This window comes from Lissotriton helveticus, chromosome 9 (genome assembly GCF_964261635.1).
Source record: "Lissotriton helveticus chromosome 9, aLisHel1.1, whole genome shotgun sequence".
In the NCBI taxonomy this organism is placed as follows: Eukaryota; Metazoa; Chordata; class Amphibia; order Caudata; family Salamandridae; genus Lissotriton; species Lissotriton helveticus.
The window spans coordinates 669,065,795-669,209,973 of NC_136070.1; positions in this window are offsets into that span (position 1 = coordinate 669,065,795).

Genomic DNA, 144,179 nt, shown 5'->3' on the forward strand with positions numbered 1-144,179 from the left:
TATGTCCGATTACCTGTCCCTTAGCTGTCTTTAATGTCTCTCTCCCAAATTCACCCATCTATTTTCAGACGCCTGCGATATAGCACATCAAAGACAGAGTCTCGAGTGACAGGAGGCAGTAACAAAGGAGGTTTGTGGAGGTGGTACCTCAGAGACAGCTCTGGTGGGACAGGGAAAGCAAACGGCAAGGAAGGTATGCATATATGAGAAGGAGAGACAGATCTCATACTGAGGAATTCTGTTCCTGGAAAGACCAGACACATCAGCTCAGTCATATTGCATCCAAGGCCAAGAAATAAAAACAATGCAAATCAAGCACAAACCCCCTCCAACTAGAAGGAAAAGGGGAAATAAACACAGGAGGAACTTTTCTCTTAGAACTTACATCGGGAACAAGAAACCAAAGAAGAGAAACAATATCCTTAAAATTCTTCGCAGGAAAAACTGATATGAAGTGACCTAGGTCATTTGAAAAAGCACTATATCTATTGCCAAACAAGACAACTCTGCCATTACGGATACATATGAAGAGGAGACCCTTGAGACTACAGCTTTGACTATGAAACAAAGAAAACCAACTACACATGCAACATTTAAACTGCTTAGGTTGGCAGTAGCAAGGTTCACCTCTTAAAGAAGACATCTGTGAATATGACCAACACCCCACAAACCACATGTGGTGGCTACTCCCAATGCGACGTGGTATGGTAGGGCGCGATAAATACATAAAAAAATATATGTATTCATTTCCTCCTGTCCCGATCCTGGGACTGGTGAACACTGCACAGGCTCACAGATGCCAATCCCAGTGCTTCTCTCATGCTGGGAATACTACTCCCAGCATGAGAGAAGCACTGGGATTGGTCTGAGCGGCCTGCTTTGCCACTCAGACAGTCCCTGGGAGCCTGTGGCCTTTCTCCACCCAGCTGTACAACACAGCTAGGTGGAGAAATAATAAGTGCGCATGGCGGTTTGGCCAGCCTAAAGCGGCCAGTCAAACTGTCATGCGCACTTAGTAGTGCCCACAACTCCTCCTCCTGAAGCTCAGGAGGGTTGCCCGGCCGGCGATTCGGCTACCCAGCAGGGCCAACAGTAAAAAGAAAATGATAATAAAATGACTTTATTATCATTTTATTTTTTACTGTTGTCTCTGCTGGGTAACAGCAGTGGGGCGACGCCCCTACAAACCACCCACCTCCCGGAATGAAATCCAGAGTGGTGAAAAACCTCTGTATGAATTACGACCCCGAGGGCAATTTCTGCACAAAGCACCAAGAGGCCAAGTAATTGGCTAACACTCTCCTATACATATATACAACAATAAAGTAACTTCGGCCCAAGCAAGCAGCAAATAAAGGAAGGGGGTGGACTACACTGGAGGGGTTTGCAGCAATCAAAGGGGTAGAAAAAGCGACATTGAACTTGACTCGCTCTGTGACATCACAGGAAGAGGCATGACAAAAGCTGCTGTCTCAATTTCATCATACAAAGGAACCTTGCATAGCCTTTGATCCTCGTGAAATCGCATGAAGTAGGAAAAATCCCGAAACAAGCGTACAATTAATAATTATCACTACATACAAAAGACATTAAGGGCCATATGTATCAAGAAACTATTTTGCATTTCCTAAATAGCGAATTTTAAGGAATCGCTATTTAGGAATTGCAAAATGGTATGTATGAAAAAAATCGCTATTTTTTAGCGATTCCTTAATATTCCTTATTTGCGAATTCGCATTTTGCGAATTCGCAATTAAGGAATAATTTCCAATGCATTCCTACGGGCCAGGAGGCCCATAGGAATGAATGCAAAATAATTCTCAAATTGCGAATTCGCAATTTGCTAATCGCAATTTGAGAATTATTGCAAGGGTGCAGGGGTGTCTCAAAGACACCCTGCTGCACCCCTGAAAAGAACATGTGTGTGCATATGGCGCACATACATGCCCTATGGGCATGTGTGTGCATCACATACCGCCTTTAAAAATGCCAAATTGTGCATTTTTGGAAGAATTCGCAAGTTACCATCAACTACAGGTTGGTGGTAATTTGCGAATTCTTAACCACAATTCGCAAGCCAAAAAAGCTACATACATAGCATTTAAGGAATTGCAAAATTGCGATTCCCTAAATGCTATGGAAAAATAAGGAATCGCAAAACTTTGCAATTCCTTATTTTGGGAATGTTTCATACATTCCAAATCATGCAAAACGGCCGTTTGCGAGTCGCAAATGCTGAAATTCTGCGAATTTCGGCCTTTGCGATTCAAAAACGGCTTGATACATATGGCCCCATATCTTTAGGTACATTTAATAATTAAGTCATCAGCAGATGACTGCAGCCAATCACTCAAATAATGTATACTCCATATTACGACCAATACAATACATTTTCTTTTGGACATTTGTTCAGAAAATAAAATTCAACTGTAAAGCAGCACATATCTTTATTTATGATTCATCATTATCTAACCATCAACATTTACATTATCTAATATAAATCAACTTCCAGAAATAAAAATATCACTCCTTATTTTGTAGCCTTATTACAAATAAAACAACCATCTATGCAAAAATAACTTCATACACATATTCAATTGTTGTACCATCTGCCCGATCATGTACAGGAACAGATTATTTTAATCAAAGTTCAAAATAAACTTTATTTGGTCAAAAAAGACCAGAAAAGCACATGTTAAAAATAATTAAAAACAGATGACACACATTGAAATTACAAAAGTCAATTACTGAAATGTACGTCATCATTCCCCTTCATGGTATCTTAGCTGAATCATTCTGCATATTTTTTCCTTAATCTTCTCTGAGTAATAAAATTCAACACTGCATACCGATTGTTGAGGACTCACAGCGTTGTAGAAACAATAAACCTTCTTGATGTCTTTTTAAACCATTGCTGGCTAAAATTGGGCACAAAAAACGGGTACTAAAAGCAGAATATAAAGTGCAAATAACATAAAGGGGCTGATTTACTTCTTCTGGCGCATCTCTGCTGATCAGCAGGGATGCGCCAGAAGAGTTGCGATGCATTTGCCCACCCGTGCGCCACCACTGATGCGCCGCATTTACAATGAGGCGCAACGTGGCGCACAGATGGGCAGATGAGTGCCGCATCCCCCGTTGGAAAGGCGGCGCATTGCTGGAGTTGCGTTGCAAGCGTGACGCAGCTCCAGCAAGGCTCGGGGGTGCCCTATCCCTAACATGTTGCATCAATCCTCACGCCTGCTTCAAGCAGGCGCAGTATTTTGACGCAGCATTGCCTAAAAAGTGACTGAGTGAAATCTTGCAGATTTCACTCAGCCACTTTTAGGAGGCGTTCCTGCGACGGAACCCCCCCCCCCCCCCCGCCGCAGGAACTCCTATATGTGGCGTAGGGCTTTACAACATGACGCATCTCCCAGATGCGTCACGTTGTAAATATCCCGCAGCATGGCACTGGCTTTTCAACGCCGCTGCTGCGTCACAACAGTGACGCAACAGCGGCGTAAAAGAGGCGCAAGTGGCTTGTAAATCGCCCCAAAGTGCTTAGTGGACTGTATGGACACTATCGCATGGGCAGCAGGGCAATGATGCAAACCACTTCCCAGGAAGGTGGAAAGCCACCAGGAAGGGTATCATATTTAATCGAAGGTGAGTTAAATAATATAGGTGTTCTGGCACCTTTATCCATGAAGGCTAGGGCTCCATACCTTCTCAGGTCAACAATGGGATATATGAATGGACAATTACCATGTCTAGAACTTTCTCAAAGTCTCGTCTTATCTCTAAGGGCATGTGTCCCTTACCAAGGCCTTTGTGCGTGAGCCAACCTTGCTAGTATTCTCAAAGACACTGGGTAATCCTAGGTTTTTTAATCAACATCAGATTTAAAATGAACCATCGTTAACTTCTGAGCGATTCAGCCTCACGAAGCAACTGCTACTCTTGAGCTACGCCATGATGGGGCCCTTTCAGAGGTCTACTTCTGGTTTTAATTGTAATCCTGAATATTATGGTGCCATTAGTTCTATGCTGCTCTTTGTATGAGAGGAAGTGGTGCAGAAAATGTAACCACATCTTATGCCAGAGGGTGCAGATACCGAAGAACCTAAAGCTAAATAAAACTAAAAACCCTTTTAGAAGCCACTTGGATACTTTGTGGCACTTCAATGATTTCCTAGTAATGTTTACGAACAAAACTGGACGTCAATAGAGCAAACTTGTTGACAAATATTAGGTTCAGGTGTGTGCTATCGGTGTCATCGGTGCTTTTAATCAGACAGTGCTATTAATGACTTGGGGAGAAACAGTAACAAAAACTCCATCCACGTACTCCAAGCAACCTATCTCTCTTCAACAATGCAGCACTCTAGTGAAAACAAAACAAAACAAGAGAGCAAACTAAAACCATACAGCTCCTTTGTGGAAACGGTAGTGAAATGATGTCTCTTCCACTGCTGTTTGGTATTTCAGACTAAGCAACTATTGCCTTTGTAGGAATGTATGACGGTACAACGCGTACCGTTACAACGCGTCCCTTTACGACGCAGTTTTAACAGCGCGAGTGGTTACAACGACTTGCGCTGGGGGGGCGCTGATAGTGAATATTTTAATTTACTATTCCAACACCAGTCCCCGTGGATAGTAGGGAAGGTGTTAGATAGTGAATTAAACTATCCCGTATCCTAGAGCGCCCTCCAACGAAAGTCGTTGTAACGACTTTCGTTGTTAAAACTGCGTCGTAACGGTACCGCGTTGTAGCAGTTCCGTTGTAAAGGATGTTTCCTCCTAAAGGTAGCGACTGTGGTCCAACACCGGCAGACATTTACTGCACAGTTGCTGGACACAAAGACAGTGTTAGAGAAGGAGGCCAGGAGTGTCTGACAGGGCTGGGGATGCCCTCAACACGACTCTACCTGCTTTGGTTGTCTCAATACATGTTATTTATTCTCAATCACATCTCAAAGGCTCCGCTTAGCATCAACCAGTGCTGACAATCACAATGATTTGTAGTAATTTATGCTGCAGGGCAGGTAGGATTTGCAACACATTGGTCTGGTTACATGCTCATCTGTCAATCACTGAGTGCTGCCCGGCCCCCAAAAGGCGAAGTATATCAGACTGAGTGCAGTGTAATTTATGCACAAAATCTGGAGTGACCGAAGGAGAAAATTAAGTTAAAAATGGTCAGTGCTGCTGAGGGCGAGATGAGAGAGAAGACCTTCTGGGGTGTTTGTATGTATAAGTGACCGTCTGCCGTGGAGACTGTCGTTGAGGTTGCTAGATAAGACTTTACTGATTCCAACATTTATTTAAATTCATTGAGCAGTTGTGGAGTAATCTAGGTTCGAAACACCAGGTTGTAAAATTGTAACTGCCCCTCTGCCACTGGAGCCTGGGGCGTGTGGGTATCCGCTGCAGTGGAAAATCTGGACAAGCATTGGTGTTTTTAAAGCTATAGTGTTTTTCAGGTAAATGACAATAGCGCTGGGAGTTCAGGAAACAGACTCTGCAATCAACTGTATTGCCTCCAGATTTCAAGACTCACAAAGCAGTGTAATCTGCAGTGTCAGTCACCAAACACTGCCCCTTTACCTTCTGTTGTGCCTTGTTCAGGGTTGCCAAGACTGGGTAGGCTCTTCTGGCCAACGTGAGTGATTGCATTTGTCTCAGCAGGAGTTTGATTAGCAAAGAAACCCTACAAGCAGCTTTCAGCCTGTGAACTGGAAATGATTTCCATCAACCATCTGCACAGTAAGTGACATCATTGGTTTCCAGCCAAAACAGTCCTTAAAAGAAAAGGACAAGCGAAATGCTCATTTCCATCATCCACCTGCACAGGAGGTGCCATCACTGGATTTCTCTTCATCCATCTGTTAAGGAAGTGACATCACTGGATTTCTTATCATCCATTCGCACAGGAAGTGACATCTCTTCCCCGACCTACTTAATAGGAGACGTGCAGCGGACATGCACAGTAGGCATGCCAAAAGGCGCCCCTAAGGCAAGCCTGTCTGAGCCCGTCCACACAAGGACCTTGCCCTGTGCCAGGAAGCCCAGGCCTCCCCCTCCCACCACAACCCTGCTGAGACCCTCCTCGCCATCAATCCCAGCTGCCACTCTACACGCTGCTGCCTCGCTGCACCACATATCTCGGAGGAAGCATTCTCGGGCGCTTCCTGCAAGTTTTCATGCACTTATCCACACTCAACAGTAACTGCATCTGTACCTACACCACCCAACACCCCGCTCTATCACACTCAAACAGTCCTGCAACCACCTGCACAACACTATGAACTTGCATGCATGCTCCTTAACACCCACTCACTCACCAAACATGCCACAGAGATCTAGGACCTGCTGCATGACAACGCCCCAGGAAGACTATTGCTTACATACATCTGGATGAATGTGTGATCAGCACCTGACATTGCCACAGCCATCACCTCAGCTATAAAACTGCCAGGCAAGACATACTGAACAAGCCCATTGGCAGAATCAATGCCATCCACAACAACGCCATCAGGTGTACCAACTACATTGGCACGTCATCCTCCAACATGCAACACCTGTCATTCAAGTTCCACGTGAAAGCCAACATCACCCTAAGCGCACTCTCATCTACAGGTCATTTGGACCCTGCACCATCTTCTCTGATACCACTAGGCTTTGATCCATCTCTTGCTCTCAAGGCCAGCAATTGCATCCCACTCAGAGACCTGAACTTCCAACTGGAAGACTCCTACAACCTCAACTCAAAAGCACTCATCGAAGACCTTGGAAGCCTAGACTTCACTTGAGTAAAGGGACCTATCCATGTTGTCTCCTGGACCCTAATATCACCACTTTTGACAAGATTCGGGTAGACAAACTCACACCAGGCTCCTGGAAAGACCATGCCCTCTGCAATTTCAGCATCCTTGTCCCAGTCCAAAGCACAAGCATCACTGCCAGATCAGACCACTGAAACTAGAACTGCACTACTGACAAGGACTGGAACACAGTTCTCAACACTCATGGACCAGAACACTGCAACAGCCTCCACAAGGACATCAAGCATTTCAACAATTGGATCAACTCAAGGCTGACTCCCTGGCCCCCTCAAACAGAGCAAATTAAACAAGATCTGGATCCCAGGCTTGTGGGTACCAAATGATACGGACCACACAACATTGTACTCTGGCAGACCACATCGATGGCATCATCAACGTAGGCAAATAAATATTTGCCATTGGGAAGGAGTTCACCTCACCAACAGCTGCCTCCAACTTGATCACCCCCTTCAAGGACCTCTGCAACAATCTCTCTAAATTCTTCAGCAACAAAAATAATTGCCATTTACGGCAACTTCAACCCACAACCAGACATGACAGACCTCACCAAACGCCAACCGATCTGACCCAGAGAGCCAATGCTAACCACATAACCCGTAGTCACCCAGAAGAAACTGCCACTACCATGACGTGAATTCACTCAGGAGTCCCATTGGACCCCTTCCCTCACTATGCCTCCTGAAGAGGAATGCAACCCATCAGCGCAGACCCCTCAACACTCACCAACTACGGACTGATATCCCTGCAAACATCCCAAGGCAAGCTCTTAAACAAAATCAGCAGACACCTCAATAAATGCTTTAACAATTACCAACTCTCTGACAATACTTTGGTTTCAGACCCAAGTACAGCACCGAAACTGCCCTCATCACCACCACAGATGACAGCCGATTGACTCTGGATGGAGGAGACACTACGGCCCTCATCCTGCTGGACATCTCCACAGTGTTTGACATAGAACCCACAGAAGATCAGAATTCAAGGACATACACTCTGATGGATCTGCTCCTTCCAAACTGGAAGGGCCCATTCAGTCAGCCCGGCACAGTACATCTAGGACACCCGTGACCTCATTACTTTTTATAGACCCTTCCAGCTTGTTGTTTATCTTTACCTGCTGACATGTAATTTCTCCCGATATATGTGCGCATGTAATGTATCTCCCAAAGACTGCTCCCTTTGATGGGTTACAATTTTCAGCCACTTCTGTTTAGTTCTTCACCGTTGGCTATGCCACTTGACCCGATTTTTACCATGGGTTAGGGGTGTTGGCATCTAAGGTCAATTGACATGTTCCCTCTGGGATCTAAAACAACGTCAACTGCTACGTTATAGGAGTATATTGACTTGTTCTTTGAGCATGGGACTTGTGCGCCCATTACGTTCCCCTCCATTTGACCATTTCAATGTACCACACTCAGGCCTGCCAAGTATCACCCATCAGGTGTGACTAACGCATTTCAGTGTGGTGTTCCTTATCACCGCTCTGAAATGCATTGTCACGCATTTGAATGCCACCCACTGTCTCATTCTGCTCTGTACCAGTGCTGAAACTGCATAGGAGTATATTGACTTGTTCTTTGAGCATGGGACTTGTGCGCCCATTGCTTTCCCCTCCATTTGACCGTTTCAATGTACCACACTCAGGCCTGCCAAGTATCACCCATCAGGTGTGACTAACGCATTTCAGAGTGGTGTTCCTTATCACCGCTCTGAAATGCATTGTCACGCATTTGAATGCCACCCACTGTCTCATTCTGCTCTGTACCAGTGCTGAAACTGCTAGCCAGGCTGCTAGCGTGCATGCCTTCTGCTCCCCGCAGACTTGCCAGGAGGCTCGGTAAACAGTTAATGCTCTTGACTGCTGGCTGAGTGCTACAATGTATACAATCTTAGCCCTGCTCTGCCTGGCTGAATTGTGAAATATTCCCGCCTGTGGCCCGGCTGTCATGCCCAATTATACCGAGACCAGGGGCGGGGCTTGCCCTGCGATCCGTACTACTGGCTGTGGCGCCGCTGAGGTGGGGATGTGACCTCATGTCCTGGAACAGGAAGGGAGGTCAGTCAGCATTGAAGCGACAAGAGACTTGACTGTGGAGTTGTTCTGCCCACGTCCCTTGCCTCTCGGTGTCTGCGGCATAACTCAGTGCACTGTGCTGCCTGCGCATATTCCCGCGTTGGCCCCGACGAGCGGGACAGGTCACGGCAACATCTACACTCTCTAAGCATCATGCAGAGGTAGCACATACAGCTGAGCCAGAGACTGCGGGCGGGCATTCACCGTTGTCGAGGAAGTCCATGAGTCCATGTGCCTACGGCCTGCCAATTGCTGTCGGCTCGGTCTCGCCTCAGTAAGGTAATCTGATCTCCTAGGCCTAAATTGTTAACAAGCCTTATTCATGCAGGATTAGCAGAGTAAAAGAGAGTGTTAGAGTAGACGCCATCAACGGTGATCACTTTGCATATTTTTATGATATTAGGCTGCTGCTCCCCCTTCTGACCGCAGAACTGCACAGTAGAGAAGCCAGTTCCCTGGACAGGGTGTGTCTGTTGAGGCAGGGAGCTGTAGTGTCCGTTCAGTGAGTGAGTCCGTGTCAGTGGATAATTGGGCGCTGGATAGCCGGCCTGGCCCAGAGCTTCAATGAAGCTTGTGTCACTTGGTATTGTTAGCGCACACTGGGTACAGCAGTCAGCTAAGACCATGGTGGTATGACCCCTGAGACACAGATGTTGCAGGTTGCAGGTTTCCCTTCCATTGCTGTTCTGCCGCCAGTCTCGAGACAGCAGGTCAGTAATTATATGGGGTGATTATTTTAGTCTGTTTGAGGGCCTGTCAGGCGTGCATTGGTGTGCTGGGTTAAACTCATGATTTTTGTTCGGATAAAAAATAATGCTGGCAGCAAGCTTAAATGGACTGAGTGTGACATATGCAAAACACGTCTTCTTCAGTGTTGTCTATACTAGCTGATGCAGCCGAGTTACTTGCTTGAGATGAACAAGGGTGCCTCAACTGTTTTATATAATGATCAACTCAGAAAGCGGTTTTCAGGAGTTTTGCATTAGTTTCAAGTAATTTTTAAACCTTCTCACTTCTCAATAGTTTTAAGTTTCTTGTATTTTAGCTTTTTTAATATCACTTTCAGTTTCACTCATTTGCAGTTCAATACCGTTCAGAAGTGCATTGAAACAATGGAAATGTCATACATAACCAATCTGAAAACGTGGCGGCTATGCTGTATGTCATGATCTTCTACCGTTGCACTGACTTCCTATGCTGTGAAAATGTGCCTTTACTGGCGCAGTCACTTTGCTCAAATGTGTGTAATTTCTGATATGTATATGTTTCCCTCGTTTTCATTGCTTGATTTTGCTTGCAAGAAAGTGTCACTCATAGTTGTTCAAATGTCACTCATAATTACACTTAAATTATGAAAATGCCACACATAGTAATCTGAAACCTTGGCAGCTATGCGCACTTTTACTCCCATATGCCGTGTTTGGGCTACTATTTTATTTAGGCAGTTTTACCTTATTTTGTTGCTTTTTTAACCTGGTTTAAGACGTTTTTCCTCTTTACCTTAGAAACATTTCAACATGGCCACCGCTCCGTAATTTGTTCAATTTAAGTTAGAGGCTTGTATGTTCTGCACGTACTTTATCAGTGTAGCCTCATCCCATTTGGTTGCTTAATATATAGCTGATGAATTGCTACCTACGGTTAAAATATATGATTTTTGTTAATATTTTGCATTTTAGTTCGACCTCATGGCAGCCAAACTAGATGCCATACGTGGGTGTCTAAGTCCCATCATGGACGACTTACAGTCCCTAACGGACACCCACTGTCCACTCAATGCTCTTCAACAATCCATGGCTGACATTGCTGGAGTCATGACTCTGAGCCAAGAACAACTGTCTAGTCAGAGTGGCTCCAGCGATGTCAGCCGAGAGTTGGGACACAAAAGGAGAATGATGGAGCGCTTGGAGTGGATGCAGGCGGAAAGAATGTTGGCCCTGGCTGCACACCAGTGAGATGTAGCTGTGATATTCCATGCCCTGCAGATTCTCATCATGGCATTACCACCACAAGGCCTGGCATGGATGAATGTTGCTGCTACTACTCCATCCACATCTCGTCCCCTGAAGTGTCAGTGCCACACAGTGCGGCAGACATACCACCTCCGGCCCCTGATGTGTCACTGACACACAGTGATGCAGACAAAACACCACCACCCACATGTGCGGCACCTGACACATCAGAGGACAAAGATGATGATGAATCTGGCTTTGTGGTAAGAATGAAGCGGTAGCATTCATCTCCGCCATATGGCCGGTTTCCGCTTGGTTCTGCCCTCTGCATCATGCCCTGGAATAACACCTTCCACTGTCCCCCGATACACTCAGCGACACTCACCTTGGACCTCGACATGGACTGCCATATTCTGTTTGGTTACCAAGGACACAGCAATCAGACTGTGGACTGAACTCTTCCTCTACCGATAAACTTGTCAATCCCGAAAGGATTCTGGCCGGCCCTCTACGGGTCAACAATACAAAGTGAGGTTTGCATGGCCCTGTATTGCTCAAGCCTCAACACTCCACTGAATGTGAATAAAACATTCTAATTCACTCAGATGTGTCATGTCTATGATCAATCAAGTATGATAGTATGGATGAATGTAGGGGCAGTGAGTACCCCTCAAGGCCGTGTTGCTAAGGTTGTGGGACTTGAGTCACAGGGTGCAACTCTCTGCATCATGGTGGTACATATTTGACCTCAAAAAATGCCCTGTTGTCTTTTCTTGGTCACAACTGGCAGCCTTTATGTCATGAGTTTGGACACATGTGATACGCTGCTGAGTGGGATTACGTACTATCTTTGACACCCTGAAATGGCATTTTGAATACGTGACACCCTAAGCAGCCTCTCTGTACAGAGGTGACACACCCACCATCTAATTGCCATTTGTGAGATTGTTAGCACTAAATGTTTCACTTACACTTGTCAGAGTGATGTGCTTATGCAGAGGAGTAACATGCACACAGGGAATGTGTTGGAATTAATCTATTTGCACATGCTGTGCCTGTGGTCATTTTGTCCTGTCCCATGACTGCTAAGGACAGTCCCAATGTGACGTGCTCATGTGAAGAAATTGTTAATGATTGTGTTCCTTCGGGTTACACCTGCTGTAGCTGCACTGGGGTGTGGTCCACCTGCCTCATTTTCATCATCATTGTCCCGAGAATCTGGCACTTGGATCCATGGGGCATTGGTGCATACACATATGTGCAACAAACAACATGCAATGATCATCTTGAACACTATTTCCAGGGTGTACAGGAGTCTTCCACCTGTGATGTCCAGGCACCTGAAACGTGACTTTAACACGCCAAATGAGCGCTCCACAATGCCCCTGGTGCGTTTGTGGGCCGCATTGTACTACCTCTGGGCCTGGGTGTTCGTGTTAAGGGAGGGTTGTCATCATCCACGGGCAGAGTGCATATCCTTGATCTGCTGTGACAGAGGAGAGAGATATGTGTCAATCAGTGGTTCTGCATTCTGTGTTGGTGGGCTTATTAGTTTAGTGGTGTGTGATGTGTGCGACTTTGGGATTCATGTTTGACATGTATTGCTTGTGGCAAATGAGTAGCATCCATGTGCATTACGTTGCCTCACAGCTGCTCCTCACGCCCCTTGAGCCTATTTACTTGTGTGCGCAGCGCGTGGCCTCACTTGCACTCCTAAGATACACCATTGTCATGGCTATCTGCGCATGTCCACACGCCTGAAAACGACACTGTGATATTGACCGTTGAAGGTGGTCGGCCACGTGTGTGTAGGCCTATGGTCAGGATATGGCAGACACACAGACACATGCAGTATTTACTTTGGTGGCCATCCCGGAAGTGAACCACATCCAGGGCCCCGGGCTATTTTTTCCCACTCCTATGCTGGACTGGCGTACGCTGGCCCAGCCCACTCCGCTTACGCTTACAGGGGGGACGGCATAGCTACATGTCCAAGGTCTTCCCCACTGCCTGAGGTAACATGGTTGTTGCATCCACTGTCCACAACACTACAAACACCAGCAGTATATGTCCACATGGACATGTCTGTGCACTGCATACTGAAGTCTGTCCAGCACATCACCGCCACACTTGGCATTGTGTATTGCTTATTCGTGGGTCACTTGCCTCCTTCGCACAGACCTGGTTCCCACCTCTCCCCTCCCCACATTCTGCAATTGTGTGGGTGAGGTGCCATGGCATGGATGGTTTGTCTGAATGGCTGGTGAAGGTTACCAGTTACTTGTGTTGTCATGTCTGGTAGGTGGGCATGTTTGGCATGTTGTATGTGATTTTGTAACGTGTACATTCCCACAGTTGTGAGTTGCATGATTGTGGAGTTGAGGTGTGTGGTGTGTTCATTTGGTACTTACCAACGAGCAGTGCATTTCCATCGGTGCAATCCTGGAAGCGTTGGTTGATGATGGACTGTCGGAAGATGTAGGAATCATGCACACTGCCTGGGTAGTTGATGACAACGTTGGTGAAGAGTCCCCAGTGGTCCACTATTGCCTGCACATTAATGGAATGTGTGTGCTTTCTGTTGCGGTAATTGTGTGCAGTGTTGGCAGGGTGCACAAGTAGGACATGTGTGCAGCCAATTGCCCCCAACACATGCTGGAAGCCAGCTATGGCGTAGAAGCCTTGTTTGGTCTCCAGCTGTTCCTGCGCAGTGTGGGGAAAGTGAAGGTGCTGGGGTACCAAGCTGATGATGCCATTCACGTCTTGTGTGAGGATCTTTGATAAGGCTGGCTGTGAGACTCCTTCAACTCTGGCAGTTGTTGGCTGGAAGGTACCAGAGGTCAACAGGTGCATCACAGCCAGCAGCTTTGTCTGCCGAGGGATGCTGGTGCAAAGTGGGTCAGGATGCGGAGGATGGTTGTCCTTTTGAGCCTGCAGTGGGCAATGACATCCTCTGGAATTAAGTCTGTGAGGGTGGCGCATTTTCAGAAGATCCGCTGTTTTGTTCTGCACTGCCTCTGTGGTAGTCCAGGCGAATGGTCCGGGGTGGAGGGGGGTGGGAGTGGTGGTGGTGGATGTTGTGGCCCTCTATGGTCTCTGAGCTGCATGATCAGTAGCTCCCTGACATGGGTTGGTCTTCAGATGTGGCTCTGGGCTGGGCTCCCTTTTATACTACAGGTTGTCGTCCTGCTTAACACCAGTAGAAGGCAGGTGTTAAATCCCTGCTGCTAACGCGCCTTATCGCCTGTTTTTGGATCACATCGCTGATCTGGCTGATCGTTGAGAATATCGCGAAGTGGTGTTTTCGTGGGTTTTTGCACGGGAATGCCTACTCTGCATATCATTTGCGTTTGTTGTCGCTCTCATCCGTGGTGATGCTTTTTGCTGCAGCTATCACTGGAAAACTGGCAATATCGGCAGTTTGCCCCAGCATGTGAATAGGGCGATAAATCTATCGCCACTTTAGCGCACTAAAATGCCGATAAATCAGCGATAAGTCCTTGAGAATATGCCCTAATATCTTTTATTATTCTGCGTTTTTTCCCCAAAACTGATGTTATCGGTGGTTGGGTTATCCACAACATGGCTTCCACGATCTGGTGGCTTTCTGACCGTAATCCTAGCTTACTAGCATCATACTCTATTTTGGCACAGGTGTTTTGCCTTACAGAGTTACGGGCGGGATCTTTAAATTGAAGAGGTAATCTTACTTCCGGCTCATCCAAACCCACATTACTGTGTGAGCAATAAGGAAATGCAGGCACGATGTTGGCACACACTTAGGGGAGTTATCCGACCATAAATTAACCTTACATTGTGTAACTGTAATAGCTCTGTTGTTCACATTAGGACTCATGCTTTCCCTTATTGCTTGTGGAGTACTGGAAAAATATCCTAAGGGCCACACTTACCAATAGCCCAACCACTATTACCAAAATAACCAGTCAGTTGGCAGTGAAGAAAAGGCAATCGTTTATTAACAAAAAGGCTCTGCGCAGAGGATCCCCCTCGTCCACACCCAATCAGTGCGCTGAGAAGACTAACTATTTACATAGGAGACAAATGCTTTATACCCTAGTTACATTACATGAAATAACCATATTTGGCAACCTACCAATAGGTCCGAGATCTCAAGGAAGAACCATATATGGCACACAAAGCCTGTTCTGAAATCTGTTTCTGCTTTTATGGGGAAGGTCATAAAGGGTAACCCCCTTTTGTTTCGGTACATGGGAGTAACAGCCAGGCGCCGGCAAGAATGTGCTTATCACCTCTAAAGCCAGATGTGACCTTGGGCCTTAGAGCAGAGAGAACATCATGAATTCAGCTGTCTTGCAACTCAACTAATTGGGGCTTGCTCGGTAACAGGAAAACAACACGTGATCACTACCCAGGCCCGAGTCGCCAAAATACAAAATGGCGATAGTGTGGTTTCTGTAACTGCTGTGCAACTTAACCTATATGTAAGAAACAAAAGCTACTTTCCGTTACTAACATCAAATGATACATAAACTATGAATATACGTGTATGCAGCTACATCATGCTAACAATCATCATGTTGGCAATTCCGGTAAAAGGAATTCTGTTCCACACTTGTATATTGTAACACATCTTACACACAATTTCCCACATTATAACTGATCACAGTCCGGTAGTTATTAGGATCGGTGACCTTCTTTGTTTCCGGAATATCATAATGCGTCTTAGACTTGGTACCCTCTTCGGCTATGGAACATTTGAAAATTGTATATTTGCCTTGGCCTTTTTGTTTGTATTTGGACCTAGGATTTCCCTCTTTGCATGCCCATTGTAACGTGCCTCACATGCGGTTTTCCATATTCTAAGTATTATAGCTTGGAAGTTTGTACTGGGGTCTGATATTTTCTTTTAGTAAAATAAGACAATTCTCCTTTGCGGCTAAATTTTGCTCCGAGTGTTACACCTGGCTTCTCATGGCATTAATGATAAGTAGTATTCCTTTGTGGTTGTGATTTGATGAGTCCTCTTTCCCTTTACCTTGTGTTCTTTATTCAAGGCAGGCTATCTCTTCCTATAGACCGTAATTTGTTTATGTCCACTCCATTTGATTACTACGGGGTGTTTACTTATATGAGTCTGTTATTCATTTTTTGATAGGTGCCAATCCAAGGGTGGATGTACCCTTGTTCTCCTTAATTGGATTAGTCAGGAACTGACTCCGCCTGATGTCCTTCATATATACTACTTACACATGGGTGGCGGTACACTGAGATTACTGGATATGTCATTAACCCTACATTATGTTCGCATAAGTGCCATTCCCTTTGAATAAATATCTTCTGCTTAGTTAGTATCACCTGGTTCTTGCTTCACGCAGGTTTATGCCTTTTTGGACATCGCGCAGCTACTTATATGCTCTTGTTTTTCCTATTTTTTGCATTAGGATTGCATTTATCTACACGCAATTTTACCACGAAGAAATCCCATCATTGGATGGGTGAATTACTGACATCTTTATTGCTGTTCTTTCTTAACAATTGGTGGGTATTACTGATCTGTGCGTTTTGCATACTGTACTCTCTGCTCATGATTAATTTTTTGCACTGGAGTGTTTCATTTCCTATTTCTTTTCTTTCTCTTGTTTTCCTTTCAACCTTTTGTTTGGATACTTGGTTCCATGGTATCCTTTGTCTGTTGGGAACCCCATGGTCATTTATTTTTCCTTATGGTTTGATTGGTCATTTCGGTGTTCTGTTTTGCATTTTTATGTGTCCAACGTTATTACTAGGTGCTTGTGGTAATATTTTGCATCTTTGGGATTATCATAATATACACACATGATACTGTTTTTCCCTGTGCCCAATGTATTTGGTATGATGTCCTTTGGTACCCTCATATCAAGGTGCTCAGTATTATCACTATTGTCTAGTGATACTTACCTTTGTAAATATATAACAATGTGTTTATACATGTTGCTTGTTTCTTTTGGTGATTTATGTTTTTCCCTTTGTCTTGACGGTTTGTCTATATTAAAAGTTGAACAGATTTCTTAATGTGTTTATCTTTCCAAAATGACTGCAGTTTCAATGTGTATGTATATATATGTGTATGTATATATATATATTAACGAGCAAGTGTCCTAAGCGGGGGGAGCGTCCTTTAGCTGGCGCTGGCGGCGAGGATCGGGACAGCCTTGCTACATGTCATTCAAACAAGTTTTCTTCATTTAAGAAGACGCCGCACACCACTTCAGTTCTGTTTGGTTACGTTTATTCTCCTGTAGGTTTTCCCCACCTACGCGTTTCGGACTATACAAGTCCCTGGTCATTTGTAAACCGTAACAAGGGACCTGTATAGTCCGAAACGCATAGGTGGGGAAAACCTACAGGAGAATAAACATAACCAAACAGAACTGAAGTGGTGTGCAGCGTCTTCTTGAATGAAGAAAACTTGTTTGAATGGTATATATATATATATAGGTATATATATATATATATATATATATATATATATAAATATATGTGTGTGTGTGTTTTAATGTTACATGATGCTATGTCTTTAGTTTTGTTCTTATGTATATGTATTTGTTATTTATATATGTGTATGTATGTTACTTTGCAGCCCTGAAGAAGTCCAATATCTTGTACGAAACGCATTGTCTGTTTTCAACTGTATATACATTCCACATCTTATCCAATCCTAATAAAAAGACTTTAAATGCATCTTTGGAAATTGAATCATACTTCCTGGTTAATCAAATGTACAATTATTGTGTGGTGCACTCGATGAACTTTGTTTGACACCTGTGAACTCCTCTGCTGAGTTCCACATGGATCCTTCCTGATCCCGAACCTCTACAACGCACACCGAACCTCTAGCCAGCATCAACTGTTCTCACAACATCAACATTCTCTCCTACTCTGACAACAAGGAGCTCTTCCTCTCCCTTCCAGACCTGTACCGGGATCAAGTGCAATGCCTGAATGACTGAAATCCCCCACTGGATGAACACCAAGGGGTCCATTAGGATCATGGGTGGATCGCCACCGCCCACATGGCGGTGGTGATCCGCCCATGTTCCGACCCCGCCCGCCACCCATTTCCTCCCCGCCATATTACTATGGCGGGGGGACCGCGGCGGACGGAAAGACCGTCGGCCGCTTTTCCGCCCGGTCAACGAGTTGACTGGGTGGAAAAAGGTTTAATATGGTGGCAGTGTCTGTTAGACACCGCCAGACATGTCAACATGGTTGCGGAAAGATGCCTTTCCGTGGTGGCGGCAAGGCATGCAGGAATTGACTGCGTGGGCCCTTTGCAGGCCCCCATGTACTCTGGGGGATGGGGGGTGCACAGCAGTTCCATATACAACATGGTAGCGGTGCCTGCCATGTTGTGCATGGAAGTGCACAGCATGCCTTCCTGGCATTGTGGCGGGCGGTGCTGAGTGCACCGACCGCCACAATGCCAGGAATGCAGGATGCGCCCGCCACTGTGGCGGGCGCATCCTAATTGCCCCCACGGGACCCCCCCCTTATGGAGGGCGGTCCCTTTTACCATGAGGATGGCAGACGGGCAAAGTCCCCCCGCCATCCTAATGATGCCCCAAATGTCTAAATCTGAACACTGACAAGACTAAAATCATGATCTTCATGAAGAACACTTTAATGTGGGATTCCTCCTGGTTGCTAACAGAGACAAGACCGAAACCCACCTCCACATCTTATGCCAAGTGACCAGTCAGCAACCTCGACATGCCGACCCAAGTCACCACCTCATGCTTCCATACCCTGAAGATGCTGAGAAGGATTTTCAAACGGCTCACAATCAGCAGTCAGAAAACCATCCTACACACACCCTTGTCACACGCAAGCTGGACTAAGGGAACATCCTCTATGCTGAAATCAACAACAAAAAAACAAACGAAGGCTGCATACCTTTCAGAACTTGGCAGCCAAAATCAATCTCAACCTCCCACAATGCACTCATATCACACCACACCCCACCTGAAAGAGCTCCACTGGCACCCTACACACAAACAAGCAGTTTGCAACAGTTGCATCTGCTTCCGCAAACCTTCCAGATACCGCCACTCATCTGGACTCTTACATGCATGCATCCCACTTATACGGAAAACCAGATCTGGCGTCCAAGCCTTCTAAATCGCTCCTAAAGCATGGAGGGACCTGTCACTACACATAAGGCTTGGCTTTTTGAGAAGGCCCTAGGTTTGGCTAGACTCACACCTGCTCAGTGCCAACATACCCATCTGGTTGATAGTATGCCCTACAAATCTGCATAACCGTATGTCTCTACGTATGCCAGTGCATGGCAGTGGTCTTTGTCTGTTTAAGGGAGAGAGTGTGAGCCTCTCTACCACCTTCCAGCTTTGTCTCACATCAGTGACCCTGAACCTTCTCAAACAAGCATATTGTGGGCAGCCATGACACAAAACAGAACTTTGCACAATGGTGGTAATTTGTGACATTGTGGGCTGCATAACACTTTGGTGCCAATTCCAGATTTAATACTGTCAGCTGCAGAGTGGTGGTAGCATCCAGCATTGTACAGCCACAATGGGGCTTTCCACTGGGCAGATTGCTGCCCCTCACTTATTGGTGGTAACTCTTAGTATATTGGTTGGGCCATGCCGAGATAGAGCTCATTCCTGGTATACTGCTGGCACTTGAATATTAGTGATGATTCCTGGCACATTATGTGTATACATGAAATCATTGTGTCCACTCCTGACATAATACATCTTCTAGCATAGTGGTGGTTATTCGTGACATATTGTGGGTGATCATCCCATGTTAACACCTACCCTAATTGGAATGTAATAGATTATAGTTCCATGTGATAAGTAACAAACTACAGCATTTTGGTGTGGTACTCCCACCTATTTCATTTCACAGTATTTTTAATCCTGTGCACTAAGAGATAACTAACTGATTTTGATTGGATAAGCTTCCATTAAAACAAGAGGAAATATTGAAAAGTTAATCTTATGAGTTGCTGGTGATTGCATGTACGCGAACTCTGTATTTTATTTCTCAGGCATAAGAGCACACTTGCCTCTTCTTTTGTGCCATGTAGCTAAGCAGAAGAGCATGGCTTTGCCTTTTGAAAGACATCACAGGAGCCTGCAGCACAGAGTTGTGAAGGTTGGGAGGGAGGAAGAGGGCATATGAAACAAAAAAATGTATGTATGGGCATATTTTAAAATTTCTAAGTGGTGTGCATCATAGTGACAAATGATCATTCAACACAAAAGTTCTACTTTGATAACAAAATTAGGTTTCATTTAAGTAACAAAATACTTTTTCATTTTGCTAAAGTTCAATTCAATTCAAATAAACTTTATTCGGTTTCACAACGGAAAACCATAAAAGTTACAAAAATGACATATACATAAAAACAGTAATACATTAAAACACAGTTTAAAAAGTGAAACCTAAATCACAATTTATAAATAGAACCCGATTCCCAACCTCCCAAATTAATCAGTAACCATAAACTGCAATGTGCCAGGAGAACCAATCTCCCTATTATATTTACTTTATGGTGCAGACTAAGCCTTCACAACTAAAAGATCCTAGATAGATCATCCATTATCTAAACATCCATACAGGCCCTGGTTTTCAAAGTAGGTTTTAAAAACCCACAATAAAAATAGTACAGTCCTCTTTCAACAGTTGAAGGTACATAAGGGCAGGATGAGCCTGAATAAAATCCATTCTTTTTAAAATGGGAACCAGAAAATGCCTTGGAGGGGTTTCTTAAAACCTACATAAAAACATAAAATGCAGCAGATCCTGTGGAGACTGACTGTCGCAGCCACAGGGAACTAGCACTTGACCTCTACTGCATCCCTTGGGCATAGCTAACAGGAGGTGAAAAAGGTTCATCCGAAACCTGGTTAGTAAGAACCTCTCACGTATTGATAAAAATCCCATAAGATAAGGTTCAGTTGTCAGGATTGTTTTGAGCATTAAAAACATGCAAATACTTGGTTTTATCAACTCCTGCTCATCCCTGTCCAATTTCCTTGAGGTTAAGAAGGCTACCCTAATTAATTCCAAATTCTTCTTAACAATGGATTCGGGCTTAACAAAATAAATCAGCGCGCCCTACCCCTTTAAGGCTACTTTTAATGTAAGTAAGCCAAGGAATTCCGGATGAGTTATCGAGGGACATACACTCTCTTAAAATTAAGTGGTTAAGGGTTAACTCCTCATTCAGCCAGCACTTCAACCAAAACACAAGAGGGCACAGAGCCAGGATATCACTTGGATAGGGGACTCCCAATTCCTCATGGGCCGCTAGATTAGATATTCCGCCCGGGACACACAACAGGCGCTTCAAAAAATCATTCTCAGCCACCTGGAGGGAATCCGCAGCAATGTGTCCCCAAATTTCACTTCCATAACTAGCTATGGCCACGCTTTTGGCTCGATAACTTTCAGCATGGCTCCAATTGGTTTCTTCCCTATTTTTGAGGCGAAATTAATAATTGCCGCATTCACCCGGGGCAGGTCCCCCCTTTTCCTCAAGACTAATGGCCATCATTTAAATGATCATCAAGGAGAACCCCTAGATAGGAAAAAACATTGGTGCGGGGGATTTTGTCAGGGCCAACAAAGAATTGAAAACTTTTTTGGGTCGTTGCCCCACTAGCGTTATATAAGATTTAGAATGATTTATTGCCAGGTCCCAATCCGACATAAATTTAGAGAATGCCTTTAATAAGGATTGCAAACCTAATGCAGTCCCAGATAAAAGGACGGCATTGTTTGCATAAAGCAAGACAGGGATGCCACGCCGCCCTACACACAGGTAGTCTACCCCAGTGGTTCTTAATGCAGTATCCAGATTGTTAATATAAAGATTAAACAAAAATGGAGCCAAGATGCAACCTTGCCGTACTCCCCTCTTTGTCTCCAGGTCCTTAGTGACCTGTAAATCCTGAGAAAACCTTATATTAGCCATCGTTGACTTGTGCATATCCTCTAAAAAAATGAACAGTACTGTTATCCATTCCCATTGCCCTCATGGCCTGCCACAGTTTAACTCTATTTACACCGTCAAATGCAGAGGACAAGTCCATGAAGGCAAGGTAGACAGTGGCAGGGCGGGCAACCGTATATTTGCTCAGTAACATAGATAAATTAAGGTACTGGGCGATGGTTGAACGTCCCGGCCGAAATCCGAACCTGACATCCGACAGGATCTTATGCTCCTCTGCCTAGGTGGATAATCTCTGCAAGAGAATGCGTCCTATAACCTTAACCACTGAGTCAAGGAGGGAGATTGGCCTATAACAGTGAGTGCTATTCCTGTCACCCTTCTTAAAAACAGGGACTATGGTGGAAGTGGCCCAGGACTGAGGGCAAGCGTTCTTTGCAGCTATGTTAAACACAGCCACAAGTACTGGAGCACAGAAGGAAGGGTCGGACTTAAACAGGTCCGGAGGAATGCCATCTGGACCCGACGCTTCATTAGTGGATAGCCCTGAAATGCCAGCAGCAACCTCATCTTGTTCAAAAATCATTGCAGGGACATTTATATCCCGACCTTCTTGGCAACTGTGCTCCATAGGGCTGTCAAACATAGATGTAAAATGGAGCACTCATTCGTCCTCGGTAATATGCAAATCTTAAGCCCCCTCCACTTCCTGAACAAAAAGAGGGCGAATCACGATACTCCAAAACCTAGAGCTATTCCTGAGAGTGCTTGAATCAATCAACTCCCTCCAAGCCTCCTCCTTCAAGGCACCCTTCCGCCTGACCAGTGCTGATTTATATTCTTTACGGCATACACGTACCTCGATTTGATTTCTTGGTTTGACTGACAGAGTTTCCCTCAACTTTTTCGCCGCCCGAGACCAGTGAGAGTTAAACCATCTGGGGCCGGAAATAGCCGGGGCACTTAGAATTTCACCAACTTTACGCGCTATGGATTCATACGCGCCAATAACTTCCCTGGGAGAAGAACCTGCAGAGGTGCATAGTGCTAGCTCAGGAGCACAAGATACATTTACTTCACTATAACATTTATCTGGGACCATTTAAGTCGTCGTTTGCCATCAGTTGGTCTAAGTAAACCCCTGCTTGTTACCTCACTAATTTGTGCTAATAATGGGCCCTGCATATAGACACACAGTGGGTTATGGTCACTATATTCACTCTCAACCATAAAATAAGGCTTGTAAGTAAGAATAAATTAAAATAAAATCTATAAACGACCCCCTACCACTCCCTTTAAAAGTTGGCACAGGAAATTTAGTGTGCTGGGCAGTTAAGGACATCAGAGCCTTCATATCCAATTCATTTAACAAATTATTCAGCGATTCCCCCTGGGCAAGATGTTCAAAATGAAACCCCTTCATGCAGGGACAACCCAATTATGATATACGGGATAACATTGGATTTCCACATGGATGGATGTTTAAATCACCAAAAACCATAAGGGTATGTAGAATAGAACCAAAAGACTGTCTAATAAATGTGCTCAGGGTGGTGATGTTGCAGGTACCATATGGGCAGGCCACAGAGTTGTAAATATTAATAAGTCCCCATTTAGTATCTACCTTTTTGGCTATCAGTGCCAGAATTCCTGGTTTTTGGTTGGCACAACATGAATCTGACAATCGACAGCCAGCGATATATATATATAACTAGCCCTCCCTTGGGTCTTCCACTCGCCGAAGGAGTAGCTGGTACAAAGAAAGCCTTGTAACCTTCCAAAAATAGATCACAATCCACCGACCATGTTTCTTGGAAACTAATTACAGGGAATTGCTTCACAAATTGCACCCATAATGGGTCTCAGAGCTTATTTGCCAGCCCTGCAATGTTCCAAGACATAAAATTATTGGATATTTCACCTACGTTCCTCTCAGCCACCTCTAATGGGAACTGATTATGTGCAACAAACCCATTATCAGAGAGCGTAGGGATCTTTAGTCAATCACACTCCTACAACCCTGTTAAAGCAGAGAATCGGTTATTTAATTCCAGCGAAGGGCAGGCGCCATGCTGACCATCTGTTACAAATGATGAATAAACCATGGGAATAGGCTGTTGCTTAGGTGCTGGTCTGTTTGACCACCCACCTCGGGGAGCTGCCATTGGGACATTGGTATACATTTCCCTAGTAGGAAGAGGTTTATAAAAGAAACCCAATGGTAAGGCCCTAATGACACATCCAGAATTAGAAGGAGCATGACAGGTGTCCCTAAATAAGATTCTACCCGCAGAATGGGGGTTATCAAAATTTACAGTAACACACTCACCCGTGCCCGTTTTACGCAAACTCCCAATTCAGCTTACCCTACGGGACATAAGAATGTTTTTAGCCACACGGGCACCCTGAACGGTGTTATGTGTGAACCTATGGGTTAATTTATTTTTCAGCTGCCCGAAGTCCTCACTAACCCCTTGGGGAAGAGAAGGAACACTCCCCAAAACCATTACATAAGGAGTAGATTCCAGTGGAAGGTCTATTACTGGGAGACTCTTTAGCCGTGTCTCACTTTTCTCCAACCTCCCAAGCATTGGGGGCACAGAGGAACCTGCTCTGGGGGGGGGGGGGGGCTGATCAATAAAGGCTGAGATGTCAACACTATTAAGCGTGATGTTATTGGAACTACTCTTATCTGGTGTCTGTCTGTTTGCAATAGAGCTAACAGATAAGCCCATCCCCGTACTTGTCCCCATGATATTAGAAGGACCTGCGCCAGACTTCAAACTAGCTGCCAATATACCTGGGGGTTTGCAGCTTACCATCTCCTCCATCTTTAAAAGTCTGGCTTCTACAATACTTATTTTTGGCAAGATAGGCTCCAGTAAGGTTGACATCAGGGTTTCAAGCCTGCCCCAGAAGTTCCCCTCCTGTGTACTATCGGCGAGCTGCCCTGTCGCAGTGTGAATTAATATTATAAACAGTTGGTTCATTTGGGTGCAACGTATTTCTTTTGATATCTCATAAACATATGTAGCATTTAAACAACTCTTTACTTAAAAGTGTTTTCAACAAAAATATTCTAAGAAACAGAATCCAAACCATCTATGTTTTCATATAACGTTTTATCAATTGTATTCATTCATATGTGCTTTGAATGTTTATCATTTGCAAAAAGCTGAAAGGTGAACAGTAAGTGCAATTCGTGACATTTAGTGCTCTGTGCTCTCGGCGCAAGTGTGACCAACAAAATATTCAAACGTTATTTACAAGGGGGACATAAAAAGAGGATTTATCTTGGCCTATATATTTTTCGCTATCCGACTGTATACTGCATTCGTCAGTATTCAATACAGGATTTTCCTATAATAGGTCCACTATATTGTACGTCGACGTTTCGACCCTCTGGAAACGCTCTTGGGGCGTCTAGGCGGGTCTTCCTCAGGACTGTGTGAGACGGGGGAGGACAGCCTAAGTGAAATGATTGATGAAAGAAGGCATTAATATGGATTCCAGTATTGGGTACAGGCCACAGATTGCCTCTAATCATTAAAAAACTCACCTTCTCTTAAACCCAGCCGGGCTTGTGGAGGTGAGAAAACTGTAGGAATCAGTTCTGTCGGAAAGAAGAGCCTAATTAGTGCTTCATTGATTTTTAAGGGCAAGTATTAACGCTAAGATTCCTTTCACAATGCTTACCTGTCGGTGCAACAGCAACTTGTGCCCCCGACGGTGATCTTGCTTACTAATTCGCAGCTATTGATGTCAGCCAGTGCTCCTTTCTAACTGAAAGGGAGAGGGTCACGTGTTTAATAATGGAATCCCTACCCTTTAAAATCGTATAGAGACGATATCATTAACCAGGTACCTGGGCTCACCTTAATGTCGGTGTAATGAATCTACCCAACGATGCTCCTCAGCGGATGCTCAGAACCCATAACACTTGAAGGTTCCGTGATTTCAAACGCAAACGGTGCTTTTTCCACTGTAAGGGAAAGAGTCACATGCGTATTAAGGGCTGCTAAATAGTTACCACATTTTTAAAAAAACAGATTAAAAAACCGAACGCGCGTCCTGGCTATGCGGGAGACACCCGGGACCTTTGGGCTCACCTTTGCTGACTAACGAGTGCTCAATAACGGATACAAGGACCAGGGAATTCTCTTCCTGCTCGGCGTTGCTCCTGCATAGTTTGACTCGCGAGCAATGCAGCACCGCTGATATCAGTTAGCTGCGGCGAGCGTGAGACGTCAGCGGCAAGGAGCGTCGATTAGCGCACGTGACGTTGGTTGGTAGGCAACCAAAGATGCTGGAAGGCCCTGACTGAAGCGAAAGCTTTGCAAATACCCAATCACAAATCGATGTCTGTACGCATCAGAAGTTGTTAAGCATACTTCTAAGGCGTCGTTTATTGTTATCACGAAGCTGGCACGCTCAACTTAAACTATAGTGGATACAAATGATGAAATGCATGTATTGGACATATGTGAATACGGAAAAATTACTTCAAGATAAAAGCCATATAATTGCAAAATCTCAGCATTGAGTAAACACCAAGGAAAACAAACTTTTGGTTTCATATATACATCACTGTAATGCACAGTTTACTACGTTGTTTTACAACATTATATTCAATTAAGGCAGATTTATATTCATGTTTGCTGTGATCTCGTTACCATATTTACAAACGGTATGCATCAAGATACAACACCTATTGATCTTAATAACCTGTCTGAACTCTTATAACAGATGGTACATGGGGATTAAAAAGGACATTCAAAGAACCCCTTACATACCTACAGTTGCCCCATTTGCCTGTTTGTTTCTTCAATTTCGTTCAGCCCATTTTTCAGTGAATTTAAAGAGTGAATCCAACGACACTCTTTATATTTCAAGGAGTGTGAGATGGAACCCCCTCTTGGGTTAGTATGTATTCTCTCTAGCACCCACCACTTGATTTCTTGCGGGGTATGTTTTTGGTTGAGGAAGTGTTCCACAAGGGGTGCTCCTGGTGTATTGCATTTCACCCTACTCATGTGCTGTAAAATGCGTGTCTTCATTTTTTGTGTAGTTTGACCCACATATATTTTGGCACAGGGGCAAATAATTGCATAGATAAGATTCGTACTATTGCAATTACTAAAGTCTTGGAGTTTGTAGGTCCTATTCTCATGTGTAAAAGTGTCCCCTTCCTGGCAGAAGTCACAGGCCTTACACGATCCACATTTATGATGGCCAATAATAGGTGGAAGGTTCAGCATGCTCCTGATGTCGGGTGGCTTTTGTGGTTCCAAATATGCATGTACCACTTCATCCTTAACATTCTTTCCCCTCTTGAATGCAAAGATCGGTTTCTCTGTGGTTTTTAGGTCACCTGCTACCAAGTTCCAATATTTTGATACAATTTTCTTCACATCATTGCTTTTGGTGTTGAAAGTAGTAACACACACAATGTTGTTGGAGTCTTCCTTTTTGTCTTTCACCTCTAGTAAGTTCTCCCTGGGGCTGTACCATGCTCTTTTCTTCGCACGCTTTAGTAGGCTTCTGGGGTACCCTCTTTCCTTTAGACGGTTGGTCACTTCCTCTGCTTCCCGGAAAAAGTCTTTTCTTTGACTACAGTTTCTTCTTATACGAAGATACTGGTCGTACGGCAGGTTGTCCCTCAAATTGCGCGGATGATGGGATCCATACATCAGCAGTGTGTTCCTCTCTGATGGTTTACGGTAGAGATCACAATACAATCTACCTTCTTCAGTTTTAAAGGTTAAGTCTAGGAAGTCTATTGAGACAGTACTGCTCGTCATCGTGAATTTTATATCTTCACTCCTCTGATTTATCCATAAAAAGAAGTCATCCAGTGACCCCTGATCTCTGTTCCAAATCATGATAACGTCATAGATGCATCTTTTCCATACCTCGATGTTATTGAGGTATGGGTTTGAGTCAGTGTATAGATGATCTTCCTCATACTTGTCCATGAAGATGTTAGCCTGACTGGGGGCATATGTAGCCCCCATCACAACTCCCTTACATTGGAAATAGAATTGATTCTCAAATACAAAATAGTTCTTTTTCATTGCTATTTCCAATAGCTTAATCAGGAAAGATGTAGATATCCAATGTGGTCTAGCTCTTTGATCCAACACATTCATTACCGTCTGAATCACTTTAACTTGAGGGATTTAAGTGTATCCAAAACGGCTGTAGAAAATAATCAATACATTGATTTAATGGCTCCAATATTGAGCCAACGGATCTCTAAGTACGGGGCTTAATTTAATTTTTTTCAACCCTGGGCCAGGTATTTTTTAATATCACTTTCACCACCTCACCACTCACATTTCATACCCCACACACCACCACACATAGTCCACACGATTAAGTGCTCCCGCGTAATCGTTAGGTCGCAGCAGGCCGCATCCCGTAGAGGAGTGCGAAGGCCCCAATGATGGTAGAATGACACCAAGGGCCCTTTTGGTGTGTGAGGGGTATTTAAACAACACGATGTGCTCCCCACCACAGTAGGGACCACTCTCCTAATCCCCAGTGGATTCTACTTTGTTTATTTATGTTGCCCAGGGAGAACGAATCCACAATAGTCTCTCTCTCCCCTCTTGTTATAAATGCGTCATGACAGTACTCATCACGACGTCGGAGGCCAGGGTGTAACTGGAGAAGGTGTGTTACACACTGCCCGAGTGTCAACAACGTTATCCAGGGTATCGGCAAAAAAGGGCAACTCACATACAGCTTACCTCAGCGGCGTGCGGTCATTACCGTCTACACCTACCCCCACGTACACTGCTGGGTCAGAGCGTGGAGCAGCTGGTCGCGCACTCAGCAATGATACGGAGAATAAGTAACCCATGTCCTCCCGCCATGTCAGAGCTGCAGGAGGGCGTGGCGGATGTGGTTTGTGACTGCGCATCTGCCAAATCAGTTAGTGGATGCGGTGCGTCCACTAGGCCGTACTAAGGAGTCTAGGGGGTGGAAGTGGTGGCCATCTTAGGTGTGGCTACGGTGTAGAGAGTAGTATGTGCCCGTGCAAGAGAAACACCAACCCCTGGCATCATTGTACGGACGGAAATGAAAATGTCCGGGAGTACAAGAATAGAACAAATTAAATGTACAGAAGCTGTGGCCACATCTCATTGAAACTATCAGGAGTCGGGGTAGGAACAAAGCCTAAGCCCTTCTCAAGAATGCTGGTCTCAACGGGGGTCGATGTCCTGTCAGAGAGGTTTACAATCAAACTCTCCTTCCCCGGGTCGTACTCCTGGTTTCCACCGAGGTTGGTGTGGTTGTTTGATCTTGCCACTGTACAATCTTTTGGCCTCCTCGCTTGCGCCCTCTTCCTCTGCCCCAACCTCTGTCTAAAAAAGGTTGGTTCATTGGGAAGAACTGTGGCGGGCCTTGCGGGTAGAAGGGATATTGCCAAGGTGGCATCATTTGTGGTGGCCCATGGAACATTGGTCCGTTGTTATACCCTTGGTTCCAGTTGGGCCGACGTTGATTGCGATTATTATGGGGAGGATAGCTGCCGCTAGAGTCACTACCGGAGGATCCCCTCCGGCTCCCATTGTCTGAACTTTCATCAGAGGAGTAGCCGTTTCTGATGTTAGTGTAACCTTCCTTCAGGTATGGATATACCTTTTCTTTATCGAATCTGGCCACGTCTTTCTGTAGTTTGGTCATTTTCTGTTTAAGGAGAAACTCTTGGTTCTCCACGATTTCCTGATTAATTTTAGGTCTAACAGGACTAGATTCTAGGTCAGTAGATGAAAAGGAGACAATATCTGTCACTGGATCCAAAACAACATGTGGAGACTGACTAATCCGGGATGTGTATACATCATGGTTCGTCACCACAAAAGGTTCAGTGAATGCAGGAGGCAAGGAAAGTCTACTCTGCGAAGGTAAGGGCTCAAGGGATACCCTTCGCTCAGTAAGCTTTATCTTGTTAATGAGGGCTGATTCTACCCTCAGTAGGAAAGCATCTATGGGCCCTACCACACCCTTACCTGTGCCACGCTTTTGCTTACTCATGTTAACAGTATATATACACACTATTATGTTAGCCAAGCAATACAATACTGTTCCCAAAATGTCCCAGTGACCAAGTTCTTAAGAAGGTAGCCCAGCCCGACCTCTTACGGCAGTAGTTCCCAAACTATGCGCCGCGGCACCCCTGTGCACCGCAAAAACTATCCAGGGGCGCCGCGGACACAGTAGCTGAGCAGAGCACATTATGAATTGCAGGCCGAGTGCGCACTTTGTCTGTCGCCCACTTGCTGGCACTTAGTGACACACTTGCACGCAGGAAGCATTAAAGAAGGCAGATTTCCAATGTGTTCTGCTTCAGCAACTTTCCCTTACACCAAAAGAGGCAGCGCTGACTGTTAGTGCGTTGTCCTGCAGAAGACCCAGTCTCAGCCATCGGTGCATATTTTTAGTTTATGTGTACTTGCCGGATACTAACATGCATTGATCAATGTACACTTCTGCTTCGGACTTTTAAATCAATCCAGAGTACAGACGGCTACAGGATGCATGTACTGAATTTTGTGGGGAAAAAATGCGTGTGCTCAGCCTTACAAAAGAGAGAATTGCGTCCGTGCTGTACCAGGTGGCCTCACAGTGTCTGGAGAGCCCGCTCTTGCTTTCTCTTTCAATCCAGAGGAGGTAATCCAAACTTCAATCTGAAAAGTACAGGAAATGTACTTCACTAGAATAGATACGGGAGATGTTTATCAAACAGGCAGGGTGCTGCCAAGCTGGAACTGCCTTACTCGTTTCGGTTATTGGTTGATAATTTGCAATTCCTAAAAGCAAGTGCTAATAGCAGTGTATCGATGCAGAAACACTTCCTTCGCCATTGTTTGATATCTTACTCTGGTAATAGTAAGGTTGTAGTCCAAGGGCATTCACTAACAAAGTTTAAAAAAAGTATAAAACAAGCATGAACTGTTTGCAATCATGGGCAGAAAAGTGAGTACCTGGTAGCAGTGCAAAGCAGCTAGCCTTTCTACAGAGTATTTACAAAAAATAAAGCAGATTGAGATGAACTATGGAGCAATGAATTATGGTTGGGGTGAACGCTCAGGGATGTTGGGGAGGAAGAGAAGAAAGCCATGCCCCCTCGTGGGATGCTAAACAGCAATTGAAAAAAATGTCTCTATCAGCAGTGGAAGATGCAAATTATCCAATAAAAAGGATGGTAAAGAAGGAAGGCACTAGTAGTGTGACAAATAGAAGAACAGGGAAGAAAATCACTAAGTGAGTGCCATTGGTACTAAAAGTGAAGATGAGAGCTTACAGTTCAGTGAGTACGGAAGTGCTATATATTAGTGCTTATTGAGGAACTGTAAGAGGCAGAGAGTTGATGTGAGTGGGTATAAAAATGGACAAATAAGGCACAGGAAGACTATGGAAAGTGGAGCACGTGTGGCAGTGGTTTCCAAACTGTGCCTCTGGCTGGTTTAGGCTAGATCTGTCCAGCTCCAGGCAGAGCTCTCACAAACAGCAAACTGATGCAGTCACACATGGCCAGAGAGCGCAGAAATACTGTGAAAAGCGATAGTAGACAAATCCTTGCATTGCACTCACTATTCTCCTAACATTCATCCCACTTACTTTGAGGGATTAAAAAAATGCAAGTACTACAGATACCACGCTTACATCCCCGGCCAAAAGTAAGTAATGTAATGGGGAGCCGCCGCCAACAGTCAATTGGTCAAGGGAGCCCTGGGTCAAAAAAGTTTCTGAACCACTGTTTTACGGTCTCGTTCGGGCACAGATGGGCTTTGCCCGGGCACATCCTGCGGTGCGGGAGCCCGCCGTTCGTTTTTACGGGCCTCCGGGTGCGGGAATGCCGTCACGTTGCCCCCCGCTGCCTCCTGGGGGTTGTGGTCTTTGTGGTAACACGAGCAGTTGCCCTCACGGCTGAGTCAGTGAAAGTCCCACGGTGCGGGAGCCCGCCGGTCGTTTTTACATGCCACCGGGCGCAGGAATGCCATCACGTTGCCTCCGCTGCCATGCCGCTGCCACCTGGTGGTTGTGGTCTTTGTGGCAACATTAGCTGTGGCCCTCATGGCTGAGTCAAAGAAAGTTCCACGATGCGGGAGCCTGCCAGTCGTTTTTACGTGCCTCCAGGCACAGGAATGCCTTCAGTTGCCCCGCTGACTCCTGGAGGTTGTGGTCTTTGTGGCAAAACACGAGCCGTTGCCCTCACGGCTGAGTCAGTGAAAGTCCCGCTAAAGTTGTTTTGGAGCCTTACTCAGTGTTTACTTAATGCAAGTGTTGTTTTGATGCTGGTCTGCATTGTAGCATGTCTGCTCAGTAGTAGGCCCAAGTACTCATGCCAACACCTTCAGAGGGTAGACATGGTTATCTCCGAGACACAGTACTTGCTTGATTAAGTGTTATGTTACAGTGGTGGTTAGAGTCTTTTCCGTATCATAGCAACCCAGCCTGCTAAATTATGGTTATACATATGAAAGTAAAGCACTATCTTTTCATATTCAATATTTTTGGATCAAATTTGTATTTACTAAAACACAAATGGAAAAAAAGAAAACAATATTTACTTTTGGGAATTCTTTTTCCAGGGGTGAAATAGATGTTGTGTAGAGTTCACTATGCTTCCAATCTAATAACATGTATAATCAAAGGAGAGTGAGCCCTGTCGGTTCTGCAGGGTCTGGATTTCTACAGTGTTGAACCAAAACCCTCAACCGACTTTAGCCACTAGTGGTGTAAGTTATCACCATTATGGTATGTTGTTGGGCAGCATTTCTCTAGGTGAGTACCGCCTCCTTCAGAGGAAAAGTCTGATGGGATCCATATGGTGATATATAAAATTACCTCCTGTATCTTAAAAAAGTTACTTGAATATGGGTAAAGTCAGGCACATTAAGGAGCTTCTTCCCTTTAGGAGAAAGGTTAAAACCTGGTTGTTTCCCAAGTAATGCAGTCTGACCGACCTGTTCCGACACTCTTTCGCCCTTTTTTGAGTCAACAGCAACAGGATGCCTGGAAGGTGATAGTGCGCTTTATAAGACTAATAAATAATTAAATAAAATACAGGTGTAAGATTAAAAGGTGAAGTGGTGACATTCTATGGACGTGTAAGTTGCTCTTAACATCATGAATGAGTGGTCAACATGTTTGATATTGTAGTGCCCATCAGGGTCTGAAAGACCATCAGGACCTTATTCTAAATTCAACGGGTCCCTTATTGTTAGTTTTTTTTGGCTTGTAAGTCTATTACTCATGTGTCTTCATTCTGATGCACTGTCAGAAAGTAATATGGGCTTTCATTGAGCCTATGACTTTCTAAATTCTCCTGTTCTGTCTCATAGGTATGTGAAAGCAGACAGCTAATATCAAGCCCAGCCAGTGCATTCTCTACCACCTTGGTGTGATGAGTCAAAGTACAGAAAGTAGAAAAGTAGTGGATTGCCACAGATGGAAAGGGGTCACCACATTAGGAAGGAACCCCGCATTTACGCTGAAGATTATTCGAGAAGAAGCTTGTGAATGGCAGATGGATGCTCAATGCCTGTAATTCACTGACACATCTCAATGAGGTAACTGCACCCAGAAAAACAGTTTAAAAGTTAACAAACATAGTGACAACTGTGAAGGGGCTCAAAGGGAGAACCCATCATAAGGGTTCAAACTAAATTTAGATACCATTTGGGCAGGAGAAAGAGAGTGGGTGGAAACAGATTTACCTGTGCCTTCAGAAATCAAATCCCTACTGGTATTGAAAGTTGAATGGCTGGCTTGGGGAGCGAAGTAAGGCAGACAGCCCTGCCAGGTACTCCTTGTCAGTGCCCGCAGCATAGTCCAGTAAGGCCAGCAAGTGCACAAATCAGAAGACCGTAGAAAGTTAAGCCTTCAAAGGGTCCATGTTCTACCCAGCAAACCACGTGAAAAACCTATTTTACCTCCCAGAATAGGCAGACTTAGTAGAGGGGCAATGAGCACATACGGTCGAAATCGACCACCTCCTGTTGCAACTAGGAGTAATGCAAATGTCACTGCTCAATCTTCGTGCATGAAGGTGGAGACTGAGCAGCTTCTGTAACAGAATGTGTCACTCTGACTGGGAGAGGAGGTCGTCCTGAGTGGAAAGCAAAGCCTGGGACATAGGGAGAGGTGCAGTAGTTTTGAGTATCACATCCTTCTCGGACAGTCCATACCGGTGAAGATAACCTGTGCTCGCTGATTTCAAATATTCCTCAGAATCTGAGGAATCAAAGGAACGGGAGAAAATGAACAATGAAGTGGGAACGTCCACTGAATTCAACTGAAACCCATCCCTCATAGCTCCGCGCCAGGAAGTGCCAAGCTACTCACAAAAAGGTCTTTCTTCTAAGTGCCTTCAGAATCTTGGATTCCCTGTTTTGCGGGTAGGTTGGAGGGGGCTTTGGATTCTGCTCACCACATAAAGCGGTCTTGTACTACAATGGCCTACAGTGAGGGATGAACAGGCAAGAATCACGAGTCCCACTGTGCTGGTCTGCATCTTTTGTCCACAGATGTGTTCACTGCAGGTGCATATGCAGGTTTGACCCTTGCATCCTTGATAGGTGCCATCAGCAAATAAGTAATAGTTAGGAGCGGTTGTGCCGAAGTACAGGCAGATTTCAGGAAGGCTGTCAAAATATTTAATTTCCGTTTCATCGATGGAAGAGGAAATTCAGCTGCTTTCTAAAAAAAAACTGAGAGGATCAATGCAATTTCTGCCTTGGACAGGGACTGGAGAAGTATCTATGTTGATGTTTGGAGAGTTGTCCAGCCAGCAGGCATCCTGCAGGGCCAGATAATTAACAATCTTCAAAGAGTAAAGGGGAGCAGATAAGCCACGTCACTGCTATTGTTTATGTCCTGATGTTGTCCCTCCGGCATGTGTAGAGGTTCAGCATCAGATCCAAAGAAACCATGCACCCTATGCCAGTAATTTTGGCCCTGGCAGTCTCAACTTGCGGTCTCAACTCTTTCTCCTCTGTGGGCCTCTTTTCTGGAGTACTTTGTCTTGACTGGTGCCATCAGCGCATCCAACAAAGCAGCAGGAGTGTGCTGTGGTGTAGGTTTTGGCATAACAGCTTTGAAATGTATGTCTCTATCTGTGCCAATACAGGTATAACCAGCAAGGATCCCATTGTTGGTATGTTCCAATCCAGCATCAGACTAGTTGCTAGAGAATGGAGGAAGCTCTTGATGCTTGAGGAAGATCCACCATCAGCAACCCCGGCAGAGTCCACATGGTCCTAAAGAGCCCAAAGGCAATTCGGAGTTTGGGGGCATTCCCCATATAGTGTCTGCAGCGGGTGGTGCTGAAAGGGGCTCCTGAGGTGGGGCTAATTTCCACCAATCCTGGCTCTAAGGAAGAAAACTGTATCAGATCAGAGGAGCGGTATGATGCAGCGATTTACCCCTCAATTTTGATCAACACTGAGATGACTCGGTGCACTTCTTTTTCTTTTTGTGTCTTTTCTTCTCTCAAGAACATTTGAGGGGAGGGGAAGAGCGGGAGCCATTGCCAACTACCACCTTATGCTAGACATTTCACAGAACCAGGTCTGGTGCCTGGGATATTCAACAGGTGAAGAATTTGCAGGGAGAAGTATTCTTCAAAATAGTTTATAGACAAACCTGGAATTCTTGCTTTTTTGGAACATTTGAGTTTATTTATCTAAAGAAAAATCTTGCATTTGATTTTGAAGTGTGTCTGCGTCAATAAATTTCCAATCAGAAGCTGATGTCTATAGACAAAATGACTGTAATTCATGCTGTTATAGAGATCTATCTCTGATGTTTTGGGGTCTTGGAGGCAGAGGGCAATGTATGCTATGGCTTTCCTTACATGAATTGTAAAATGTCATGATGTATAGTCATTAAGCTTTTTATGACTTCATGACTAATGTTGTCTAATGGGCGCAGGGTGAAGAGAGGACCAAATGGGCGACAATCGTTCCTTGGAGTAAGTGTGACTACAGGAGAACGTCCCACTCTCACCCTGAGTTTTGGAATGGATACATGAAACTCTGGAAGTTCCTGGAGTGTTACTACAACGGGCAAGTATAGTAAACACGAATAACCTCATCTAAAGAATATTCTTGGAGGTCAGTAAACAGGATCTATATCCCGAGGAATGCTGATGACCTCTAGTCGGCAGAAGAATTTGGCAGAAACATGTTGATATAAGCCAAGGGGGCGACAGGGACGTTAATTCTCTAAGTACACCTGAAACACACTTTTTAACCCTATCAGGAAGGATCCAGAAATAATAGAATAGAGAGGGTACCCTCCTAGATAGTTTTACTTGATTACTGTCTCTGCAAAATAGATCCCTAGTTTTTTCCCAAAAAGTATATGCGCTCCACCTTGTATGTTGGGCTGCAGCAGGGTTTGGAAGTGGTCCTATGATGAAGCATGCCACTAACTAGTGGGCGCGGGCAGTATTAACAAACCCTTAGGGTTTCCCTAACACAGATTGCGATAAATTGAATAATTTAAAAGCTTTTCCTTTTGTGTGTGTTTAATGTTGTCTGAAGCCTGCACTGTATGACCGTTGAAGATCGGTCTACTTCTGCGGTCTACAGTCTGGGACGGGGTGTTTGGTGTAACTTTACATTGTCCACCCTGGCACATCCAAGTAAACTGGCAGTCATAAACCAATAAACTACGATTATCAATCTATTTGGAAGGAATAGGATAGGAAATGGAAGGAAGTGAAATGCAGAAGTGAAAGATGATGCCTACATCTTAAACATGGGTTGGGTGATATAGCATACCAAAATGTTCGTGAACTGCCTCTAATATCCATGGCTTTGTAGCTAATTATTTATAACTTGCACTGAAAAATGCAGTTTTGCCACTTTTTAAAAAAAAAAACACATTCTTGAAAGGCTGAAACTCAAACCATCCCTGGTGAGAGTCAGGCTTGACTGGTAGACAATTAAAGTATTGACCTATTTCACGAATGCCCTTTCAGAACCCATTGATTTTTAGCCAATATGAGCACAAATTATTCTCCAAAATGCACTCATTGGCATTTTCCTGAACCCTTCTTGAACAAGTATTGCTTGCTCATTATTCTTGTTATATGCATTTTATATTGACTTTTTCTGCCACAGTCGGACATCGGAAGCTGCCACTAATCACCGCTGCCATTTATGTCACCAATTTCAAAGTTTAACATCTGCGACTCACCATGGAGCCCAAAGAACAACATTCTGCCGCTGCAAAAAGACACATCATAAAAGGCCTTGTTAAAACGGAACAAGCTGTGCCAGTACTAGTTAAATGCACCCATTTCCAGAACTGTCACCTCAGTTGTTCGGCAATGTAAATAAAACAGGAGTGAAATACAGTATCATGGTCAATGTAAGATCACATATATTAATAATATTAATAATATTAACCCCTTTCCTGCACCGCGAATTCCGCCGCGGCGCGGGGGGCTAGGGGGTGAGCGCGGTGATTTGGTGCTCATGACGGCTCCACACCGTCACGAGTCACGGGCGGCATGTGCTCATGATGGCGTGGTTCCGTCATGACCAAGCCCGCTCATTAATTCGCCCGCACAGGCGGGAAATTAGTGCCGGGTGCGAGGAGTGGCGGCGGCATGACGGCTCCACGCCATCATGAGCACACGCCGCTTGTGGCTCATGATGGCGTGGAGCCGTCATGAGCGTGCAAGGGGTTAATAATAATAATAACAACAACAATACCAACAACAACAAACCTAATAATAATAGAAACAGTAATTATTACCCAGGCCTCATGTTTGCCTAACACAAGGGCACAATAAACCACCATTTGGAGAATCTTTGGAGGAGGAGACAATTGAGTAGCGGTGGCACCTTATCAGGGGCATCATGGTGCCCCAGGTTCTGCCCCTTGCCTCGCCCCACACTGCACATTACTTAATTTAGCAGTGTACACGAAAATGCAGATTTGCCACTGAGAAGCCACACAGAGCAGCAGGGACAGGATCCCCAGCACTGTCCCTTCTTATAGGGTTGTGTTTCCAATTCCAGGTCCAGTTGAAGAAACCAGGACTGGGACTGAGCCGGGTCTTCCCTTTTCAACCCTTGCCCTGCTGGTTTGTCTGGCTCCTCTTTGGAAATCATGGCCTGATGGTTCCAATGTCCAGCATCAGATTCCTGCTCTGCTGCTGCCATAGGGCCTCCATTTGGCAGCAAAGGCAGCAAGGAAAGTAATGCCATAGTGCATATATCGGGAAAGCGCATTCATAGGGGTAATGCTTAAGGAACACACTTAGGGTCACCAACGTGCCTTTGGCACGTAATGGACGCTACCAACAATCTGCGGTAGACATCTCTTGAAATTCATGACAGTGAGTCTGGCTTTTGTTCAAGGTTCTGGCGGAGTCTGATTACCTGGCAGTTGTCAAGTGTAATTTACAACAGGTGTTCCATGGCTTTAGGTACTACTACACTGATCAAAACTGCCAAAGACCCTACTTGGATCTTTGATCAATGGTTAGATGGTAAAAAAAAAAAAGTAAAGCCTTGATCTAGGTTGTGCACCTAGATTAGGAAATTGGATGCAGTATGGCACAATCAAGAAACACTCAATAAAGGTCAATGTCCTACGAGAGCTATAATTAAAAATGTTTTTTTTTAAAACACAAAGGTTTTTATTTACACAATAAATTAATAAACGAGTAGAAGTGATGTTCAGTAATTCAAATAAGATAGTCCTAACAAACTCTTTAGCACAGCAGTGACACCAAATATCATAGCAATACTCCCTGTTCAGTCGGCTACCAATGATGTCCATTGAGCCCTACGGTCCGCATTAACCAGGGGTGTTTGAAACTGAAAAGGTCACAGCTTTGTAAATCTGCAACATTTGTCACATGCGCATAAATTTGCCTGTGGTTGAATCTTTTAAAAATACATTCATACAGAGGATTTTTTCCAATATAACTTTTTTCCGAAAGAGAAATCTTACAAAACAGTGCTTTTGCCGTTTTTTGAAAGAAACTTTTTAAAGCAACACTGACGTTTTAGAAGCTAAAAAAAGTTGGAGAATACCTATTTCACTAATGTCTCACAAATCTACAGATAACGACATGGAAATAATGATCTTAAACAGCTCTCTGCTGATTCTGAATAATAGCAGACCGTGTTCATGCTTTCTAAAATAGTTTCTTCTATCTCACGGCAATTTCATGTCAGACAAAAGCAGACGAGTCAAAACAGGTCACTTCTAAATTAGAGGTCAAACTTCTTAGCAATAATGACTTTCATGGGGAATTGCTAAAACAGCGTCTCTGGGCAACAAGCCAAATAATAGATAGCTTACTCGCCTGCCAGAGTCAGTGCTGGAGAGCTTGATACTTCCAAATGCATACATTTCGCAAATCTATCCAACACCCAATGGGATCACTGGCTCGTGGACACGGTTTAGGACGTAACTAAACTTAGATAGAAGGCCAGGACAAAATTAGCCTTTTCCAATGATCAAAAACTTCAGGGTACTCTGTCTTAATTTGACAACACGTCAACATGGTGCAGTGAAGTCTACTAAAATGCACTGTCCAACAGGATAAAGTGTGGTGGCTCTGTGGGAATCTTGCATATTCCAAGTCATGCCTGCACACCATTGAGACACAAAATCAAGCTGAGTGAGACATAGGAGCATAAAACAATAGAGGGCCATCTGATCCAGAGGGCTTCATCAACTTAGAGTTCCTATGATAGCGTCTGATTGCTATCATCCTTGCTTCTTGTTAGTATCAGGCACCGCAAGAGCTGGTCTATTCATCGTGGGCATATCCTTCTACCCGAGCAGATCTTTGTTGCAGTATTTTGTTAGCACGACCCAAGGCATGTTCCACAAAGTCATAGGAAGGTCCTTTTTATTGAGGATAGTCCCCCTCCACCTTTTCGTGAAGGGTGCACCAGGGGGGTAAACAACCTTTACAACGCAACTTTTACATCGCAGAGCCTTTACAACGCAACCATTACAACGCAAACTATTACAACGCATTGCTCTGGGGGACGCTCTAGGATAGGGAATAGGTTAATTTACTATCCAATAACCTTCCCTAGTGTCCACGGGGACTGGAGTTGGAATAGTAAATTAAACTATTCACTATCCAGCATCCCAAAGCACTATGCGTTGTAATGGACTGCGTTGTAATACTTGCGTTGTAAAGGCATGCGATGTAAAAGCATGCGTTGTAATGTCATACATCCCACCAGGGGATTATGCCTAGTCCTGGCTAACCATTAGGTTCACAGAAATGAAGAGATTATTTAGAACTCACGGGGAAACTAAATAACTGGCTTTGGGTGCCAGTTTATATCCAAAGTTGAGGGCTAGTTACTGGACGAAAAAACCAGTGACCAGTCACAGGGATTACCCAGTTTAGAATTCAAATGGATTTCCAGCTAATTCAAATGGCATTTTCTTGGAATTACTAGTGAGAAATTTGAAAGATATTTTTGATGCATGTCGATAGTACCCTATAAGCACTAGGGGCCTCATTTATGAAAAGTGACGCATCGCTGCGTGAAAACAGCGATGCTTCACTTTTCACTGCGCTCTCCTTGCGACACCAATAATGCGTATTATTTACAGTATGACGCATCATGGCGCAAGGAGTTACAGATACATCAGTATTTCTGACGTATCTGAATGGCGCAAAAGTGACGCATTGCTGGAGTGTATCACAAAAGTGATGCAACTCCAGCAACGTGTCCTTTCACATGGGGCAAGCCCCATGTGAAAGGGCCTGCGTCAGTCTTACGCCTGCTGTGAGGCAGGCGTAAAAAATTGACGCATTTGTGTCCTAGAAGTGGCGCAGTGAAATCTTATAGATTTTACTGCGTCACTTCTATGACCCTTTCTTGCGTCAGAACGCCCCCCGCATACATTATACCTGCGTAGGTATAATGTAGCGCAGGGGTTTACAAAGTGACGCATCTACATGGATGCGTCACTTTGCAAATATGGTGCAACAAGGCACATTTTTTACGCTGCTGGTGCGTCACAAAAAGTGACGCACCGGCGGCGTAAAAGTGACGCACGGCCTCGTAAATGAGGCCCTAGGTTTTTTGGCTCACAGTAACTTTGCTCTCCAGACGTGCCCGTTTCTGTGGCAAGGCAAGCAGCACCTAGGCATTCGAGACATAGAATTTATTAACGAGATTGCTGAGCTGAAATTGTTTATATTATTGTTACTTGTGAAGGCAGTGGAGCAGATTTTATGAGCTCAGCATCGCACATGCTTCTCGGTGAGAATCTAGTGATCAATACTATAAACTGTCTGTAGAACATTATAAATTTGCTTCTTGCCTTTGCTTGAGGGAGCTTGTCTTCATTTGCCAGCTATGGGCATCCTCTTTTCGGTACGCTCTATAGCAGACTAACAACTTTTGTTTTTTGCAATAACCTCTTTACAGACTCAACCAACTCGTGACATGCTGTTTTACCCGACAGATCTTGAGGTATGGGTGGGAATTGCAACAACTTGAAAGAGAAACACTGGCCACAACAGGAACGAGCCATAACATGATGAAATCAGGCCCCAAAAGTAAGCCAAAGATTTTCCATTGGTGTCAGTAAAATGAACTGGATGGTCATGGTTTCTCATTAGCAGCAATAATCCACCTCTCTCCCCAGGACAATGTAGCATCAGTAAAAAGAGAGGGGGAATCCTGAGGATATTGCTAAACTACGGCAAAAGAATGGCAAGGCAGAGAGATACAAGCAAGGTCTTTATGTCACCATGGTTCAGGATGTCACAGGATGTTTACAAGGATTCAACAGACCTTTGGGTTTCTATATCAGAAAGCACAGAACACATTAGAATCCAATATGTATTTAAAATTGACCTCTCCAGGGCCAAAACCTCAGAATGTGCTTACCTAGGTTTGGTGGAGGAAAACATAACAAACTTTTGGGAACGCCGAATGGATACACACTTAGATGAAAGCAAAGTCAGCCAGTCACTTGCTGTTGCCAAGCGTTGTCCTTCATGATTAATGTCCTTTTAAGAGCCACAAAAGTGAAACCAGTTCCTGACTCCACAGGTCTGAGCTTCACAGGCCCCACAGCAAGTGACAGTCTCATTCTTCGCTCCCACATCTCCAAGAGCTTCCAGGCCTTCTTTGGGCCACTGCTGTAGCATTTTCACCAGCTTCGAGAAGGGTGTACTAACTCCCTGTTGTGGTGTTTCCTGATACCTAGCCCCTGGAGAACCCTGAATCTGAGCCCAATTCTTGACAGTCTCATCCCTGAACGGCTCCCTCCTAACAAGCTGTGGGTCCGGTTTCCAGAGGAACAATGTATGGAATTATTTAACTGGTTTAGGAACTCTTATGTATAGAGCAGATTCTCAGGATCACTCTGGAGCATCATAGACATTCCATGCCACTAAATATTGCCTGCCCGCAAACTCATTGGGAATCCAGCAACTCCTCCACTGAGTATTCAAGGCACCCATCAATCATGACAGAAAGTGGTGTGTGACAGTATGGATATGTCAGTGTGAGGGAAGGGCTAGTCTAATGGTTCTGCAACATACATACCATATTATCACAAGGGACCCACAAAACGGAGGAACTTAGAATGGAACCCTGCAATACACAAGTTATCAGAGAATTGCGATTCTAGTAGGTTTACTGTTTATAGAATCTGGATTTTATTAAAGACAAGAAGGCTAGCATTATGCATTTAACTTTTATTTCCCACTTCTGAGCAGCACCATTAAATGCTCATGGATTTAAATAACATCACAATCAACAAAGAATCTTCAGGATCACAAATAGCATGCAACCACCATCTTCTTCCTCGTTTCGTTTGCCTCTTCCAGTTCTTCTTCACTCCAAAAAAAACTTCAAAATAACCATATTTAATTCTCTACAATAAAACATATAAACAAAATTAGCAAGCATAAACAACCTCTCAATGCTTGTACCCAGTGCCGTAACGAAACTTGAAGGGGCCCCCCTGCAAAGCATATGGAGGCCCCCCCCCGCGGCCCCCCATGCCTCCTCCCGGCAGCGCGGCCCACCATGTACCACTTTGTACCTCTGTTCCACTCGAGTCCTGCGGACCCCCTGGGAATGTCTCACGGACCCCTGGGGGTCCGCGGACCACAGTTTGGGAAACGCTGACCTAGAGCATAGAAAACATAGGGCTCGAGCTGCAATGTCATAACACCATCAATACCATCACGGATACCAAACCACCAGCAATACCACTGCAAATACCATAACACCCCATCAATAATTCTACCACCAATCCCATACCATCACCCATACCACCACCTATACCATAACACCCCCATCAATAATACCACCACCAATACCTCCATCACCACCATCTCATCCACTACAGACATTAGCAAAGCCAATAGGTATGGGTATAACTCACTCTTCTGTGGAAACATTTCTGCAAGGGTTTGTTTGTATGCGTTGTCAGATCAAACCCAGATGTACTGCCTGTGCCAATGCTGGTTAATGTCATCATGTATTATTCACAGGAGATATTGGTTGTTAGTTAATGCTATGACTGACTTTTCCCCACCCAACCAGACTTTCAGAGTGGGGTTCCAGAGGACTGCAGGTGACCATGAATCAGTGCTTGCATTCACCACTCAGGCTTTTCTCTCAATGTTTTCAGTCGGGTTATACCAATGGGCCAACTGACCTAACCAAAGAAATGAGGACTACAAGTCCCAGAATGCCCCGAATTGTTAATTTTAAAAAACGTGGCAAGAAACAAGAGTCCAGATGCCATGTAGTCATCGGTACCCTGCGGTCAGAGGCACACACTTGAGAGCTGTAGTAATCCACTAGTGTTAACGAGGAGCCCAAATCTACGGGGTGGAAGGTGCGACAGCTAATCTGCGTCACGCATTGCACAATAGGGAGGGGAGAGTAACACATGTGTACTTTAAATGGGGTTTCAATTGATTGTAATTTTTTTGCAATAGGAGCGCCCCCAGGTTCAGGAGGAGTCTGCGTCGCCCCTGTATGGACGCACACTCCTGCCACAGGCTCACGTGACTCCTTCCAGCAGTCCAGTCAGAAGAACACGTGGATACTAGGACTTGTAGTTTGGTTTGCTCGTCCTAGGTATGCCCCCATCCCAAAACTTCAAGCATGCGGTTACCTTACACAGGATAGATGTCATTGTGCATGTGATAGCCTAACAACTATGCTGCCTTGGAGGGGTTAGGAGCGGGCACCCCTTCAAGCGCTACAAAGCTGCCCACCTGTGGCAGCAAGCGCTATAAATAATGGATGTCTGAAGCTTATACCAGCAGAGCGCTTATCAATGCCATAAAAGTCCACCAGCCCTACTTCGGTAACGTCACTACGATAGAGGAGGCACCTGGCAGCACTGCCAAGAGGTCTGTGGTGACGTGTGCACTGACAGACCTGTGCTGCGCTGATTCTATTCTGAAATTATTGTGTATAATTATCATGATCACGCCCCGTCCGGGGCCCACACACAACAACAGGTTAACCGTGACCGGCCACCGACACCCACACCCCCTCAACACCCACATTCCTTTCAGTACACCCAAGACCCAACATCGGAATGGATTGCACACCATTCTACCCTCATGACACCATTCTATCCCCCCCCCCCCCCCCCCCCATGACCATCTACCTTGAATCTCTGCTCTGGGATCCCATGGACACATACCCTGCTGTACTTTATTAACGGACACCCGGACTGCCTATGCTCTGGGCCCCCACGGTCCCCTCTTCCATGGCCCGGTGTCTCCCCACGTTAGATAGAGCCCGAGCTGCCCTCTGAGCGTGGACGGAGTGGGTGGGGCCACTGTGCTCCTGCTGCCCCGGCCGGGAGCACCAAGATAAGCGAGTGGTTCCTGGAAGGCGGATGCCGGTGCGCCTCACGCTGCCCGGAAGTACCAGCCTGGCGGACAGCTCCATTGCAGAGTGGTAGGGCGCTGCTTGTTCTATCTAAAGACGACCTGCCCGTGCCAGGCGGGACGGCCACTTTCTCCACACCCCGCAGGTCAGAAGGACCTTCACTCACTCCTTGTCCCTTGTTCTCGGAAGTCCTGGTCGAGCACACAGACGCCCTCGCGCTTTTCATAAACAAAAGGTTCTGCACGTGAGAGGAGGCTCGTCTCCCTTTCTGGTACAAACTGAGAAACTGATTCTTCACATTAATCACTTCTGCTTTCGTTCCACAAATACACCTAAGGATAATGCATCTGCTCCTTACACCTACAACAAGCCAGGACTATTGGCTTTGTCAAAGGTTGTAAATTGCATAAGATAAATAAGCGACAGCCATGACTTCATTGTGTATAATATTGAAAACGCTTCCGTTCTTGTGAGCGAGGTTGTCGACAAGGCTAGAGCTGCCGACTTTCGAGATGAGAAAGCAAGTTCGTGCTTCCTGTCGGCTCAACATTAAGGCAGATCTACTTAGCGGCCGGCCCAATTCTGGGTTGTAGGCCTATGGCTGTGTTCTTGTACTTTGACCAATAAAAGTCTTTAATAAAAAAAAAAATACATACAGGTTGGAGTTTACATATCCTTCCTGCTATGCTGCTGGCCAGAGGGCAGCTTTCAGGGCGTGGTGTACTACCCTCACTCAAAATGCCTTATTCACACCAATCCACAACAGGCCTCCTGCTCTGTGGGACTGTTGTAAATGTTTCCCATGGATGAATTAGGTATTCAGTCCTGCCCTGTACAGAAAACAGCGATTCTGACTACCTAGCTGTGCATTCCCTCGACCAGCTCCACAAACGAGGCAGGCAGCCCGGGATGGGAATGGCCACACACACAACACCGTTGCGGCCTGCTCCTTATACAAGCGTGCGGACCGGTGGAGGCGGAGCGAGTGCGGCCTCAGAGACGGGCTGCCTACTGCGTGCAGCATGAGAGAGAGGAAGCATTGCCACTGGGCCCGGGGGTGAAAAACAGCGATCATCAGTGGCCTGATGAAGGGGCGTAACACAATATTCCACCGTTTTGCTTTGCAAAAGGGCCTGCTGATGTTTGTTTTTGTACCAATACGTTTTGTAAATTGACGTCCTCCTAATGAATGCAAGCGTTCCACCTGACCTCACAACCTCCTTACCCGCACAGAGTGACATCCAACGCTGCGCCAGTGCCACTCACCTGACCATCTCCCTAATACCAACCCTGCCCTGGACCTTTGGAATGATGATACCTTGGTTACCTTGCAGTTCACACACCCACCCCCTGCCTTCCACTCTCCTCCACATTTTACCTCACGCAGGCCTGACACCTCGCGAACAAACGTTCTCCTCTTATGGGCCGCTAGCTACCACCTCACACACGGACGCTCATATACCCCACTTGTGCTCCCACATTCCTGCCCCCCGTTCCCGCCGCTGCCCCATTCGCCCTATGCCCCCTAGCTGCTAGAGTCTGGCACAGCACACCCCATCCTGTGTGATGCGGCGCACCCGGGCACCCCGCCCAGGGAACACCCAGAGAGCGCAAGGCAGGCAGGGGCCGGGACCGGGAAATGTAAATTATAAAGGCCCCGCTGGTGACGGGTCGGACTTACTGTTCGGAGAGTCCTGTCTGAGCGTGGGCGGCGGGCCTGGCTTTGTCAGTTTGTCTTCTCTTCTCTTAACACTTAACTATGGATTGGGCTATGCGCGCTCCTGATGCCACACCTTGCATTTGCGTGTTTGCGCCGCCGGCGATTGCGCATGTGCTCTGCCGACAAATGCAATGAGGCAATTGGTCACCACTCACCAGCCAGCCCTTCCCCCGCACCCCACGCGCATACACGGCGGAATTGAAAAGTGAAAGTCAGGACTGGAGGGAGTAAACAAGTGTGTGCGTGCCGCGCCCGCGCGCATCCCACCCTGTCCTGCGCCATTTCATCGATCAAAAATAAACTGCTCAGGCCTCAGGGGCGCCCCCCGGGCCCCGGCACCATTTATAATTGCCCTGATCAGAGTGCCCGGGGTGCCTGCAATCAGACAGAGGATGTAGAGTCCTAGCATGAACACGGTCTAGTGTTCAGGAGTGATGTAACCCACTTTACACACACCCACCACAGACGTCATGGTGTCACATGACGCTGCTAATAAAAGGGGCCGAGCGCACGTGCTCGTGGCCATTCCCACTACCCCTAACTGGTGTCTGTGTCCACGTCATTTGCTGCTCTCCACCATGCGGGCCTAGGGCCCTCCCCAATTCTACACTGGCGACGAGGCCGGTAGTGTAGCCCATGCGTGCCACTACCCACAGCTCAAAAACAAGAAAAGGGGAAGAGAGCTGCCCGCCTAGAGGGCATCCCCTGCAGCAGGGCGCAGTGACCGGGGACCCCACAGCAAGCCGACCGGAGCCCACCCGCGTCAACCGCCACCAACGAGTGCCACCAAGAACGAGCGGACCGCCCAGTGCCCACCTGCGACGGCCGCGTGGCTGATATCCCCACCGGAGAGGTGCATGGGCCGGGCGGAGCCCACCCGCCACGACCGCGACAAAGCATCTGGCCCGCCGGCCGAAGGTGAGCCCCAGGGGCGAAGCGCCCGCCATTAACTGTGCCAATGCATAAGCAGGACCAGCGGAGCCCACCCGCGGCCTGCCCGAGTCGTTCCCTGCCCCCGCCGCGTGTGTGCTTAGAAGCGGCGGGGCACAGAGACTAATGTCGGCGTGAAAAGTGCGGCCGGACCCGCAATCACCAAAACCCACGAGGGGGAAGGAGCGGAGTAGCTACCCGCCTCCTGACCCCCCCTCGCAACGTGGTCTGGACTGTCCACAGGCCAGCGGAGCCCACCCGCGGCCCGCCGGTAGCGCCCCAGCAAAGACTACAGAACCAGCGGAGCCTACCCGCGGCCTGTGACATACATGGCAGGTCTCCGCCGCGCAGCGTGTGCAAGTTGAAGCTGCTGCGGCGGGAGACCGGGGAAAGTGAAGCCGGCCGCACCGGACAATCACCAGCGTCTACATAGGCAGAGCCGGCGGAGCCTACCCGCGGCCTGCCTCAAGCACCCTGTCCCGAGGTGAGTGAACAGAGGGCAACGCGGAGCTCACCCGCCTGGGGAAGCATCAGCATTCCCCCCCCCCCGCCCGCGCACTGACTGCGAGACGCCGCCGCGGGCGGGGAGGACCCAGGGAAAGTGACTGGCGTTTTTCTGTGCCCTGAAACGGGCACCACGCACCCGCCAAGGAACTGCTTGAAGCGGAGCCTACCCGCTCAGCACACCACACATCGCCGGCAACACCCCAGCAGTGCCTCACTCACACGCACAGACACTCCTATGTGCCCCCATCTCTAAATGGAAAGTGCCGGTGCACCCGGCAAGCTTCAGAACATTTGCATTTCTGCCCCCAAAAGTGAAAAGGAAAGAGACTCACCGGGAGGACAGTTTGAAGGACAGTTTGAAGCAGGTTCCCAGCAGCAGCTCCAGCCCCCTGTGCACTGAGACAGTAGAGTGCACATCAGGGGAAGACAAGACAGGCTGCTAACAAATCCAGCAACACTGCCACCCAGTGGCCAAAAGCAAAAGTGCACTTACATCCACCAGTACTAAAACAAGCATTGTACAACGCAAGAGAAATCAGCAGCATCTAGAGGCAACAGACTGAGTAGCGCCCCCAAGGAAAGCATCTGAACTCCTGCAGCAAGAAAGTGCACAACAGCGCAGAAGACACCCACACACACCAGCAAGGAGTCGGCGGCTGCCACTTCCAACGCGACGTGGGAAGAGGCACCAATGCCTCACTAAGCATCCAAGCACTCACAGGACGTCTGGAGGTAACGACTGCCAAGCACTGGAAGAACGTCCAGGGAAAAGACTGCCGCGATCAAAGGACGGAGAGAACAGCGACGCCTTGTGGCCACAGGCGCTCACCGCAGCATCAACTACTCCCGCCAACGGTCCAAAGCATCAAGTACCTGACGACAGCCAAAGCAGCAAGTACCCAACGTCATGCAACAGGCGTCCCAGAACCCTGAACAGTAAGTGCGCAATCAACGCGCCACGTGGCAACGCACAGCCGCCGCAAGCAGAAAGAAGAGCGCATGCAGCGCCATCGCGCAGAACAATCTTCGCGGACGACCCCACGACATGGCGCCTCCAAGGAGCCGATCCGCAGAACGATCGCCCATCAAGTGCCGACCCGCGACAGATCCATGGCGCCTCCCAGGAGCCGATCCGCAGAATGATCGCCCATCACGTGCTGACCCACAACGGGTCCCCAGGAACTGTTGTAGCGCAAAGTCCGACAGGACGACCGAATGCAACCTGCCAGGCATCGGCAGAAGTGGACCACCAACCGGTCCAGGACGTTCAACCATGAAAAGGTCTACGGACGTGGACCCCCGAACGTCACCAACAAGCATCAAGAAAAGAAAGCATCTAGAAAAGAAGGTTCGCGACACCAACTCTGGCTGCTGAGGAAGAAGGAGAACGTGTCCCCGACGGGGACAAGACCAGGGGTACACATGCAGAGTGCGCGCACTGCATGGAGGACCCAGGTCAGGAGAGAAGACACAAGATCGGTCCAAGTGATGTCGCGATGCAGAAGGAAGAAAAGGAGAGATCTGAGTGGCACGTCTGCCACTGCGAAAAGGAAGGAAGAAAAGAAGAGATCTGAGTGGCACGTCTGCCACCGCGAAAAGGAAGGAAGAAAAGAAGAGATCTGAGTGGCACGTCTGCCACTGCGAGAAGGAAGAAAGAAAAGAAGAGATCTGAGTGGCACGTCTGCCACTGTGAAAAGGAAGGAAGAAATGGAGAGATCCGAGTGGCACGTCTGCCACTGTGAAAAGGAAGGAAGTATATCCATGTGGCCTGTTGCCACAGTTAAGAGTAGAAGGGGAAGTCAGTGCGAAGCAACGTCCCCACAGGGAACCAACTAAGGAAAGAGAGAGGAGTGCAGGAAGACCACTCACACTCCCGAAGAGAAGGGAGGCGACAAGTGCCAGGACAACGGTGCGAGGAACACGAGGCCGGAAGAACACCAGTGGCAAAGAAGACCAGCTGACAGACGATGTTTCCGCACACCCAGGATCTGCGGAGAGGAGCACGCGAGACCGTTTGTGACATCCACCTTTGGGGTCACACAGGACACTGGACACATGCCAGCCGTGGTGACTCAGGGGCAGAGGCCTCCGGGATGCAGTCCCCGCGACGAGAGACGGTCCTCCAACGCCCATCCGAAAGGTCCGGGGAGGGCGAAGACATCGCAAGCAAAGACAGAAACCAACAGCTACCTCGGGACGAGGCTGCGGAATCTGAGGTGAGGCACATGGTCTGCTACATACCCCACTGACGGCGGCGCAGGAGCAACCTGATGTGGCACATCCAGCCCAGCGCAAATCCGAGAAAGAGGACCTCAAGGATATCCCGTGGCAGGGGAACACCGACGAGAGGGGTCATCCTAGTGAGAGGGATACCTTGCAACGGATCTGCCTTTTGCCAAGTAGGACACAGACTACAAGTGAAGCTAAGGCCGAGACCGGAAATCGTGCATTATTCCCCGGCGAACGACAAGAACTCTAACTGCACCCGTCGCCATGGAAGTGAGCAAAAGAAGGACTGTGAGGACAATCTTGTCGCAGAGTCGTCAATAGACTGGTTCCATCGAGCACCCCCTAACCGGTGCCACTGTGAACTGACGTTCCCCGCAGCAGATTGAACATCATCGGTGATTCCAAGCAGCGGCGGATAAAGGGACTCAGCGGAAGTTGAACACTTTACTGCCTCCTGATACAGTTTGTTTTTCCCACAGGTTGATTTCTGTATGTGGGTTTTTGCGATTAAAAAATGGGAGGGATGTAGAGTCCTAGCATGAACACGGTCTAGTGTTCAGGAGTGATGTAACCCACTTTACACACACCCACCACAGACGTCATGGTGTCACATGACGCTGCTAATAAAAGGGGCCGAGCGCACGTGCTCGTGGCCATTCCCACTACCCCTAACTGGTGTCTGTGTCCACGTCATTTGCTGCTCTCCACCATGCGGGCCTAGGGCCCTCCCCAATTCTACAAAGAGGTCTGTGTGTGTGCACTGACATACCTGTACTGCAGTGCTGCTGATTGATTGAATTTCTTGTAACATCATCACGCCCCGTCCGGGGCCCACAAACAACAACTGGTGCGTGCCTCGGGCTCGGCTGTCGGCTCGGCTCACTCACACCAGGGGTGACGGGCCCCGGCCTCCCACCATTTCGGACTTAGTCCGCACCATTTCGAAGACTCTGCCCCTGCCTGCCTATTTGAAGACTGACTGACAGTGACTCCCATGGCCCAGGGGGCCCCGGCTGGGGCCCCCGCCCGCACCGCCACCATTTCAGACTCGGGCCCCGGCCGGGGCCCACGCTGCGCACCAAACAGCCTACTGTGCGGCAGATGAGATCATCATGTATTAGTTCGTGAGGGGCCCCGCCAGGGCCCCCCAGAGTGGCAGCCCCCCCCCCGCAACTCGGGGTCTGCGGGGGCTTGTGTTACGCCCCTGCTTGTACCAAATAACTCCAACTTTACTGAAACTAAATAAATAAATCTCAAACATAATAGAATTAAACCACACCCAAGGGAAGGGTGGGTGGGATGATGCTAACTTCCTTGTCTTTAATAAAATCCCAATTCTATAAACAGTAAACCTACTAGAATCACAATTTTATGTCAAGACAAGAGTCTAGCATTATCCATGTTCAAAGCTTTCTAAAACACATTTTAAAACATGTTCAACAGATTTAAAATAGAATCTCCTGAACGTAGAGACAGGAGACCAGTCCGCTGCCTTCATAATATCCTCTAGTCTTCCACCTAACACACTCACCTTACTTGCCATAGCTCCACGTGCAGAATGCACCGTGAACTTAGACACATCAACATCAGCCTCCTTCATGGAACATTTAACCCATCTAGCAATAGTCGCACTAGAAACTGCCTTGTATGGTTTCACATAGGTGATCAAAACCTGATCTACTCCAGCTCCCCTTTTTTCGAACATTCTGCTTTAATACTCCTTTAAATTGTGAACTACACACAGAGGAGGACAATCATCAAAAACTGGATAAATAACAGAACTTGACATAGGTTGAGAGAACCCAACTCCACCAAGGGATGTTCTTCTCCTTCCGCATTCCTCAAAAGACCTCTGAAAGCCAAAATCAAAATCAAAATCAAAATTCCATCACAGATAGGAACCAAGGTTGACTCTTCCAAAACGGAGTCACTAAAACTAACTTGCATTCCTGCTTCCTCACCTGAACCAGAAGTCTCTGTGTCATAGAGAACAGGGGAAGGGCATAACCCTTCATCCCTCTCCAATCCTGCAGGAAAGCATCCACTGCCATGGCCCCTGAATCCGGCCTCCAACTCACATACCTCTCAAACTGGAAGGTAAACCTTGAAGTAAAGAGATCCACTTCCAGTGGCCCCATTCTCTCTATCACTCTCATGAAAACGGTCTCTTTCAGCTTCCAATCACTGTAACCTGTCATATTCCTTGAGTTCCAATCCGCCAACACATTCTTGACACCTGGTAAATACTCTGCCTTCACACCAATTTTGTGCTCCAGACAAAACTCCCAAATTTCCTTTGCCAACTCTGCCAGGCCCTTGGACTGAGTACCCCCCAGTCTGTTTATGTAAGCCACAGCAGACACATTGTCCATCCTGAGCAATACCGACTTGTATACCAAACCTCTCTTGAAATTCTTCAAAGCAATCAAACCGGCTCTCATCTCCAGACAATTTATATGACTCTCTTTCTCCCATGGGGTCCACGCACCACAAGTCTCTTTACCCAGACCTGATGTGCCTCAACCAAGATTGCTCGCCTTCGTCTCTAAAACAAATGCTGGGGAAACTCCAAAAATTGCTCATCCGTTCCATGCATCCATGTTCTCTCTCCATCAAATCAATTCTTGCTTTGCCTCCAAATTTACATCCACCATGTCTCCATACCACAAACCTTTTGACAGCCCTGTTTTTTCCAAACACTGTAATGCCCTGCAGTGTAGTGGGCCTGGAAAAATGGCCTGAATTGAAGAAGACAAAAGACTAATCACTCTTGCCAAACCTGTCAAAGATACCCTTTCTCTGTTTATAACTAAGCATGAGCGCAAAATCCGCTCCGATCGCGGATTTTGCGGATTTTCGGTAAATTCGCGATCCGCGAACTCTCGCGAATTTACCGAAAATCCGCAATCCGCGAGCGGCGGATTCCTCGGTCAAAAGTTCATGCCTAATTTACGATGGCGCCGGCAAGCTGCCAGCGCCATCCTCAAATAGTTACTTAATTAGCTTCAACAGGAAGCTCTAATAGATAAGATAAAGCAGGGGCTCGAGCGCCTGCTTTATTTTACCAATTGGAGCTTCCTGTTGAAGCTAATTAAGTAACTTTTTTACGATGGCGCTGGCAGCTTGCCGGCGCCATCGTAAATTATTTACAGCAGGGGCACAAAACGGTGGTGTCTTCTTGAATAACATGCTATTCCACATTTTTCCTATGGAATCCTTGCTTCCGTGCTGATTCCCACATGTTATTCCTCATTGTAGAAGGTATTTCATGCAGACATTTCGCTTACTTTAATCAAGACAAAAGCCACAGGTAAAACACACCTACACCTTCGTGGTCCTGAGGAACGCTTAATTATTCCGGATTCATCCAGTACTCCCAGTAACTGGCTAATTTGGTTTACCAACGAACGTGTGACTGGCTTCTATATAAGGCTTAATCATTCGTACCTGCAGAGGTACTAAAATAGGTATCCCACCAGATAAAATGTAATACCTCAGAATTAAAAATGTACCTATTCTGAGATATTTGCACCTATGACCAGGCTTTCCCCAAAAACGTGTTCGTTGTGCATAGACTGTAAAAAAACACACAAGCAGTTCGAAATCGGGGCCATAGTGTTGTGCAACACAGAAGCGGGGGCCACAGGAAAAGGCGTCAAGAAAAATAAAACGTGGCTTATCTTTTTTGCGACAAATGTTCTTTCTTGAGTTACAGCGCCTCGGGGACACCAACAAGATAAACTGCCTTTTCAAGCTGAGGTTGAAAAAAATAGCAGAAAGAACTTCTGATGTATGTTTTTTTTCCTTGTTAAGAAGGATAAACACACCATGTTGGTACTTTCTGCTACACTTCTATATTCTGCAACACCCCGTCTACATTTCCTGAACATGTTAGTTCTGTAAAACTGCCACTCATGCTGAAACGTATCCCTCCGCCGCAATCCAGGGAAGGCCGGCTTTGATACACCTGTCCTTCATAAAGGCGTTGGAAGTTCAGCAACAGTGATGTATGGCTCTCTGCAGGCCGGTCAAGACGAGAAACCTTATACAAAAATGTTCTGCTATTGTTCCTTAAAGACCACTCCGGAAGCATTACCAAATGCATATTTCATGTTAGGAAAGGAAAGAAATCAGACATTAAAAAAAACTCAAATAACACTTATTTATGAGTGGGGAAATTCGAAACCTGGGTCTGCAACCTTTACTTAATGCCAAGCCATGGAAAGGCAGCGATCTGGAGAAATTCACACTTCTGTCTCTGGGGGCATTGTTACAGGCTCATAAAAAGTCAAATCGCTGTTACTATTGCTTGCAAATAATTTATACCTCTCATTTTGCCCTATAGTGCTAGCATTCGACGGCTACACGGACCACCTACTACTCGCAGCCTCACTGTAATGCGCAGCAGTTACTTTGTTGACATAGTCACAGGAAGCGACCAACCGCAATCTGTAGAGTAATTTCTGGCGGGCATATTGAAAGTAGAGGCTTGTGACATAGTGTGTAGCAGAGCGTGTTTAGCTTGCTGTGAGATGAAGTATAAAGTGTTGGAGTGGTTTCTGCAGCACGTTTAGCTAAAACAAACACGGGCCTTGCGAGCTAATGCAGAGTCTCGGAAATGTATGGAGTTTTTTTAGACAACTGTTTTTTTCTATAAGCTTCACATTTCAAAGTAGGAGCACGCAATGTTTTATTAGTGCAACTGAAAAGATTGGCAAACAATTGAAAATGAATTTGTATAAAAAATGAAGATATGTTCACTGCTGCTCTGATCGGTCTCTGACCTTTTATACACACAAGAGGCATGTGCACTCGCATGGAAGCCCCGTCCGTTTGGCCCCGCCCACACACTCGACGAAGCCCCGCCCCAAATCCGCCGATCCGCAAAATCCGCGGATTTTGCGGATCCACGATCCGTGAATTCGCAAATTCGTGAATCGTGGATCCGCAAAATCCGCCCATGCTTATTTATAACCCTCTGAATTTCTTGTGTTATCTTTTTTGCCTTCTTCACCAGTAGACACAATTGACACACAACCGTATCCACCACAAAACCAAGAAACTGCACCTTTCATATAGGTACCAAAACAGACTTCTCTAAATTTATCACAAATCCTAAACTTTTCAACATGCTCATTACAACATTCAAATCTTCATTTAGAATCCCAATATTCTGATTCATAATCAAAATGTCGTCCAGATAAATTTTCATCCTGATACCTCACTCCCTGAAGAAACCTACCACAGACCTCATATTCTTGGTGAAACACCAAGGGGCAGAGAAAAGACCAAATGGAAGGCTCTGAAACTAAAACAACCGACCCTTTCACCTGAACTGTAGGTATTTTTGACATTCTTTCACAATTGTAATAGTGAGGTACGCATCCTTCAGATCCATCTTCATCATCCAATCTCCTTCTTGTAGAATATCTCTCAGAAGATGAATACCCTTTATTTTTTTGTCCTCATTTAGCCTAAATAAGTGAGCAGTCTTTAGGCAAACCAAAGGTGTATTTAAGGATCTTCGTACAATGGAACCTATTATATCTTTAGACCCCCCCCCCCCCCGGAGATCTAACAAAACCAGTTGCCAAGATTTTATAGCTGATACGTAGTGCACGTGGTGGGAGGAAACCAAGGGCAGCACCACTCAACCTTTCCCAACCTTATCTGTCACTGCTGGCCTAACCCTGAAAACGAATTCCATACCCATTAATACGAGTCGATCTACGCAACACCTTGGATGAATCCTGGAAATGTATAACTGCCCTGGCCAGTCAGTGGTAATTTGTAAAAAAAAAAATGTGTGTCAGTGCCCAAAGTACTTCTATAGAGTCCATTGCAGGTGGCACCGCCTACAGCTCCTGCCACTGCTGCCAAAAGCCAGTTACAGGAGTACGTACGGGCTAGCCATGGGCGTCCGCAGGGGGGGGCAAGGAGGAGTGCTTGCCCCCCCCTGGAGCGCCTCTCCTTGCCCCCCCTGCGCAAGTCCATCTGTACAAATGGATCCAGGAGTGAGGCCTGACGCCGGGCTTTTAAGCATTGAAGGGAACAGAGCTGTTCCCCTACAAAAGGCCTCAGCTCCCTGATGGGGCGCCTCGCACTCCTCCGAGCACAAGAGCAGCCCCACCCGGCTCATTATCATTCTGTATGGGGCTGATTGCCCCATACAGAATGACAATGGGTCAGTCTGGGCTGGCACAGCATGTGATGGCCTCATCCAGCCTCGGTCCAGGGCAGGGCATTATGTCACATGAAAGTGCAAAAACGCCCATGCTGCTGCTAGGTGAGAATCCACTTAGCCAAAGGAAGGCGGTGAAAGAAGTTGAAAGGAAAGGATTATAGTTTTAGTACAGCAACCATGGTTGCTGCTTTTTTATTTTATTCAACTAACAACCATTGACAAAGCCAATAGTTCTGGCTTGTTGTAGGTGTAATGTTACTTGTTCTAAGTGTAACGTTACTTGTATTATATATCTGGATGCAATGACAGAAGCAACAAAAATACCAGTCAGGCGGCACATTATATTAAGCACAGAATTTTAGCTTATGTGTTTTAAGGCACGCATTTTGTTACATCAAAAACCCTTTTGAAGAGACCCCCTAGTTTTCTCATCCCACTTAAAGCTCTGGAAACAACACCATGTCACAGTCGCCCCAAGTCAAGGCCCTGCGCATCATGCATGACTCATGCCTTCCAGTTTTTCAGATTGCCTATGTGCAGGAGCATAGTGAACCCTGCTCCACCCCACCCCTTACTTTAGGAACTACAGCGAGGGTGGAGTCCTTGATGGGTCTCATAATTAATGCGAAAAGGTGAGTGAGTAAGTAAGTTAAGGGATGAGTGGATGGATGGATGGCTGGATAGATGAGTGGATGGATGGATGGATGAGTGAAAGGGTGGATGACGGGCGAGAGAATGGGTGGATGGATGAGTGAAATGATGGATGGATTGATGAATTGATAAGTGAAAGGGTGGATTAATGAATTGATAAGTGAAAGGGTGAATGGACGGACGGATGAGTGAAAGGGTAGATGTAAGGCTGGATGAGTGAGTGAAAGGGCGGGTAGATGGACAAAAGGATGGATAGATGAGTGAAGGAGTGAAAGGGTGGATGGATGAGAGAAAGGATAGATGAATGATAGGTTCAATGGATGGATTCATGAGTGGATGAGTAGATGGATGGGTGGGTGGATGGAAGGATGGATGGCTAAGTGAAAGGGGAATTGAAAGAGGAAGGGGGATGTGTAAATGGATGACTGAAGAGGTGAATAGCTGGATGGATGAGTTAATGGATGGATGTGTGGAAGAGTGGATGGATGAGTGTACAGATGGATGGAAGGAAACGTGATGGACAGGTTTGTAAATGGATGAATATGGACATGGATCGGCACACATATGGAAGGACAGAATGAATCGTGAAAGACTGAATGATGGATGAAAGTATGATTACACATTGTAAGCTCCATTATCTTAAGCAATATTTCCTATATATTGACTCTCATTTATATGAGTGATTGTCTCTATATAATATGTGTGTGTTGTAACGCACTACAAAACTCTGCCCCACATATTTGGGACGAGTAGCACTATATAAGAAATTAAATACACATGAGAGAGGGTCTATGTGAAGATGAGGGGCGCCATTGGCGGGTGGTATCAAGACCAGACTGGCCGGAACGGGCATCAGGTGTTTTCTCTGGGAGCTGGAAAGGTGGGGCCGGTTTTGTTACCATAAAAAGACCTGCACATTTGCTTGAAGCTGCGCGTATACTGACAAACCATGAAGTGCACAATTGTCTCAACCTTATATAAACTTATTTTCACTTGTACTTTAGTGGTTGTCTATTTACTTACTTATATACTATTGCGCAACCTTCTCTGATGTGTCTTTAAACCTTACCTTTTGTCCTGAATTTTGACCTCCTGTCTTGAATTTTTCTCCTGAATTTTGACCCTTTGTCCTGAATTTTTACACTCACTCTCCTGAATTTGCACCCATGCCAGTTGGTCACTCTAGGCATCACAGCGACCCCTCCGGGTGCCGGTGGTTGGGGGAGGGGGGGCGGTGATCCTTGGCGTTCAGATGGAGGGGGCTACCAATGACAGAGGCGACAAGTGCAGGCGCCCTGCAACCCACTCATCACCACCACATGAAGGAAGAAAATAACCCGATCAGCTCGTCGACCCAACTTCCTGAAAAAAACTTTCTTACACCATAGAAAGGCAGCAGCATTTGCTGTCTGCGAGTATGTCAAATTAGATTTGTACAATAAACCTATTTGTAAAGGAAACTGCATTAAATGTCTGCCCCATCACGGTCACCACTCAGTGTCTTCAATCCCTTCTTCACCCCTCTTTTAAACCTCATGTCAACTCCTCTCCCTCAAATTTCGGGAGGGGGGGCTAATTCATCCAGCCATGTGCAGAGTGGAGATGCAGGGGCTCTAAGTAGGGGTGAAAACACAACAAAGCCTCATTACCAAGTAAATGGTCTTTTAAAGACCTGTGTGAAGTACTTGGGTGCGGCTGTGTGTGTGTGGTGTGCCGGGAAGCTGTCTCAGCCGGGCACACACATTCTTATAACATTCACACCCCTCAGAATGACAAATCACCACTTCTAGCTGCCTGGTCATGGCGTGGGAGTGGGAAGATGTGCGCAGCAAGGGGAAAGGGATGGTGACGCTTTTCTTTTGTATAGGAATTTCTGCTGGCATCATAGCCCAGGGTTTGCTGTCTATGCACTTGTATAGGTGTGTATCCATACAAGTGCACAGACAGCAAACCATGGGCTATGACGCCAGCAGGAATGACTTTACAAAGGAAAGCGTCACCTGCACTGCCATCCCTTTCTCCCTGCTGTCTGTGCACTTGTATGGAATACACATCCATGGTGCTGCTCACCAGATAAATGGTGAACAGGGCCATGGATCTGTCTCTTTTTGCATCCAAGGGCACAGACGAAGAAGCAGAGGAGGCCCAGGCAAGGAGAATCCAGGAGACATTTGACCGGCACCTATCTAGAAAGTGAGACCTTTGGGAGGGGCTGGATGCCAGGACAACAGTGCCGCTGATCAGCCCGACTCCACCGAATAGTATCAGAAGAGCAGGCAGGAGTTTTTAAGTAAGTTCCAGTAACTTTAATGCATTCTGCAGCATCACCATCATTGCCTACTGGCTGCATATCTAGGTTACAGTGTTTTAGACTTGCATGCATGGAAACCTCAAGGAGGACAGTCCCCTCCAAATATGCAAATGTAGTGTAAGCTTGTAGGGGTAGATTTACAAGCCCCTTGGGCCACTTTTGAGACACTTTTCCCATGTTAATAGTGACGCAAAAGTGGCGCAGGGGCTTGTAAATCTGCCCCATAGCGTTCAGCTTTTGGCATGCCAGTGGGGTAATTTTAGGGTTTAGGGTGGGTATGGGTTTTGGGGTGGCAGGGATAATTTTAGGGTTCAAGGTGGGTATGAGTTTTGTGGTGCCAGGGATAATTTGAGGGTTCAGGGCGAGTATGGGGTTTGGGGTGCTAGGGGAAATGTTAGGGTTCAGGGTGGATATGGATTTTGGGGTGCCAGGGGTAATGTTAGGGTTCAGGGCGGGTATGAGTTTGGGGGGGGGCATGGGTAATTTTAGGGTTCAGGGTGGGTATGGGTTTTGTGGTACCAGGGGGTAATTTTAGGGTTCAGGGTGGGTATGGGTTTTGGGTTGCAAGGGGGGACATTTTAGGATTCAGGGCGGGTATGGGTTTTGGGGTACCAGGGGGACAATTTTAGGGGTCAGAGCAGGTATGGGTTATGGGTTTTGGGGTGCCAGGGGCAAATTTCAGGGATTAAGGAATGTATGAGTTTTAAGGGGGCAGGGTGTAATATTAGGGTTCATATGTGTGCTCTAATTGTTGTCCAGTTTCAAATGCAGAATTCACCACTTTTCTTTTTCTCAGCTTGGCCTGAGCATTACCCGATCCTGATTGTCTGCCATTTTAGCCCGCCCCTATTGATTAACATTAGCCACGCCCCTTCATTTGCCAGGTTAGCGCCCCCCCTTGGAAAAATTTCTGTGGATGCCCATGCGTACAGCACCACCATTTGGTGGATAAAAATGTGCTGGTGTGTAGAAATTAATTCCCGTGCCGAGCACCGGCAACACCTTCGTAAATAAAGCACTGCCTGGCCTAAAAAAATGCTGCTTAGAAGGACCCATTAGAGCATGAGCTTTGGTGTATTGTATAGGGCTACATTCATAGTCTACTGGTGTGAGCTACAGGTTACAGATATCTCCAAAAATTGTAAACACAAGCATGCATGACTACATCCATTAGGCAGCACCACATGCAGCAACAGTCAGAAGAGTATCTGCAATGCATGCAAGACAGCAAAACCCTTCCCACATAGGGCACAATGCATTCTCTCACTTCATCAATCCTAACACCTTTTCTTAAAGCTTAAGTGTCCTATCCCTCAGTCTTTTTCATTTCAGTCATGCGTTGGAGCAGTAACACATAAGAGCTCATGTCTGGTCCTTCATCACGATATCACTATCTACCCATATAGCCAGCATCACAGGCATAAAATCTTCAATCCAAAGCGCTCACCATGAGTGGTGTGTTACTCGTTCACAAACACACTTTAGGGCCTCATTAGGAGTATAAAGCTGTATATAAATGCAAGCGGAACACAATGCACCGAAAATAAACTGGCCTCCCTTATCGACTGTAGAGTAGTAGCAGGAAGCTTATTGTGCCCTTCACCGGGTCACCATAGAAGAGGACACCTGGGTCCGTATTACGGAAGTACCCCAGGGGCGCAACGGGCATTAGTGCTTACTTTGCACTCCCCTGGGACACTTTGGTATTACACAAGGGGCCGCAGATGCCTGTGCTTCCCCTTCTGTAATATCTATAGCACTGGTGTACATAAAGCGCCTGCGCCGTCATCAGATGGGGCGTTCCCTCATTTGCATGGGGGCGTGGTCCCATGTAAATGAGGGAATCCCTTCGGCTCTGCGCCTACGCCATATTACAGATGCGGGCGCAGAGGCAAAGACGCTGTCAGGAGGCACACTCTCTATAATGTCTTGTATACCACTTGTAAGATATTACAAAGCATTTCCCATTCTGTCCTATAGGAACAGGTGGTCTTTCAATAGTGAAAAACGAAATTGGCAGCATTTCACAATCGGGACATGACACACACACCAGTACATGTCCTACCTTTCACAAACATTGCTCCCTGCCCACAGGGGTACCTTGGGCCTACCACAGGGTGCCTTACATTTAAGAAAAGGGAAGGTTAGCGCATGGCAAGTGGGTGCACTTGCCAAGTCAACATGTCAGTTAACAACTGGGTACAGACACTGCACTGGCAGGTCTGAGATACTTTTTTACCAGGGCTACTCATGTGGGTCGCACAATCAGTGCTGCAGTCTCACTAGTAGCCTTTGATTTACAGGCCCTGGCACACACTTTACTAGGGGCGTACCAGTAAATCAAATATGAATCATGAATATACCAATCCATAAACACAATTTACCAAGAAAGCATAGGCGCTTTAGCACTGATTAGCAGTGGTAAAGTGCCCAGAGCCCTATAGTCAACAACAACAGGTCAGGAAAAAAATAGGGGGAAGAAGCAAAAAGTTTGGGTATAACCCTGCAAAAAGGGCCAAGTCCAATAGTGACTGCCCGGCGTCCTGGGAAGTGCCTTACGAGAGATTCCTCTAATTTTGTACATGTGGCCCATCCCTCACCCAACATTGATGTCAAAATAGAGACTGGGTCCAGACAGACTGTTGATGATTCTTTGTCTGCTGACAATTCCACCTCATCTGTGCAGAGCGCTTACACTTTGACTCCCAGATCCCGATCTCCAATGACCCGATCAGGACATGTGATTCAGAAGCCACAACGCTTAATTGAACAATTTGAATTGCTTGTATATCTATGGATTAATTCATGGATTTATTTATATATTTATTGTGAAAAACTTTTAACTTTTTATTTAACAAAGCGAGAGATGTAGGGGTATATTTACAAGCCCCTATCACCACTACAACATCACTTTTCACCACATTGTGGGGGCGATAGGGGCTTCGCCTTATTTACACTGCAGCTTTAAGCCACTTAGCATGGCTTAACGCTGCCTTGCAAATAGGCAAACTTTCACACTATACTTAGTGTGAAAGGGGGGGGCAATGGGTGTTGCGGTGGGCGTTCCGCTATGACACCCATTGATTTTGACGCTGCCCTATATTTACAAGGGTGGCGTAAATATGGGGCAGCGCCAAAATTAAGCGAGGGGAAAACCTGGTCCTACCCTGAAGCAACGAGGACAAATATATAATTTCTCCTTGTTTTTCTGTTTCCATGTTTGCTGCATAGTGCAGCAAACTGCGAAACAACAAAACACCATTGATTGTTTATGTGCAGGAAGGTGTCCCTTCCTGCACATAAACAATCATTTTTTTAAAATTAAGTTTTGTAACTTCTATGTGTGCTGCATTAAGAGTCACACATAGAAGTTACAAAACGCCATTTAAAGATTGTTAAAGGACACCTTCATGCACATAAACAATCTTCCCCTGCAATGCAGACACCCATGCACCAAGGTGCAATGGTGTCTGCATTGTTGCTAGGCGGTTAAATTAGTGCCAGCAAAGGGGGAAATGCAGGGCTGCACTGTATCTTTGTAAATACGGTGCAGCCCTGCATTTCAGAAGTGGCGGAGCACGGCGTTAAGCCAAGGAGGCTAACGCTGTGCTCTGCCACTTCCTTGTGAATATGTCCCGTAGTGTCTTGCAAATAAAAGAACGCTGGAACTCTTTTGTTTCCCACTGAACACCGTCGGCCTGTGACATAAGCATCGGAGAGATGAGTTGAAGGCAGCCTTATAATGTTGAGTTCTGACTTACACGAAGAGGAATAAAGACATGTACAACCACTCTCTGCATGTGGCATGGTTATTGGCAAGTACCTGGGCTGGCAGGACACTAGGGCTGGGAGCAGCAGCAGCGGGTAGGGGGTAAAAATGGCGGGAAGTGATAACCTGTTCCTAATCGCCTCACTTCCCGGACTGCACATTAGTTCAGATATCTTCACCCGGGGGGCGTGGCCAAGCAACATGGCCGGCAGGACGTGAGCTCCACCAGCTCCGTCCCGAGGACCCGCTAATCCTGCTGTGAACTCCTGCCCAGACTGTCCATTGTCTTGGAATCGAGTCGGTGGACCTCCTGACTCGCCTGGGATCTCCCGAGTTGAGGGAGCGATCTCGGATCCCTCCTTGGGCGGGCGCAGAGGCACACTTGGAGGTTGGAGCGGCGTGCTGAATCACGCAACGCCGCGGTCTGGGCCTGGGTCGCGGAGGCGAACTATGGGAGACCCGCCCTGATCTGACGCCCTGTGGGTCCCAGGCCGGGCGAGTCCTTGGCGGACCCCGGTGCTTTACCAGCGGCTGCCGATCCACTGTTGGAGAGTGAGGAGCGGGTGTTGGAGTGCCCCGGTGGTCTCTGGCGATCGAGGAAGAGGAGGCGGGGCGCCTTACATCCTGGGCTGTGCTCCTGCGGCGGTGCTTCGTCCCGGGCGCTGAGCGGCCGGAGACTGCTTGACCTGCTGCCGGGGCCTCGGGAGACCTACGTGGGACGAGGGTGAGCATGGTGGCCGTGAGTACTGCTGCCCTGTCCCTTGATGGTGCCTTGCCCCCAGTGAACTGGACCCTGTGGCACTGGGCGGTCGGCCTGGCCTGCTTCCTTCGGTGTGGCCCACGGGAGTTGAGGCTTTGCTCCCTCCCCCCCCCCGAGGCACGGACTGACTAACCTCCCCCTATTAGGAGTTCCTGGTGCCATGGTACTCCAGAAGGGGCCACGGGGTGCGGCGTCTTGGGATCCGATCGCGTTGGCTCCCTTCCCCCACTCACCCGCCATTTTGACTGCTCCTTCCAGTGATTCCATGGTGGTGCTGGGCGTGCGTGTGGCGGGGAGCCCACTGGTTGGACTGTGACTGCGTGCCATTCTTGAGGGGGTGCTTCCGGGGGTCCCTACGATCGATTGGGGGAGTGCCGACTATCCCTATCCTTGTTGCTTGGGCGAGCGCCGGACTCTGGCCGCCACTGCGCTCCCGGCTTGAGGAGGAGGCGAGGACACGCTACATCCGTTCTGCCCTGATTGCTGGGTCATCTGGCCTGCCTCGGCGACCGCCTGCACTGCGCCTGCTGCCGGGCGCTGCGGCGGCCTGTGAACTGCGTTACACCAGGCCTACGCGGTACGGTGCTTCTGTGCTCTCCAGTGGGAGCGCCTCTGGAGGCCTACGAGTTCTTCTCCCGCCCAACTGGATTGTCAGCTGTCCCGCCGCCTGGCCCGGTGAGTGCATCGGGGATCACTACTTGTCCATTTTCTTTTCATTACAGTGGGGAGTGCTGGACTCCCGCCCTTGTGGGGGCACCTGCGTGGGGATTGCCTTGGGTCGTCTCGGCTGCTCCCCTGCCCGGGTTGGACACCGCCAGGAGCCGCCTACTGTACTGGCATTTCACCCGCTCATCCTTTCTTGGGACCGCCACTGAGCTCTACACCTGACTAGTGGGACCGAGCTGAAACTCTTTGGGACCCCTTGGGGGGGGCACACGACTTACCCCTCTAGATGGCGTCCCGTAAGGATAGGTCCGCGAAATCCTCCCAACCCAACACCATTGTCCAGTATACCACTCCACGTCTGCCATCGCAGAGGATCACGCGGCAGACGGGCCCAGAGGATGGGGGGGATGGCCCGCCTGAGCCTTCCAGGGCGGAGATCCTGAAGGCCATCCAGGGATCCCATTCTGCCTTGGAGAGGCAGATCGAAACTGTGTCCATAGATGTTAATCTACTCCGGACGGATCTCCGTAAAGTTGCGGACAAGGTCACTGATGCGGAGGGCAATATTGCCCAATTACAAACTGAGGTGGCTTCCTTGCAAAAATCTGTTGTGCACCTGACGTCCACCACCCGTGCACTGGAGAGAAGAGCTGAAGACGCGGAAGGCAGGGCCCGTCGAAGTAACATCAGGGTCCTGGGCGTGCCGGAAGGCCTGGAGGCTGGAAACGCTGAGCGCTTTTTGGAGACCTGGATCTTACCCAGTTGTGCCCGACCGGATTGTCCAGTGTCTTTGTTATTGAACGGGCGCATAGGGCCCTTGTTCCCCCTCCGCGGCCGGGCGAGCCTCCTAGAGCCCCTATAGAGATTGTGACTGTATTCTAAGGGCCGCAAGGGAAATGGAGTCCCTCATTGAAAATAGCCAAGTTTCTATCTATCCTGATTATACTCAGCAGGTTCAAGAGCAGCGGAAGTCCTACCTGGGAGTTAAGCAAAAACTCAGGGACATGAAGCTTCAATACATGCTCCTCTACCCAGCCAAACTCAAGGTGCTCTCCCAGGGCCGCGCCCACTTCTTCGAGTCCCCGGCAGAGGTGTGGGAGTGGCTCGAGATCCGGGGAGATGACCTACCACCTGGCGAGCAGGGCGGCCCCCACGAGACCTGGGGGACCCGTCCCCAGCGACGCCGTCGAGGCAGAGGACGACGCCGGTCCCGATCCCGGGGTTCTGCAGAGCCTCGGGTGACTGTGGGGGAGGACGGAGCGCTGCACATGAGAACATCGCCGACGGAGGTCGCCCCGGAGTCCCCTGAGACATCTGCCCCTGGTGAGGTCCTGGTCCCGGACACTTTGCAGGAAACCTTGCCGGATACGGACTCCACTGCTCCAGTGATCCCGGAAACTGGCCTTTCTGAACCACAGCTTGAGTGAGCTCTGACCTAAGGTACTGTTTTGTTAATGCGTTGTTGTCCCCCGCTGTGGGGGCATCCCCTTCTGGGTCTTTGTCGAATCATTGCTGTCTTTCCTTGGTGTTGGGACCCATGGGTGTTGACTGCGGAGGAGAGCTACTGCCCCGTTCGCCGGTGTGTCCCGCTGTGGGGCCCAGGATTCTATGGCGGATCGCCGCCCAGCATAGAGACTGTATTCAATGGACGTACACGGAGACTGTCCTGGAACATTGGGTCCTCGGGGAGCTGGGGGGGTCTGGTTGGTTGCGTGTGAGTGTGGGTTTCGTGGGTTGTATGGGGTGGCTGTGTACGTCCTGGCACTGGCAGGGGAAGGGCAGGGTAGCGTTTTTGGTTGTTGCTTTCCTTTTGCTCGTGGGTGGGGGTGGGGTTCTGGGTTCCGTTGTTGTTTTTGCCTGGCACCGGTTGGGGGGGGCGGGATCGTGAGTTTTGATGTTGCCCTACTTCTGCTCATGAATGGGGGGGGGGTTCTTTAGAGTTCGTGTGGTTGGGGGAGCTATGGGGTTGGGGGGGTATTGTTTTTGGCATCAAGTGTATCGTGGTTCAGGCCCCTGGGAGGCTGCTTGCAGGTGCTGGACTTGGTTGCCCGGAGGGGCAAGCTCACTGCTTATGGGATACAAATTTTTAACTTGGAACGTGCGGGGGTTGGGCACTTGCACCAAGAGACACAGGGTATTGTCCTTTCTGCGCCGTCATGAAGTCTCTGTGGCGTGCTTGCAGGAAACCCATCTGAATGAGGATGGTGCCCATAAGTTGGCGAAGAAGTGGAGGGGTCAAATGTTCCATTCCTCCTTCTCTACCTATGCTAGGGGGGTCCTGATCTGGGTGGCACCCGGGGTTCCCCTGGCGGTCCAGTTTGCTGAGGCAGATATTGAGGGCAGATATGTACTCTTGCGGGTGAAGCTGGATGGGAGGGATTTCCTGCTGTTGAATTCTTATGCGCCCAATGTAGATGACCCGAATTTCTTTTCCGGCTTACAGGAGCTTGAAGTCTCTGATTTAGATGCCCCCCTTCTCTGGTTTGGAGACTTTAACTGTGTGCTGGATCCGCTGCTAGACAGGCATCCTCCACGTGCGGGCACGAAACCACGGATGATGACTCGTCTCCAGAGGTAATGGATAACCTGGGTGCTGTAGATCTGTGGCGACTGGGTAATCCGGGACTGAAATTGTACACCTGTTATACCCCCACACACAACACTCATAGTAATGTGCGTAATGCAGTGGGCGGACCGATCCTCCCGTCCGCGGACTTGGAGAATGCCGGGGGATCTCCTGCAGGACCCGGTGGGACGAGAACATGTGGAGACGACCCTACGAACCTATCTGGATCTGAATTGGGGGGTTGGCGACGTCTCTTATGCGACCAAGTGGGATGCCCTTAAGGCGGTTGTGCGGGGCGCATGTATGGGCCTGACTTATGGGGTTCGGAGACAGCTGCTCCGTGAGCTCAAGAGTGCCGAGGAGCGCCTCTGCGGGTGTCAAGCCTTATCGGATCCGGACGGGTCGGACCTAGACTCCGAAAGGACGGCCCGTGAGGGCGTACACAATATTCTCACCCGGCTGGATAAATTTACCCTCGGCCGCTATCGCCAGCGGCTCCACCGTGAGGGGGACAAATCGGGCCTACTGTTGGCCTGGATCCTCCGTAGGGAATCGGCGCCTGCACGGATTGTGACATTGAGGGACCCTGCTGGGGACCTGGTGCACTCAGAAGTGGTCCTCCTGCGGTCCTTCGCACGCATCTACAGACGGTGTATACCACGGACCCCCTAGTGAAGGAGGCATCGTATCAGCCATACCTTCGTGGTTTGACCCTCCAGACTCTCTCGAAGGAAGATGCGGAGGACCTAGACGCTGCGGTGACGCTTCAGGAGGTCAAGATGGCATTGGCCGCCCTACCGACGGCTAAGAACCCCGGTGGAGACGGTTTTCCGCCGGAGTTTTATCAGGCATTTGCAGATACCCTCACTCCCTGTCTCCTCCAGATTTATCATGACGCTCTGGAGCGTGGCACACTCCCGCCCACCATGCAACAGGGTGAGGTTTGCATGATTTTGAAGCCGGGTGGGGATGACTGTGATCCCGCGGCCTACCGGCCTATCACCCTAATTAACACTGATGCAAAAATTCTCACTAAGATCTTGGCCACGCGACTGGCACCGCACATGACACACTTAGTTCACCAAGATCAGTGCGGGTTTATCCCGGGCCGCAACACCGCCATGAACCTTCGGCGATTAAACCACGTTCTCCATGAGGTGCGTGATAGAGAGGATCCCCAGGTCCTGGTGTTGATAGACCTGGCTAAAGCCTTTGATACTATCAGCTGGGGGTACCTTTTGGAGGTGCTTCAGGTGGCTGGAGTGGGACCCCTCTTCAGCGTCTGGATCCGACTCCTATACAGTGCGCCTACGGTCAGGGTCAGACTCGGGGCGGCCCGTTCCGAGGAGTGGCAGCTGGGCAGGGGCACCCGTCAGGGGTGCCCCCTGTCGCCGCTCCTATTTGCATTGGCGATTGAGCCCCTGGCGGTGTCGCTCCGTGCAGAGATGGCCCCTTGGGGGATTCAAGTGGGGGATACAGTGCACTTGATCTCGTTATATGCCGACGACGCGCTGTTCTACCTGACCTCCCCCCGGGAATCACAGCCGGTCCTGTTGCACCACTTGGATCGCTTTGGTGAGGCCTCTGGACTGCGCCTTAATCCCGCGAAGTCTTTGATCTTCCCCCTTGCGGGATGCGGTGAGGACCCAAGATTGGGATTCCCGCACCTGGGACTTAGATGGGAAGTGGAGGCCTTCCGCTACCTGGGGATCCAGGTGGCCGTGTCCGATGAGCAATTGCTGGCTCGGAACACCGAACGGGTGCTCAGCTCCCTACAACGGTCCGTGTCCTTCTGGAACACGCTCCCACTCTCTCTCATGGGACGGTTGGCCGTCTCGAAGATGGTTATGTTGCCCAGAGTGTTGCATACCTTACAGAATTCCCTGTGCCCTCTCCCACCTCGAATATTCAATAAACTCAATACGCGGCTCACCTCCTTGCTTTGGGCGGGCAGACGCAGCAGAGTTGCATTGCGCACGGTGGTTAGACGTTGGGAGGAAGGAGGCCTGGAGGCCCCGAGGTTTGACCTGTATTATTATGCGGCCCAACTGCTGCCGGCGGCGCGCTGGTTTGCGGGTGCGGACAACTGGGAGTTGCGACTCCTGGCTGGTAGAGCAGATGAGCGGACCCTACAGGAGGCCCTGATGCGGGGTAGGGGAGCGGATGACTCCCTGCCGTATATTGTTCGACACACGGCTGGACTCTTGCAGCGAGTAGTGGAGAGGGTAATAAGGCGGGCCCCATTTCATAGGGAGCTACCGGTGTGGATATTAGCGCCGGTGACGTTGATGGCAGACCACATGTCGTTCCGGGAAAGGCGTGAAGGCGGCTGTAATACTTTAGCGGATCTGTATCCCGATGATTCCTTTGTAACCCTGGAAAGGGCTACGGAGGCCTTTGGTCTCACTGGGGGACAGTTTCTCCATTATAGGGCCCTGCAAGACATAGCGAGGGCGACCTGGCCGCAATATCCGGAGGCACCCCCGGTGTCCCAAACTCTGAATGTCCTGTTGTCGTGCGGCAGGGGACGACGTTTGATAACGCTGTTCTATACGGCTATGAGATGCGACTCGGTGCCCCCGATATCTCCGGCCTGGGCTGCATGGGAGGCGGATCTAGGGGTCGCCTTGGACCCGGGACAACGCAAACGCATAGGGACACTCACTAGGAAGGTGTCGTGTAACGCACGCTTCAAACTGATCCATTTCAACTTTGTCCATCGCACTTACATAACCCCAGTTGCTTTACACCGCATTGCCGCGGATAAATTGGATACCTGTCCTAGATGTAGTACGGCCAGAGCCGGATTTCTTCACTTGGCTTGGGAGTGTCCGCTGGTCGGAGACTTCTGGAGGGCAGTGGTGGTCCATATTAGGAAGGTCACGAGCCTGCCTATTGACCTAACCCCACTTCACTGCTTGTTGGCCCTAGTCCCTAAACCCAGGAAGAGGAACCTCTCATATAAAATGTTGCAGCTGCTCTTGGTGCTGGCTAGGAGATGGGTGGCTATCACCTGGATGGGACAGAGGGCACCAGACATCTCATTGTGGCTCTGGGACGTGGGGGAATGGACATTGGCGGAGGAGACTCACATGCAGCATACGCGTAGGGATGAGCGTCTGCAAGAGGATCTGCTCGCATGGAGAATGATGTGCGCTGAGGGGTTCGTTGATAGCGATTCTGATGCAACTAGTGCTGAATTGTTCTCGTCTGTGGAATCGGGACCCGACGATGGGGTGGTGGGAGGTGGAGAGGGAGAGTAGGTGTCGAGGTAATACCCTAATGTCTATGCACGAGGTTCCTTGATGTCAGTTTTGTATAATTGCTTTGATTCCCGAGAATGTAACTATTGTGACTACTGCTATATCTGCACTTGCTGAAGCTATACTAGGGCTGGGAAATGTGTACACTTGTATTTTTCTTCTACTGATGCCAATTTTTGGGGGGGATTGTGTTGTTCAATTTGCTGAGAAACTAAATAAAGTTTTTTTTTTTAAAAGATATCTTCACCCGACGTCTGGAATATGTGCCCCCTTTTTGTCCTTATACTTCTCCTCACCACCGCCTTCCTGATAACACCCCTCTCTAATCCCCACCACCCTCCTCCTCCTCATTTTCCCAACATGGCCACCACTCGAGGTAAGTCTGGAACTAATTGCTACAAAATCATTTATCCCCCTTACCTGACTAAAGCTGCAGCAAAACGATTCAAGCATAACACCATGGAATGTTTCCCTGATTCCCTTTTTGTCGATCAATTTTACAATGTTCGTTATGGGAGGCTAAAAAACGATTTAATTTTCTTCATTCACGACATCCCCTCTTGGTCCACCAGCTTACATATCTCCCTTAACGTCACCTTCTGCGTGTTTCAATCGATCCCTCTCTATCTCACTCTATAACAACGGTACAGTCATGATCCAAGCCAAAGACACCTGTCTCTCTCTCTTTGACCACCTCTTCCCTTCCCTACTCCCCTCCCCTGCGACCGGGTTGTCCCCTGACTCTTCATCTAGCTCCACCCATTTCTTCCTCTCTCCGCCCCTCACCCCCTATACTCAAATAGGCTGAACCCTCAGGAGGCAAAGGTTGACCCTCTTCCCTCCCCCTCCCCCTCCCCTGTGCCCTCCTCTCCCACTCTTTTTCCCTCACAGTATGCCCCCCTTCATCACTTCAGCTGGACCTCTAGCTAATCCGCTTCTCGGCCAATCTGCACCATCCAACCTCATCTCCTACCCCCTTTCCCTACCTGCCACCCCATTTTTTAGTCCACCTCTCTTCCAACCTTCCCCCCTAGTTAACTTTCCTTACGTCCCCCTTATTCCCTCCTCCTCTCCTCTTCTCTTCCCCCTCCTCCCCTCGCTATATACCCCGATTTCTCCACAAACCCATTGCATTTCTCTCCTTCCCCCAATACTGTGCTAATCCCTTTCCCCCCTTGGCAACCCTTTCCCTCCCTCGGGCCTAGCAGAACCACTTCTTTTCTTCAATTTCCCTATCTCCCAACCCCCCCTCACTCCACCAGATGCCCCTTCCCTCACAGCCACCTCACTTAGCATACAGGACCTCTCCAACCCTCCCCTCCCACTTCCTCCCAAACGTCCTTCATTCCTATGTCTCCACACACTCCTCCCCTCTCCCTCCACCCCACCGCCTCGCTCCTCACCTACCTTCCCCTAATTATGTCCTTAATTCCTATCCTTCTTGCAACGCCAACAAAGACAACTCTCCTCTCACCTCTGATGCACCAACGCCCGCTCTCAATCACCACCTTTCCCCACCTCTGAACCCTATACCCCAACTCCCCTCCCGTCCCCCGACTTCACCCCTGCATTCCACGGCCAATTGCACCCCCTCATGTTTCCACCGAGCCACCCAACATGCCGTGCTCTGCCCTACACTCTCTGGAAAATAAGCTAGGCTCTCTCATCACCCGCATCTCCCAACTTGAAGCTACCATTTCACTTCTAAGCGCCAAGATTTCCACTTTTCCATACTCCTCAATTCCTTTGGAAAACACTCACCTTCCCACGAGATGCACCTTGCCCCCTCACCCCATAATAGCCAAGCATAACCTGTCATCTACAAACATCGCTAACTCACACAAGCCCTCGAACACCACCCTTCTTCCACTTTCATCTCCAAGTAGCCCTACTATCTACACTATTCCGTTCATCTCCTCTGTCAGAACCACTCATCCACCTAAACCCTCCCGAGCACCCTCGTATAAGTACAACATCCCTATCACCCCTCATAGCCCAAGTGCCCCTGTCACAAAAACAGTCTCAACAGAGCTGCGCTGTCTGCTCCACAACTGCAGATCTGCATTAAAACACAAACTTGAAATCTCCGACACCATCATACTTCACAATATTGACAAGCTCTTCCTCACAGAGACCTGGTTCAACAATACCTCTCACTCTATGTTTTATCTCCTAGTACCCACTGGCTATTCTATATTAAGAAATGACAGAATTGACAAAGTTGGGGGAGGTGTTGCAGTCATCTTTAGAAACTCCCTTCAACTTAAGGCCTTTCCTAACAGCTCCTTCCGCACTTTTGAATGCCTATCCCTTGAACTTCAATTGCACCACCGCTCACCCCACAGATACCATGCCATTTACAGCCCACCTTGTAGCGGCCCTTCGTTTATGGAGGAACTCACTGGACAAGGTACCTACGCGGCTGCGTTGATTGCTGCTGTGCTCACGCTTTATTTTAAAACTTCCTCGTTTGCTATTTGTGCTACCTCTCTTTTGTGCTTTTACCCTGCTTTTATCTGGTGAGCCTTCTCACTGCACATAATTTTGTCAACCCACCGCCACTTGGGCGGATCCGGTTCCCGGGGCTGGTGTTCTGTGGGCGCCATCTTGAGTGAGGACTCGAACCATCGGCGAGCGCCATTTCGAGCGTTGTAGCGCTCTGGCAGCATCGCGGGACGCCTACTTAAGGCGGTCCCTGGTCTTTAGGTAGCCTGGACAAGGTACCTACGCGGCTGCGTTGATTGCTGCTGTGCTCGCGCTTTATTTTAAATCTTCCTCGTTTGCTATTTGTGTTACCTCTCTTTTGTGCTTTTACCCTGCTTTTATCTGGGAGCCCTCTCACTGCACATAATTTTGTCAACCCACCGCCACTTGGGCGGATCCGGTTCCCGGGGCTGGTGTTCTGTGGGCGCCATCTTGAGTGAGGACTCGGACCATCGGCGAGCGCCATTTCGAGCGTTGTAGCGCTCTGGCAGCATCGCGGGACGCCTACTTAAAGTCGCTCCCCCGCGCAGCGGGGACGCGCAGTAAGGGCGCCGTCGCGTTGCCGGAGTCGTGCCTGAGTCCTGCCCGTCTGCGCCCGTCCGCGCTAAGGACGCGCGGGGCGCAGCGGGCTTTTCACTGGTAAGCTCCCTTCCTGGTGTAGTGATGATCACCTACACTAGAGAGACCCTCTGGTCTATTGGGCAGACCGTCCCGAGGTGTGACCTGGCACCAATCCTTCCTCTATGCGGCCCTTACCATTGTGCCTGCAAGAGATGGTTGCTTGATTCCCCCGCTCCCATCCACCAGAGGGATACTACAGCTGCCCCTCGGAGCAATCGCTCCGCGCGTATGCTTCGGGTGTTGAATCTGAATGCCAGGTCCTTGGTGAAACACCACCAAGGCATCCACGACCTCATCAAGGACGAGTCTCCCGATATATTTGCCATCACGGAAACCTGGCTTCAGGAGGCTGATGTGGCTATTATCAACTTGGCCTGTCCGCCTGAGTACTCCATCTACACTTTGAACCGGCCTACTAGAGGCGGAGGCATTGCCCTCGCAGTCAGGTCCAGTTTCACCTGTAGTTGGAATGGTCTTAACATTGCTAGTTGCGAAAGTGCTTCTTTTAAGATCTTAATCAGCCCCCAGTTCTCGCTTTCTGGGATGGTTGTTTACCGACCACCGGGTAGTGATGTAGCGTTTAGGGAAGCTTTCCCAGACGCCGTCAGCTCGTTAGCTATTGGCTGTGCCAATTTTTCCATCCTGGGAGATCTGAATCTTCACTTTGACAACCAGAACATCCCGGCTGTTAGCAGCATCTTAGCTGATTTAGAGGCCCTTCAGTTATTCCAACAAGTATCCCAGCCCACCCATGTAGGGGGTCATATCTTGGACCCTTTTTTTACAAATCTAGCTGAAGCTAACGTTCTGACCATTTCCCCATTAGGGTGGACGGATCATTTCCTTGTGTCCATTAGGTACCCTCTGCCTGAGATTCCTTCTATTCCATCAGCCAGACTGGTTCCTAGACGGCACTGGAATAAACTCAGGCTGGAGGATCTGCACCGTATCCTGGCTGAAGAGCCGTTAGGCCCACTAGATAACGTGGAAACGGGCTACGATCATTTCTGCCGGTGGATCCCCAGGGCGCTTGACTCTCTGATTCCCATTACTTTGAGCAAATTTAGCTCTAGAGAGTCGAGTCCCTGGTATGATAGTGCCTTACGTGCTCTAAAAGGTACCTGCAGACGGGCGCAAAGAGAATGGCGGAAGTCCTATGAGGTCGACAAGAAAGCCGCGTATCTTGCTTCCGTTAAGCTCTACCATCGAGCCATCTGTAGAGCTCGCGCGGCGTTCTATTCCTCGGTATTCCGTAACAGTCCGAACCCGTCTAAAACCATCTTTAAAGTCCTTAAAGACCTTTTGGCGAAAAGGATCTCCTCCCCGGAAGCCTGTTCCACCTCCCACTGCGAGGCCCTGGCATCCTTTTTCCTGGAGGAAGTCCAGGTTATTTATCAGGCTTTCCCTAGTATTGGACCATCTCCAGGAGCCCCAGACTGCACTCAAGGTCATACCATCCTGCACTCTCTTCCCCCGCTACTACCTGAGGGGTTTTACAAATTGGCCCAGCAAATCAAGTCCGGCTCCCCTTCGGATCCGTTAAGACCTGCCCTTTTTAGAGACCAGTCTTTTTTGGGACGCTCCACGGTGTGCTCCCTGATTAATCTTTCACTGGCCTCGGGCATGTTTCCAGCCAAATGGAAGCAGGCGGTGGTTTCTTCAATCCTGAAAAAGCCTTCGTTGGATCCACTAAAACCCGAGAACTACCGTCCTATTTCATTGCTCCCTTGGCCGGCGAAAGTTGCGGAGGCCCACGTTAATCTGGCCCTCTCAGACCATCTTACTCGGGCCAATGCCCTGGACCCTACGCAGAACGGTTTCCGAGCTGGCCACAGCACGGAGACAGCCCTTCTCGCCATGGTGGAGCATTTGCGTGCGGTGTTGGATGCGGGTCAGACGGCGGCGCTTGTATTATTAGACCTTAGCGCCGCCTTTGACACCGTCTCTCACCGTATTCTTCTGCATCGCTTGGAGGAGATTGGCATCGGTGGGCTTGCTCTGCAGTGGTTCCGCTCCTTCCTCGACAATCGCTCTTTTTGCGTGGCCATCCCACCTCACCAGTCCAAATTCCATCCTCTGGACATGGGGGTTCCGCAGGGATCCTCGCTGAGTCCCACGTTATTCAATCTATACGTGAGACCGTTGGCTGATGTTGTCAAGCAGTGGGGCATGACTATGGTCTCATATGCCGACGACACTCAGCTAGCGGTCACTATCAGTGGGGATGCTGAGCGGGATGCCCCTAGGTTCCAGAGTGGACTGAGGGCGGTGGCTAGCTGGATGAATGCCAACTGTCTCCAGCTTAACGCAAAAAAGACTGAAATCATGATTGTCGGTAAGAGAGCGGAACTCTGGGGGGACAGGTGGTGGCCTCCGGAACTAGGGCCGTCTCCGACCCCGGTTACGGAATTAAGAAATCTGGGAGTCTGGCTGGACCCCACCCTCAGCTTTGTTGGCCACTCAAAGAGAACTGCGGCCTGCTGCTTTGGTGTTCTTCGGGGCTTAAGACCTGTCCTCAAATTTTTTGATGCCCCGACCAGGCAGCTGGTGATTCAGGCGACGGTGATGTCCCGGCTTGATTATGCCAGCTCTCTCCTGGTGGGGGCCAACCAGGCTGAAATCACTCGCCTGCAGCGCGTTCAAAATGCTGCAGCCAGAGCGGTAGTTGGCCTGCCCAGGTTCTGCTCCGTTTCTAACACTCTACGATCCTTGCACTGGCTGCTGGTCAAGATGAGAATTCATTTTAAGGTCTTATGTCTGGCCTTCAAAATCTTGAAAGGTTCTGCTCCCCAGATCCTTGCCAACCTCTTATCTTTGTATGTCCCGACACGCTCTCTCAGATCCTTGGGCCAAGCTCTCGCTGTGGTCCCCCGGTTCAAGTTCTGCCGAGCTGGGGGTCGTTCCTTTCGAGTGAGAGCTGCGGCTATCTGGAACTCTCTTCCGGTAGAGATCCGTATGTTGGAGGACCTCCTGCTGTTTCGTAAGGCCATTAAAACCTTCTTATTTTAAATTTCGCCCACGTAGCTGTTCCCCTTTTTCTGTTTTTGCATTTAGCGGTGTTGTGTTTTACCTTGTCGGGCGCCAGGACGCTCCTTTGCTGGAGCATCTGTGCGCACTATAAGTGTCCATAGCATAGCATAGCATAGCACTTCATTAGCGACTAATACTCGCAAAGTGACAATCAGATCTTCGTGGGTGACCTCAATCTCCACTGGGGCTTGTATCAAGACTGTTCTGCAAATTTGCTGGCCACCTTTCTCTCTGCAAACGATCTTATCCAACACTGCACAGAAACAACACACTCTATAAGCTCAATCCTGGACCGTGTTATTTCGAAAACAGGCATTCATGTAGACTGGTCAGACCACCTCCTCATTCCATTCTCTCTTCACCTTTCACACTCTATAACTCTCGGCCAACCTAAGAGGGCTACCTCCTGGTTCCGTGACACTAAAAATATTGACCTTGGTACCCTCTGTGAATCAGCTTAGCTATCACTTCCAAGGCTAGACCTGAACCTAGATGTTAACGAACTTACCTCCCAATGCCTCACAGTCCTTGTAGTCGAAATCGATAACGTCGCTCCTCTCCAAAGCAAAAATAAAAGGCCCACTCCCTCAGCACCTTGGTTCAACAAATCCCTCTATGAAGAAAGGAAGTCCCGAAGATTCCTGGAGAAACAATGGAGACAAGTGCCCTCTACCGATAATTTGGTCACGCTTCATTTAGCAAGATCAGAGTACCACAAGCACATCTTCCTTGGAAAAGCAACGCACTTCAGAACCCTCCTCGACTCAGACAAGACTAGACCCAAAAAACTATTCGATCTCATCAAGAATCCAAACTGCTCACCCCCAACCTCCAAGTTGGAGGATTCTACAAAGAAAGCAGCGCAATTCGCTATATTCTTTGACAAAAAAGTGAAATCACTTGTGGATCAGGTCAGTCATCCTACCCCTCCAGAGGAGCGCAAATCCTTAGCCATTTTGCATAACTTTGACCCCATCTCCGATGATGCCCTCCTCAAATGCATCCTCGACACAAAGCCCTCCAACCATTCTCTTGACCCATCCCTAGTGCCATTGCCATTGACTTCTATACCCATTCTCTGTCCTATGGGACCACTTTGGTTAACCTCTCCCTCTGTCATGGCTCCCTTCCTGTTTCCTTCAAAACTGGGCAGGTCACCCCTCTGCTTAAAAAACCTACTGCTGATGCGAACGACCTCAACAACTTCCGCCCCATCACTAACCTACCTCTTCTTGCGAAAATCACAGAAAGATATGTCGCGAAACAACTCTCTCATCATATCAAGGACAATGATCTTCTTGACAATGTCCCGTCCGGATTCATTCAAAACTGCAGCACTGAAACAGCCCTACTGCAAGTAATTGATGATGCGCTGCGGATTCTGGGGAGTCTTGTCTTCTTATTCTCCTTGACCTTTCTGCAGCCTTTGGCACTGTCAATCACAACACTCTCCTTAACACTCTTCAACAGAGAATGGGCATGGATGGCACTGTGCTTAAATGGTTTGCTTCCTTCCTCTCTGATAGATCCCAAATGATCAAAATAGCAAATAGTCTTTCGTCTCCTTTGGCGGTAGGTCAAGGTGTTCCTCAAGGCTCTATACTTGCACCCACATTGTTCAATCTCTATTTAGAACCATTGGGAAATCTCCTAAGCAAATCCGGGATCCACTATCATCTCTATGCGGACAACACTCAAATCTACCTCAAGGCTGCCTTCACTCACGATCTCTCCATCCTAAGCTCTACTCTCGACTCCATTCAATACTGGATGTTAACTCATCAACTGATTCTGACTCCCTCTAAAACTGAATTTCTCCTCCTCTCCTCCTTCCTCACTTTCTGCTCCCATGGTTCAATCATGGATGGATCAGATGAATCTACTTAACAATGAACCCATCATTGTCGACAGCGCAAAATCCCTTAATGTCATACTCGACACAAATCTCAATCTACTCTCCCATATAAAGTCCATTGCAAAGTCTGCTCGATACCAACAGCGCCTTCTTTGGGGGATTCGTCGCTTCTCCCCGGAGCATGACCTGGTCCAATCACTGGTTCTCTCCTGACTGGACTACTGCAACTCTCTTCTTACTGGCCTCCCCAAATCCCACCTGTCCCCCCTTAAATCTGTTCTCCATTCAGCCGCTCGTTTCATATATGGGGCCAAAAGAAGCGACCACATCACACCCATTTTATCCACCCTGCGTTGGCTTCCTATCGAGGCAAGATCTATCTACAAGACTGCCTATATTACCCACAAAGCCTTGCACTCCTCTTCTCGCTACCTGGTGCATAAACTGAAACTCTCTGGAGGCTCTAGGCCATCACGTAATGCGGAAAATCTATTGCTTGAACCTCCCACTTTCAAGAAGGAAAGGTCGATGGCCCAATCCTTTTCAGGCAACGCGGTGAGAATCTGGAACTCACTTCCGCCTCAGCTCCGGACCACCACCTCTTCCCAAGCCTTCAAAACTGACCTCAAAGCTCTCCTTCTTCAAGACACTCCCAAATTTAATTCACGCCCTCTCTATTATGTGAAGGAAGTCCTTCCATTTTAGAAAATTCTGTTCTACATGACTATAGAAGTGCCTTCCCAATGTGTTCTTGTGGTTTGAGAGTCTGCCATTTATTGCCGTATTATACTTCTACTTGTATTGTGTACTCCTTTGTAACATGCACACGTCACTTTCCCTCTTGTAATGTATCGTTTGCTACCTCTTGTATTTTCTTTGCTTTTGATACATGCACAATTGCCACCATCGCCTCATGTAACGTAACGTTTGTTCTTGGGTTTTGAGTATCTGCCATTTAGTGCAGTATTATACCTCTATTTGTACTTTGCACACTTTTGTAACACACACATGTCACTTTTTTTCCCTCTTGTAACGTATCGTTTCCTACCTCTTGTATTTTGTTTGCTCTTGATACATGCACAATTGTCACTATTACCTTATGTACGTTTGCTTTTGTATTCATGCTCACTGGTAATTTTTCCTCAAGTTCACTACTGTTCCTATTGTGAAGCGCTCTGACGCCTTCGGGTGAAGTCCGCGCTCCGCGCTATATAAAAACGCATAAAATAAATACAAATAAAAAAATGTTGTTCTGCTAGACACGTCATGTAATAGCCCCTCCCTAGGAGCAGTGATAACACCCACCCCACACCCATCCAACTGGCTTCCATCAGTCAAGTGACCCTGTTACATAAGAGGGTCTGGGCTACGGGCACACATGCCCGTGGCCAATTATATCCACTTACTCATCGTGTTCCCATGAAGGGGGAAAATGGACATCTTATGTGTAAAACAATTTATAATCAGAGGAAAAGGAAAATAAAGATAGGGCCTCTAGCGCAGTTCCCCATAACAGCTATACAAGTTCTACACATTGATATTGAAAATGAAGCATTGGGCTCGGATCCGAAACTACCACATTTCCTTTTCGTTCACTTAAAACATGTTATTTTCCCACTACTGGCTTATACTGCCTTTTCTCCCTTGAGTCGGCGGTCGCGAAAAACACCTCACACTCTGACAGAAAGGGTGCGGATTTTCACGCTGGGTGATTTTAATGCATTTTGTGCCTCTATGAAACTTTTAGTCATTAGGCCGTGTAAATTCCTCTGTAGGCTGAAACATGCTCAGATCACTATTTAAAAATGCCTGTCTGGAAACCGCCTGTGCCATTACCTTCGCTACCGGGTGATCAAAGACAGATAGGTCGATGCTGTCGATCAGATGATTTCAGTCTGACACGAGCAGATCACCTTATCTGTGCCTGCTAATCAGCTCAGTAATTATTAAACCGGGTTTAACGCGTGGTGCTAATGCATTCGGCAAATCTCTCCTTCCCGACAGCCTACTTTTTTCCTCACTTGGAAGAGTAAACGAGGAAGCTAAAGATTTACCGCCAGACCCGCCCAGGAGGTCGGGCGCCGCCTACTGCAGGCGTCAGACAAGCAGCCCGGAGTCGCCAGGTTCGCATCCTCGGGGTAAATAGGCATAACCTGCCTCGCTCGCGGGGCTGACTGAATACATACCATTTAATTGAGTGGTAATAATGTCCACTAATAAAACATAAACAGACAATTCGGTTGTGACGAATAATACTAGTATAGTTGGTACCTGTGGGCTGACTGGCCGCACATCCTTTGCCTTCGGCTGTGAGCGGGAGGGGCACCTGCGGGAGTGGGAGCAGAAATGACAGGGGAGCAGGTACATAAATAAGTTCCATTAGCCACCACGGGCGCCTTTCTTTGCTCTTCCCCCCGCTGGCTCCTCCATCTGGACACAGAATGGAGAGCGGCGCGCCCCAGCTGCCGCGACCCTTTCTCTCGGCTTTCTAAAGCGGCTTTCAATCTATACCTGCGTTCCCTCCCCCCGGCCAGGCTTCTCCTCGCCCCCCGCCACACACCTCACTGAAGGTCGATGTGAAAGAAAGACACTGGCTGGCATGGCGGCGCGCAGAGAGCGCGAGAGGGGGAGGCTGTCCACGAATAGTCCGCACTCTCCGCCTCGGGGTTTCAGCAGGCCCGGGTTCTTCCCACCTCATCCTCTGGACATCGACACTTCCTGAGCTATCAAATCTTCTGTGGGTGTGTGGTGGCCCTTCTCGCTACCTCTGCTGGGCTTGCCGGGAGGGCCCATGTGATGGGTGCATATTTGGATATTAAGTGACTTTGTGTTTGTCAAGCGTCTGCCGCCGAGACGATGTAGCGTTAGGGCCATAGCTACCACAGAGACATTCTAAGCGGGCAAAGTGGGCTCTGGCCCAGGGCTTTAGCCTCTGGGAGGAGGGAAGGGGGTACTGATTCAACCAGCTCTGCAGAGACTCTTGCCCTCATGACCTTGAATACTTCTTAAACAGATTGTTGAAAATACCATTTCCTTTAATTTATTTCGAATGTGGATTGATGTGTGTCTCTTACATACATTTTGCCGATAAATTGGGTATATGTTTCATGCAATATCAATACAATGTTTCTTTTCCATTGGAAACCGGACCTGACACTTAAGAAATGGGATGGTGGGGGGGGTGTCACAGAGATTATTTACAGCAATATTAGTGAGCTGCTGCTGCAGTGTTAAACTTTTGAAAACATACATCACTATCCCTGAATATTAGAGGTAAACACATTTAAAATCTGGACTAGCGTAACTGTGCAGTCAGCGACCTGGCCAAAGAGGCCAGGAAACAGCTGTAATTGGATTATGAATTTAAAACTGTTCCAAGGGGGGGGGGGGCAAAATATGTTTGGCCTATGCCCCCCAAGATCCTTAAAATGTCCGGAACGAACGTAGGAACTGGAAAACACGTTCTAGTCTCGGCGTTGGCTCAAAAATCTGTGATTCTGGGCAAATCACTTAATATCCCCGTGCCTAAACAAATGTCACATTTTTTAGGCACCGGGAGATTGAGTGATGTGCCCAGATATTGCCATGTTGTGACCTTCTGAAATGTAACTGGTGCTCATGTAAAGCGCTCCAAAATCTTCGGATCGAGTTCGAGCTATATAAAGCTGAAAAAAGCATAAGCAACACATTCGGCAGCAGTTCAAAGACGTCGGGTACCTGTCATTGCACAGCTCTGTCGCCTCATGAGGCGAGCATCGGCGCGGTGAATGTCATTGGACCAACACCGGGGCACCCAGTGTTCAGTTCGAGTTCCTTCGAGGTCCCACTGGGATCATACAGAGGTGTAACAGTGACAACCAGTGGCCAATCTGAATATGGCACTTGAGGGTTCCTGGAAGGAGGAACAAAAAAGCAGCCTGACAGTTAGCGGCCGGGCAGAGTAAGGCACTAGCAGGCACATGCATCAAAGGATTTTGCGATCGCAAACTGTGCGAATCGCAAAAATCGGCTATTTGCGATCGCAAAATCTGATTTTGGAATGCATGAAGGGTGAAAGCCCTCGCAATTTGAAAATTAGCAAATATTTGCGAATTCTCAAATTGCGATTGCATTTAAGGAATCGCATTTTGCGATTCCTTAAATGCAATGCATGAAACTTTAAAAAATTGCGATTTCGCAATTAGGGGGAGCAAATTACCATGAGGTTGAACCTCATGGTAATTTGCGAAAACTTTGAAAAATGCACTTTTGTGCATTTTTCAAAGTTTCATGTTGTGCACACACATGCCCTTAGGGCATGTGTGTGCACAACATATGTGCACAGATTGATTTCAGGGGTGCAACAGGGTATCCTTTGGACACCCCTGCACCCTTGAAATTGCATTCTAAATTTGCGATTCGCTAATTGCAAATCGCAAATTGAGAATGTCTTCCCATTCATTCCTATGGGCCTCTAGGCCCATAGGAATGAATGGGGAGGTATTCCTTAATTGCGACTCGCAATTTGCAGTCGCAATTAAGGAATATTAAGAAATCACAATTTTTTTAGCGATTTCTTGATGCATTGCATTTTGCGATTCCTTAATTGCGATTACTTATTTTTCGCAATTAAGGAATCCCAAAAAGCAATATTGATGCATGTGCCTGTATGGCCCAGATGCATCAAGCTAAAATCCGCTCGCAAAGGGGCACATTCTCAGAATCTGCCCCTTTGCAACCGGTATTTTTGCATTTGGGATGCATCATCCCAAATGCAAAAATCGCAATTTAAGATATCGCAAATTTACGATTACTTAAATTGCTATTGCATTTAAGGATTCTCAAATTGAGTTTCCTTAAATTCAATGCATTAAAGTTAAAAAATGTGTGATTTCGCTAATAGGGGGCGCAAATTACCATGAAGTTGAACTTCATGGTAATTTGCAAAAACTTTGAAAAATGCACTAAAGTGCATTTTTCAAAGTTCCATTTTACACACGTGTGTGTGTGCAAGATGTACCCATATGCAGATTTCAGGGGTGCAACAGGGTGTCCTTTTGACACCCTGGCACCCTTGAAATTGCAATCTCAATTTGCGATTCTCTAATTGAGAATCGCAAATTGAGATTGTCTTCCCATTCATTCCTATGGGCCTCTAGGCCCATAGGAATGAATGGGGAGGTATTCCTTAATTGCGACTCGCAATTTGCGAGTCGCAATTAAGGAATTTTAAGAAATCGCTATTTCTTAAGTGACTTCTTAATGCATAGCATTTTGCTATTCCTTATTAGCGAATCCTTATTTTTCGCAAATAAGAAATCGCAAAATGGTTTCTTGATGCATCTGGGGGTATGTGGCTGAGGTTCTTAGAGGGAGCAAAATGTTATCAATTTTACATTCAATAGTTATGCCATGAATTTAAATTACGCAAACGATGGTCTCTGTGCAGCAGGGGACCTTCTCCCCATTTAAAGGGGGGGCCTCCTCATTTTGCGTTACTTCACTCCCTCTACATGTAGGTTTTTAAACCAGACTATGAGCGAGAAAGTTCAATACTTTTATGGGACGCACATTTTGACAAACAACCATTTTTTCATAATCTTCTAATATTTGGGCCCAGATATGCAGGTAATGGAACGTTACAGCTTCCTTTCTAGAAAACCTAAACTCTGGCCAGGGTCCTAGAGGGCGCTGACAAACACACACAGGTACCCCAAGTGGCCAGTCAAGTACAGCACTGGGCGGGGTCCTAAGGGCAATAAAGAAAGGTGCCAAAGTGGAACCCAGTGTTTAGTCTGAGTGCAACAGTAGCCACAGCCCTGAAAGGACCTCCATCTTTCTCTCTTTCACAGACAGCCACATATTTTTCTGGTCTCTTGGAAGGTGTGGTTGATGGGAGATAGAGTGGAGGCATCTCGTTTGACTAAACAACTTGTAAGGCACGGCCACCGAAATTATGCAACAGGGGAAGACCAAATTATGCAACAGGGGAAGACCAAATTATGCAGCAGAGCTGACTAAATTTTGGGGTGTAACATGGCACAATTTGTGACAGTATTACTGCATTATTTTGTCTTTTACATGTTAATATGTCTGAGCAAAGGTTACACCTCATTCATAACAGTTAACACTCAAATACAGCAATAACCAATTGAAAGGGGACCAGTCAACTTTTGCAAAGGACCTTTCATTGTGCAGCAACACACATCACTGCGTTTTAAATAACTTTTGATCCGGTTGCGCAAGAATATTTTTGGGGGGTAACATCTTCATAGTATAGTGTAGGTGATGGAATATGTGGCAAATCCATGATTATGCAGAAAATACCACAACATCGCTTAATTCTACTGGTCCTGCTGTGAGGCCACTCTCCTCCTACGGCTCAGATCCAATAGCTCTGGTGAAGTTGGAGAGTACCACTCTGGCAAATGTCCTGTAGGGCAATGCTTCCCAAACTTATTAGAATCACAACCCAATTTTTAGAACAAACAAATTTCACAACCCACCTATCTTTAAAGGACATTAGGCGGGCCATTTTTGAATGTAACTAAAGTATCCAGAAAAAGCTCAAAATGTGGCTTTTCCCAGCTGGTAACTCCACTGACTGACATTCTCTTTACTGTTTCTTATGCCTGGTACGGGCTCTTGTCCCAGCGCGGGGACGCACTAGCTAGTGCAGCCATGCGCTTTATAAACTCGATTTGATTGATTGATCGTGTGGTAGTGCATTGTCACTTGCAGACAGCATGTTTCTATTGAAATGGCAACTAATTTTGAATAGACAGTTTTGCTGATAAAACTATTTAGCGCACAAATGATGAAGTGTAGAAATCTGCTTTGTTTGAAAATGTATCCTTTGTGTATCACCAAGAAAAGTATCTTGATTTGTTTTGAATCTATCACAACCTGTTTCCAGCACATTTCAGAATTACAAAAAAAGTGCTTCATGTTTGCTTTACTAACTGCTGAATGCAAACAGTTCATTTACAGGCATTTACATTTTATTGTGGGGTGCAAAAAAAACCGACATCCTACAGTCTTATTTTCACTCTTTCTGTACTCCAGTAAAAACTCCTCTCACTTTGCTGTCAGACAAAGAAAAGTAAACACCAATCCTCATGTTAAAAGAATATGCAGCAATTTGCTGGAAGACATAGTCTGACATTTGACCACTGTCTTTGAAGCTGGCAAATGTGAGCAGAATTTAAAGGCATCTTTATTTATTGCTCAAATTTTCTGACCCACCAAATTTCAGCTTGTGACCCCGAGTTTGAGAAACGCTGCTGCAGGGATTTAGTCAAGGGCATATGAGACACAACATTTCTTAGTGGGGCCAGAGATGGCCTTGGGCAGAGCAGAGCTATGTGTTTGATTTGGCTCCAAGAGCCATCAAAGAATGCAAATCCGGCAACAAATGCCACAAGAAATATAATAAAAGCTTTACCATGAAACAACATTTATTTTTCAACATTTATCAGTGTCTCAATTGTGTACATGCGAATATATCAAGGGGGCGAGATACTCCGGGGCAATGGGGCCGGATGATGTCCCTGTAGCCATTATAAAAAAGGACTGTGGTGATTGGGCAATGATGTTACATCCGCTGTTCGTCCATTGTTTTAAGTTTGGGGATATCCCTAATTCCTGGAAGGGCAGTATAATAGTACCTCTATATAAGAAAGGCCCTAAAAACTCTCCCGCAAGCTATAGGCAAATCTCCCTTCTGGACGCAACGGGAAAACTTTTTGCAAAAAGCATCCTTGTCCACCTGCAAGAGTGGGTATTTGCGTAATAATTTAATTCCCCTTGAACAGTCTGGTTTTCGGAAGAATAGTGGCACCCTTGACAATATCTCTGTCTTACAAACCCTAATAGATAAATATCCTATAGCTCGGAGGCTTCCGCTGTATACAGCTTTCATCGACTTCTCCACGGCGTTGATAGGGTAGATAGGGGGACGCTGTGGAGGAAATTGATAAGGATGGGGATCCCAGGGAATTTGCTAAGAGTAATAATTGCTCTCCACTCTTCTACCTGGACTCAAGTTCTGTTAGGGGGGACCCAAGGTCTATCAAAGAAAATCCCCACCCACAACAGGTTGAAGCAGGGGTGTCTATTGGCCCCTTTACTCTTTTCAATCTACATAAATGACCTTCCAAGACGGGTAGGGGAGAGTAAAGGGGACCCTCCACAAGTGGGTGATTTAAAATTAAGTTGTTTGTTGTATGCTGACAACGCTATCATCATGGACCTAACCCCAATTGGGTTGCAAAGACGTTTGACGGAGTTGGTCAGGTACACTAATGAATATTTTTTTTAAATAAACATTTCTAAGAGCAAGGTGATGATTTTTAGTCAGAAAGGCTGTAAGGTTAGACCAAATCTGAAATGGTTTTTGGGGGATGAAAATATGGAAATAGTGACATTTTATCCTTACTTAGGATTTTTTTTTACAAATAAGTGCTCCGCTAACAGACATTTAGATCACTGCAAAAGTAAAGCTATTTCACAAGCATCGGCAATTAACCGCTTGTATAAGCAATGAGGGAAAAGACATTTTTCACATACTATTGCAGTGTACAAAATAAAGATTCCGCCGACCTTGAATTACGCATGTGAAACAATTGACGAATGTGAGTGGGCTAAGTTTGAGAAAGTGGAAGGTAAAATTTGGCGTCAAATATGTAATTTGAGTCACGCTGCATCAATCGCGGCTCTTAGGCTCGAATTTGGCCTACTCTCAACTTACATTTTGTCATTGGCGGGGTCTTTAAGATGGTGTAATGCCTTGATAAATGGTCAAGAAAATCTATTAAGGCTAGCATTGCACAAGGAAATTTTTGATAATCTATTGTGTAAAAGTGTAATTTTTAGAAATTATTTAAAAGCTTTAAGCATTTTTGGTTTAGATTTAGTTGGGGCAACAGCTTTAAACAAAACCGTTTTAAAGCAATTAATTAAAAAAACCATATACGCGATCTCACGAGAAAGAGATCTGAAAATATGCAGAGGGAATGGCAGACTGGACTGCTTAGCGGAGAGCTCACTTATTAAAAATCCTCAACCGTACGTTCTTTGGAACCTGAAACATGGAGTACGCAGAGTGATTCTACTCCTTAGAATGAATTTGTTACCGTTGAGGATAGTAACAGGAGCTTGGGAGGGTGTCCCCAAAAATGAAAGACTTTGTGATCTATGCAATGGCGGCATGCAAGACTTCAATCATGTTTTGATTGTGTGCCCAGCACTTAGTTCAATACGTCGCAAATTTCTAAGGCATAGTTTTTTACATTATAATATTTTAACAGCAGAACAGGCACGCAATCTTCTTCTGTATCCCCCGTCTGAACAGATATGTCTTAAGATTTTTTGCTTCTTTAAAGAATTTTTAAACGTATATTAGAAGTTTATAAGTAGGATGATTAATGGATTATGTAGTACCTTGTATAATTTCCCTTGTTTTAGCACCTTTTTGAGCATTTTAAACATCCTTGATTTGTTGAAACATACGATAAGTAACAACCATTTATTAGTGTGTTTGTCAAATTTTGTTTGCTATTTAACTTTTGTATGCAAGTTCCGATTTATTTTGGCTATATTGACGCTAGATAATTATTCTGGTCTTTGTCCAGAATTAGGGCATCTATGCACTAGCACTTTATCTAAAACACTTGCACCTTCTGTAGCACTTTACAAAATCATCTGTTGTCAACACTGTTTTCTGTCCCTGACACAAGCAATGTTTTAATTGTAACCGTAAATTGGATGAACCATACTCAATTTCTTAACTATATGCTGCTAAAATGTAATTTTATATTAGATTAGATTGTTTTATTAAATTAGGAAGTCAACAATTAGTGCTCCTTTCTAGATAATGATTAAAAGAATTCAGCCCCCCTGAGTGACGTAGTCAATGATTAACACAGATTAGTCCCTTCAATGAGAAGGTAATTTTAGGAAAATTGGTTTTTAGAGTATTTTTTCGTAACTAATGTTAAGGGTTTATTGAAAAAATTTATAATGTACTGTATGTAATCTAGGATAATTGTAGGGTGTAATCTTTCGGGTTTATAATATTGTCCTTTATGAATTAATGTTTTATTGTAATGTTATGTGGAATTCTTCGGAATTCTAAATCATAATAAAATTGAATTGAATTGTGCATGCGAATACAACACTGAAATGACATTTTTTGAAAGTAATGTTTTTTGTTTTGTAAAATGAAACCTTCGCGAATACCCTCATGCCGACGGAGTTGCCATGAGTCACTCAAAGTATGTCTGCTGGGATGGAAAAGTCCTCTGCATGGTAATGGAAGGTTACTGCCTTCACCAGCAGTTAAGCAGCATGAGCACAGTGGTGGTAGCTTACCGTGCAGGAGTAGGACACTTTACCCTGCACACTTTAACTCCGCAAGCCATTACCCTGCAGTTTTTACACCGCAAAATCTTCCATTACAACGCTTTTTACTATGCCAACTCCACCGGGGCTTTACCTTTGGGAATGCGTTGTAATAGTTTGTGGGGTAAAGTCCCGCGTTGTAAAAGATTTTGCGGTGTAAAAAATGCAGGGTAATGGCACGCGGAGTAACGCATGCAGGGTAAAGGATGTTTCCCACTGTGCATTGATCAGTAGGCGTGAACAGGTCCTTTTTAACTTGTGTCACTAAAATGAGGCCTACAGGCTCCCTCACTTTTAAAGTTTCGCTCCTGTGTGCTTCACTCACCCTTGGTCTACATCACTTCGTTGTGAAGTGCTGCACAGCACAGGAGTGGTATATCTGCGCTGGACGTATGTGAGCCATAGAAGGGTGCAATACAGGGATAATGCAGTAATCCTGGGCAGTGCATGCATGGTAAATGCATGTATGTGTGTATATGAGTGGTACAATACACAGAGGATGTGGAGCAATGCAATGTGTATAGATTGCATAGATGCACTTCATGTATGTGTGCCAGTGGATGGCGGAATACATGATGGGCCCTGGGTTCTAGTTTGAGAGACTCAGGCCAGCGTGGTGAAACATGGAGAGGAGGTAGAGTAATCTCCTCAGACAGATTTGTGTATTGCTGCATTCCTCAAAGTTTGGTGGGACACAAACTGGGGAGAGGAGAGCCATGCTTCACATGTACACTTCAAAGGGTGCTATTTTATTGAGTGAGAGGTGACAAGGAAGGAGCCTGGGCGCATCTCAAGAAAGGAGATGGTCATGATAAGAGAATCATAAAGAGTATGGCTGTTGGCCCTGGGCTTACTTTTTGATGCACCGATCACTGTAGCTGGGATGTATGACGGTATAACGCGTGCTTTCACAACGTGTACGGTTACCACGCAGGTTTTACAACGCAAGTCGTTACAACGACTTGCGTTGGGGGGCGCTGGATAGTGAATAGTTTAATTTACTATTCCAACTCCAGTCCCCGTGGATAGTAGGGAAGGTGTTGGATAGTAAATTAAACTATTCCCTATCCTACAGCGCCCTCCAGCGCAAGTCGTTGTAACGACTTGCGTTGTAAAACCTGCGTGCTAATGGTACCGCATTGTGAAAGTTTCGTTATAAAGGATGTTTCCCCTGTAGCTGATATACAAGTGTGAACTCTAGTCACTCCCATGGCCTGTGTTGTGGGGCTACCAGCTTTGGAGCTGCATCTGATGTGACAGACTGCTTTTCAAAAGAAAGAGAGCAGAGGAGTTGACACTTCAAAAGAAACAGAACCCTAACACAAAACTTAAAGGAATAGGACCCTAAATCACATTTGGTTTCTGGAAATGGCCTATAAGACAGGGAGTTTGAGGCCCCCAAAATAGTCATCTTCCAAGCAGTCAGACAGGTTGTGTAAGGAGGGGCAGCTCTACAAGACTCCTGCCTGTGACCAGAACTGGGGGCAAAGGCCTGTTAGTCCCCTTGTGGATGAGGGGTCATCACTCAGGGAATGCAAGACCATCTGCCCTGGAGCCTGGAGCACAGGCACATGCCTGCTTGCCAAGACCAGTGTACCCTCTGAGGAAGAGGAGAGCATTGGAGGGAGCAAGGTCCAGTTAGGAGCCCTGTCGAGTGAACTCCTTCTGCGATGTGTGAGGAAATGGCAGCTTCAACAATCAGGTCGTGGCTCCTATACAGGACAAAGTTGTCAGGGGATGGCAGCCTAGAAGGGAGATGAGTGCCGTACTGCACCGATCGGGTCAGAGCATGGGTGTAGTGTCGAGTCGGCTACCCCGTATAATAGGAGGATCTGCTGTGGAAAAAGACTGCTGTTTGATTAGGGCCATAGCAGGCTGCAACCCCATAAATCAGTAGGGGCCATAGCCGAAGACTTCTCTGTGCTGTTCAGGTGGAACACCATGTACCGTGAGATACGGTGACTCTGTATTCCAGAGGGGTCACTGGGACCATCAAGAACTGCAACCTGTTCTGCAATCTCCTGCTGGTAAGTGAAAACGCCATGGGAGCACCTGTGCACCATTACCCAGGCGAGGGAACTGCAACAGGATCAACCCAACTACCCCCCACCAGGAGACAAACCGTATCCCTACTCTGCAGGAGAAGCCGCAGATAACCTCCGGTTACTTCTGGATTTCAACCGCGAATTAGAGACTCTGCACCTTTTGAGTGCAGCCGACTAGGTGTGTGGCAGATTCACCTGAATTCAGGCGCAGCGGCTTCAGACAACCATGGACAGGGTGCGTCAGGTACTCCAGATGCTCCACTCCTGCTGGTCCAGGTAAAACTAGTTAGCGAGGTAGCACTGGAAGACTACAGACTTCAAATTAAAGTCAAAATGGACTCTTGAGACTTGGACTAATAGTGGAGCATATCCTGGATGTTACTAATAGTGAATGGGCCATAACCACTATTGTTAACATGAAGAGGTAGGGGGCTAGGGAATTGCCCAAGGAACACTGGAGCCCCAACCTCAAGGTGGACTGTGTAACTGTTTGTGAATTTTGTATTTTTCCTTTGTGTGGTAGGCAGTAGAAATAAAACACTTCTCTCTTTCATAAAAGTGAGTAATTGGCTGGACAATGATTTATTTTTCCTGCTGCACCTATTTTGAGCTATGAGCCCTTGTTTACTGTCCTGTATCCTCATCTCCATCCCCTCCAGATGAGCCTTAGACTGCACGGATCATGCATACCCTGAGAATTGAGAAAAGAAGAGACCTGGCCTCGTTACTCAGAATCCATAGTAAGTCGGGCCCTGGAACATCAGGGGTAAAAGGCCTCAACTCCCACAGTTGAGCCCAGTAACCCTTGCTTGCACGGTGGCGCTCTGAAAGGGGTTCGTACAATGTCATTTCATTATGTTCTCTTTTGCTTTTGACTATTTTGTTACTAATTATGAAGCGATATTATTTATATTAACCATATATAAGTGAGGTGTTTTTGCTGAGTACTGTAAGACGAGTCTCACGTAGGACTTACAAGAGGATGACATACCTTGGCATGTCATTTTAAATAATAAACCCTTACACGAGCAATCCTCTTGTCCCCATAGCTGCTTGATAGCTCTTCTAAATAGACTCGAAAATATGTCTCTCCTTCTCGGTCTGCATATGGAGGTGATCTCAGCTGAGACATGAGACAAATCACAGAGCGAAGTAGGCTCTTAAAGACCTACGAAAGAGAACTGAAAAGGTCATCACTTACCTCTCTGCTTTCTAATTAAACTAAGAAACAGAGGAAGTGAAAGGACTCACCCCTGGACTTTTCTTTATTTCAAGGGAGAATTCTTGCTGGGTGGTTGGACGTCGGAACTTCTACAAGAAAAGATTACAAGATTGCCCTATTTTTGTTTAAAATTAAGAACTGTATTGAACACATAAATTATTGTTTAAGTTTCAGGCAGACCTAAAACTAACAAGGACTTATCCTGTATTGAATTACTCCAGTGTGCATCAAACTGAATAGTCAAGGAAAGTAATAGTGATGTAAATTGTAATTGATGTACCTTCTGTAACAATGTGTAACCTATGCAACTCTCCTCATGTAAGGCGCTCTGATACCTCAGGGTCTAGCCAGCGCCATATAAAACTCAAGTAAATAAATAAAAAAAGAAGTAAAACGATGGGTCGGGGATCACAAATTTGGGAATTTGAGTCCAGGACTGCATATTGTGCAGTTCAGATACTGGTTGTTTAAATCTTTTTCTCTTCTGTTCAACACCAAAGGTGAGGGCTTTGTGTTTAGTTATTCAATTCATGTTATTCAATTAGTGTTATTATATGAAGTTTAATAAATACACTTATTGCACCTTGAATACAACTGACTATTTACACAGATATATGCATGTGTATAGTCATAAGATTTAAAGGGGTGCTTTTCGTTTTGGTCTGTTTCTATAGACATTGAAGATCAAACACCATGACAGAATGTGCCTTTCTGAAATCAAGGTGCAGGAGCCCACTGTATGGGGGCTACAAGTCCTACTGAGGCCCAGGCGATGGCTACAGGACTTTATGGGGACAGAAAATGTTGTTTCTTCACACTAACCTGTCAGGGCATTGGTTGACGGCAGTTGCCAAGTAAACAACTGCCTTCTATTTGTGTATCAAGTTCAATGGCATCGGCGCTCAGAATGTGAGGGTCTCACTAAACCCTAATTATGACTTTCTTTTTCTTCCCAGTCTGGGATTGTGTGGCCATTTCACGTGTGTTTTAATGGTCCACTGCACCTTTGCCAGGTCAATGATGTCGGCAGTGGTCGAAGTGGGGAAAAATGGTGGGGGAACTGTAGGCTGAGAGACAGAGGGCAGGAAAAACCTGAGCATTGGATCAGTGAGCGGAGTCTGAGGTGTGGCCAGAATGCACAAAACATCCACATTTTTTGCATTTGTTTGCCATTTCACAGACCAATGATAGCTTATTATGTTATTTAATTCAACCAATAGATACATATGATTATTTAAGGCTTAATATGAGTTATTGACATTAAAATATATTCACAAAGTGGGGTGTGTTTCCAATCACAGAATGTCCCACATACGCTTAAAAGTGTAATCATAAGCCATTTGTCTCCCAGCCATGGAATTTCTGTCATCAGCACGTCTCCCTTTTTCCAAAAGAGCAGTTAAAATAATGAATGACAAAATATCCTAGTTTGCAACTGTTTTCTATATAATTATGTCTCTGCCATTACTGACACATAATACATCTGCTGCACATTCTGACAATTTTAACTAATAAATTGTTTGTAGCTCAAATGGATCAAAAATGACAAAAAAATTTGACTTGTGTGCTGCGAAGTGGACAGCCCTTTGCAAAGGTTGACTTATCACCTTTCTCGCTGCTGCATTTGTATGTTACACTGGTACTAATTAGACAAAAGCTTTCCAGAGACTGTTAGCATTTGTTAAAATGTCAAAATAATAAAGTATCAGAAAATATACTGCATTACGCTAGAGCTTTTTTTGCTGCATAATTTAGTCAAAACTGCAGCATAAATTTGTCCTCCTTTGCTGCATAATTCCAGTGCCCCCAAAGCAGGCAGCACATGTTAAAAATGCTTGAGCAGGAATCAGAGAGACTGTCAAGTTTGCAGGCTTAGTTTGGTGTGCATGCAAATCCTGCATTGCCGATCCCTGTTGAGTTGCGGCTACTACTGCTGAAACAAGGCCAATGGAAGTACCAATGGGTGAGGCGAACTGGCCTCATGGGCAGGTCCGGCTTTAGCGCTGGTGGCGCCTTGGCAACAATATTTATTGGTGCCCCCCAATGACCACCTCTGCCATGGATTCCCTCACTACCACCCTTTAACGGTGGCCCTTAAGTCTCCATAACAACACTCTCTCTCAGATGCATTTAATTTAATTTACAGCGCCACTCAAACCAGTGTAGGGTGTCAGAGCACTTTACATCACACACGTTACACAGAAACGATCAAATATACGTGTGTAAATCACTGTATAGGAAATGTTACATAAGACCAAGGACTTCAAGGTGTAGGAGTCACATGACAACCATACTGGTAGACAGTATAGTTTAATAGTGATTGGTCTGGAGGAACACAAACTCAGAATTTAAAATGTAATACCATGGTTGGGGGTTCTCTTTAATAATTAGAATGGATATCTATCCACATTAATAATTTTTGCAACATTAGGATAATCAAAGACTGGGGTAAAACACACAATGCTTTAATTTATACCTTGCAGTGTGCATGCAGCTCTTAAATGACAGTTAGTAGCTCACTGTTCTATTTTAGAAAACGTATAAACTGCAAATAACAAAAGGATCTCTCTGACAAAAGCATTAACACATAGACCTATTTACATTATGTGCACTTTGTGATCTGCATGGTACATGTTCTTTGCAGTAAGCACATTAACCCTCTGTGCTACCTTTCCATGAGTCAAAACTTCCACTAGACAAAACTCTGATTTCCCTCTAGGAAAAACATTAATCACGGGAGTTATCATGACATTTTTATTAATGCCAAAAATTGCTGATGGCCAGGAAGGGGGCAGCAAACCCTTTTAAAACCATTATATACTTGCAAACACGACGCCCTCACCCAAAGACAGTGCCCGTTACAGTCACACTGGTTTCACTGCCCTTCTCAACGGTCTTATGACCTCAATGATAGAGTCACTGTTGCTCTAGGGTGTGCTGCTTCATAGGCCTGCCCACAAGACTGGAGGTGAACTACAGTGTGGATTGTGGTGGACAAGCCTTCAAGGTTAACCCACACTTACCACTGCCAGGGTCTACCTGCTGGGGCTAAGACACCAGTGCTTCTAGGGTCTAGCATGGGAATGTGCTCCATCAAGAGAGTGGTCTGGTGGACTGGTCATGAAGGCTGAACCTGTTTCCCCAGTTCCAAATTCGGCAGCTCTGAACATATTGTCACATTCTCTCTCCCACTGAACAGACACCATACTGCCCTACTGAGAGAAACTTGCACTGCCTTCAGCTACAACCCAATTGTGCCCCGCTATAAACACCTGAATGCAACTCAATTCAAAATGCACACTAGACAAGAGTAATATGCTGCCTGAAAAACATAAGTAACAACATCCTGGAAAAAGCACACACTCAGAGGGAATGCAAGATTAGGGAAAGCATGTGAAATGTAAGCAGTAACAACATGGTTACCTTAACATTTTTACACTCATTATTCAGAAATCAGTGAGTGTTTTTGCCTGAAAAGTTGAGGACAGGACTACAGGGCTCATAAGAAACCTGTTTCAAAGTCCATTCCTTATATCCTTACACAACGTAGGCAGTATGGTTTAAAAAGACCACATCCGTGAACACAGAGCTGTGGTCCAGATTTTGTTTTTCAGTCCACCCATCAAACAGGAATTGCAGGCCCTTCAGGAATGGTGCACTTCCCCATCCAGGGAAAACAATGCTGTTCAAAGAAAGACAAGAAAACAAAATTAGCGCTTGACTGGCAAACTCTGAAAAGTAACGCTAATGTGTTTGGGTGTGAATAAAATAAATCTGGCCACTTTGCGACCACTCTCTCCTGCTTTATCTAGTTATTTATTTTTCATATTTTGAAACTTTTATTCCCAAAGCTGCACTTTGGAAACTAAAAAAAATGGCAGAAAAAGACATTTCCAGCAAAAGTGTTTTACTTTTTTGGATCCATTTAACTGGGGAACATATAAACGAAAGAAGGAAAGAGAAGGTGAGAATCGTTTCTTGAAGTCACCCAGTAGGTGAGGAGGAACGAGATAGAAAGAAAGGGAACAAGAGGAAGAAAGAGAGTGGGAGGGGAAGCTACCAGCTGCAGAGCAGAAGTGGCACAGTCCTTGTCTTCTCTGCGCAAGAAGAAAAAGACAGAGGGGCAGATTTACAAGCCCCTTGCAACATTTTTACGACACTGTTGCGTCACTTCTGTGATGTAGCAGCGTCGTAAACAGGGCTCGAGTCGGGGGTACCACACGGGTGGACGGCACCCCCCCACTTACTTTCCAGGGGGGATGCCATCCCCCCTGCTAAACAGCTGGACTTCAGTCTTTGGCCTCTCTGGGACAAGATCGGAGCACACAGCACGCTGCTCACCTTCGCTTTTGAGGGCTCTGGGAGGCATCACACATCTGAAGCAAGGAGAAGGGAGGAGCCACCCACTCACCTCACCTCCTCCCCCAATCACAAGCGATGGGGTTTCTATTACTGATAATTACACACGCCCCCAACACCTTGCATCACTTGGGGGGGGGGGAGGAGGGGCATTGGGGGCTCTCCGAGCTGCTAATACTACCTTTCATTTCTTTTTCATCTACTCGGCGGGGGTGAGAGGGGCGGGTGAGGGTCAGATTCTTGAAGTGGCAGAATAAAGAGCCCCCCCTTTACAAATGAGAAGGTGCTTCCATTGCTAATTATCATTTCCTCCCTCCGCATCATATAATGGATTCGCGGAAGACCCGAGGAATCCCTGCCCCCTCTTCAGGGCTGACATTCACAGCTGCGTCGTGAGGGCGTCCAAAGAATGGCTAAAGTGCGCCCCCACCCCCATACACACACGCGCACATACACACATCTTCTCTGTCCCTTCACACCCCTGAAAATCCAGAACAGGTGCCATTAATCACATTCCCATGGCCAATTAACCTGGAAGTTGAAGAACAATAAAAATATTGAAAAACTGCCCCCCCCGCCCGCACCCCTATTGCCAATCACCCCCGGCTCCCGCCCCTTGCACCTTTCGTGACGTCACTTCCTGTCGTGACGTCACTTTCGGTGACAGCGTCCCCCCCACTTCTTTTTTTAGGACTTGTGCCCTGGTTGTAAACAATGCGCCACTATGCGACAGATTTACAATCTGACCAATCTAGTGAGATGCATCATGTTGTAAAGCCCTGTGCTACATTATACCTGGGTCAGGTATAATTTATACAGGGTGGGCATTCCGTCGCAAGGAAGCCCTGTAAAAGTGAAGCAGTGAAATCGACAAGATTTAACTGAGTCACTTTTACATCCCCGCTGCATCAAAACCTTACGCCTGCTTGAAGCAGGCGTAAGGAGTGACGCAGCAAGTTAGGTTTAGGGCGCCCCTGAGCATTGCTGGAGTTGCGTTGCGCTTGAGACACAACTCCAGCAATGCGCTGCCCTTACGACAAAAGATGCGACACGCATCTGACTATCCTTGTGACATGGTGCGTCGCATTATAAATGCGACACATCCGTGGTGGTGCAAGGGTATTCCTACGTGTCGCATCTTTACTGGCGCATCCCTGCTAATATGCAGGGATACGCCAGTCCTTGTAAATCTGCCCCAGAGTCCTTTTCCTTCTCTGCCAGCCAGTCCCGAATGGCCATAAACACCGAGCCTGATCTGTAGGCCTCAGCTTTCTACCTTCTTGGGATGCTTGTTTTAAATTTTTAAAAAGATGGGGAACGGAATCAATGTAATTAAATAAGTAGGGGCACGCCGTGCCCTGCCGATCCCACCCGCTTCGACAACTGGATGGCAGACGCATCAGAAAAAAAACTAGCAACAAGCCTCTCAACCCCATTGGCCTCAATTCCTCAATGAGTGTTATTCAGCAAGGGAGTAATGCAGACCCCTGCAGCCTCCTTAACCCCTTCGCTGCGGGGTGTTTACCCCCCCCCCCCGCTGTGCGGGGGACCACACGCGGTGCCGCTGTGCTTGTGACGAGCTCAGCTCGTCATGAGGCACAGTGCAGCTTCACAACCACACCCGTTTTTCGAACGTTCAGCACAGCGGCGTAATTATCCCCGCGTGCAACGGCCGTGACGAGCTCAGCTCGTCATGAGTGCAGTGCACTGTGCCTCATGACGAGCTGAGCTCGTCATGAGCATAGAAGAGCTGTGTGGCAACGCTTTATGAACCCCACATTCAACCTAAGGCCAATGAATATCTGAGAGATATGGAAGATTGAGGGGGTCCCTCTTCACATTCGGAAGAACGCTCCCCCCCCCCCCCCCCCCCTCCTTGCCTCGCTGCCACTCAGACTGGCTGCTGCCCCTGCAGGCCGAGTTCTCTTGTAGCTGAAACATGTCTCCTTCGACAGAGTACGTGGGGTGGCACCGGAGGTTAAAGACATTGCCCGATGCCAAGGGAAAGGTCACATCTTGCTGCAGCCAGTAATCGGCTTACCCCGCTCCCCCCTGTTTACCCGTCAGGTTAATGCCGGAGGATGCGCCGCTCACGGACGTCGCAGCCGGCGATCGATGACTCCGGTAATTACATTGCAGGCCCCTGTGAGCCGACGAAAAATTGAATTAATACCGAAAGAATAAATACTCAGAACACTTTCCACTGATAATCCGCCGCCATGGAGAGTTGGAGACGTCAAAGGCTTCTTCCACGGGTGTCGGGCATGATTCCTCCCTTCACCCACTGTGCCATCTTTCAAACCTACCCCTTCCTCCTCCATTTCACCCCTCCGCTGCCCGGCAGGTCGCTCTGCTCCCTTACACCTTGCGTGACAGGCTTCCCCTGCCTATTGGACACGAACGGTGACCCCGTGCGAGCGTCACGTGATACGCGCCCAACAGGTGGCATCATTATCGAGCAGAGGCGCAGAAGTAGGAGCTGTGCATGGATGGTGGCAAATGCAGCGCTTATTTCATGTGAGTCGGGGACGTATGCACTCATGCTGGGGCCTGGACTTATTTTTATTCATCAGAGTTTGGCCCGGAGCAAAATAAGAAGAAAGTAAGAAAAAGGAGAAAGAAAGGGGAAGAAATGACAGCCCTGTCAAGTTTCCAAGATGCATAAATAATGTGCAGCTTTAATCCTGTTTTATTCTTTGAATTCTGGGGCGTGTAGTCCATTATAAAACATGACTACAAGTCCGACAATAAAAGAAAACTAGGCTGGGCCAGCACTTCACACATGGATATGGGAAACTTGGCAGCTATGAAATGATAGGAGACGTGTCAAAGGGAGAAAGCAGTGATGGAAAGCAATCTACAAGAGCAGGATAAAGAGACAGAAAGCAAGTGTAGGGTGGTTGAAGAAAGGGGCATGATGTGGAAACACAAGTTGGCAGCCTTGGTATACGCCAACCCTGGCATTCAGCAGTGCTGGAAGAGGGCTTCCAAGAAAAACTTTGCGCCACTAAACTTAATAATTGTGAAAATGAAGCGAAAAATACATGACAGAGCTAGGAACAGGGTCCAAGGGTGCAAGAGCAGAGAGGAAAACCATTCACTAGGTTCATTAAGACCCCGCATTGCCTTGTTTGGGTGAATGTCCACCCATATAGTATAATTGATTCGTTATCACAGAAATTAGGTCTCGTTATTTGATGGAAACGGGACTCTACAGAAGGGTTGCTTCGGTTCTCTCCCACAAACCATGCACAGTTAGGAGCAGAAGCTGGGCCCAATAAGATCAGCTGTTTTCTCCAGATGTGCAAGGTCAACGCTAAGTTGCCCAAACCCCCAGTGCTGTAGTGCCCGGTGTGCAAGCAAGCATGGCAATGAGGAGGTAGAGAGTGGGTAGCTGGAATGCATCATGCAAGGCATGAAGTGGGGAGGGCAGGGGCAGCATTGGACAAAGAGCCGGAGGGCAGGGAATGCAGGGTTAGACCAGTAGAAAGCTTGAGAGGCCTACTCGAGTGCTCACAGAGCAGCACAGCCATGGGCGAAGGAGCACACCCTCAGGTACCTGCACCCTGAGCTTGCCACATCTACAGCAGCGGGCTTGGGGTACCAGGTCAGCACTCCGAGAAAGAGTGCCGCCATCTCGCAGGAATCTCCGGCCTAAATCGGGGCAGGAGACACCGCACCTGGGCCTGCTGATAAGAAACTGCTTAATGGGAATCTGCCCACCTCTGGGACAGGGCGACAGATGATCGATTAGGCTGCAGTTCTGTGATGGGAGAGCAGCAGTGGGGAAGAGGAGGTTATTGATCAGACTTCGATGATGCTTGGAGTTGTGGGGCTGGGGCTTCGGCTGTTGCAAGGGGAGGGCGGAGACAGCATGCTACATCACAGCAGGTTGCACATTTGAGATGAATTAGGGAGTGCTTTATGGAGGGGTGGGAGTTGGTGCTACCCTAGGAAGGAGGCAGTGTCGGTTTTCAGCCCCATGTAGCAAAGAACGTCAGTGGGCTTTGGTTGGGATGCGAGGAGCGGGGTCAAGGCCTGGGGGCCTAGGACTCCCTGCGGGAAGGCAAAGGACAGCAGTAGGGCAATGCAAAATAATGCCCCTTCCCTCATGCAGAATGTGATGAGTGGCCCCTGGGTTTTCCACATCTCACAAATATTCATTGGCTGTGGAATTCATGGGGGCCCTTAGAGGTTTGGGGACCCCTTACGGGTGTGGGCCCTGCCCAGTGGCGTAACAAAACTTGAAAGGGGCCCCTCTGCAAGGCACTTGGAAAGGGCCCCTGCTCCGTATTTAATCAGGAGCTCTCGGGCCAGAGTACTGTGCTGAGGGGGACCCCTAGAGCTCCGGCCCCCCATAAACTGCAAGGGTTGCGGGGGCCTGTGTTACGCCACTGGTCAACTGCATCAGTGGCCCAACTGGACTAGCTGTCACTCTGCCACTTTTACAAAATGACAGCAAAATAACTAGAAAGTTTCAATACACTGCCTCAGCGCTGTTTGTTGGAGAATCATCAGAAGCACCCATTGTACAATGTTACTCTCTTCTTTTCCCCTCAATGGTGTCTAGTACTGCCACTCTCTCTGCCAAACCCTGCCTGTGTCCTATGTGTCCCCCAATGGTCTGTTCTGCCTCTGACTGTGAAGGTCCTTGCTCTAAGCTTCTTGCTCTTGTCTCTCACCTCTGCCTGTCTCCTGTTCTGCCCCAGCTTCCTCTGATGTAGCTCAATTTTGTTTGTTCCACCTAATTTTGCCTCACAAATGGCTACAGTTGTGGAGTTTTATGACCTCAACATGATCAAAATGCGGGAAAGCCGTTATTAATCTCAAGATACAACTATCAAATTCACAGTAAGAGATAGCAGTTGAAATGCAATCTGGCTTCCTCTCTTTGGACCGTTCACCTGATAAGCCCATCAGTATTCATCTATTAGTACTGCCAACGCATTCCTGTCTTCCTCCCCACCCTCAGAGGTTCCTCTTCAAGCATCCTCAGAATCATTCACTAAAAGTGCCAGCAAAACTGCTTTGGGAGCATTGCATGGGGAGCACTAGTACATGTAATCTACACATACTGTTCAAGCAGATGGCACTCCTAATCCATCTAAGAGAATAACTATGCCCACAGGTGTTAGGAAACTGGCAGCCCTAGATACCTCCCAAAAATCTGCAGTGTCACAAGCAAATACAAGAAGTTTTGGTTTTCCATCCCCATCTGGAACCTGAAGATCTAACACTCAAATTGTCCTTTATCCAGTGCAGAACATCGCCCTTACCTAGAGCAACACCAGTTCGGTTACAGTGATCAGGCTCTTAAAGGGCCACCCCGTGTATAGGAAATAACAGTTCTCTTTACCCAGTCCTGCATGTCTAAAAGTAACCAAGAATAGCCATTTCAGAATGCACTTTTGTTTGATGATGTCTGTTTGGGTATTTAGATCTATTGTGGCATCATTCACAGGATGGCCTCTTTAACATTCTGCCTCTTCAGCCACATTCTATTACCACACTTCAAGGACTGGGCCACTCAAATGACTGCGCCAACTCTCAAATATATACGATCATTTGGAAGTGATTGAGAACAGCCAGTAAATCATGCCTTGATAAATGTATAATTGTACAAACTTTTACTGAAACATTTGCTTGGACAATTAAGTTGTCCTTGAATTCTGACAGTCATAACATCCTAAACCCGAAAGTGAAACAGGGTCAGCAATCTCATTTTTGCAACCATTAACAAATATCGCAGAAAAACAAATATTGTGCCATAAGCACTGTAAAACAAATACCATCAATAGCTTTGGGGTGTACAGACATTTTGCTCACTATTTACTTAATACTTGGACTATAAACAGCTGACTGACTACAAGTGAAATGTAAAAGTAGTTCTATTCATGTAGTTTGAGAAGTCCGTGGATTAGAATGGGCTGAGGTTGTCACCTACATAGCAGTTGTGAAGATGACTTCTTGTGATTTCTTGGGGTGGCTGGTCCAAGTGGACATGAAGGTGCCACCTCTATATCATTTTTAACAGGCAATTAAAGGGCCAGGTGTAGTGCTGACTCTACAGCACAGCCCAGACATTCAGAATGAAAGCGAAAAATATGTGTAGTGGTGTCTCCTCCTGGATTTGAGAGCACAAAACAAGTCCTAAGGAAGCAAGGCTTTGAGATGAGCGCTAGCCTGGACATTCTTCTGTCAATTGTTCGTCTGGAATATTTACATCACCAGATCTAGAGGATGCTTATTTTCTCCTGGCCATACACAAATGGCATCAAAAGTACCTGCGGTTTATGGTGGGTGGTCGGCCTTGCCAATTCAAAGTAGTTGCTTTTGGCTGTGGACAGGAGCAGATACATGAGATGGGACTGCACAGTAAAAATCTCTAACAAGTTGTGAACATTTAACTAGCCCTATACGAGGTCTGTGAGTCGAGTATATAGAGACAGACACTTGCATAAACGTGGTGAGCAGCATACAGAGAAGAGACCTTCGCTGACCAGTATGAGAAGAACCATATTGTTACAAACATTCATGAACGGGATTTGGGAGAGGGGTTTTCATGCACCAATCATGGATTGGTGATTTCATATTACACCAAGTCAAACTCTCAGATCAAAATGGGTCTGCATGTGAATATAATAATAATAATAATAATAATAATAATAATAATAATAATAATAATAATAATAATAATAATAATATATTTGACAGTTTATTAGGAAGAGGTTTTGGATGATGTAGTCAAAAGGAGGAGAGGTGAGTGCAGTGTTCCTTGTGGTCCTGCACACCATACATTCAGGGTAACAAGCTATGGTCAGTGCTTTAAATGAGCCAGTACTCACCAGTACTGAGTACTGGCCCTTTTAATATCCTCCCTTATTGTACAGGAAATTCTCCTTGGCCAAAGAGAGTACCGGTACCAATGATCTTTAAGCAAGGGCCGGGTCAGGTTCAAGTGACGTGTGATGCAATTCTGATGATGAGGCTGTCACAGCCGGAGTGTCAGTGAGCTAGGTCCCAGCTGAATTATCTAGCAATGGCTCATGTCATATGGTGAAAGGATGGGCCTTTCATCACAGTGTGGTTAACGGCCCAGGGACCAATCAAACCCCACGGTGTTAATCACCCTATACAAGTGATGTAGGGTGTGCCGTCTTCTTTGCTCCTGGGCACACTGGATATACTACAAAGGAATGTTAGCTGGCTGAGAGCTTTTGTGCCTCTGTGCTGAATGCTGTGATCGTGTGGGAGTGTGTGTCTGCCTCTGTGCATGTGTGAGTGCCAGTGTTGGTGTGCAAGTGTGCAAGAGTGTTGTGCTTGCTTTCCACCCCTGGTAATAGTCTGAGACAGGTCGAGAATATCGCAGCACTGAGTACCTGCATCAGAATACAGAAGCACAGCATGCCAGAGTGCATACACTCACCACCAAGGTCTGCTGTTAGCATAAGGCCTTCATCTGCAGGATCTTGCCATTAACAGCCATCCATAGTGTTAAGGAGCAGGTTAAATATTCCAGGGCATCCTCCACTCATTTAACCACCATATCAAGTGGGCAGTGGAGGGGAGGGAGAGGGGATGAATGTAGGTGACAAAATCGCAGGGGTTTGAGAGTAGAAGCAGAACAGTTATTTCAAACTACCGGGCAGTGCACTCCCTGGGCAGATCGAGAAAAAAACTGCTCAGGGGCCCATCAGCAGCATCCAAGCAGGCTTCATACACTGGACACATCAGCAGGAGCATCGACCCAGGGGAGGGTGAAGTATACCACTGACGCTGAGTGATCTAACAAAGGCTTCACATCCTCATGTATCCACCTCCTGACAAACGCTATCTTACTCCTTGTCAGTGCCTGACTCAGCCACTGCCTCTAGGGGTTACCTGAGCAGTGCACATTCACTGCTGTGATTTAATTCCTAACCGAGTCACTTACTCAGGGTGACCTGAGGAAAGACAGCTCACTATCCTGTGTCCAGCTCTTGGCTCTGACACTGAGACTGTGTTTACCTGTTGAATCATTCAGCATACTGAGTATCCAAATCTTGACTCAAACACTGACTCCCTGTGTGACCCTACAATTACCTACTCACTACCAATGTGCGCCTGACTCAGCCACTGACTCCTAACGGGTATTACAACCTACCGCTTTCAAAGATCACCAGGCGCTGTGGATGCATACCTAGTAAATCTCAATCCCACTCAAAGCCATCATCTTGGCCATGCTCTAAGCCCTGCCCCCAAACCTTGCCTGTGCACTTCCCCCACATCCTCCCTGTGATACCCTTAATTGCTCATACCACTCCATGTTGCCTTTTCACCTATATGCTGCTCCCCTACCACCCCATCGTGTTCTCTCTCATCCATGTGCTCCCACATGTTCCTCTTTCTCTCTATTTGCTTCCCCTGCCACTGGAGCTCCTTCTCTACACCCTCTGTATTGCTTCAAGCCACCAAGTTGCTTTGTACACCCCTTCCTGTTGCTCCCCCTCAGTGTTGCTCTCTCATTGTTCCTCCCTGCACCCAGTTAATTCCCTTTTCCCTGTGTAGCTTCCCCTACTCATGCTACTTTTTTTTGTTTACAGATCCAACTCGGACTGGCAAACAAAAAAAAGCAAAAGCAACATTTTGTCAATATGTGCCTACAAAACAACATGGCTGGGCTGGGAGTTGATTTTTTTCTCTTTTTAAAAAGACATGCTGCATAGCTTCAGGTATTATGTACATGACTAGAACCATTGATGAAGGTTCTCATAGGCAATTCCTATTGGATTTGCCAATATTTGTTTAGATTTTGCCTTTACTGTGCTTCTTGCTGATCACTGACTAATTTCTGCTCTAGGCAAACAAGTCCTGAAAGGTCCAGGAAGGCAAGGTCGCCCTGGCAGGCTGGCTGAAGGCGTGGTTGGAGTGATGAGCAGGGAATAGTGACAATGATGGCAGGGGAGTGGTTCTGCTCTCCTAAGGCAATTTTCTTGGTAGTATACCCAGTGTGAGACCCACTCATCTACATTCATCTGCACATCTGGGTGGGAATCTCAATACCTATGCCTGCTCAGTACCAAAAACTTTAAACAAAATATCTCAGAATGGACAATCAAGTAAAGTAACCAGCTAAGCGGACTATGATCCTAACAAAATACAATAAAAGGACCTACAGAACTGCCAGATTACTGAAAACCATAAACTGTGCATCTCTTTCTCACAATTCTTCATCCATCACACTGGTAAGGGGTGCGTCCCATAACACGATACCCGTACCTCACGCACGACAGTGAAACACTTCCTACATAGGATCAAAACAAAGACAACATACTTCCAGCCACTCACCCACATGGTGTATCATGCTACTCTTTTAGACAAGTGCTTTAGCACCCGGCATAAGGGTAGTAAGCGCTATATAAACATTGCAATACAATACTAAACTCTTCTGAGTGCGCTAATGCAAGTTTCTTCCTATGTAGACTGAATTCAGGTTGCCTGCTGTCATTTGGCCACCCAGGAACCACCAACCACCTGCACCATAAGCAAACATTAACATAATAACATTCTGCTTTCATGGAACAAGGTTTCTTTTTCTCAAGTCTGAAGAGAAATCAGTAAAAGAGGTGCGAGCAGATCGGCGAAGAGACTTGTATGCGCCACTGTTGCTATGACGTACCTAGCCTTGCCTACTAGGACTGGTACATCTTCCGGGGATACAGCATTACCGAGCAGTAATATCCAGGGTGGGTTTAATGGCTGCCTCCGTTTTCTTTGTAAGAATGGGAAATAATATGACATTTCTGCCTTCCTGGCTGAAAGAAGCACACAGTATGCCATGGTTTGCTTTGCTTTCTCAAACAGATTCCTCAGAGTGTTACCTGAGGAGAATTTTTGCAGGAACCCAAGCACAATCTCTTCTAACTTCAGAAACTAGAATCAAGCGCCACAAATACCGATTCTGCTCACCTTCACCTTTGTTGCAGTACTAGGAATGAGGCGGCTGGAGTGGGATGATTTTGAGTTAAAGACTTTAGAACTAGCTCTTATGATACATGTTGGAGGGAGTAAAAATGTTAAGTAAAATCAGTATTTATTTATTTTTCTAATAAAAAGGGTAGTGAATTTACAACCCACGTGCCGATGACAATCGAGAAATGGACTGGACAAGACCAAGACAGAAAGGTGCAGTTGTGGAAATAAACCTGTGGAATTTTAAACGAGAATTTTATGGCTTTAAGCCTTCAAATATGTGCAAGTGTGTACTACATCAGACACCACTTCATCTATCTGCCACGTTTAATACAGTGCCTCATTCTAATAATCTCTCCACACTTTAAACTTGGAGTTTACAATTGTGTGTGTAAATGTCTCTGCTCCTGTTTTACATCTAGAACTTAATTGGTCTCTTCCCTCCCTTTTCACTTGGGCTCTTCTACAATTACTTGCAAGGCCCTGGCCCGTGGCACTCCTTCTGGAGCCCCAATTTATTCAATGTATGTCTGTCTTCACTCTGACTGTAATGCATATATATTGTGGGCAACTGCAGCATTTAAACAGATATTGCAGATTTTAAAAGTCCACGTTCAGCACGGTGCTACCACTGAGCCAAATCCCCACTTTATTGTAAGTCCTGAACAGAGCTTCAATAATGAACTCTGAACTGACTTAATATTTCTGGGAATAAACTTTCAAAAAACTACACTGTTCTACAATAAACGCCTACACACCCTGATAAAGTCATCCTATTGCATGTAACTTTTCTCACGGAAGATTAGTTATCTCTACAAGTTAAGGCGAGCCTTAACATAAACAGCTTCAGAGGCCTGGCTGGGCCGTGCACCATTTAATTAATGAAGAGGCTCAGAGGCCCGGCCGGGGCCCAGGAGTGCGTGCTGTCAGCCTGCGCACCATTTAATGTATTAACCCCTTCGGCCCGTTTTTTTGCCGTTTTGCCCCCAGGGGGGACAGAAAATGCCCACTAGACACCAGGGATTTCATTTTAGTTTTTAGGAAGCGACCCCTTGGGCAAGGGTCGCTTCCAGGTGGCCTCACATTTACTTTTTGTTTTTCTGCCCCCCTTGGGGGCAAATCGGCCCGTTTTTCGGCCGTTTTGCCCCCAGGGGGGCAGAAATTACCCACTAGCACCAGGGATTTTTGTTGGGGCAATGTGTTTGTTTTGGGAAGCGACCCCTTGGGTAAGGGTCGCTTCCAGGTGGCCATGATTGTGTTTTTGTTTTTCTGTCCACCCTGGGGGCAAATCGGACCGTTTTTTTTGCCGTTTTACCCCCAGGGGAAAATGCCCACTAACACCAAGGAATATTTAGTTTTTAGGAAGCGACCCCTTGGGCAAGGAGTAGTGGAGTGGCGCTTGGCTGGTGGTGTGCGTGGAGTGCTACTTTGCTGTCTGTGCACGGAGTGCTGCTTGGCTGGCGGTGTGTGTGGAGTGGCGCTTGGCTGGTGGTGTGCGTGGAGTGGTACTTGGTTGTCTGTGCACGGAGTGGTGTTTGCTGGTGGTGTGTGTGGGGAGTGGTACTTGGCTGGATGGTGTGCGTGGAGCGGTGCTTGGCTGGTGGTGAGTGGCGCTTGGATTGCGGTGTGCATGGAGTGGTGCTTGGCTGGCGGTGGGTGTGGAGTGGTACTTGGCTGTCGGTGTGCGCAGAGTGGTGTTTGGCTGGCGGTGTGCGTGGAGGGGTACTTGGCCATCTATGCACGGAGTGGTGCTTGGCTGGCGGTGTGTGTGGAGTGGCGCTTGGCTGGTGGTGTGTGTGGAGTAGTACTTGGCTGTCTGTGCACGGAGTGGTGCTTGGCTGGTGGTGCTTGTGGAGTGGCGCTTGGCTGGTGGTGTGCGTGGAGTGCTACTTTGCTGTCTGTGCACGGAGTAGTGCTTGGCTGGCGGTGTGTGTGGAGTGGCGCTTGGCTGGTGGTGTGTGTGGAGTGGTACTTGGCTGGCTGTGCACGGAGTGGTGCTTGGCTGGTGGTGTGTGTGGAGTGGCGCTTGGCTGGTGGTGTGCGTGGAGTGCTACTTTGCTGTTTGTGCATGGAGTGCTGCTTGGCTGGCAGTGTGTGTGGAGTGGCGCTTGGCTGGTGGTGTGCGTGGAGTGCTACTTTGCAGTCTGTGCACGGAGTGCTGCTTGGCTGGCGGTGTGTGTGGACTGGCGCTTGGCTGGTGGTGTGCGTGGAGTGCTACTTGGTTGTCTGTGCACGGAGTGGTGTTTGGCTGGTGGTGTGTGTGGAGTGGTGTTTGGCTGGCGGTGTGTGGGGAGTGGTACTTGGCTGGATGGTGTGCGTAGAGCGGTGCTTGGCTGGCGGTGAGTGGCGCTTGGCTTGCGGTGTGCGTGGAGTGGTGCTTGGCTGGCGGTGTGTGTGGAGTGGTACTTGGCTGTCGGTGTGCGCTGAGTGGTGTTTGGCTGGCGGTGTGCGTGGAGGGGTACTTGGATATCTATGCACGGAGTGGTGCTTGGCTGGCGGTGTGTGTGGAGTGGCGCTTGGCTGGTGGTGTGTGTGGAGTGATACTTGACTGACTGTGCACGTAGTTGTGCTTGGCTGTCGGTGTGCGCTGAGTGGTTGGCTGGCGGTGTGCATGGTCTGGTGCTTGGATGGTGGTGTGGGTGGACTGGCGCTCGGCTGGCGGTGTGTGAGTAGTTACTTTCTGTTGGTCACTACACACACTGCTAGTTGAGTGACACTCCACGGAGTCCATCAATTTGTGTAGTTGCAGTGTCAGAAATGTGGGCGTGTGAAAGTGATGGGCCCTTGAATGGCGCTGTTTGCTGGTGTGAGTGTTGAAATGTGATGGGTCCGCGGCTGGCGGTGTGAATGTTTTGAATGTGTCACACGTACGAAAGGTGTATGAATGGCCTGTAAAGAGGTTGGTGCCTTGACATGGCTTTACAGCTCACGAGCTGTGAGTCGGTGGTTCAGTTAATCATACTTTCAATTATGCGCAGTGTATTTCATTTTTTGTGAAATTACTTTCGATTACAATTGTATGTACTGAATCATCACTCACCCTCGTGCCAAATCCAACCAGTATGTGTGTGTGCTTGCGGATTAGATGGCTGTGCCGTTAATTTTTGTTTTTTTTCTCTTTCTGCAGTAGGGTGTACCTTGTCCCTTATTGTGATTGTTGTAATGTGTTGCTTTTCTTCCAGATGGTGTCAGTGGTCTTGTTTGTATCAGGTATGAAAGGTGCGTGAATGGCCTGTAAAACGGTTGGTGCCTTGTCGTGGCTTTACAGCTCACGAGTTGCGAGTCACTGGTTCGGTTTTTATGCATTTATTTATTAACAGAGCATTTCATTTTTTTGAAATATCATGTTAATAAAATTTTATGTACTGAACCATAACTCGCCCTCGTGCCAAATCCAACCTGTATGTGTGTGTCTTTGAGGAATAGATAGCCGTGCTTGATTCTTTGTCTTTTGAGTAACTCAGTTATGGTGTATATTATAGCTATAAATAACTTTCTAAATTTAGATATTATTGGCAATTCATGGCAGTATATGGTCATGTCTTTCTGGTGAATTGGTATGGCATGCGTGGGTCCACCAATGTTACCCTACCTGTTCTGCTTTGGGGCACACACACAAGTGAGGTATCCTTTTACTCGGGAGAACAAGGGGAATGCTGGGTGGTAGGACATTTTTTGCCGGCACCGTGATCCCACGCAAAAAAGTTTTGAAAAGTGATATTTTTACCTAATTTTAAGGTTTGCAAGGAGTTCGGGGTAGGAAAACATTGGGGGACCCACGCATGCCATACCTCCCTGGACTCCCCCGGGTGTCTAGTTTTCAGAACTGTTTGGGTTGCTACTTTCCAAAGAATACCACCGAGCCCCGGGCCAAAAACTCAGGTGCCCCCCCCAAAATCAAGGTAGTCTTGCAATAGGGTATTGTAAATTCACCACCGTACGATTTGAACCGTTTCCAGTTGCAGCCACTATGTCTATCCACGCAAGTGAGGTACCATTTTTTTCAGGAGACCTAGGGGAATGCTGGGTGGGTGGAAATTTGTTGATCCACGCAGATTCCAGAACTTTCCACCACAGAAATGTGAGGAAAATGTGTTTTTCTTGTTAAATTTTTAGGTTTGCAAGGGACTCTCGCTAACAAAACCTGGGGGTAGGCAGACGAGTCACCCCATCCTGAATTCCCCATGGTGTCTAGTTTTCAAAAATGTATAGGTTTGCTAGGTTTCCCTAGGTGCTGGCAAAGCTATGGCGCAAAAACAAAAGGTAGTCTTTTTGTCCAAAACGTGCTAGATTTCACTGGGAAATTGAGGTGCGACCATGTTGCGTTTTGCGCTGTTTCATGTCGCAGCCACTATGCCTACCCACGCAAGTGAGGTACCATTTTTTTGGGGAGACCTGGGGGAACACTGGGTGGGTGGAAATTTGTTGATCCACGCAGATTCCAGAACTTTCCACCACAGAAATGTGAGGAAAATGTGTTTTTTTGTCAAATTTTTAGGTTTGCAAGGGACTCTGGGTAACAAAACCTGGGGGTAGGCAGACGAGTCACCCCATCCTGAATTCCCCTGGGTGTCTAGTTTTTAAAAATGTATAGGTTTGCTAGGTTTCTCTTGGTGCTGGCAGAGCTACGGCGCAAAAACAAAAGGTAGTCTTTTTGTCCAAAACATGCTAGATTTCACTGGGAAATTGAGGTGCGACCATGTTGCGTTTTGCGCTGTTTCATATTGCAGCCACTATGCCTACCCACGCAAGTGAGGTACCATTTTTTTTGGGAGACCAGGGGGAACGCTGGGTGGGTGGAAATTTGTTGATCCACGCAGATTCCAGAACTTTCCACCACAGAAATGTGAGGAAAATGTGTTTTTTTAATCAAATTGTTAGGTTTGCAAGGGATTCTGGGTAACAAAACCTGGGGGTAGGCAGACGAGTCACCCCATCCTGAATTCCTCTGGGTGTCTAGTTTTCAAAAATGTATTGGTTTGCTAGGTTTCCCTAGGTGCTGGCAGAGCTACGGCGCAAAAACCAAAGGTAGTCTTTTTGTCCAAAACGTGCTAGATTTCACTGGGAAATTGAGGTGCGACCATGTTGCATTTGGCGCTGTTTCATGTCGCAGCCACTATGCCTACCCACGCAAGTGAGGTACCATTTTTTTTGGAGACCTGGGGGAACGCTGGGTGGGTGGAAATGTGTTGATCCACGCAGATTCCAGAACTTTCCACCACAGAAATGTGAGGAAAATGTGTTTTTTTTGTCAAATTTTTAGGTTTGCAAGGGATTCTGGGTAACAAAACCTGGGGGTAGACAGACGAGTCACCCCATCCTGAATTCCCCTGGGTGTCTAGTTTTCAAAAATGTATAGGTTTGCTAGGTTTCCCCAGGTGCTGGCAGAGCTACTGTGAAATGGTAGGGCCGAATTTGACCAAGAACCCTTCAGTATTTGCCCGGCGTTAGCCGCCTCTCATACCATTCGAGATTACCAAACAAAAAGGCAGGCGCTGGAGACAGAAGGCAGGAAACAGGAGTTTATTCCGACGGAGCAGAACACGTCAAATCAGACAACAGGGTATCTTCTCGAGGTGCTCTAGACGCATCCTTGAGGCCTGGCCTCTTATACACAGGTTTATTGCTTTATTACATGAAACACATTCTTGTCAACACTTGATGTACGGAAAGACATCCTCTGAATCCCTGCTTCACCCCCGTTCCCACACATATTTACAGTAGAATTCCCACCTCGACCTCAGCATGTGGTGGTGTTTGGCTGGTGGTGTGTGTGGAGTGGTGTTTGGCTGGCGGTGTGTGGGGAGTGGTACTTGGCTGGATGGTGTGCGTGGAGCGGTGCTTGGCTGGTGGTGAGTGGCGCTTGGCTTGCGGTGTGCGTGGAGTGGTGCTTGGCTGGCGGTGTGTGTGGAGTGGTACTTGGCTGTCGGTGTGCGCTGAGTGGTGTTTGGTTGGTGGTGTGAGTGGAGGGGTACTTGGCTATCTATGCACGGAGTGGTGCTTGGCTGGCGGTGTGTGTGGAGTGGCGCTTGGCTGGTGGTGTGTGTGGAGTGGTACTTGGCTGTCTGTGCACGGAGTGGTGCTTGGCTGGTAGTGCTTGTGGAGTGGCGCTTGGCTGGTGGTGTGCGTGGAGTGCTACTTTGCTGTCTGTGCACGGAGTGGTGCTTGGCTGGCAGTGTGTGTGGAGTGGCGCTTGGCTGGTAGTGTACGTGGAGTGCTACTTTGCTGTCTGTGCACGGAGTGCTGCTTGGCTGGCGGTGTGTGTGGAGTGGCGCTTGGCTGGTGGTGTGCGTGGAGTGCTACTTTGCTGTCTGTGCACGGAGTGGTGCTTGGCTGGCGGTGTGTGTGGAGTGGCGCTTGGCTGGTGGTGTGCGTGGAGTGCTACTTTGCTGTCTGTGCACGGAGTTCTGCTTGGCTGGCGGTGTGTGTGGACTGGCGCTTGGCTGGTGGTGTGCGTGGAGTGCTACTTGGTTGTCTGTGCACGGAATGGTGTTTGGCTGGTGGTGTGTGTGGAGTGGTGTTTGGCTGACGGTGTGTGGGGAGTGGTACTTGGCTGGATGGTGTGCGTGGAGCGGTGCTTGGCTGGCGGTGAGTGGCGCTTGGCTTGCGGTGTGCGTGGAGTGGTGCTTGGCTGGCGGTGTGTGTGGAGTGGTACTTGGCTGTCGGTGTGCGCTGAGTGGTGTTTGGCTGGCGGTGTGCATGGAGGGGTACTTGGATATCTATGCACGGAGTGGTGCTTGGCTGGCGGTGTGTGTGGAGTGGCGCTTGGCTGGTGGTGTGTGTGGAGTGGTACTTGGCTGGCTGTGCACGGAGTGGTGCTTGGCTGGTGGTGCTTGTGGAGTGGCGTTTGGCTGGTGGTATGCGTGGAGTGCTACTTTGCTGTCTGTGCACGGAGTGGTGCTTTGCTGGCGGTGTGTGTGGAGTGGCGCTTGGCTGGTGGTGTGCGTGGAGTGCTACTTTGCTATCTGTGCATGGAGTGCTGCTTGGCTGGCAGTGTGTGTGGAGTGGCGCTTGGCTGGTGGTGTGTGTGGAGTGCTACTTTGCTGTCTGTGCACGGAGTGCTGCTTGGCTGGCGGTGTGTGTGGAGTGGCGCTTGGCTGGTGGTGTGCATGGAGTGGTACTTGGCTGGCGGTGTGTGTGGAGTGGCGCTTGGCTGGATGGTGTGCGTGGAGTGGTACTTGGCTGTCGGTGTGCGCTGAGTGGTGTTTGGCTGGCGGTGTACATGGTCTGGTGCTTGGATGGTGGTGTGGGTGGACTGGCACTCTGCTGGCAGTGTGTGAGTAGTTACTTTCTGTTGGTCACTACACACACTGCTAGTTGAGTGACACTCTACGCAGTCCATCATTTTCTGTAGTTGCTGTGGCTGATATGTGGGCGTGTGAAAGTGATGGGCCCTTGAATGGCGCTGGCGGCTGGCGGTGTGAATGTTTTGTATGTGTCACACGTACAAAATGTGTATGAATGTCCTTACTGCCCCAGTGTGATGGGGGTACTGGTAGGAGCAAAAGACTGACTGGCACCAAAGTGGTCAGGCAGTTAAAAAAATTCAAAAAATTATCCAGTGTCTTGATGTTAAACCTCATCTAATCTCAATTGGTCTAAGCCCTATTTGATGGCCCATCTGGCCGAATTTTAATTTGGGGGACACATTTGTGTGTTGTTGTTTTAATTGTTATATTGTTTGTGAAATGTGGTAGTAATTTTTTTTTCTTCTCTATTTTTGTCTTGTTCCAGGCTTTTGCTGTTTGAATTGTTGTAGGTTGCGTGTCTGTTTGCAGCTTGTGTAGTTGCTTGTGCTTGGTAAGTGAATGTATTTTGTACTACTTCCCCTTGATGTTTGTCTTTTTGAAAAAGGTTGTACTTCTAGCAGTTTGTGTGGCTCTGTGTTTTTTTTTCAGCATTAGTGTTTGATGTGCACTTTGTTTTCTAATCTGTCATTTCTTTTTTTCTTTCTAGTGGGATATCATTTCTTTTCGCTGTGTCTCAACAGAGTAGGTGCTGGTGAGTGTAGCTATATTTTGAAAGAGTGAAATTGTTTTGGATTGTATTTATCTTTTAGTGAAAGCCTTACCTTGTTTACTTCTTACTTTGCACAGTGTAGGTTGTTGTTCACTTGTGTGTTCAGTCTTCTTGCTTCGTAAGGATAATGGCTAGTCGCAGGATTACTGCTCAGCAAGTTCTTGGTTTGCTTTTTGAGTCTTCCTCTGACCATGGTTCAGAGTCTGAGTCCGATTCGGACTCCCAGGAAGCGGCAGAAGATTCAGGCAGTGAGTTTTCTCTTCGCATGGAATCATCATCATCGGATGATGACTCTTCTTCTAGTGCTGATGAAGGGCCTATGGTAGAGGAGGACATTGTGTTGCCGGTAGTGGGCCAAGAGGCACCTGTGCTGCTGCCTAGGGCCGCAAGGTTTCCTTTCTTTTTACATCAGCAAGATGCATGTGGGCTGGAGCCTGCACCCAAAAGGTTTCACATTGCTGTGGTGCGCAAAGAGGCATCTGGTGCTTTTCGTCTTCCTGCTGGTGTAGTGCAGCAAGAGGCATCTGGGGCTGTTAGGCTTCCCATTAGTGTAGAGCGGCAAGAGGCATCTGGGCCTGCTTGGTTTGCCGGTGGTGTAGTGCAGCAAGAAGCATCTCAGGCTGCTGGGCTTCCCGTTGGTGTAGTGCAGGAAGAGCCCTCTGGGGATGCTATGTCTTCTGTTGGTGTTGTGCAGCCAGAAGTATCTATGGCTGGTAGGTTTCCCATTGGTGTAGAGGGGCAAGAGGCATCTGGGCCTGCTTGGTTTCCCGGTGGTGTAGTGCAGCAGGAAGCATCTCAGGCTGCTGGGCTTCCCGTTGGTGTAGTGCAGGAAGAGCCCTCTGGGGATGCTATGTCTTCTGTTGGTGTTGTGCAGCCAGAAGTATCTGTGGCTGTTAGGCTTCCCGTCGGAGAACAGCAGCAAGATGTTTCGGTGCTGCAGGCTGGGGTGGCTGCTCCCCCCATTGATAGGGATGGCCTCTGGGTTCCCCCTGGCTTGGTGCAGCCGGCATTGCCAGAGTTCACTGGTGTTCCTGGGTGTAGAGTGAATACTGAGAATTTTCTGCCAATTAATTTTTTTCAGTTGTTTTTTGACGATGTGTTTTTGCAAGAGATTGTTGAGCAAACCAATTTGTATGCAGAACAATTTTTGAGGGCCAACAGTGCCAGACTTAAGCCCTATTCTAGAGCAATCCGGTGGACTCCCACAAATGTTGAAGAGATGAAGAAGTTTCTGGGATTAACTTTTTTGATGGGCTTGCTAAGGAAGTCATCAATGACTTCATATTGGTCCACTAGTCCCTTGATGGCAACAGCTATATTTCCAGCAGTCATAAGTCGTGATCGGTATATGCTTCTTCTTCGGATGATGCATTTTGTTGATAATAGTTTAGCGTTGTCACGCGATCACCCTGATTGTGACCGTTTGTTTAAAATTCGGCCTGTCCTTGATCACTTTGTTGATGGTTTTTCTGAGATTTTTGTCCCTGGTAAAGAAATTGCAGTGGATGAGTCTTTGGTGTTGTTCAAGGGCCGCTTGGTTTTTAGGCAATACATTCCTAGTAAGAGGGCACGCTATGGAATCAAACTGTATATGCTGTGTGACAGTGAGACTGGATATGTCTACAATTTCAGGGTGTACACTGGTAAGGAGTCCAGCATTAACCCTCCTGGTTGTCCTTCTACTTTTGGAGTGACTGAGAAAATTGTGTGGGAACTAGGTAGAGGATTATTTAACAAAGGCCATCATTTATATGTAGATAACTTCTACACTGGTGTGCGGTTGTTCAAGGAGTTGGCCAAAGTGGGCATTGTTGCTTGTGGCACAATGCGCAGTAACCGTAAAGGTTTCCCAAAGGAACTTGTTTGCAAAAGGCTTGTGCGGGGACAGTTTACGGCATTGCGATGTGGGGAGCTTCTAGCTGTGAAGTATTCAGACAAGAGAGATGTGTACATGCTGACTACTATCCACGAAGAAAGTACAGAACCTGTGCCTGTTTGGGGTCAGGGTGCTGAAGTGCACAAACCTGTGTGCATTCTAGCTTACAATAAGTTCATGGGTGGTGTTCACAGAGTAGATCAGAGGTTGGAACCTTATGCTGCCCTTCGAAAGGCTTACGTTTGGTACAAGAAGTTGGCTATCCATCTGTTCCACTTGGCATCCTTTAATGCTTTCGTTGTGTACCAGAAGTCTTGTCCTGAGAAGAAGATGCCTTTTGTTAAGTTTCAGGAGTCTATAATAGGCAGCCTTGTACTTGTGGAGCAGGCAAGTGTTCCTAGATTTGGAGTGGTGGAGGAAGTGGCTAGATTGCAAGATCGCCACTTTCCTGAATCTATTCCTTCCACTACTGGAAGAGACTTTCCGACTAGAAGATGCAGAGTCTGTTGGTGAAGAGGCGTGCGGAAGGAGTCTCGTATATACTGTCCTGACTGTCCTTCTAAGCCTGCATTGTGTCTGTCAGCTTCTTTTAAATCGTACCACACGCAAAAGAAGTTTTGGGAGTTTTAATGAGCTGTAAAGTGAATTGCCTGGTCTGCAGTCTGTAAAACATTTTTAGTTTGTTTCAAGGATTGGCATTAGTGCAAAGTTTTTTATTTTAAGAATTTGTGTTACCTGATTTGTAGGTATTTCCATTTGTTTAGTGTTATTTTCAAAAAAAGAATTCTTAATGTGTTTGTGGTGTGTGCCAGCTGGTGCTTGGCTGGCGGTGTGTGTGGAGTTGCGCTTGGCTGGTGGTGTGCATGGAGTGGTACTTGGCTGTCTGTGCACGGAGTGGTGCTTGGCTGGCGGTGTGTGTGGAGTGGCGCTTGGCTGGTGGTGTTCGTGGAGTGGTACTTGGCTGTCTGTGCATGGAGTGGTGTTTGGCTGATGGTGTGTGTGGAGTGGTGCTTGGCTGGCGGTGTGTGTGGAGTGATGCTTGGCTGGCGGTGTGTGTGGAGTGGTGCTTGGCTGGCGGTGTGTGTGGAGTGGTGCTTGGCTGGCGGTGTGTGTGGAGTGGTGCTTGGCTGGCGGTGTGTGTGGAGTGGTGCTTGGCTGGTGGTGTGTGTGGAGTTGCGCTTGGCTGGTGGTGTTTGTGGAGTAGTACTTGGCTGTCTGTGGACGGTGTGGTTCTTGGCTGGCTGTGTGTGTGGAGTGGCGCTTGGCTGGTGGTGTTTGTGGAGTGGTACTTGGCTGTCTGTGCATGGAGTGGTGTTTGGCTGGTGGTGTGTGTGGAGTGGTGTTTGGCTGGCGGTTTGTGCGGAGTGGTACTTGGCTGGAGGGTGTGCGTGGAGCGGTGCTTAGCTGTCTGTGCACGGAGTGGTGCTTGGCTGGCGGTGTGCGTGGAGTGGCGCTTGGCTGGTGGTGTGTGTGGAGTGATACTTGACTGACTGTGCATGGAGTTGTGCTTGGCTGTCGGTGTGCGCTGAGTGGTTGGCTGGCGGTGTGCATGGTCTGGTGCTTGGATGGTGGTGTGGGTGGACTGGCGCTCGGCTGGCGGTGTGTGAGTAGTTACTTTCTGTTGGTCACTACACACACTGCTAGTTGAGTGACACTCCACGGAGTCCATCAATTTGTGTAGTTGCAGTGTCAGAAATGTGGGCGTGTGAAAGTGATGGGCCCTTGAATGGCGCTGTTTGCTGGTGTGAGTGTTGAAATGTGATGGGTCCGCGGCTGGCGGTGTGAATGTTTTGAATGTGTCACACGTACGAAAGGTGTATGAATGGCCTGTAAAGAGGTTGGTGCCTTGACATGGCTTTACAGCTCACGAGCTGTGAGTCGGTGGTTCAGTTAATCATACTTTCAATTATGCGCAGTGTATTTCATTTTTTGTGAAATTACTTGCGATTACAATTGTATGTACTGAATCATCACTCACCCTCGTGCCAAATCCAACCAGTATGTGTGTGTGCTTGCGGATTAGATGGCTGTGCCGTTAATTTTTGTTTTTTTTCTCTTTCTGCAGTAGGGTGTACCTTGTCCCTTATTGTGATTGTTGTAATGTGTTGCTTTTCTTCCAGATGGTGTCAGTGGTCTTGTTTGTATCAGGTATGAAAGGTGCGTGAATGGCCTGTAAAACGGTTGGTGCCTTGTCGTGGCTTTACAGCTCACGAGTTGCGAGTCACTGGTTCGGTTTTTATGCATTTATTTATTAACAGAGCATTTCATTTTTTTGAAATATCATGTTAATAAAATTTTATGTACTGAACCATCACTCGCCCTCGTGCCAAATCCAACCTGTATGTGTGTGTCTTTGAGGAATAGATAGCCGTGCTTGATTCTTTGTCTTTTGAGTAACTCAGTTATGGTGTATATTATAGCTATAAATAACTTTCTAAATTTAGATATTATTGGCAATTCATGGCAGTATATGGTCATGTCTTTCTGGTGAATTGGTATGGCATGCGTGGGTCCACCAATGTTACCCTACCTGTTCTGCTTTGGGGCACACACACAAGTGAGGTATCCTTTTACTCGGGAGAACAAGGGGAATGCTGGGTGGTAGGACATTTTTGCCGGCACCGTGATCCCACGCAAAAAAGTTTTGAAAAGTGATATTTTTACCTAATTTTAAGGTTTGCAAGGAGTTCGGGGTAGGAAAACATTGGGGGACCCACGCATGCCATACCTCCCTGGACTCCCCCGGGTGTCTAGTTTTCAGAACTGTTTGGGTTGCTACTTTCCAAAGAATACCACCGAGCCCCGGGCCAAAAACTCAGGTGCCCCCCCCCCCAAAATCAAGGTAGTCTTGCAATAGGGTATTGTAAATTCACCACCGTACGATTTGAACCGTTTCCAGTTGCAGCCACTATGTCTATCCACGCAAGTGAGGTACCATTTTTTTCAGGAGACCTAGGGGAATGCTGGGTGGGTGGAAATTTGTTGATCCACGCAGATTCCAGAACTTTCCACCACAGAAATGTGAGGAAAATGTGTTTTTCTTGTTAAATTTTTAGGTTTGCAAGGGACTCTCGCTAACAAAACCTGGGGGTAGGCAGACGAGTCACCCCATCCTGAATTCCCCATGGTGTCTAGTTTTCAAAAATGTATAGGTTTGCTAGGTTTCCCTAGGTGCTGGCAGAGCTATGGCGCAAAAACAAAAGGTAGTCTTTTTGTCCAAAACGTGCTAGATTTCACTGGGAAATTGAGGTGCGACCATGTTGCGTTTTGCGCTGTTTCATGTCGCAGCCACTATGCCTACCCACGCAAGTGAGGTACCATTTGTTTGGGGAGACCTGGGGGAACACTGGGTGGGTGGAAATTTGTTGATCCACGCAGATTCCAGAACTTTCCACCACAGAAATGTGAGGAAAATGTGTTTTTTTGTCAAATTTTTAGGTTTGCAAGGGACTCTGGGTAACAAAACCTGGGGGTAGGCAGACGAGTCACCCCATCCTGAATTCCCCTGGGTGTCTAGTTTTAAAAAATGTATAGGTTTGCTAGGTTTCTCCTGGTGCTGGCAGAGCTACGGCGCAAAAACAAAAGGTAGTCTTTTTGTCCAAAACATGCTAGATTTCACTGGGAAATTGAGGTGCGACCATGTTGCGTTTTGCGCTGTTTCATATTGCAGCCACTATGCCTACCCACGCAAGTGAGGTACCATTTTTTTTGGGAGACCAGGGGGAACGCTGGGTGGGTGGAAATTTGTTGATCCACGCAGATTCCAGAACTTTCCACCACAGAAATGTGAGGAAAATGTGTTTTTTTTGTCAAATTGTTAGGTTTGCAAGGGATTCTGGGTAACAAAACCTGGGGGTAGGCAGACGAGTCACCCCATCCTGAATTCCTCTGGGTGTCTAGTTTTCAAAAATGTATTGGTTTGCTAGGTTTCCCTAGGTGCTGGCAGAGCTACGGCGCAAAAACCAAAGGTAGTCTTTTTGTCCAAAACGTGCTAGATTTCACTGGGAAATTGAGGTGCGACCATGTTGCATTTGGTGCTGTTTCATGTCGCAGCCACTATGCCTACCCACGCAAGTGAGGTACCATTCTTTTTGGGAGACCTGGGGGAACGCTGGGTGGGTGGAAATTTGTTGATCCACGCAGATTCCAGAACTTTCCACCACAGAAATGTGAGGAAAATGTGTTTTTTTTGTCAAATTTTTAGGTTTGCAAGGGATTCTGGGTAACAAAACCTGGGGGTAGACAGACGAGTCACCCCATCCTGAATTCCCCTGGGTGTCTAGTTTTCAAAAATGTATAGGTTTGCTAGGTTTCCCCAGGTGCTGGCAGAGCTACTGTAAAATGGTAGGGCCGAATTTGACCAAGAACCCTTCAGTATTTGCCCGGCGTTAGCCGCCTCTCATACCATTCGAGATTACCAAACAAAGAGGCAGGCGCTGGAGACAGAAGGCAGGAAACAGGAGTTTATTCCGACGGAGCAGAACACGTCAAATCAGACAACAGGGTATCTTCTCGAGGTGCTCTAGACGCATCCTTGAGGCCTGGCCTCTTATACACAGGTTTATTGCTTTATTACATGAAACACATTCTTGTCAACACTTGATGTACGGAAAGACATCCTCGGAATCCCTGCTTCACCCCCGTTCCCACACATATTTACAGTAGAGTTCCCACCTCGACCTCAGCATGTGGTGGTGTTTGGCTGGTGGTGTGTGTGGAGTGGTGTTTGGCTGGTGGTGTGTGGGGAGTGGTACTTGGCTGGATGGTGTGCGTGGAGCGGTGCTTGGCTGGTGGTGAGTGGCGCTTGGCTTGCGGTGTGCGTGGAGTGGTGCTTGGCTGGCGGTGTGTGTGGAGTGGTACTTGGCTGTCGGTGTGCGCTGAGTGGTGTTTGGCTGGTGGTGTGCGTGGAGGGGTACTTGGCTATCTATGCACGGAGTGGTGCTTGGCTGGCGGTGTGTGTGGAGTGGCGCTTGGCTGGTGGTGTGTGTGGAGTGGTACTTGGCTGTCTGTGCACGGAGTGGTGCTTGGCTGGTGGTGCTTGTGGAGTGGCGCTTTGCTGGTGGTGTGCGTGGAGTGCTACTTTGCTGTCTGTGCACGGAGTGGTGCTTGGCTGGCGGTGTGTGTGGAGTGGCGCTTGGCTGGTAGTGTGCGTGGAGTGCTACTTTGCTGTCTGTGCATGGAGTGCTGCTTGGCTGGCGGTGTGTGTGGAGTGGCGCTTGGCTGGTGGTGTGCGTGGAGTGCTACTTTGCTGTCTGTGCACGGAGTGGTGCTTGGCTGGCGGTGTGTGTGGAGTGGCGCTTGGCTGGTGGTGTGCGTGGAGTGCTACTTTGCTGTCTGTGCACGGAGTGCTGCTTGGCTGGCGGTGTGTGTGGACTGGCGCTTGGCTGGTGGTGTGCGTGGAGTGCTACTTGGTTGTCTGTGCACGGAGTGGTGTTTGGCTGGTGGTGTGTGTGGAGTGGTGTTTGGCTGACGGTGTGTGGGGAGTGGTACTTGGCTGGATGGTGTGCGTGGAGCGGTGCTTGGCTGGCGGTGAGTGGCGCTTGGCTTGCGGTGTGCGTGGAGTGGTGCTTGGCTGGCGGTGTGTGTGGAGTGGTACTTGGCTGTCGGTGTGCGCTGAGTGGTGTTTGGCTGGCGGTGTGCATGGAGGGGTACTTGGATATCTATGCACGGAGTGGTGCTTGGCTGGCGGTGTGTGTGGAGTGGTGCTTGGCTGGTGGTGTGTGTGGAGTGGTACTTGGCTGGCTGTGCACGGAGTGGTGCTTGGCTGGTGGTGCTTGTGGAGTGGCGCTTGGCTGGTGGTATGCGTGGAGTGCTACTTTGCTGTCTGTGCACGGAGTGGTGCTTTGTTGGCGGTGTGTGTGGAGTGGCGCTTGGCTGGTGGTGTGCGTGGAGTGCTACTTTGCTGTCTGTGCATGGAGTGCTGCTTGGCTGGCAGTGTGTGTGGAGTGGCGCTTGGCTGGTGGTGTGTGTGGAGTGCTACTTTGCTGTCTGTGCACGGAGTGCTGCTTGGCTGGCGGTGTGTGTGGAGTGGCGCTTGGCTGGTGGTGTGCGTGGAGTGGTACTTGGCTGGCGGTGTGTGTGGAGTGGCGCTTGGCTGGATGGTGTGCGTGGAGTGGTACTTGGCTGTCGGTGTGCGCTGAGTGGTGTTTGGCTGGCGGTGTACATGGTCTGGTGCTTGGATGGTGGTGTGGGTGGACTGGCACTCTGCTGGCAGTGTGTGAGTAGTTACTTTCTGTTGGTCACTACACACACTGCTAGTTGAGTGACACTCTACGCAGTCCATCATTTTCTGTAGTTGCTGTGTCAGATATGTGGGCGTGTGAAAGTGATGGGCCCTTGAATGGCGCTGGCGGCTGGCGGTGTGAATGTTTTGTATGTGTCACACGTACAAAAGGTGTATGAATGTCCTTACTGCCCCTGTGTGATGGGGGTACTGGTAGGAGCAAAAGACTGACTGGCACCAAAGTGGTCAGGCAGTTAAAAAAATGCAAAAAATTATCCAGTGTCTTGATGTTAAACCTCATCTAATCTCAATTGGTCTAAGCCCTATTTGATGGCCCATCTGGCTGAATTTTAATTTGGGGGACAAATTTGTGTGTTGTTGTTTTAATTGTTATATTGTTTGTGAAATGTGGTAGTAATTTTTTTTTCTTCTCTATTTTTGTCTTGTTCCAGGCTTTTGCTGTTTGGATTGTTGTAGGTTGCGTGTCTGTTTGCAGCTTGTGTAGTTGCTTGTGCTTGGTAAGTGAATGTATTTTGTACTACTTCCCCTTGATGTTTGTCTTTTTGAAAAAGGTTGTACTTCTAGCAGTTTGTGTGGCTCTGTGTTTTTTTTTTCAGCATTAGTGTTTGATGTGCACTTTGTTTTCTAATCTGTCATTTCTTTTTTTCTTTCTAGTGGGATATCATTTCTTTTCGCTGTGTCTCAACAGAGTAGGTGCTGGTGAGTGTAGCTATATTTTGTAAGAGTGAAATTGTTTTGGATTGTATTTATCTTTTAGTGAAAGCCTTACCTTGTTTACTTCTTACTTTGCACAGTGTAGGTTGTTGTTCACTTGTGTGTTCAGTCTTCTTGCTTTGTAAGGATAATGGCTAGTCGCAGGATTACTGCTAAGCAGGTTCTTGGTTTGCTTTTTGAGTCTTCCTCTGACCATGGTTCAGAGTCTGAGTCCGATTCGGACCCCCAGGAAGCGGCAGAAGATTCAGGCAGTGAGTTTTCTCTTCGCATGGAATCATCATCATCGGATGATGACTCTTCTTCTAGTGCTGATGAAGGGCCTATGGTAGAGGAGGACATTGTGTTGCCGGTAGTGGGCCAAGAGGCACCTGTGCTGCTGCCTAGGGCCGCAAGGTTTCCTTTCTTTTTACATCGGCAAGATGCATGTGGGCTGGAGCCTGCACCCAAAAGGCTTCACATTGCTGTGGTGCGCAAAGAGGCATCTGGTGCTTTTCGTCTTCCTGCTGGTGTAGTGCAGCAAGAGGCATCTGGGGCTGTTAGGCTTCCCATTAGTGTAGAGCGGCAAGAGGCATCTGGGCCTGCTTGGTTTGCCGGTGGTGTAGTGCAGCAAGAAGCATCTCAGGCTGCTGGGCTTCCCGTTGGTGTAGTGCAGGAAGAGCCCTCTGGGGATGCTATGTCTTCTGTTGGTGTTGTGCAGCCAGAAGTATCTATGGCTGGTAGGTTTCCCATTGGTGTAGAGGGGCAAGAGGCATCTGGGCCTGCTTGGTTTCCCGGTGGTGTAGTGCAGCAGGAAGCATCTCAGGCTGCTGGGTTTCCCGTTGGTGTAGTGCAGGAAGAGCCCTCTGGGGATGCTATGTCTTCTGTTGGTGTTGTGCAGCCAGAAGTATCTGTGGCTGTTAGGCTTCCCGTTGGAGAACAGCAGCAAGATGTTTCGGTGCTGCAGGCTGGGGTGGCTGCTCCCCCCGTTGATAGGGATGGCCTCTGGGTTCCCCCTGGCTTGGTGCAGCCGGCATTGCCAGAGTTCACTGGTGTTCCTGGGTGTAGAGTGAATACTGAGAATTTTCTGGCAATTAATTTTTTTCAGTTGTTTTTTGACGATGTGTTTTTGCAAGAGATTGTTGAGCAAACCAATTTGTATGCAGAACAATTTTTGAGGGCCAACAGTGCCAGACTTAAGCCCTATTCTAGAGCAATCCGGTGGACTCCCACAAATGTTGAAGAGATGAAGAAGTTTCTGGGATTAACTTTTTTGATGGGCTTGCTAAGGAAGTCATCAATTACTTCATATTGGTCCACTAGTCCCTTGATGGCAACAGCTATATTTCCAGCAGTCATAAGTCGTGATCGGTATATGCTTCTTCTTCGGATGATGCATTTTGTTGATAATAGTTTAGCGTTGTCACGCGATCACCCTGATTGTGACCGTTTGTTTAAAATTCGGCCTGTCCTTGATCACTTTGTTGATGGTTTTTCTGAGATTTTTGTCCCTGGTAAAGAAATTGCAGTGGATGAGTCTTTGGTGTTGTTCAAGGGCCGCTTGGTTTTTAGGCAATACATTCCTAGTAAGAGGGCACGCTATGGAATCAAACTGTATATGCTGTGTGACAGTGAGACTGGATATGTCTACAATTTCAGGGTGTACACTGGTAAGGAGTCCAGCATTAACCCTCCTGGTTGTCCTTCTACTTTTGGAGTGACTGAGAAAATTGTGTGGGAACTAGGTAGAGGATTATTTAACAAAGGCCATCATTTATATGTAGATAACTTCTACACTGGTGTGCGGTTGTTCAAGGAGTTGGCCAAAGTGGGCATTGTTGCTTGTGGCACAATGCGCAGTAACCGTAAAGGTTTCCCAAAGGAACTTGTTTGCAAAAGGCTTGTGCGGGGACAGTCTACGGCATTGCGATGTGGGGAGCTTCTAGCTGTGAAGTATTCAGACAAGAGAGATGTGTACATGCTGACTACTATCCACGAAGAAAGTACAGAACCTGTGCCTGTTAGGGGTCAGGGTGCTGAAGTGCACAAACCTGTGTGCATTCTAGCTTACAATAAGTTCATGGGTGGTGTTGACAGAGTAGATCAGAGGTTGGAACCTTATGCTGCCCTTCGAAAGGCTTACGTTTGGTACAAGAAGTTGGCTATCCATCTGTTCCACTTGGCATCCTTTAATGCTTTCGTTGTGTACCAGAAGTCTTGTCCTGAGAAGAAGATGCCTTTTGTTAAGTTTCAGGAGTCTATAATAGGCAGCCTTGTACTTGTGGAGCAGGCAAGTGTTCCTAGATTTGGAGTGGTGGAGGAAGTGGCTAGATTGCAAGATCGCCACTTTCCTGAATCTATTCCTTCCACTACTGGAAGAGACTTTCCGACTAGAAGATGCAGAGTCTGTTGGCGAAGAGGCGTGCGGAAGGAGTCTCGTATATACTGTCCTGACTGTCCTTCTAAGCCTGCATTGTGTCTGTCAGCTTGTTTTAAATCGTACCACACGCAAAAGAAGTTTTGGGAGTTTTAATGAGCTGTAAAGTGAATTGCCTGGTCTGCAGTCTGTAAAACATTTTTAGTTTGTTTCAAGGATTGGCATTAGTGCAAAGTTTTTTATTTTAAGAATTTGTGTTACCTGATTTGTAGGTATTTCCATTTGTTTAGTGTTATTTTCAAAAAAAGAATTCTAAATGTGTTTGTGGTGTGTGCCAGCTGGTGCTTGGCTGGCGGTGTGTGTGGAGTTGCGCTTGGCTGGTGGTGTGCATGGAGTGGTACTTGGCTGTCTGTGCACGGAGTGGTGCTTGGCTGGCGGTGTGTGTGGAGTGGCGCTTGGCTGGTGGTGTTCGTGGAGTGGTACTTGGCTGTCTGTGCATGGAGTGGTGTTTGGCTGATGGTGTGTGTGGAGTGGTGCTTGGCTGGCGGTGTGTGTGGAGTGATGCTTGGCTGGCGGTGTGTGTGGAGTGGTGCTTGGCTGGCGGTGTGTGTGGAGTGGTGCTTGGCTGGCGGTGTGTGTGGAGTGGTGCTTGGCTGGCGGTGTGTGTGGAGTGGTGCTTGGCTGGTGGTGTGTGTGGAGTTGCGCTTGGCTGGTGGTGTTTGTGGAGTAGTACTTGGCTGTCTGTGGACGGTGTGGTGCTTGGCTGGCTGTGTGTGTGGAGTGGCGCTTGGCTGGTGGTGTTTGTGGAGTGGTACTTGGTTGTCTGTGCATGGAGTGGTGTTTGGCTGGTGGTGTGTGTGGAGTGGTGTTTGGCTGGCGGTTTGTGCGGAGTGGTACTTGGCTGGAGGGTATGCGTGGAGCGGTGCTTAGCTGTCTGCACGGAGTGGTGCTTGGCTGGCGGTGTGCGTGGAGTGGCGCTTGGCTGGTGGTGTGTGTGGAGTGATACTTGACTGACTGTGCACGGAGTTGTGCTTGGCTGTCGGTGTGCGCTGAGTGGTTGGCTGGCGGTGTGCATGGTCTGGTGCTTGGATGGTGGTGTGGGTGGATTGGCGCTCGGCTGGCGGTGTGTGAGTAGTTACTTTCTGTTGGTCACTACACACACTGCTAGTTGAGTGACACTCCACGGAGTCCATAAATTTGTGTAGTTGCAGTGTCAGAAATGTGGGCGTGTGAAAGTGATGGGCCCTTGAATGGCGCTGTTTGCTGGTGTGAGTGTTGAAATGTGATGGGTCCGCGGCTGGCGGTGTGAATGTTTTGAATGTGTCACACGTACGAAAGGTGTATGAATGGCCTGTAAAGAGGTTGGTGCCTTGACATGGCTTTACAGCTCACGAGCTGTGAGTCGGTGGTTCAGTTAATCATACTTTCAATTATGCGCAGTGTATTTCATTTTTTGTGAAATTACTTGCGATTACAATTGTATGTACTGAATCATCACTCACCGTCGTGCCAAATCCAACCAGTATGTGTGTGTGCTTGCGGATTAGATGGCTGTGCCGTTAATTTTTGTTTTTTTTCTCTTTCTGCAGTAGGGTGTACCTTGTCCCTTATTGTGATTGTTGTAATGTGTTGCTTTTCTTCCAGATGCTGTCAGTGGTCTTGTTTGTATCAGGTATGAAAGGTGCGTGAATGGCCTGTAAAACGGTTGGTGCCTTGTCGTGGCTTTACAGCTCACGAGTTGCGAGTCACTGGTTCGGTTTTTATGCATTTATTTATTAACAGAGCATTTCATTTTTTTGAAATATCATGTTAATAAAATTTTATGTACTGAACCATAACTCGCCCTCGTGCCAAATCCAACCTGTATGTGTGTGTCTTTGAGGAATAGATAGCCGTGCTTGATTCTTTGTCTTTTGAGTAACTCAGTTATGGTGTATATTATAGCTATAAATAACTTTCTAAATTTAGATAATATTGGCAATTCATGGCAGTATATGGTCATGTCTTTCTGGTGAATTGGTATGGCATGCGTGGGTCCACCAATGTTACCCTACCTGTTCTGCTTTGGGGCACACACACAAGTGAGGTATCCTTTTACTCGGGAGAACAAGGGGAATGCTGGGTGGTAGGACATTTTTGCCGGCACCGTGATCCCACGCAAAAAAGTTTTGAAAAGTGATATTTTTACCTAATTTTAAGGTTTGCAAGGAGTTCGGGGTAGGAAAACATTGGGGGACCCACGCATGCCATACCTCCCTGGACTCCCCCGGGTGTCTAGTTTTCAGAACTGTTTGGGTTGCTACTTTCCAAAGAATACCACCGAGCCCCGGGCCAAAAACTCAGGTGCCCCCCCCCAAAATCAAGGTAGTCTTGCAATAGGGTATTGTAAATTCACCACCGTACGATTTGAACCGTTTCCAGTTGCAGCCACTATGTCTATCCACGCAAGTGAGGTACCATTTTTTTCAGGAGACCTAGGGGAATGCTGGGTGGGTGGAAATTTGTTGATCCACGCAGATTCCAGAACTTTCCACCACAGAAATTTGAGGAAAATGTGTTTTTCTTGTTAAATTTTTAGGTTTGCAAGGGACTCTCGCTAACAAAACCTGGGGGTAGGCAGACGAGTCACCCCATCCTGAATTCCCCATGGTGTCTAGTTTTCAAAAATGTATAGGTTTGCTAGGTTTCCCTAGGTGCTGGCAGCGCTATGGCGCAAAAACAAAAGGTAGTCTTTTTGTCCAAAACGTGCTAGATTTCACTGGGAAATTGAGGTGCGACCATGTTGCTTTTTGCGCTGTTTCATGTCGCAGCCACTATGCCTACCCACGCAAGTGAGGTACCATTTTTTTGGGGAGACCTGGGGGAACACTGGGTGGGTGGAAATTTGTTGATCCACGCAGATTCCAGAACTTTCCACCACAGAAATGTGAGGAAAATGTGTTTTTTTGTCAAATTTTTAGGTTTGCAAGGGACTCTGGGTAACAAAACCTGGGGGTAGGCAGACGAGTCACCCCATCCTGAATTCCCCTGGGTGTCTAGTTTTAAAAAATGTATAGGTTTGCTAGGTTTCTCTTGGTGCTGGCAGAGCTACGGCGCAAAAACAAAAGGTAGTCTTTTTGTCCAAAACATGCTAGATTTCACTGGGAAATTGAGGTGCGACCATGTTGCGTTTTGCGCTGTTTCATATTGCAGCCACTATGCCTACCCACGCAAGTGAGGTACCATTTTTTTTGGGAGACCAGGGGGAACGCTGGGTTGGTGGAAATTTGTTGATCCATGCAGATTCCAGAACTTTCCACCACAGAAATGTGAGGAAAATGTGTTTTTTTTGTCAAATTGTTAGGTTTGCAAGGGATTCTGGGTAACAAAACCTGGGGGTAGGCAGACGAGTCACCCCATCCTGAATTCCTCTGGGTGTCTAGTTTTCAAAAATATATTGGTTTGCTAGGTTTCCCTAGGTGCTGGCAGAGCTACGGCGCAAAAACCAAAGGTAGTCTTTTTGTCCAAAACGTGCTAGATTTCACTGGGAAATTGAGGTGCGACCATGTTGCATTTGGCGCTGTTTCATGTCGCAGCCACTATGCCTACCCACGCAAGTGAGGTACCATTTTTTTTGGGAGACCTGGGGGAACGCTGGGTGGGTGGAAATTTGTTGATCCACGCAGATTCCAGAACGTTCCACCACAGAAATGTGAGGAAAATGTGTTTTTTTGGTCAAATTTTTAGGTTTGCAAGGGATTCTGGGTAACAAAACCTGGGGGTAGACAGACGAGTCACCCCATCCTGAATTCCCCTGGGTGTCTAGTTTTCAAAAATGTATAGGTTTGCTAGGTTTCCCCAGGTGCTGGGAGAGCTACTGTAAAATGGTAGGGCCGAATTTGACCAAGAACCCTTCAGTATTTGCCCGGCGTTAGCCGCCTCTCATACCATTCGAGATTACCAAACAAAGAGGCAGGCGCTGGAGACAGAAGGCAGGAAACAGGAGTTTATTCCGACGGAGCAGAACACGTCAAATCAGACAACAGGGTATCTTCTCGAGGTGCTCTAGACGCATCCTTGAGGCCTGGCCTCTTATACACAGGTTTATTGCTTTATTACATGAAACACATTCTTGTCAACACTTGATGTACGGAAAGACATCCTCGGAATCCCTGCTTCACCCCCGTTCCCACACATATTTACAGTAGAGTTCCCACCTCGACCTCAGCATGTGGTGGTGTTTGGCTGGTGGTGTGTGTGGAGTGGTGTTTGGCTGGTGGTGTGTGGGGAGTGGTAGTTGGCTGGATGGTGTGCGTGGAGCGGTGCTTGGCTGGTGGTGAGTGGCGCTTGGCTTGCGGTGTGCGTGGAGTGGTGCTTGGCTGGCGGTGTGTGTGGAGTGGTACTTGGCTGTCGGTGTGCGCTGAGTGGTGTTTGGCTGGTGGTGTGCGTGGAGGGGTACTTGGCTATCTATGCACGGAGTGGTGCTTGGCTGGCGGTGTGTGTGGAGTGGCGCTTGGCTGGTGGTGTGTGTGGAGTGGTACTTGGCTGTCTGTGCACGGAGTGGTGCTTGGCTGGTGGTGCTTGTGGAGTGGCGCTTGGCTGGTGGTGTGCGTGGAGTGCTACTTTGCTGTCTGTGCACGGAGTGGTGCTTGGCTGGCGGTGTGTGTGGAGTGGCGCTTGGCTGGTAGTGTGCGTGGAGTGCTACTTTGCTGTCTGTGCACGGAGTGCTGCTTGGCTGGCGGTGTGTGTGGAGTGGCGCTTGGCTGGTGGTGTGCGTGGAGTGCTACTTTGCTGTCTGTGCACGGAGTGGTGCTTGGCTGGCGGTGTGTGTGGAGTGGCGCTTGGCTGGTGGTGTGCGTGGAGTGCTACTTTGCTGTCTGTGCACGGAGTGCTGCTTGGCTGGCGGTGTGTGTGACTGGCGCTTGGCTGGTGGTGTGCGTGGAGTGCTACTTGGTTGTCTGTGCACGGAGTGGTGTTTGGCTGGTGGTGTGTGTGGAGTGGTGTTTGGCTGACGGTGTGTGGGGAGGAGTGGTACTTGACTGGATGGTGTGCGTGGAGTGGTGCTTGGCTGGTGGTGCTTGTGGAGTGGCGCTTGGCTGGTGGTATGCGTGGAGTGCTACTTTGCTGTCTGTGCACGGAGTGGTGCTTTGCTGGCGGTGTGTGTGGAGTGGCGCTTGGCTGGTGGTGTGCGTGGAGTGCTACTTTGCTGTCTGTGCATGGAGTGCTGCTTGGCTGGCAGTGTGTGTGGAGTGGCGCTTGGCTGGTGGTGTGTGTGGAGTGCTACTTTGCTGTCTGTGCACGGAGTGCTGCTTGGCTGGCGGTGTGTGTGGAGTGGCGCGTGGCTGGTGGTGTGCGTGGAGTGGTACTTGGCTGGTGGTGTGTGTGGAGTGGCGCTTGGCTGGATGGTGTGCATGGAGTGGTACTTGGCTGGTGGTGTGTGGGGAGTGGTACTTGGCTGGATGGTGTGCGTGGAGCGGTGCTTGGCTGGTGGTGAGTGGCGCTTGGCTTGCGGTGTGCGTGGAGTGGTGCTTGGCTGGCGGTGTGTGTGGAGTGGTACTTGGCTGTCGGTGTGCGCTGAGTGGTGTTTGGCTGGTGGTGTGCGTGGAGGGGTACTTGGCTATCTATGCACGGAGTGGTGCTTGGCTGGCGGTGTGTGTGGAGTGGCGCTTGGCTGGTGGTGTGTGTGGAGTGGTACTTTGCTGTCTGTGCACGAAGTGGCGCTTGGCTGGTGGTGTGCGTGGAGTGCTACTTTGCTGTCTGTGCACGGAGTGGTGCTTGGCTGGCGGTGTGTGTGGAGTGGCGCTTGGCTGGTGGTGTGCGTGGAGTGCTACTTTGCTGTCTGTGCACGGAGTGCTGCTTGGCTGGCGGTGTGTGTGACTGGCGCTTGGCTGGTGGTGTGCGTGGAGTGCTACTTGGTTGTCTGTGCACGGAGTGGTGTTTGGCTGGTGGTGTGTGTGGAGTGGTGTTTGGCTGACGGTGTGTGGGGAGTGGTACTTGGCTGGATGGTGTGCGTGGAGCGGTGCTTGGCTGGCGGTGAGTGGCGCTTGGCTTGCGGTGTGCGTGGAGTGGTGCTTGGCTGGCGGTGTGTGTGGAGTGGTACTTGGCTGTCGGTGTGCGCTGAGTGGTGTTTGGCTGGCGGTGTGCATGGAGGGGTACTTGGATATCTATGCACGGAGTGGTGCTTGGCTGGCGGTGTGTGTGGAGTGGCGCTTGGCTGGTGGTGTGTGTGGAGTGGTACTTGGCTGGCTGTGCACGGAGTGGTGCTTGGCTGGTGGTGCTTGTGGAGTGGCGCTTGGCTGGTGGTATGCGTGGAGTGCTACTTTGCTGTCTGTGCACGGAGTGGTGCTTTGCTGGCGGTGTGTGTGGAGTGGCGCTTGGCTGGTGGTGTGCGTGGAGTGCTACTTTGCTGTCTGTGCATGGAGTGCTGCTTGGCTGGCAGTGTGTGTGGAGTGGCGCTTGGCTGGTGGTGTGTGTGGAGTGCTACTTTGCTGTCTGTGCACGGAGTGCTGCTTGGCTGGCGGTGTGTGTGGAGTGGCGCTTGGCTGGTGGTGTGCGTGGAGTGGTACTTGGCTGGCGGTGTGTGTGGAGTGGCGCTTGGCTGGATGGTGTGCGTGGAGTGGTACTTGGCTGTCGGTGTGCGCTGAGTGGTGTTTGGCTGGCGGTGTACATGGTCTGGTGCTTGGATGGTGGTGTGGGTGGACTGGCACTCTGCTGGCAGTGTGTGAGTAGTTACTTTCTGTTGGTCACTACACACACTGCTAGTTGAGTGACACTCTACGCAGTCCATCATTTTCTGTAGTTGCTGTGTCAGATATGTGGGCGTGTGAAAGTGATGGGCCCTTGAATGGCGCTGGCGGCTGGCGGTGTGAATGTTTTGTATGTGTCACACGTACAAAAGGTGTATGAATGTCCTTACTGCCCCTGTGTGATGGGGGTACTGGTAGGAGCAAAAGACTGACTGGCACCAAAGTGGTCAGGCAGTTAAAAAAATTCAAAAAATTATCCAGTGTCTTGATGTTAAACCTCATCTAATCTCAATTGGTCTAAGCCCTATTTGATGGCCCATCTGGCCGAATTTTAATTTGGGGGACAAATTTGTGTGTTGTTGTTTTAATTGTTATATTGTTTGTGAAATGTGGTAGTAATTTTTTTTTCTTCTCTATTTTTGTCTTGTTCCAGGCTTTTGCTGTTTGGATTGTTGTAGGTTGCGTGTCTGTTTGCAGCTTGTGTAGTTGCTTGTGCTTGGTAAGTGAATGTATTTTGTACTACTTCCCCTTGATGTTTGTCTTTTTGAAAAAGGTTGTACTTCTAGCAGTTTGTGTGGCTCTGTGTTTTTTTTTCAGCATTAGTGTTTGATGTGCACTTTGTTTTCTAATCTGTCATTTCTTTTTTTCTTTCTAGTGGGATATCATTTATTTTCGCTGTGTCTCAACAGAGTAGGTGCTGGTGAGTGTAGCTATATTTTGTAAGAGTGAAATTGTTTTGGATTGTATTTATCTTTTAGTGAAAGCCTTACCTTGTTTACTTCTTACTTTGCACAGTGTAGGTTGTTGTTCACTTGTGTGTTCAGTCTTCTTGCTTTGTAAGGATAATGGCTAGTCGCAGGATTACTGCTCAGCAGGTTCTTGGTTTGCTTTTTGAGTCTTCCTCTGACCATGGTTCAGAGTCTGAGTCCGATTCGGACTCCCAGGAAGCAGCAGAAGATTCAGGCAGTGAGTTTTCTCTTCGCATGGAATCATCATCATCGGATGATGACTCTTCTTCTAGTGCTGATGAAGGGCCTATGGTAGAGGAGGACATTGTGTTGCCGGTAGTGGGCCAAGAGGCACCTGTGCTGCTGCCTAGGGCCGCAAGGTTTCCTTTCTTTTTACATCGGCAAGATGCATGTGGGCTGGAGCCTGCACCCAAAAGGCTTCACATTGCTGTGGTGCGCAAAGAGGCATCTGGTGCTTTTCGTCTTCCTGCTGGTGTAGTGCAGCAAGAGGCATCTGGGGCTGTTAGGCTTCCCATTAGTGTAGAGCGGCAAGAGGCATCTGGGCCTGCTTGGTTTGCCGGTGGTGTAGTGCAGCAAGAAGCATCTCAGGCTGCTGGGCTTCCCGTTGGTGTAGTGCAGGAAGAGCCCTCTGGGGATGCTATGTCTTCTGTTGGTGTTGTGCAGCCAGAAGTATCTATGGCTGGTAGGTTTCCCATTGGTGTAGAGGGGCAAGAGGCATCTGGGCCTGCTTGGTTTCCCGGTGGTGTAGTGCAGCAGGAAGCATCTCAGGCTGCTGGGCTTCCCGTTGGTGTAGTGCAGGAAGAGCCCTCTGGGGATGCTATGTCTTCTGTTGGTGTTGTGCAGCCAGAAGTATCTGTGGCTGTTAGGCTTCCCGTTGGAGAACAGCAGCAAGATGTTTCGGTGCTGCAGGCTGGGGTGGCTGCTCCCCCCATTGATAGGGATGGCCTCTGGGTTCCCCCTGGCTTGGTGCAGCCGGCATTGCCAGAGTTCACTGGTGTTCCTGGGTGTAGAGTGAATACTGAGAATTTTCTGCCAATTAATTTTTTTCAGTTGTTTTTTGACGATGTGTTTTTGCAAGAGATTGTTGAGCAAACCAATTTGTATGCAGAACAATTTTTGAGGGCCAACAGAGCCAGACTTAAGCCCTATTCTAGAGCAATCCGGTGGACTCCCACAAATGTTGAAGAGATGAAGAAGTTTCTGGGATTAACTTTTTTGATGGGCTTGCTAAGGAAGTCATCAATGACTTCATATTGGTCCACTAGTCCCTTGATGGCAACAGCTATATTTCCAGCAGTCATAAGTCGTGATCGGTATATGCTTCTTCTTCGGATGATGCATTTTGTTGATAATAGTTTAGCGTTGTCACGCGATCACCCTGATTGTGACCGTTTGTTTAAAATTCGGCCTGTCCTTGATCACTTTGTTGATGGTTTTTCTGAGATTTTTGTCCCTGGTAAAGAAATTGCAGTGGATGAGTCTTTGGTGTTGTTCAAGGGCCGCTTGGTTTTTAGGCAATACATTCCTAGTAAGAGGGCACGCTATGGAATCAAACTGTATATGCTGTGTGACAGTGAGACTGGATATGTCTACAATTTCAGGGTGTACACTGGTAAGGAGTCCAGCATTAACCCTCCTGGTTGTCCTTCTACTTTTGGAGTGACTGAGAAAATTGTGTGGGAACTAGGTAGAGGATTATTTAACAAAGGCCATCATTTATATGTAGATAACTTCTACACTGGTGTGCGGTTGTTCAAGGAGTTGGCCAAAGTGGGCATTGTTGCTTGTGGCACAATGCGCAGTAACCGTAAAGGTTTCCCAAAGGAACTTGTTTGCAAAAGGCTTGTGCGGGGACAGTCTACGGCATTGCGATGTGGGGAGCTTCTAGCTGTGAAGTATTCAGACAAGAGAGATGTGTACATGCTGACTACTATCCACGAAGAAAGTACAGAACCTGTGCCTGTTTGGGGTCAGGGTGCTGAAGTGCACAAACCTGTGTGCATTCTAGCTTACAATAAGTTCATGGGTGGTGTTCACAGAGTAGATCAGAGGTTGGAACCTTATGCTGCCCTTCGAAAGGCTTACGTTTGGTACAAGAAGTTGGATATCCATCTGTTCCACTTGGCATCCTTTAATGCTTTCGTTGTGTACCAGAAGTCTTGTCCTGAGAAGAAGATGCCTTTTGTTAAGTTTCAGGAGTCTATAATAGGCAGCCTTGTACTTGTGGAGCAGGCAAGTGTTCCTAGATTTGGAGTGGTGGAGGAAGTGGCTAGATTGCAAGATCGCCACTTTCCTGAATCTATTCCTTCCACTACTGGAAGAGACTTTCCGACTAGAAGATGCAGAGTCTGTTGGCGAAGAGGCGTGCGGAAGGAGTCTCGTATATACTGTCCTGACTGTCCTTCTAAGCCTGCATTGTGTCTGTCAGCTTGTTTTAAATCGTACCACACGCAAAAGAAGTTTTGGGAGTTTTAATGAGCTGTAAAGTGAATTGCCTGGTCTGCAGTCTGTAAAACATTATTAGTTTGTTTCAAGGATTGGCATTAGTGCAACGTTTTTTATTTTAAGAATTTGTGTTACCTGATTTGTAGGTATTTCCATTTGTTTAGTGTTATTTTCAAAAAAAGAATTCTAAATGTGTTTGTGGTGTGTGCCAGCTGGTGCTTGACTGGCGGTGTGTGTGGAGTTGCGCTTGGCTGGTGGTGTGCATGGAGTGGTACTTGGCTGTCTGTGCACGGAGTGGTGCTTGGCTGGCGGTGTGTGTGGAGTGGTGCTTGGCTGGCGGTGTGTGTGGAGTGGTGCTTGGTTGGCGGTGAGTGTGGAGTGGTGCTTGGCTGGTGGTGTGTGTGGAGTTGCGCTTGGCTGGTGGTGTTTGTGGAGTAGTACTTGGCTGTCTGTGGACGGTGTGGTGCTTGGCTGGCTGTGTGTGTGGAGTGGCGCTTGGCTGGTGGTGTTTGTGGAGTGGTACTTGGCTGTCTGTGCATGGAGTGGTGTTTGGCTGGTGGTGTGTGTGGAGTGGTGTTTGGCTGGCGGTTTGTGCGGAGTGGTACTTGGCTGGAGGGTGTGCGTGGAGCGGTGCTTAGCTGTCTGTGCACGGAGTGGTGCTTGGCTGGCGGTGTGCGTGGAGTGGCGCTTGGCTGGTGGTGTGTGTGGAGTGATACTTGACTGACTGTGCACGGAGTTGTGCTTGGCTGTCGGTGTGCGCTGAGTGGTTGGCTGGCGGTGTGCATGGTCTGGTGCTTGGATGGTGGTGTGGGTGGATTGGCGCTCGGCTGGCGGTGTGTGAGTAGTTACTTTCTGTTGGTCACTACACACACTGCTAGTTGAGTGACACTCCACGGAGTCCATCAATTTGTGTAGTTGCAGTGTCAGAAATGTGGGCGTGTGAAAGTGATGGGCCCTTGAATGGCGCTGTTTGCTGGTGTGAGTGTTGAAATGTGATGGGTCCGCGGCTGGCGGTGTGAATGTTTTGAATGTGTCACACGTACGAAAGGTGTATGAATGGCCTGTAAAGAGGTTGGTGCCTTGACATGGCTTTACAGCTCACGAGCTGTGAGTCGGTGGTTCAGTTAATCATACTTTCAATTATGCGCAGTGTATTTCATTTTTTGTGAAATTACTTGCGATTACAATTGTATGTACTGAATCATCACTCACCCTCGTGCCAAATCCAACCAGTATGTGTGTGTGCTTGCGGATTAGATGGCTGTGCCGTTAATTTTTGTTTTTTTTCTCTTTCTGCAGTAGGGTGTACCTTGTCCCTTATTGTGATTGTTGTAATGTGTTGCTTTTCTTCCAGATGCTGTCAGTGGTCTTGTTTGTATCAGGTATGAAAGGTGCGTGAATGGCCTGTAAAACGGTTGGTGCCTTGTCGTGGCTTTACAGCTCACGAGTTGCGAGTCACTGGTTCGGTTTTTATGCATTTATTTATTAACAGAGCATTTCATTTTTTTGAAATATCATGTTAATAAAATTTTATGTACTGAACCATCACTCGCCCTCGTGCCAAATCCAACCTGTATGTGTGTGTCTTTGAGGAATAGATAGCCGTGCTTGATTCTTTGTCTTTTGAGTAACTCAGTTATGGTGTATATTATAGCTATAAATAACTTTCTAAATTTAGATATTATTGGCAATTCATGGCATATATGGTCATGTCTTTCTGGTGAATTGGTATGGCATGTGTGGGTCCACCAATGTTACCCTACCTGTTCTGCTTTGGGGCACACACACAAGTGAGGTATCCTTTTACTCGGGAGAACAAGGGGAATGCTGGGTGGTAGGACATTTTTGCCGGCACCGTGATCCCACGCAAAAAAGTTTTGAAAAGTGATATTTTTACCTAATTTTAAGGTTTGCAAGGAGTTCGGGGTAGGAAAACATTGGGGGACCCACGCATGCCATACCTCCCTGGACTCCCCCGGGTGTCTAGTTTTCAGAACTGTTTGGGTTGCTACTTTCCAAAGAATACCACCGAGCCCCGGGCCAAAAACTCAGGTGCCCCCCCCAAAATCAAGGTAGTCTTGCAATAGGGTATTGTAAATTCACCACCGTACGATTTGAACCGTTTCCAGTTGCAGCCACTATGTCTATCCACGCAAGTGAGGTACCATTTTTTTCAGGAGACCTAGGGGAATGCTGGGTGGGTGGAAATTTGTTGATCCACGCAGATTCCAGAACTTTCCACCACAGAAATGTGAGGAAAATGTGTTTTTCTTGTTAAATTTTTAGGTTTGCAAGGGACTCTCGCTAACAAAACCTGGGGGTAGGCAGACGAGTCACCCCATCCTGAATTCCCCATGGTGTCTAGTTTTCAAAAATGTATAGGTTTGCTAGGTTTCCCTAGGTGCTGGCAGAGCTATGGCGCAAAAACAAAAGGTGGTCTTTTTGTCCAAAACGTGCTAGATTTCACTGGGAAATTGAGGTGCGACCATGTTGCGTTTTGCGCTGTTTCATGTCGCAGCCACTATGCCTACCCATGCAAGTGAGGTACCATTTTTTTCGGGAGACCAGTGGGAACGCTGGGTGGGTGGAAATTTGTTGATCCACGCAGATTCCAGAACTTTCCACCACAGAAATGTGAGGAAAATGTGTTTTTTTTGTCAAATTTTTAGGTTTGCAAGAGACTCTGGGTAACAAAACCTGGGGGTAGGCAGACAAGACACCCCATCCTGAATTTCCCTGAGTGTCTAGTTTTCAAAAATGTATAGGTTTGCTACGTTTCCCTAGGTGCTGGCAGAGCTACGGCGCAAAAACAAAAGGTAGTCTTTTTGTCCAAAACGTGCTAGATTTCACTGGGAAATTGAGGTGCGACCATGTTGCGTTTTGCGCTGTTTCATGTTGCAGCCACTATGCCTACCCACGCAAGTGGGGTACCATTTTTTTCAGGAGACCAGGGGGAACGCTGGGTGGGTGGAAATTTGTTGATCCACGCAGATTCCAGAACTTTCCACCACAGAAATGTGAGGAAAATGTGTTTTTGTGGTCCAATTTTTAGGTTTGCAAGGGATTCTGGGTAACAAAACCTGGGGGTAGGCAGACGAGTCACCCCATCCTGAATTCCCCTGGGTGTCTAGTTTTGAAAAATGTATAGGTTTGCTAGGTTTCCCTAGGTGCTGGCAGAGCTACGGCGCAAAAACAAATGGTAGTCTTTTTGTCCAAAATGTGCTAGATTTCACTGGGAAATTGAGGTGCGACCATGTTGCGTTTTGCGCTGTTTCATGTCGCAGCCACTATGCCTACCCATGCAAGTGAGGTACCATTTTTTTCGGGAGACCAGGGGGAACGCTGGGTGGGTGGAAATTTGTTGATCCACGCAGATTCCAGAACTTTCCACCACAGAAATGTGAGGAAAATGTGTTTTTTTGTCAAATTTTTAGGTTTGCAAGAGACTCTGGGTAACAAAACCTGGGGGTAGGCAGACAAGACACCCCATCCTGAATTTCCCTGAGTGTCTAGTTTTCAAAAATGTATAGGTTTGCTACGTTTCCCTAGGTGCTGGCAGAGCTACGGCGCAAAAACAAAAGGTAGTCTTTTTGTCCAAAACGTGCTAGATTTCACTGGGAAATTGAGGTGCGACCATGTTGCGTTTTGCGCTGTTTCATGTTGCAGCCACTATGCCTACCCACGCAAGTGGGGTACCATTTTTTTCAGGAGACCAGGGGGAACGCTGGGTGGGTGGAAATTTGTTGATCCACGCAGATTCCAGAACTTTCCACCACAGAAATGTGAGGAAAATGTGTTTTTGTGGTCCAATTTTTAGGTTTGCAAGGGATTCTGGGTAACAAAGCCTGGGGGTAGGCAGACGAGTCACCCCATCCTGAATTCCCCTGGGTGTCTAGTTTTGAAAAATGTATAGGTTTGCTAGGTTTCCCTAGGTGCTGGCAGAGCTACGGCGCAAAAACAAATGGTAGTCTTTTTGTCCAAAATGTGCTAGATTTCACTGGGAAATTGAGGTGCGACCATGTTGCGTTTTGCGCTGTTTCATGTCGCAGCCACTATGCCTACCCATGCAAGTGAGGTACCATTTTTTTCGGGAGACCAGGGGGAACGCTGGGTGGGTGGAAATTTGTTGATCCACGCAGATTCCAGAACTTTCCACCACAGAAATGTGAGGAAAATGTGTTTTTTTTGTCAAATTTTTAGGTTTGCAAGAGACTCTGGGTAACAAAACCTGGGGGTAGGCAGACAAGACACCCCATCCTGAATTTCCCTGAGTGTCTAGTTTTCAAAAATGTATAGGTTTGCTACGTTTCCCTAGGTGCTGGCAGAGCTACGGCGCAAAAACAAAAGGTAGTCTTTTTGTCCAAAACGTGCTAGATTTCACTGGGAAATTGAGGTGCGACCATGTTGCGTTTTGCGCTGTTTCATGTTGCAGCCACTATGCCTACCCACGCAAGTGGGGTACCATTTTTTTCAGGAGACCAGGGGGAACGCTGGGTGGGTGGAAATTTGTTGATCCACGCAGATTCCAGAACTTTCCACCACAGAAATGTGAGGAAAATGTGTTTTTGTGGTCCAATTTTTAGGTTTGCAAGGGATTCTGGGTAACAAAACCTGGGGGTAGGCAGACGAGTCACCCCATTCTGAATTCCCCTGGGTGTCTACTTTTCAAAAATGTATAGGTTTTCTAGGTTTCCCTAGGTGCTGGCAGAGCTAGGGTGCAAAAACTACAGGTAGGCACTTTGCCAAAAAAGGGTCAATTTGTAACTGCAAAATTTAGGTGTGACCACGTTGCATTTTGCGCCGTTTCCGGTCGCAGGCACAAGGCCGACCCACACAAGTGAGGTACCGTTTTTATCGGGACACTTGGGGTAATTCAGATTTGTGAATCAACTGTTATTACCAATTGAGCTTTCATGCATTTCTCCCTTTCAATGAAAGACATTGTGTAAAGAAAAATCTTTTTGAAAAATGACCAATAATTCTCATGCTAGTATGAGTATTCCCAATTTTGGAAATGTGCAATTATATACTGTTTCTGAACTCTATAATTTGTACCCAATTCAGAAATACATAGGTGTCTTTCATACAGATTATTCCATGTATACATTTTCCAAGACAAAGTGCTCTATACCCAGTACATGAAAAAATACCATTGCAAGTTGCTGCTCAGTTTTTGGATCTGGGTTCGTCGGGTTCTTGGTGAAAGTACAAGTCCTATATATCCCCACAACCAGGAAGGTCTAACGGATGTAACAGTATATTGCTTTCCAAGAGCTGTCAAAATTAGAAAAAGTTATAGGTGATAACGTTGAGACAAAAGGCTGTTTTTTTCAACAAATTTTCAATTATTCCATTTTTAACTGTTAGTTTCTATAACGAAACCTTCATGGATTTAGACAAATGACCCCTTTCTGAATTCAGAATTATGTCTACGTTTCGAAAATGTAAAGCTTTCTAGGATCCATTATTGCTTTCAAACTCATTTCTACCATTAACTGCAAGGAGGTGAAAAGCTCTAAAAATAGCAAAAATAGGCTATGTCCCAGAAAAATGCCAAAACTGTGTGAAAAATGTCGGTTCTCTGACAAAAGACTGTCATTCCCTAAAAGCTGAGAAAATGGAGATTTCAGCCCCACAAACCCTTTTTTGATAACATTTTCAGGGAAAAACCCAGAGGCTTTCATTTGCAGCCCGTTTTTCCGATTTTTCTGAAAAAAACAAAACAATCAGTATATTTTGGTTAATTTCTGGGACCCCTCCAAGGGAATCCACAAACCCTGGGCGCCTTTAGAATCCACATGATGTTGGAAGAAAAGGACGCAAATTTGGCGTGGATACCTTATGTGGTCAAAAAGTTACAAGGGCCTAAGCGAGCACTACCCCAAAATGCCAAAAAAAGCCTTAGCACAGGAGGGGGAAAAGGCCTAGCAGCGAAGGGGTTAATAAGAGTCCAGGCATGCCATGCGCACTGCGCACCTTTAATTCATGATGAGGGACCCTGGAGCAGGGGGTCCCCCCCCGCAACGCGGGGGCTGCGGGGCCTGTGTTACGCCCCTGGCCCTGCCGCCGGTGCCTGCGTTACGGCCCTGAATGACAATGCTGTTAGCCTGGGGAATCCCACTATTTCTCGTTACTTGCGGTCCTCACTAGGCTGATCGAACCAGAGACCTGCATGTGACGTTAGTGCTCGAATGGGTTTTGTGCATGTGCCCCCAGGGTATTTATTTATTTATTTGAAAAGTTTTATATAGCGCTGGCTAGACCCAAAGGTATCAGAGAGCTTTACGTGAGGAAAAACATAGTTTCAGAACATAGTTACAAAGTTACGTCAGTTGCTGGAGCATAGTAGCTTTGAAAGAGTTCCCCGCCCTGGAGCATGGACGATTATTGCAGGTGACAATTTCTCACAGACGACTTCTGAAACATGGAATGGGCTTGTAGTTGTGAAATCTGACTCAGTACTTGCACATGCGAAGAATAAGGTGAAAATCCGGCCGAACACACACTAGCATGAACCCTATTTTTAACATACAAACCAAAAGGAGAACATATAAAGAAACCCCGATTTATTTCATGCATCTGGGAGAAACCCGTGAAAATACAAACTGTCTATAATGTCATTGCAGGGCCCAGTGAAGAGAATCTGTTTCAGGCCTGCATTTCCAACCTTCATCGGTGATGTCTGTTGGTGAGAAACTGAAGGTGCAGGCGAGCAGAGCTATATCATATTGGAGTGAGTTAATGAGGTAGATGGCAGGGCAGCCCAGTTGTTGATGATGGTAGATGGAGCAACCTTAGCCACATCTACCTGACTTTTTCGCACGTGGGAGGGTTGAAGGGCCATGGATGGTGGAATGGACAGGCAGGCAGACTAGTGGGTGTCATTATTTTGAAGAAACTGGGGTCAAAAGCTTAAGGTTGGGATGAGTCTTGGTTCAACAAACCCTCCAAATAACACCAACAGGCAACAGTTCTTGGTTTCCTCTCATAGTGGATGATCTACCTAACTTCCCAGCCTAGACCAAGTTGGTGCATTAATTTCTGAACCTCCTTGGCACAGTTCAAGGAAATGGAAAGATTTTGCAGACTCTTGTTGCAGGATGGAAGCTAGCAATGTCAGAGTGCTTTGGTAGCCCTGGATGGATGTGGAATCAGGCTGGATCCTGGCTGCCTGGACAAAAGGGGATGCAGTGACATTGAGCTCACCTCAAATTAAGGAGGCCATGTCTACTCCATGCCAACTGCAGGGGTCCTGTTATTTGGGAGGGGACGCAGCTTGAAGTAGGCCACCAATCAGGGTCGGGATGCTGAGATGTCTGTAGGGCAACCTTCTTAATTGTCCGAGGAAAGACGTGTCCCCCCCCCCCAGTAGCCACAGTGCCACCCTTGACAGAGTAAAATACGTGAAATGAGTCAAGTGTCTGCCCAGCTGAGTGACAGCTAGGAGGAAAACCACAAAGGGTAACAAACCTCCTTTGAATTTGAGGATAGCACTGGAATAATCAACTAGGCACTAGAATCCAGAAGCGAACGATCCAAACTGCAAGAAGCAAAAATCGAGTACAAAAATAGCAAGGTGGTGAAGATCGCAGCAAAAAAATTAGATGATGAGATGTGGTGCAACCAGAGGTCAAATTGGGCGGGATCTAAGGGGTACAATCATGTGCGCATATTTTTTATAGTTTGACAAAAAACAGGTTCCCTACCTTATGTCAAAAGGCAACCATCCTGGGATGGTTGCCTCCAACATTTGAAAAGCCTGAGCTGTAGTGGAAGAGAGGGAGTCTCCTGTGCTGTAAAGCCAAGGGAGAGACAGACAGTTGAACAAGAATCAAACCTTTTTTCCACGATGTCTTCTGCCTGAAAGCAGCTGCGGTCCGTGCAGGTAAGAGCAGTGGGGCTGTGTAATGGGAGATTTCGAGGGACGATGCAGAGGGAAATTCTTTTAATTTTCCCTCAGCATCGTCCCTCGAAATCCCCCTTTACCCAGCCCCACCGCCCCACCGCTGTAACCTGCACGGACCGCGGCAGCCTGAAAGAAATGTTAATGTGCACATTTTGTTAACCTGCACATGTGAAAGCTGCTTGGAAGCCAGTGTTGGCTTTAATTGAGAAACGTACTTGAAGCTTCGTGATGACAAAGGCATATTCTTTTTCAAGGTATTGTAAGGTGACCGACCAGCTGAGCCCTTTGTTTCTGGGTGAAAGCGTCATCTTACATGCTGGGGATTCCACAGTTAGTGCAAAAAGGAGCGGGGACAGGGGGCAACCCTGCCTAGTCCTTCTACCAATCAGAAATTCAGAAGACTACATCCCATTAACCTTTTCAGCCGTGGGGCAAGATGGCGGTCACTTCAGTGGCCTAGTGAGTACTGCAACTGACCGCGTACCCGCAAAGCCCACAGAAAGGAGAGCTGAGGCGGTTTAAGATGAGTTAACTTGGGCTGATATTGAAAGGTCGAAAGACTAATAGCTGTCTGCCGTAACGTACAATTACTGCCAATTGGAAATGCTCTGGTGTTAACTTACGTGGCGAAGACAGTGACGGAGCGCTTCTGTGTCGGATTACTGAGTATCGCCTCTGTTTCTGGTGCGCTATACCCTGTGGGGGATCGGTCAAGAAGCTCTGAGGACCGGGAGCGAGGCATTTAGGCAAAAGATGCCCCTCAAGAGTACCAACGGAGCTAAACAACGCGCTGAAACCCAGGCCGGGACTTCCTCGGGGCAGCAAGCAGGAAACGACCCGAAAGAGACACAACGACAGAGAGAGGCTACAGAAGATACATGTACTACTCTACGATTTGGGAGCTGTCGGACTGCCGGGCTGGGGAAGGAAACTCCTGCCATGTTTCTTG